Source organism: Mobula birostris, chromosome 14 (genome assembly GCF_030028105.1).
Source record: "Mobula birostris isolate sMobBir1 chromosome 14, sMobBir1.hap1, whole genome shotgun sequence".
NCBI lineage: Eukaryota > Metazoa > Chordata > Chondrichthyes > Myliobatiformes > Myliobatidae > Mobula > Mobula birostris.
In genome coordinates this window covers 66,126,834-66,241,392 of record NC_092383.1, presented here as the reverse complement: position 1 = coordinate 66,241,392, position 114,559 = coordinate 66,126,834, and the positions used below count along the sequence as shown (strand labels likewise).

Below are 114,559 nucleotides of genomic sequence, written 5' to 3'. Positions count from 1 at the left end.
ATCCTCAGCAGGTCAGGTCACAACTGTAGGAAGAGAAAAAGAGTTAGCACTTCAGGTTAGCGCCCCTCTATCAGAAGTCTGACCAAAGAGAATTAAGTTACCATCCCCATCAGACTGTACTGACCAGCCCAGCCGCCCTAAAACCAAGCGACTTGCTTTTCTATCCCTGTAATCCCCTCACTGATATTCCAAAAGTCTGAACTGACCACAAACAACACCAGCCTCATCTTCAGAGCTTGCTTCAGATACATCAAGCTGTCTGCTCCCCTAACCCTACAACAGTCCAATGTCCCCACCACCACCATAGCACAGGCCCAATTGCTTTCCTTCTGTTACATAACCGGCAACAATGAATATCAATCCAGTCAGGTTATATAAAAACAACCAAACAATTATTAAACATGGATAAACAATAAAAAACAAACAAAAACCTTAACCAGAAGTTAACCGCTATGCGACCGTTCAACAAATCATCACTCGGTACTGGTTCTTAAAGCGATAAATGCAAAAACAGTTCTTAAAGTGGTAAAGTCAAATACAGTTCTTAAAATGGTAAATTCAAAAGTCCAACAAATTTATACATTCATTTGGGAGAGACTTTTCTGGAGAAGGATTTCTTCATAGACGCGACTTCCCTGCTGGTTCTGTCCAAAGGATTCATGAGGAAGGAAATAAACGGCTTAAAACAACTGACCTTAATTTCTAGAGAGCAAATTCTGCATGAACTACCTTCCTCTTTCGGCAAGAGTTATCTTCGATGCAGGTCGCTACTTCTTCAACAAAGACTCAATAAGGTCGAAACTTTATTAAACTGCCGAACGATACCAACTTCTCTTAATCCTTCAGGTCCTGTACTTCGATGAAGTCTTCACTCTCCAATACTACTGAAAAGGTACATCAACAAATCTAGCAGAAATTGCCAGTTCAGCACTATTGTACCTTGCAACAGAACGTAACACTCCATTTTAAAAATGAAACTGCGTCATAAAACAAATACGCAATGGAACGGAGACACTGACGAACATTCTAGCTGGAAAACTAACTGCGTCACCAGAGGTCTTCCCTTTTATACCCGTGGTGAACATGTCATCACGTGACCTCACATTGGCTGGAAAATTACATCAGGTGACCTCCAAAAGACCATTACATCATTCTCACAAGAAAGCCACAAGATCTCCTTGAGGTATGTAACACTTCAAACACCTGTTTAGTCAAATAGAGTTACTTTTGCAGCCCAAGCACTTCATTAAGAAAGTCTGTGGGAACAGTTATTTATGAAAAAAATGGAATTCTAATGTTTTAACATGTAACTACGTAACATAATTTGGCGATAAGAGGTGTTGTCAAGATCCTTTTGGAAGTCTGGTAAACAGTGAAGAACATGTCCACAATATCTCAAGAAGGACAAAGTCCACACTGCTATTCAGGGAGCAGATCTTCATCCAGGAGAGAACCCTAGTGATGAATTCCCACATAGCAGTCAGAAGGAATTACCACAGTCAGCTTTCTTATTGACATGGTTATAGCAAATCTGGGGTATCCCCTTCTTCCCTGATGCAGGGAATAAGGTTGCAAAGTTGTAACTGAAGCACTCACTGCCAGGATTTTGGAATTCATTGGAAAAAAATTTTAGTTAGGACATGACATTTTCAAATTCTTATTGTTCAGGACAGGATAGGCTGTTGTGGGACGTCAAGGATGTTCACGTCCAGGACAAGGGTGATTGAGGAAGCCTTCGGATTGTTCCTTCCAGCAAGATTTGACTCCCTCTATCCCATTATTTGCTGTCAGTGGGATGAAGCCTGCAATGATCTTGACAGCACAGTGGTCATGGCTGTCGGTTAGTTGCTGTTCATTCTGTACCTTCTCAATCCATCATCTGTTCTTCAGATCACGGGTTTTCTGCAGGACCTCTGCCTTCAGGTACCTGCAGGACTGATTCAGCTATGGTAGACCTCAGAGCAGCTCAGGCAATGTGGATAATTTGCACCTCATGCAGGAGAAGATCTAACTTCAATGGTGGGAGTATCAGCAGCCTTGCATATGGCTGCTAACCTTTCTAAAGTCTTGACTCTATCAGTTGGGTGAGAATGGGGAATAGCTGGCTCAATGCACCTCCATTAGAATTGAGCAAGAAACTACTGGAGGAACTCAGTGGGTGAAGCTGAATTTGTGAAGGCAAGGGGATAATCTCTGCAGGGACTACTTAACCTATTGAATCCTCCAACTGTTTGTAGCTTGCTCGAGATTCCATTATCTGCTTTCTCTGATATCTACATTAGCATGTGTTGACACGTGGCCAAGTGGTTAAGATGTTCGTCTAGTGATTTGAAGGTCGCTAGTTCGAGCCTTGGCTGAGGCAGCGTGTGTGTCCTTGAGCAAGGCACTTAACCACACATTGCTCTGTGACGATGCCGGTGCCTGTATGGGTCCTAACGCCCTTCCCTTGGACAATATCGGTGGTGTGGAGAGGGGAGAATTGCAGTATGGGCAACTGCTGGTCTCCCATACAACCTTGCTCAGGCCTGCACCCTGGAAACCTTCCAAGGCACAAATCCGTGGTCCCATAAGACTAACGGATGTCTATATATAAAAAAAACATTAGCACAGTGATTAGTGCCACGCTTCACTGTGCCAGCTGTATGATCGAGGTTTGGTTCCTGCCACTATCTTTAAAGAATTTGTATGTTCTCCCCATGTCTTCTGGGTGCTCCGTTTTCCTCCCACATTCCAAATTTGTATGGTTACGGTTGGAAATGTAGGTATACTCTGTTGGTGACACTTGCACAAACCTCACTGATTTGAGTTGACACCAACGATGCATTTCACTGTATGCTTCCATGCACATGTAACACATAAAGCTATTTTTTAAATTTATCTTTATTTTTAGGCTTTATCTTCGGAGATCTCTAATCTCAGTTAAAAAAAGAGCTTCAAACCAGGCTGCATCATTGCCCCTATACTTTTCTCAGTTTTCCTCACCAAAAAGTTACAGCTCACTTCCACAAACTACCTGGAGGAGTGAAACTTATCATTAGCATGTTAAGCTGACACTCATTACACCCAAGCTTCTATAGTTGAGATGCAGCATGGAATAGAACTTTGTATTTACATATGCTCAGCGGCCAAACTGCAGGCCAATGTCAATTTGTTCAAATGAGAATATAGGCTTCTCTGAGAAAATGGGCTTTCCGCATGATATCAGCAAAACAGAAGCCTTCAGCCAACTTGCTCCTGTTGTACCACCTGGTCTCTGACAATGAAGGTTCATGTGAAGCCCTGGATAACGTTGACCACTTTCAATTTCTTGCAAGCCACCTCTTGGCAAAGGTAGGCATCAGTGATGAAATTCACCACCGCGTTCAATGTGCTAGCACAGCCTTATAGTCCATTTTTCAACCGTGATCCCTATCCACTGCTCTACTCCTGAGACATAGACAACCTACAACAAACAACGCACTGGAAGTACCCATTGTTTGGGAGTTTTCTGGAGATATGTGAATATAGCTTATATTTATTCAAGCAAGAACCAGTCTTCTGTAACACACACAAAATGCTGGAGGAACTCAGCAGGTCAGGCAGCATCTATGGAAATGAATAAACAGTCGACTTTTTGGGCCAAGACCCTTCTTCAGGACTGGAAGTGAAGGGGAAGACACCAGAATATAAGGAGGGGGGAGGGGAAGGGGGCTAACTAGAAGGTGATAGGCGGGTAGGAAAGATAAAGGGCGGAAAGGAAGGAATCTGATAGGAGAGGAGAGTGGACCATAAAAAAGGGGAGGAGGAGGGGACCCTGGGAGAGTTGATAGAGAACTGAGACATGCTAAGAGTCCACAGTGAGAATAGAAAAGGCAAGGGGGAGGGAAAAACTTTTTTTTTACCAGAAGGAGAAATTGATAATCGTGCCATCAGTTTGGAGTTTACCCAGAAGGAATATAGGGTGTTACTCCTCCACACTGAGGGTGGCCTCATCATGGCACAAGAGAAGGCCATGGACTGACATGTCAGAATGGGAATGGGAATCAGAATTTAAATATTTGGCCACTGGGAAGTTCCGCTTTTGGCAGATGGAGGGGAGGTGCTCGACACAGTGGTCCATCAATTTACAATGGGTCTCACCAGTGCAGAGAAAGCCACATCGGGAGACAATAGACAACCCTAGCAGATTACTGGACACAACAGTCTTCAGTTCTTAATGCAAATTGTAAATTGCTAGTAGTATATTGAAATTAAAAGCACAGCTTTGCAAATAAACACCTCTGTCTATGAAGCAGAGACTACGAGATATAGTTTGTAAAATGGTGACCATGAGACTTCACATAGGCATCAGCCAAACGTTAAGACAATGGGGTTGTGTTAATTGACCTGCATCAATCCAGGGTTTGATTGCACCATCGTAAACAAGTACAAGAAAGCTGAAATTAGTATTTGAATATTTAAAGGTTTCTCCCACAGTAGATGTGCAATTCAAAGGAAGCATTGTCAACCCAAAGTATTGAAGTAAGCAATGTCATTGTAATCATATTGAATCACCTACTGTTACCTTTGATCTTAAGGGTATTAGAATGTGGTGCCCTTTGAGTTTGTGGGACTCTACCATGTACTAGGAATGTCTATGTGTCATGATAAATAGACTTTCATATCCAAGCTCCAGTGTCTCTCTGAAGACTTCAATCACAGGCACAACACCAATTAATATTCTCTCTTCAAAATCCTCCATATTCACTGATGGCATAAATTAACCTAAACTGGTGTTCTCACCCTTACCAATATCTTTAGTGCTAAAGGCTCAGTTTGAAGGCTATTGTTCACATGCTGGGCTCTAGATTTCCTAAATAGACCTTTTATTTAAGGAACGAGATTACGAGGCAGATTGAGGAAATTCAGTTAAACACCCTCCTGGAATCCCTGGGCCTCGGCTGCTCGAAATAGAGAAGGGGCATTCAGAAAGGTAGTGAGAACCTCATATCTATGCAGCAGTAAATCCCTTGCACACGCAGCGGGTGAACTTGACCACTTCACAAGCTATCTATTCTTCAGGCACCTTCTGCTCCTTCTGTGAAAGAGTCTGCAGTTTGTGTATTGGCCTCATTAGCTAGCTGACTAGCATCTAGCTTCTCCTCTCAAATATTTCATTCTGGTGCTCACCTCCTTCTAAATTCGTTTAAGTTGTCCCGTACAGAACTAAATTAATACACCCAGTCTAGTCAGTTCTATTTCTTTGGAAACACAGGCCTTTCATCTGGAATAGGTTCCTCTTGTATGAAGCATGATCACAAATCTTCTAAAAGCAGACTCCATACTTTTCTGCAGCCATTTCCTATGGTGCGGAAAAGGGCGTAACATAAATATTGTCTCTGAAGTTGCTAACCATGAGCCTTTTACTTTCATTGGAGTATATGTTTCTTTTCTATTAACCCCTGGTCAACCTAAACAAAGCCGAATAATTCATTATAATAGACCATGTCAAGAAATTTGTTTTCATCAGTCCCTTAGTGTATTTTTTCAATCTGTGACTTGCAGGGAAGCACATTCAGCTTAAACTACAGAAGATATGAAAGGCTATCAGTTTTCTTAGGCTGTCAGGGATTACTGTGAAACTTCAGCTAGTTTGAATGTTTGCTCAGAGCCAGGAAAATTAAGCTTCTTTTCCACGGCACCACTAAATCTGCACTGTGAGAGCATTTTGAGGTAGGGTGTAGGGAGTGAAGTGACAAGGAATATAACAAGAATGGAAATATGGAAATGTAAGAATGGAGTATAGTTGTCGGAAGGAGAAGAAAGAAATCAGCCAGGACTCAGACTGAAGAAGCTGGAATGAGTAGGCAAATGGTAAAAGGATAGGAAGTGAAGATGCAGAGACTGACTTTGTAAAGTCTATACATATTTGTAGATGCGTTCGTCTGCCAAATCATCCTATTTTTACCTTCACTGGCATGTAGCATAGGCAGCAATCCAAGGATTACTACACTGGAGGTCCTGCTTTTCAGCTTTCTACCTAATTCCCTATATTCTCTCTTCAGGGCCTCCTCCCTTTTCCTACCTATGTTGTTGGTAGCATTAAATTTACCACATCTTCAGCTGTTCACACTTCCCCTTTAGAATGCTGAGCGCCTGATCCAAGACATTCCTGACCCTAGCATCTAGGAGGCAACATGCCATCCAAGCCGTCTCTTTCACCTTCACAGAATCTGCTGTCTTGTCCTCTATTTATGAAATCTCCTATCACTAATGCACTCCTCCTCTATTACTAATGCACTCCACTTCTCCCCCTCCCTCTTTGCTTTGAACCACAGAGACAGATCAGGTCACTGCTGCTTCTCCCTGATAGTTCGTTCCCCCACACCGCCCACTCCCCACTCCCAACAGTATCCAAGGCGGTATACTTATTATTGAGGAGAACGGCCACAGGGTTACTCTGTGCTCTCTGCCTATTCTCTTTCCCTCTCCTGAGAGTCACACCCAGCCACCTGCCTCCTGCAACTCAGGAGTGACTACCTCCCTGTAGCTCCTATCTATCACCTCCTCATTTTCCCTTACGAGCTAAAAGTCATCCGGCTACAGCTCCAGATCTTTAATATGGTCTGTAAGGAGCTGCAGCCTGGTGCACTTTATGCATATGTAGTTTTCAGGGAGCCTGGAGGTCTCCCAAAATTCCCACGTCTCACACAAGGAAGATACCACTAACTCTGGACCCGTTCTCAGTGTGCTAGCTATGTACTATCAGAAAAAAAACTTACTAGAAATTTACTTAGAGCCTCCACCTGTGCTTGCCTCAGCATGCTGAGCAAAAGCCTGACCAGTCTAACACTGTCCACTCACACAATAGCCTCTCCACTTACGCCTCGCTTCTTTTATTGGCCCCTGCGAAGTACCTCTGCCCCTTCTCCTTGCGGCCCTACCCATTCCTGTAGCCCTATCCAGCACCCAAGAAACCTATCTCTTCTCCTTCTAGCCCCTCTCCATCACAAAGACCCTTCACTCCCCAACTCCTTGACTGTAGTTCCTGTCTCTTCTCTCTGCTTTCTATTCAGATTTCAATTTATTTGTCAAAACACAGAGTGAAATGTCTTAACAGCCAGTGCACCCATGGATGTGTTGGGGGCAGCCCACAATTTTCACTACACATTCCATCGCCAAAATAGCATGCCAACAATATTCCACAAAACAGCACCAGCAGCAACAAGAGCAATATCGACAAAACAAGACAACAACAGCAAAACAAGCCCCTTTCCAGTCCCTCACCTCCTACCTACTCATACACTCAGACATGCCCTTTCTGGGCCTCCAATCCTTGTCCCCAGATTCTCAGTCTCGCAGGCATTGAGTTTCAACTTTGATTTCACATCAGGCTGCTGATCACGGGTTTGACCTCAACTTTCCAATTCGCACAAACTTCAATCTCTAGTTGGCCCTCGTGGTTTCTTCAGACCCTTGTGACTCCTGCGGGCCTCTACGTTTGGTCTTTGACCTTTCACCTCCAGACTCGCTGTGCTCTGGGGTCAACCTAAGGCATTGCCCTCCAGACCTCACTGGGTTTGACCTTCGTGATTCTACTGCCAAATTTGCATGGAGCGCTGACCCTGGGGGGGGGAGGGGCGGTCAGCGGCCTCATGGTTACCACTCATATTCAGGACTGACCCCCTCCGTATGGACTTCCATCCCAGGACTGGGCTCCGTCCTGGAGATTGCTGGTCTCTTCATTGCTTGTCACATGACTTCTGGGATTGTTGACCTTTGACTACAGAGTGCTTCGACCTGGACTCGAATGCCTGCCCACACTCTTCATTTACTACCTTTAACCTCTAACTTCTCCTCATCCCTGTCCCTAAATCCTAACCAAACCCCTAACACCACTCTCTATCTCCAAAACCACCTCTATAAACTTAAAACTGGGAGTGAAGAGGCAGGGACAGGTACAGAAGGATCCCGCTAGTCCCAACTCCTTCTCTTCATGTGGTTCTGACATAGAACACCTAACGATTAAATATGGACCATTTTATTTCCCTCAGGAGTTCGCATCAGTAATCCTGACCACAGTGTATATACCACATGCAGACAACTATAAGCAGGATCTCGAGAAACTGCACAATGTTATCATCTGCAGGCAAGAAACAGCCTATCCTGACGTATTTCAAATTATAGTCGATGACTCCAACCGGGCCTGTTTGGCGAAAACTCTGCTCAGTTATCACCAGCATGTAACCTGTTGCACCAGAGGTCCCAGCACACTGGACCACTGCTATATTACGATCAGGAATACCTATCATTCCTTCCCGAGACCTCATTTTGGCAAGTTGGATCATTTGGCTGTACTCCTACTACCTGGCTACAGACAGAGCCTAAAAAGCAAGGCTCCAGAGATCAAGACAACTAATAGGTGGCCATGGGAGGCAGGGGAACGGTGACAGGATTGCTTGAGTCAGTGGACTGGGCCGTGTTCAAGAATTCATCTGAGGATCTGAACGACTACACCAGGGTTGTTATAGACTTTATTAAAATAGCTGTGGATGATTGTGCCCCACAAAATCTTTCAGAGATTACCGCAATCAGAACCCCTGGATGAACCATAAAATCCAAAATTTGCTGAGGGCCAAATCAGAGGCATCCAAGACTGGAGATCAAAAGTGCTACAAGAGGTGCAGATATGATCTCCAGAAAGCCATCTCACAGGTGAAGTGAAGATTCCAGGCCAGACTGGAATCAGTGAGGGATGACAGCAGTGGCAGGGTTGGAATGCCATAACCTCCTACAAAGTTTGTATGGCAACATGGGGGATGGTAGAGCTTTGCTTCCGGATGAGCTCAATGCCTTCTATGCTCGCTTTGACCACCAGACCAGGGAGGAACCATCCCACACCCCCATGTCCCCTGGTGATCCTTTGGTCTCAGTATCTGAAGGTGACGTTCAAGAGAGTGAATTCAAGGAAAGCATCCGGTCAGACAGAGTACCTGGCCAAGTACTGAAGACCTATGCTGACCAACTGGCTGGTGTGGTCACGGATATCTTCAACCTCTCCCTCTGGCAGTGTGTGGTACCCACCTGCTTCAAGCAGGCTTTAGTCGTACCAGTGCCCAAAGAGAGTGTGGTAACCTGCCTCAATGACTATCGCCCAGTGGCATTTACATCCACAGTGAAGAAATGTTTCGAGAGGCTGGTGTTGAAGCATATCAGCTCCTGTCTGAGTTGTGACTTGGACCTGCTCCAACTTGCCTACCATAGTAACATGTGTACAGCAGATACCATCTCATTGTCTCTTCATATGACCCTGGAACATCTAGACAGCAAAGATGCATACATCAGGATGCTCCTTATCAGTTACAGCTTAGTATTTAACACCATCATGTCCTCAAGACTAATCAATAAATTCAAAGACCTAGGCCTCAATACCCCTCCATGTGCAATTGGATCTTGGATTTCCTCACTTGCAGACTTCCAATCGTTTCAGATTGGCAAGAACATCTCCTCCATAATCTCCATCAGTACAGGTGCTTAGTCCCCTGCTCTACTCGCTTTATACCTACGACCGTGCGGCTAAATACAGCTCCAACACCATAAACAAGTTTGCTGATGTCATCACAGTTGTGGGCCATATCAAAGGAGGTGATGAGTCAGTGTACAGGGGGAGATTGAAAATTTGGCTGAGTGGTGAGATAACAACAACCTCTCACTCAGTCAGAAAGACCGAGGAACTGATTGTAGACTTCAGGAGTGGTCAACCACAGGTTTATGAGCCAGTACTCACTGGGTGATCAGAAAGGGGGAAGGTCACTAACTTCAAATTTCTGAGTGTCACTATCTCAGAGGATCTGTCCTGGATCCATCATATAAATCAAATTGCAAAGAAAGCATAACAGTGCCTCTACTTCCTTAAGAGTCTGCATGTTGTCGAAAACCTTGGGAAACTTCTATAGACGTGGTGGAAAGTGTACTGACTGGCTGCATTACGTCCTGGTATGGAAACACCAATGCCTTTGAGTGGAAAATCCTTCAAAAAGGTAAATGGATTTGGCCCAATATATCACGAGTAAAACCCTCCCATCCACTGAGCACATCGGCATGAAAAGTTGCCGTAGAAAAGCAGCCTCCATCATCAAAGATCCTCACCGCTCAGGCCATGATCTTTTTCTCGCTGTTGCCATTAGGTAGAAGGTAGAGCCTCAGGACTCACAGCACCAGGTTCAAGAACAGTTTCTACCCTCAGCCATCAGGCTCTTGAACAAAAGGGGATCACTATACTCATTCTGTTACTGGTGTTCCCACAACCGATGGCCTCACTTTAAGGACTCTTTATCTTGTTATTTCCCACTGATTATTTATTGCTATTTATTTATATCTGCATTTGCACAGTTTGTTGTCTATTGATCCTGTTTACAGTTACTGTACTATAGATTTGCTAAGTATGCCCACAGGACAAAGACTCTGAGGATTGTATGTGATGACATGTATGTACACTGATAATAAATTTTACTTTGAACTTTGAGCTTCACTCAAGCCCATGTTCTCCCTCCATTTCTTGAACTTCCACAGTCCCCTTCACTCTTTGTCCACATGGTTCTGGCCCTTCCTTCATATGCCTCCACACTCTGAGCTTTCACACATTCCCTTTGCTGTGATCTCCTTCAATCCCTTTGGGCCAGCCCAGTCATGGAGTCTGAGAGAAGTACAGCATCGGGGCAGGCCTTTTAGCACACCATGTCAGCCATCAGGTATTCATTTTGATACGGGGTGTATGGGGTGTCAGGGAGGGGGTAGTACCTCTGGTGGGGGAACATGTCGCGTCCTTTTCAAGGCGGTTTGTCCAGCTTTGGTCCCCACCTGGCACTCAGCTCTCACCTGTGGCTCCCCGTAGCTGTCTGCATGCGACAGCGGCCACACCCCGGGCAACGGCTTCGACAAGCTGGCTAAACCAGGTGAGGGTAGCCGACGGTCTCAAACCCTCGGTGAGATAGGGAGACGTCTATCCCAGCATGTGAAGACAGACTCCGGCAGATTGAGCAGATGAGACCAATGGAAGGTCCAACGGTCAAGAAGGCGGTCTCTGCAAGCGTCATGGAACATCTAGGGCAGGACAAGACACAGGAGATGTCCTGGTCATCCACTGTGCCTAGTCCCATCTCCAGCTGTCTTGACTCTGTCTTGCCACTGGATCCAGATGGGAATTGGGAAGAGAGAGTGAGGCTGACGCTGCGCAACTCTCCCTCACTTAAATCCAAATCACGCGCTGGTTTCGACACCATCATAATGGTGTCGAGGTCCTCATCGATGTTGACGATGGACGAACACATTTTGATACTAATTCTACCCAAACACATTTTATTGTCCCATCAGCTACCCCATACCACAACCACTCAAAATAAGTCTAAGGTTGCGAAAGGGTTTGATTTCTGAGAACTGATCCTAACCTAAGAGCTGTTTGCAAGAAATAAACAACAGTGATGGAGAGGATCATTGAAACAGCTGTGAAGGGAGAGTGACTGTCACCTGGCCTCACTGGCTCACTGAGTGACTGAGTAACTCTGCTCAGCACTCACAGCCCTCAGTTATTGCAGCTCAGAGAGAAGGCAGGGGTTGGAGATTGGGGAGGGTGAGTGGAGAGAGAAGGCATTTAGATTTGTCCCAATCTGTTCCCACCCATCCGAAGATGCCAACTGGTTTATATGCATGGGGGTTGCCTCCAGAAACTCCAGCCATTGCTGGTCCGCCATCATCCCTGCAAGTGACCCCTTTCAATCAACTTTGAACAGCTCCTCTCTCATGCCTCCGTAATCCTCTTTACTCCCTTGCAATATTGATACATTTGACTTTAGCATCTTCCTCTCAAAATGTCGGGTGAATTCTATCATATTATTTTCAGAAGGCCTTTGACAAGGTGCCGCACACAAGGCGGCCTAACAAGGTAAGAGCCCATTGTATTACAGGAAAGATACTAGCATAGATGGAAGATTGGCTGATTGGCAGGAGGCAAAAAGTGGGAATAAACTGGGTCTTTTCTGGGTGGCTATGAGTGGTGTTCCACAGAGGTTGGTGTTTGGGACTACTTCTTACCACGTTATATGTCAATGATTTGGATGAAGGAATTGATGGCTTTTTGGCCAAGTTTGCAGATGGTACAAAGATAAATGGAGGGTCAGGTATTGTTGAGGAAGAAGGATGTCTGCAGAAGGACTTTGACAGATTGGGATAATGGGAAATGAAGTGGAGAACGGAATACAGTGTATAGTTTAGGGAAGTGTATGGCCATAAACGTTGGTAGAAAGAATAAAAGTGTGGACTATTTTCTAAATACTGTAGTGAGAAACTTCAAAAATCAGTGGTGCAAAGAGACTTGGGAGTTCTGGTGCAGGATTCCCTGGAGGTTAACTTGCAGGTTGAGTCAGTGGTAAAGAAGGCAAATGCAATATTAGCATTCATTTTAAGAGGACTAGATACAAAAACAAGGATATAATGCTGAGGCTTTATAAGGCATTGGGCAGACCACACTTGGAGCATTGCGAGCAATTTGGACCCCTTATCTAAGAAAAGGTGTGCAGGCATTGGAGAGGGTCCAGATGAGGTTCATGAAGATGATCCCATGAATGAAAGGATTAACATATGAGGAGCATTTGATGGCTCTGGGATTGTACTCGCTGGAGTTTAGAAGAATGAGGGGGGGTTCTCATTGAAACCTATCAAATATAGAAAGACCTAGATAGAGTGGACGTGGAGAGGATGATTCCTATAGTGGGGGGGGGGGTCTAGGACTAGGCGGGACAGCCTCAGAATAGAGGGACGCCCATTCAGAAAAGAAATGAGGAAAAAAATCTTTAGCCAGAGGGTGGTGAATCCGTGGAATTCATTGCCACAGATGGCTATGCAGGCCAAGTTACTTTAGGCTGAGGTTGATCGGTTCTTGATTAATCAGGACGTCAAAGGTTAAGGGGAGATTATTATGATTATGATTATGAGGACATGCAGTCCCCTTTTATTGTCATTTAGTTATGCATGCATTAAGAAATGATAAAAATGTTTTTCCAGAATGATATCACGAAAACACATGACAAACCGACTTAAAAACTAACAAAAACCACATAATTATAACATATAGTTACAACAGTGCAAAGCAATACCGTAATTTGATAAGAACAGACCATGGCACAGTAAAAATCTCAGAGTCTCTCGAAAGTCCCATCATCTCACACAGACGGTAAACCTCCAGCGCCGCCAACTTGCCGGTGCAGCATCCCGGAAGCATCCGACCACAGTCCGACTCCGAGTCCGTCCGAAAAACTCCGAGCCTCCGACCACCTATTCGACACCGAGCACCGAGCACCATCTCTGCCGAGTGTTTCGACCCCAGCCCCGGCAACAGGTGATACACAAAGCCGGAGATTTGGGGCCTTCGTCTCCGGAGATTCTCAATCGCACAGTTGCAGCAGCAGCGAAGCAGGCATTTCAGAAGTTTCTCCAGATGTTCCTCTGCGCTTCACAGCTGTCCCCATCAAATCTGGATTGTGCACAGCCCCTAGTTACACATATCGATATTCACTTAGAACGGCCGCGTGCGCTGCGTCGCGCTGCCATCTTCTCCTCCCTGATTCAGGAAATGGCAGGAGAATGGAGGGATAATAAATCAGTCATGATGGAATGGCAGAGCAGGCTCTAGGTCTAGGCCAAATGGACTAATTCTGCTCCTCTGTCTTAAAGTCTTACGCAGAGGGGAAAGATCTGCTGTGAAGGTGGGTCCATGGGGAAACAGGACAAGGTTTAGGGTAGGATTTACACTGAGCCCCTGGCTCTACAGGGAGGGGGAAAGCTGGGGTCTATTGGTGATAAGGTACCTCAAGAAGGGGTGGAGCCGCTGGAGAAGTGTGGGACCATGTGAAGGTGGGTATCGGGAGAAAGTGTTGGATCTATGGGTGACATGCAGGGTTACATGGAGATGGAGCTGGGTGTAGGAAGGGCAGGGCTATTCAGAAACAGGTGGGGCTGTTTTAATGGCAGTTGGTAGTCCAACTGAAAGGTGCATTTCTGCCACCAACTGGATTGGAGTGTGGTGTAGTGAGTTGGGAAATGAAACTCCTACTAGTTCTTTATCAAATGAAAACTAAATTACCCCCAAAAGCCCTATAGATTGTAAATAATGAAAGACAATATTGTGAATTAAAGTCACCTCCTTTACTTAGTAAAGATTTAATGGAAACTATCAACCCTCAAAGATAGTAATGCAGATTGCATTTGCTTTCTTTCAGCCTTGTATGCTTCACATTGTAAAAGAATGTGTTCAACTGTTTCAGAATGATTACAAAACATACACACCCCAGAGTGATGGGTGGAGCTACATGGAGTCTGAGTGGGGCTATGGGCAGAAGGCTGGGGCCTCTGGGTGAGAGGGTGGGATATGTAGGAAAGGGGCGGGACTGTGGGGAGAAGGGCGGGGCTTTGGGGAGAAGGGCGGGGCTATGTGCAGGAGGGCGGGGCTTTGGGGAGAAGGGCGGGGCTATGCGCGGGAGGGCGGGTCGGATGAGGAACTTGTGACAGAGTGTCAGTCTCCTAGGTTGCAGCGATGGCGGCGGAGCTTCAGCTGGGGTCGGCGCGAACAACAGACACGTCCACCGCCTCCAGTTTTCAGAGCTTCCGTGTGCGGCATCTGCACTTAGAGCTGCGAGTCGACTTCGGTCAGCGGCGGCTGGAGGGCCGCGCCGTGCTGGAGCTGAGCTGCTTGCGGCCCGAGGGCGGGCAGCTTCGGCTGGACACCCACGCCAGCCTCAGCGTGCACGCTGTCCGGGCTAAGTGCGGCGGCGCCGGCTCCCCCTCTGTCCCCCTGCACCATGAGACGCAGCCGTTCACCAGCTACGGCTCCATCCTGGTGCTCACTCTGCCCGGCCCTTGTCACCCGGGGGACCAGCTGGAAGTCACTATCGACTACACGGCCACCGATGGGCCAGGGGTGAGTACTGGTAGTTTCGGGATCCTCTTTCCAAGTCAGTGCCCATTTGGAAAATTCCCTATGTGGCCCTAATAGACTTGAAAGAGAACAGAGATACGTTGGCCAACTGTCTGATCTTCCGGACGATTGGGTGTTATTACATTCTTGATATGTTGCATTGAAATATTTTTCAATGAATCCCTTCATTTTCCAGGAAGCGTGGAAAAACAACAACTAGGTTTCATAGGAGCTCGGCAATTGGCACCCAATGACAAACCATTAATGAGTGGATTAGGGGAATCTTATATTCTCAGGCAAGGCAATAAACGAGCTAAAGTAGACTCTGGCCACTAGAGCCAGTCTGTCAACCTGGGGATTTCCCGGATTTTATGTCTTTGAGTACCTATAGAGAACTGGCAAACTATCAAAGGGCAGGAGTATAGTTGCTGAGGTGGAAATTTGCCCTTGTTTGCTCGACTGAATCTGTGTTGTGTTTTTGCCAGTGCTCCTAAAAGTTTTAGCAAAACGAGGATCTGTTAGTCTTTGTATGGTGACCACAAAACTAAAATCCATCTGATTCGCAAATACCATATTTGCCTGGTCTGTTCTGTATGTGAATCCAGACCTGAATCGGTATACTGTAATCGATGCTTAATCGTCCTCTGAAACGGCCTCAGGAGAATTTCGGATGTACAATAAATGCTTGAGATATTTACATCCTTTTTTTAAACAAAAACCGATTAATAAAATATCATCTTACTCATGAGGTTAAACCAAGGAGTCGAATTCCCTTGGGTGGTTGTGAAAGATCTTTAGGAGGTATTTGAAGAGTGGCGGAGCTATACTTGGTACTACTCCCTCCAACTACGTTCTTTTTTTATATCAAATTATTTGGCAATATTACTGTTCAAGGGTGTCCTAGTGCATGAAGTTCTGGTAGTACAGTAGTGAAGCATTTTGGATATTCTTGAGATCATAAAAGGCACAATATAAGTAAAAGAAATTTTTGTAGGAAATTGTGGTTTTAGGATTATGTCAGTGTTGGTTTCTTTATCAGGTGCTTTGCATGTGATGCTGAAGTATTATTTTCGAAGATGTGTGGTTAAAAACTCCTCCTTACAGGCTTCCTGTCATCATTGGATAGGACAGGCAACCACAATTTGGCCTTGTGGTGTTAAGGTCATTGAACTGGTATAAAATAATCTTAAAACCTGGAATCTGGAAGTTTTTATTTTATACCTTAATCTTTTATAACCCACCAGAGCGTACATCTTGGTTCCACATCAAGCTTGATCCTGTGTGTATCACTCAGCACTGTAGTGTGCTCATAGGTATCAAGCATAAAATACCACTGTATCCTTGTTTCCCAGTTAACCCGTCTCCCCACCAAACCTCCTGTCTGCAATTCCTTTTCCATTTTGTAAAGTTATTTCATTTTTAATGTATAAATTATAGTTGTCTATTGCTACAGATTCCTTGACAATCCAGTGCAAACTATTTTTCCTCTGTACTTCTGGCTACTCTTTACATAGGTGCTAAGAGCAGATACTGTGCTTTGATGAAGACGGTATTCAGCAAAGCTCATCGTTTTGTTCTCTTTAATAGGTTGTTTGGCTGAACCCTGAACAGACAGCAGGAAAAATAAAACCTTATCTCTTCACCCAAGGTCAAGCTGTCTTAAACAGATCTTTCTTCCCTTGCTTTGATACCCCAGCTGTTAAAAGCACTTATTCTGCCTCTATTAAGGTAAGTTCTGAATTTTTTTTGTTTTAACACATTCTTGATGTTAGATTTATAATGAGCACTTAAAACTAGGTGCTACTAAAGTCTCCTGACAGAATAATTGAAGGTTCTTTTCCTTTCCTGAAACTGTGTATGTTTATCAAAAGAAAAATATATTCTACCACACAATAGAATTTTTTTCTTCTAACTTCAATTGGTGAATATTTTTAAATGGATTATTTACAATGTCTATTTTTCTTTATTCCTAATTTCAATGTTAATGAATCTATTGGCCTGAAGCACATTAAAGGATATTTTCTGATGTTTGCCTCAAAAAGTAAAGATTTGGTGAATGGTGTATGGATTAGAATCTAAAACAAAACAAAATACTGCAGGTGCTGGAACTTTGTAATAAAGCAGAAAATGCTGAAAATGGCCTGTAGCTGCAGTCCTTAGACTAAATCTGAAATGGTAACTCTCTCTTCCCCCCCACAGATACTAACTGGCCTGCTTTTGTGTTGCATTTCATGAATTACCTAAGTACTCACCTGGTCGAATTTTCAAAGAAGCAAAAGTAGTTGGTCTTGGATAAGAATCAGAATCAGGTTTAATATTACTGTCATATTTCATGAAATTTGCTGTTGTCCAGCAAGTACATTTCAATATATAATAATAAAAACTATCAATTACAACAAGTTTATACAAAAAAGAAAATTAAGTAGTGCAAAAAGACAAGGGGAAAAATAGTGAGGTAGTGTTCATGGGTTCATTGTCCATTCAGAAATCTGATGGTGGAGGGGAAGAAGCTGTTTCTGAAATGTTGAGTGTGTGTCTTCAGGCACCTGTACCATCTCCCAGCAATGAGAAGGAGTTTCTCAATAATGGATGCTGTTGTCTTGAGGCATTGCCTTTTGATGGTATCCTGGATCCTGGGGAGGCTAGTGCCCACGATGGCACTGGCTGAGTTTACAACTTTCTGCAGCCTTTTCCGATCCTGTGCAGTGGTCATTCTATGTCAGACAGTGATGCAACCACTTAGAATGCTCTCCACGGTACATCTGACAATCCTCCAAACTCCTAATGAAATATAGCCACTGTCGTGAATTCTTTGTAATTACATCACTATGTTGGGCCTATTATAGACATCACAAAAACAAATAAAAGTTTTCCCCAATCAGAAACCATGGATGAATAGAGAAGTTTGCCTCCTGCTCAAAGCCAGAAATGCAGCCTTCAGGTCTAGAGACCGGGAGGCTTACAGATCAGCCAGGGCCAACCTGAGGAGGGGAATCTCTCAGGTTAAACACATATACAACAGAGAATCGAGGAGCATTTCAACTCCTCGGACCCCTGGCGCAAGTGGCATGGTATACAGGTCATTACAGACTTCAAACCACCTAGTACTGTGCACCCTTCCAGCTCTGCTTCCCTCCCTGATGAGCTCAATTACTTCTACTCTTGCTTTGATCGAGAGAACAAGGAGGTCACCCTCAAAGCAGATCTCCCACCTGGTGAACTGCCTCTTTCACTTTCCACCTCCGATGTTTGCACCACCCTGAGCAGAGTGAATGTACGGAAGGCAGCTGGTCCGGATGGAATACCTAGCCGTGTGCTCAGAGTCTGTGCAGGGCAGTTGGCCGGGGTCTTCACGGACATTTTTAATCTGGCCCAGGCAGTTGTCCCCACAAGCTTCAAGATCGCCACCATCGTGCCAGTGCCAAAGCATTCCACTGCCACGGGCCTGAATGACTTCTGTCCAGTTGCACTCACCCCCATCATTGCAAAGTGCTTTGAGAGACTGGTTCTATCACATCTGAAATCCTGTCTGCCCACTATCCTGGACCCCCATCAATTTGCCTATCGCACCAACAGGTCAGCAGAAGATGCCATCTCCACGACACTTCACTCTGCCCTGACCCACCTGGACAGCCCCAACTCTTACGTCAGAATGCTGTTCATTGACTTTAGTTCGGCATTCAATACTGTGAGCCCCTCCAAGCTGATCGGCAAATTTCGCCAGCTTGGTATCAGCTCATCCCTCTGCAATTGGACCTTGGACTTTCTGACTAACAGACCCCAATCAGTTGAGTTAAACAACCTCTCCTCCTCCACTCTCACCCTGAACACCGGCGTGCCTCAAGGCTGTGTGCTGAGCCCTCTTCTGTACTCTCTTTTCACCTGTGACTGCATTCCTGTACATGGTTCTAACTCCATAATCAAATTCGCAGTCGATACCATGTGGTTGGCCTGATTAGAGGGGATGACGAGATGGCCTACAGGTCCAGCACTTGGCTGCGTAGTGTGCTGACAACAACCTGGCCCTTAATACCTAGAAGACCAAGGAGATCTTTGTGGACTTCAGGCATGCTAGGAGCCACACTCACGTCCCCAACTATATCAACAGAGCTGTAGTGGAGTGTGTATCAAGCTTCAAATTCCTTGGTGTCCACTTTTCCGAGGATCTCACCTAGTCCCTGAACTCCTCCATCCTGATCAAAAAGACACAACAGCGCCTTTATTTCCTGCGGAGCATCAAGAAAGTTCACCTCTGTCCCAGAATACTGACGGACTTTTACCGCTGTACCATTGAGAGCATACTCACCAACTGCATCTCAGTGTGGTATGGCAATTGTCCCGTATCAGACCACAAAGCACTCCAGCATGTGGTGAAAACTGTCCAGCGGATTATCAGCACCCAATTGCCTACCATTGAGAACATCTACCATAAACGCTGCCGGGACAGGGCGAAAAGCATTATCAAGGACCATGGACTTTTTACTCTCCTCCCATCCGGTAGGCGCTACAGGAGCCTCTGCTCCCGCACCAGCAGGCACAGGAAGAGCTTCTTCCCTAAGGCTGTGACCCTGCTGAACCTCACATCACAGCGCTAAGCAGTATTGCACCCATATTGTACTGTCTCAGTACTGTTATATTTGTGTGCTGTAACACTTACTACTTATTCACAGTTATTTTGTAAATAACACTATTCTTTACATTTCTGGTCAGATGCTAACTGCATTTCATTGGCTTTGTATCTGTACTCGGCACAATTACAATAAAGTTGAATCTAATCTAATCCTCAGAAAATTTGATAGCCAGGAACTTGAAAATGCTCCCCGTTTCCACTTATCCCTTGATGAGGACTGGTGTGTGTGTTCCCTCAACGTCCCCTGCTTAAATGAATTCCTTGGACTTACGTTGACTGCAAGATTGTTGTTGCAACACTACTAAACCAGCTGTTTTCTTCCTTGTTCTACCAATAATAGTTGTGTCATAGGCAAATTTTATAGTTGCCGTTTGAGCTGTGCCAAGCCACATAATCTGCTCCTTTATCTTGTCATCTTATATAATCGTGGGTATGGAGAGTAGAGCAGTGGGCTAAGCATTTAACCTTGAGGTGCACCAGTGTTGATTGTCAGCAAGGAGGAGACATTATTTCTGATTAGCACAGACTGTGGTCTCGTGGTAAGGAAGGCAAGGATCCAATTGTAGAAGGAGGTAGAGAGGCCCAGATTTTTGTAGCTTGTTGATTGGAACTGGGAGTAAGATTGTGTTGAGCTCTGAGCTGTAGTCAATACGCAGCCTGACATATATAAATATCCAGGCGATCCGAGGCCGAATGGAGAACCAGTGAGATTGCATCCACTGCAGACCTATTGTGGTGATAGGCAAATTGTAGTGGGTCCAGGTCCTTGGTTAGGCAGGAGTTGATTCTGGCCATGATCAACCTCTCAAAGCACTTCATCACAGTAGATGTGAGTGCTGCTGGGTGATAGTCATTGAGGCAGCTCAGCCTAGTCTTATTTGGCACTGATATGATTTTCACCCCTTTGAAGTAGGTGAGAACCTCTGACTGCAGCAGTGAGCGATTGAAGAAGTCCTTGAAAACCCCCGCCATTCAGTTGGCACAGGTTTTCTATCAGGTACACCATCAGTACCTGTTGCCTTGAAAGGGTTCACCCTCTGGAAAGATATTCAGATGTCAGTCTTCAAGGCGGAGATCACAGGGTGACCAGATGCTGCAGGGATTCACGCAGGTGTAATTTTATTCTCCCTTTCAAAGTGTGCATAGAAAGCATTGAGCTCATCTGCGAGTGAAATTGTAGAAAGTAATGACCTACAAACGCTGCCAGAGCTGATGTGCATCGATTTCGTCTCTAATCTCAATCAGAATTGTTTTCTTTTGCCCTTAAAATACCAAGACTACTTGATTAGAAAGGACATGGATGTGAGGGGTATGTAGGACTATGGTCCAGGTGCAGGTTGATGGGATAGGCAGGAGAGTTTGGCACAGGCTAGATGGGCTAAAGGGACTTTCTGTGTTGTACTGTTCCATGACTCTGACTCAATGTGATTCAGTACATTAGGAGATTCTGGGTTCCATTACCACATGAATTTTGTTTCAGGTTCCTGAAGGTTTTACCGCTGTTATGAGTGCAACTAACTGGGAACACGATGAAAAGGAAAATGTATTCCACTTCAAAATGGAACACCCAATTCCTGCATATCTTGTTGCTTTGGCAGTTGGTGACATTATGTCTGCAGAGGTTGGACCAAGGTTAGTCTTTTCCCTGAAACTACTTCATGAGTTAGAATTTTTAAAAACAACCATGGCTGTTCTGTTTTTGCCAGTTCACAGATTAATTCTATTCGATAGAGTGGAAGTCATGGTCTCAGCAGTCTTCTGTGTAGTCTTCCATTTGGAAGCTTTTCTCTGCCAAGGGGAGAGTTTATTATCTGTGGCGTTCATAATTCTGTATATCTATCAAGTTCTTGCTCGGCCTCCCCTGCTCCAAAGAAAACAAGCCCAGCCTGTCCAGTTTCTCCTCTTTACTGAAACCCCTTCATCCCAGGCAGCATCCTGCAGAATCTCCTCTGCACCCTCTCCAGTGCATTCATGCCCATCCTGCAGCATGGCAAACAGAACTTCTGAGTACTCCAACTGTGTCTTAACTTCATTGCTTTTATATTTACTGCCCTGCCTAAGGAAGGCAAGTATCACACATGCCCTCTTCAACTCGTTTCCAATCTGTGTTCTCTCCTTCACTGATCTGTGACTTGCACACAAAGTTTCCTCTATTCTTCATTACTCTCTAGAGCCACATTATTCATTGTGCAGGTGCTGACCTTGTTGGTCCTCTCAAAGCAGCGTCACACACTTACCAGGATTAAACTCCATTTGCAGTTGCTCTGCCCTTCCTACAAATTGTTTAATGTCATTCTGTAAATTGACTCTCCTCCCTATTAATGTTGGTTTTATCCTTTATATCTCCTACTTTCAGACCCAGATCTTTAATGTATCAACCAAACAGTAAGAGTCTCAAACTTACTTGAGGGTTCTAACCTTTTTGGACCAGTTTGCCAGGGTGAGATCTTGTCAAAGGTCATGTAGACCACGCTGTCTTCATGATTACATTTGTTACATTTGGTCAAGATCTCTTCCCCCACTGCAACAACAAACCTAGCTGACTGTCTTTGATTAGTCCCTGCCTTTCCAAGGGTAGACTAATCCTGTCCTTTGAACTTTTTCAATAGCTGTTCTTCCATTGACAGTAGGGCATAATTACCAGACTTGTGCTTGCTCCCCTTCTTAAATAAAGGTGCTGTCTTTAAGTCATCTGGCAGTTCACCTGTGGCATCAAAGATTTAAGATTCTGGATTGAATATTGTATGCATTCAAAGGCAGGGACATAAACATACTCTGTATTGGTGAAGTACTGACCTCTTTAAACATTGTGTAAAATTTATCATGTAGCCTCAAAGTATTTGTACTGTACTCACTTAAGGTACAAAGGACATGGGTCTATCTTAATTAGGCAATCTAAAAGAGCTTTATGGCACTAATGGCCTCCTATCTGGTTAATATTTGAATCACTTCCACTGTAGCCGTCAGTTTTTGACCTACTTTTCTAATAGAGGAATTGTAATTAAAGCAAAGTACGGCTTTAACTTGTAGTGTGCAGAATGTGGGAAGTAATAGTGGCATTGGTTGCCTTATCATTCTACCTCTATAAGGTGGCTAAATAGGTTTTTAAGAATGTTTGTCATGAAGTAGGGTTTTTCCCCCCCATTCTCTTACTGCTCGGGTATAATGTGAATTCTGTATCTGGTATAGAAGCCGTGTCTGGACTGAACCGTGTCTGCTTGAAGCTGCTAAGGAAGAATTTAATGGTGTAATTGAAGAGTTCTTGACAGTTGGTGAGAAGTTGTTTGGACCATATGTATGGGGAAGGTAAATCTGCTTTATGATGTATTATCAAAAATCTTTGGTTCATTCACAAGTCTCTGCTGATGAACTTTGCTTCAGATTTTCAAGTTTTTTTTTTGTAATTGTTTAATATGCACAGATAACACTGAAATTGCCTGCACTAACAATTTAACAAAAATAGCAAATTGGTATGTGAATAATTTGTTTTTAACTGATGGATCAACAGAAAGAAAGTTGCTTCCTTTCAAGATTTAAGTTTTTTAATACCCAAAATATGGCACACCTACCCTCCTGCCACAAGATGAATATGCAGCTTTCAAATCCATGCCCACTATGCTTTCTCTTTAAGAGTGTACCTGACTGACTGCTATTTCCAGTACCTTGTAAAAGTATTCAGCCTCCAACACTTTGTTCGCACAAACTTATCAAAATCCCTGGTTGTAATACTGGTTTAACTGAGAATTTTTATTCGTGAATCACATGCCCCTTTTTTCACAGTCTGAAAAGCAAGGAAATTGCAGAGCATGAGAAACTAAAAATTCAAAACCTGAAATGTCAGCAGTTCAAAAGTATTCATCCTCCTTTTCTCAGTACTTAGTAGAATCACCCCTCGCAGCTGTTACAGCCAGTAGTCTTTAGGGATGTGTTGTAGCGGTGTGCTACACACAACGCTAGAATAACCACACGGAGTCGGTGAGATAGAGTTGCGATGAAAGAGATTTATTCAAACTTCGCGGCCTGCTTTAAAACCTTCCCGTTCCCGCCCTCCCTGGGGCGGGATTGCTGTGGGGAATGCATATTCCCAGACCCTTTCCGCGCGCGGGATTTTTCCCCTGCTGGTGAAGATGGCCTGGCGCCCTTTTTGGGGCCGGCCCACTGCCTGCGCGCGCTGTTGTGAGCCGGTTCGTGTGTGCCAGAAAGTGGGTCGCCACATAACCCCCCCCCCCCACCAAAACCGGCGATACCTCCCCCAATGTCCACAGTCTGGATCGGCCTCTGTTTGGGAGGTCTGCCCCTGCGCCGTGGTGCCTGAGCCTGGACCGGCTGCGCAAAGTCCACATGGGCCGCTTTGAGTCGGTCCACCGTGAAAACCTCCTCTCTCCCCCCAATGTCCAGCACGAACGTGGACCCGTTGTTCCTGATCACCTTAAACGGCCCCTCGTAGGGTCGCTGTAGCGGTGCCTGGTGTCCGCCCCGTCGTACAAAAAGAAACTTACAGTTATGCAGGTCGGGCTCTGTCCGTGCTGTGAAGTGGGGATGGGGGTCAGGTTACCGAGCCTGTCCCGTAGTCTGTCCAGGACTGCTGTGGGTTCTTCCTCTTGCCCCTTTGGGGCTGGTATGAACTCTCCTGGGACTACCAGGGGTGCGCCGTACACCAACTCGGCCGACGAGGTGTGCAGATCCTCTTTGGGCGCCGTGCGGATTCCGAGCAGGACCCAGGGAAGCTCGTCCACCCAGTTAGGTCCCTCCAGGCGGGCCATGAGAGCCGATTTCAGGTGACGGTGGAAGCGCTCCACTAGTCCGTTCGACTGTGGGTGGTAGGCAGTTGTGTGGTGTAGCTGTGATCCTAAAAGGTTGGCCATAGCCGACCACAGGCTGGAGGTGAACTGGGCGCCCCTGTCGGAGGTAAGACGCTGATCTCCGCTCCGGTGTCGACCAAAAAGCAGCGTCCCGACTGCTTGTCCCAGACGTACAGGAGGCTGTCCTGATGGCCAGCCGCCGTAGCCATCAGCGGCGGCTGGCCCTGGCGTTTCCCGGGAATTTGCAGGGTGGTCTGCAGCGGCGGGCCTCTGTGCCCCACCGCTGGTGGTAGAAACACCATTGTTCGTTGGGCTCGCGGCTTGGTGATCTGTGCGACGGGCGCCCCTCTCTCTTTCCTGGCATTCCACAGCACATCTGCTCGGGCCACCACCTCCCGGGGGTTGCTGAAATCTGCGTCGGACAGCAGCAGGCATATGTCCTCGGGCAGTTGCTCTAGGAACGCCTGCTCAAACATGAGGCAGGGTTTGTGTCCTTCAGCCAGGGCCAACATCTCGTTCATTAATGCTGACGGCGGCCTGTCTCCCAAACCATCCAGGTGCATTAAGCGGCGTGCTCGTTCGCGCCGTGAGAGTCCGAAAGTCCTTATGAGCAGGGCTTTGAATGCTGTGTATTTGCCGTCCTCCGGGGGCGACTGTATAAACTCAACTTGTGCAGCAGTCTCTTGGTCGAGGGAGCTCAGCACGTAGTAGTAGCGAGTGGACTCCGAGGTTATCTGCCGAATGTGGAATTGAGCTTCTGCTTGTTAGAACCATAAATGGGGTCTCAGCGTCCAGAAGCTTGGCAGTTTTAACGAAACTGCGTGAACAGGTGCGGCATCGGTCATCTCTGGTCGAAATATCGTTTGGGCCGTTGGGGTCACCAATTGTAGCGGTGTGCTACACACAGCGCTAGAATAACCACACGGAGTCGGTGAGTTAGAGTTGCGATGAAAGAGATTTATTCAAACTTCGCGGCCTGCTTTAAAGCCTTCCCGTTCCCGCCCTCTCTGGGGCGGGATTGCTGTGGGGAATGCATATTCCCAGACCCTTTCCGTGCGCGGGATTTTCCCCCTGCTGGTGAAGATGGCCTGGCGCCCTTTTTGGGGCCGGCCCTCTGCCTGCGCACACTGTTGTGCGCCGGTTCGTGTGTGCCAGAAAATGGGTCGCCACAGTGTCTCTATTTGCTTTGCGCAATGTGAGGGAACAGGGTTTCCCCTTTCCTCCTTGCAAAATTGCTCAAGCTCTGCCAGGTTAGTTGGGGAGTGGCAGTAGACAGCAGTATCGAGGCCTTCAGTTGGGTTAAGGTCAGGACTGACTGGGCCACTCAAGGGCATCAATTTTCTTCATTTGAAGCACTCCATTGTTGCTCTGGCAGTGTGCTTTGGGTCCTCGTCCTGCTGAAAGACAAACTTCCTCCTCAGTTTAAGTTTTCTTGCAGAGGCTGGCAGGTTTTTATCCAGGGAACACACTCAAAATAGTGGAGGAGTTCAACAGGCCAGGCAGCATCTATAGAAAAGAGTACAGTTTTTATCCAGGATCTCTATGTATTTGGGCAGTGTTCATCTTTTCATCAATTCCTGATTTCCAGTCCCTGTTGCTGAGAAACATCCCCATAACATGATGCTACCTCTCCATACTTTACAGGAGGAATGGTGTTACCTGGCTGATGTGCCGTATTTGATTTACCCCAAATTTAGGCCATTTAGTTCACTTTAGTCTTATCTGACCACAAGACCTTCTTCCACATCTTTAGAGTATCTTCAAAGTGATGCTTTGCAAAATCTTTACGGGCAAGGAAATGCTATTTTTTTAGCCAGGGCTTCTCCCTTGCCACTCTTCCACAAATACTATTTTTGTGTAAGGCCTTAGATTGTGAAGCCATGAACTTATCTCCAGTTGCAGCCATTGATTTCTGCAGCTCACTCAGTGACTGTTAGTGTCACAGTTACCTCTTACAGGTGCCATTCTTCTCTGATGACTAAGTTTAGAGGGATGGCCTGACCTAGGCTGTGGTGTCTCTGGTTTCATTTGTTTTCCATTTTATCCACAATGGACTGCACTGAGCTCTGGGGCATATTCAGTGCCTTTGAGATGGTCATGTACCCTTCCCCAGATTTGTACTTCTCTATTATCATCTCCTCACCTTGTCTTGAATTCTCTTTTGCCTTCATTTTGGTTTGATCTAATGAAAGTCAACCATACTGTTGGACCTTACAGAAAGAGGGGGTATTTATTCTTAGGAATTCATACAAACCAGGTGATCCTCCAATTTTCTACATCAACAAATTGAGTGAGTTGTAATTTTTTGTAAATTATTGACAGCGTTTGGAATTTTTCTTTTGATTTGACATGATGCACAATATTTTGTAGATTAGCTCAAAAATCCTACTTCAATATATTTTAAATTTAGAAAATGAGACAGTAAAATGTGAAAATACTTGTGGGGGCTGAATACTTTTGCAAGGCACTGTATAATAGAAAATCATTTCTCAGGAATGTTAGCTGTTTTACCATTACTCATACAGTTTTCTTTTTTTCTGTGCTTCCTCATTGACCTCTAATTTGTCCTCGGTCTATTACAAAATATTTCATGTTTGTACCCTTTCACTCATTCGTCCCCCCCATCCCTCCCCACTGATCTCCCTCCTGGCACTTGTCCGTGTAAGCGGAACAAGTGCTACACATGCCCTTACACTTCCTCCCTTACCACCATTCAGGGCCCCAAACAGTCCTTCCAGGTGAGGCAACACTTCACCTGTGAGTCGACTGGGGTGATATACTGCGTCCGGTGCTCCCGATGTGGCCTTTTATATATTGGCGAGACCCGACGCAGACTGGGAGATCGGAACATCTACGCTCTGTCCGCCAGAGAAAGCAGGATCTCCCAGTGGCCACACAATTTAATTCCACATCCCATTCCCATTCTGACATGTCTATCCACGGCCTCCTCTACTGTAAAGATGAAGCCACACTCAGGTTGGAGGAACAACACCTTATATTCCGTCTGGGTAGCCTCCAACCTGATGGCATGAACATCGACTTCTCTAACCCGCTAAGGCCCCACCTCCCCCTCGTACCCCATCTGTTACTTATTTTTATACACACATTCTTTCTCTCACTCTCCTTTTTCTCCCTCTGTGCCTCTGAATATACCCCTTGCCCATCCTCTGGGTCCCCCCCCCCCCCCCCGTCTTTCTTCCCGGACCTCCTGTCCCATGATCCTCTCATATTCCTTTTGCCTATCACCTGTCCAGCTCTTGGCTCCATCCCTCCCCCTCCTGTCTTCTCCTATCATTTTGGATCTCCCCCTCCCCCTCCAACTTTCAAATCCCTTACTCACTCTTCCTTCAGTTAGTCTTGACGAAGGGTCTCGGCCTAAAACGTCGACTGTACCTCTTCCTAGAGATGCTGCCTGGCCTGCTGCGTTCACCAGCAACTTTTGTGTGTGTTGATTGTTGTAATTTGTTCATTTTTCCCTTTCTTAAGTTGATCTGCAATAGTCATAGTAGACCAAACTGAATAATCCCCTTGCTGACTACAAATGACTTCAAATATATAATTTACAGTGTGGTTAAATTTATCCTTGAGTTTTTACAGTATTAAATACCTAGGACTTTTATACAGTACTGTATTTCTCAACATGGATCGGAGAGCGGGTTTGTAAATCTGGCGGGAGCAATGAATGTTGGGTGATGTGGGTGCAGACAAACCTGGCCCTAAGACACCAGGCAAGGTTATTTGATTCCAGACAAATGTTTTATTATTGCAGAATGTTTCTCTAGTGCTCCACACTCTCGCCCCTCTCCCTTCCCCTTTTCCTAACTATGATACCCCTCTCCCTGCCTCCTTCCCACTCTGTCTACGATAGAGACCCATATCAGAATCAGGTTTCTCATCATTCACGCATATCATGAATATTTTTTTTTGGCAGCATAAAGTTACTATGGCACTGTGCAAAAGTCTTGGGCACCCTTGCTATATCTATAGCTAACAATTTTGCACAGTAATGTATATAGTTATTGAAATTCGTGAGAGATTGGATGTTTCCCAGTCTGAACTACAGTCGGCCCTCCTTATCCGCGAGTTGCTCATGCACGAATTCAACCAACCGCGAATCGGGAAAACCCAGAAGTTCTCTCTCCAGCACTCGTTCGAGCATTGTTTGCCTTGCATCTCGTTCACTTGCTACTTTGTTTCTGTGAATAAATGGCTCCTATAAAGCAATTACGTGGTCAAAGCAATTCCTCAAAGGCTAAGAGGGAGCGTAAAGTGCTATCCCTCGCCGAGAAATTAGAAATATTAGATCTTCTGAAAAGTGGCGTGTTGCATTCCGAAGTGAGCCGTAAAGTCGGTAAGAACGAATCGAGCATTTGCACAATAAAGCTGAAATTCGTGGAAGTGTTAGTGCTAGGGATGGCTGGCTGGCTGTGTAAAGCACTGCAGCCTCAAGAACTTAAAGATCACGGGAGAATCGGAATTGGCTGACGCTGAGGCGGCATCAGTGTTCCCAGAAGAGCTACGATGATTGCGCCTGTACTGAACATGTACAGACTTTTTTTCTTGTCATTATTCCCTAAACAATACAGTGTAACAACTATTTACATAGCATTTACGTTGTATTAGGTATTGTAAGTCAACAGAACATAAACACTGAGGGCGGTGGGTCCTGTGCTGCCCTGGGTCCTAAAGTCCACCCGCACTGAGACAGGTTAAATAAGGGACTTGAGCATCTGCGTTTTTGGTGTCAGCGGGGGGTCTCAGAACCAATCCTTCGCGGATGAGGAGGGCCGACTGTATTTCCCATTTCTGTCCTAACCTCTACCATCTATAAAAATTCTAACTCCTTAGTTAGCAATATCATTATTAGGAGTGCTGGTATCAAGGTTCAGTGCAAAATTCTATTAGAGACAATGGCTATTCTAAAGTTTGAAGATTCGATTTTGGTTTTAAATTTGCTTCATTTCTTTTTTCTATAAAGCATTAGTTAATTAATTTAAAATTGGTATTCTGAAATTTTGAGTTTGCTGTAGTATATGTTGATGAGAACAGTGTGTAAGCTAGAATATCATGTACTATTTCTCTGAAGTTGAAATCTATTTAGTTTCCCTACTATTTGCAGTTGTTAAACAATATAATCTGCTAATTGATAAATGTGTTCCAGCAATACGCATTCTAGCAAATGAGGATTCAGTCATTTTCAGACAGTGTGGCAAAGGAAGAATAGGTACCATGTGAGATAGTAGTTTGATAAGACCCAGAATTTGTATACATATCTTTTCCTTGTTTTTTTTGTTAAGCATCTGAAAAATGGTTTCCTGGAGACAATGCAGCTGTGAACTTAATCCATTTCTGAATTCAAGCCTGTAATCTGGGCTATCACTTGAGTATAACTTTGGAAAGCTGTAATGACATTGAGCTTCCTGACAAGGTTTTAATCACACAAGGTATGATAGGCCATCCACCCAGGCCTGCAGGCCTGGGTGGATGAAATCAGCTGAACTGGGTGAGGTGCAGGCCTTCCTTGTGGACACTGACTCCTCAGACTCTGAGTCTGATCTCTCCTGGGCATGCTGGACTTCTTAGATCCAGAAACCTTGCTTTGATTCATTGAAGAAGGGTCCAGACCCTTCGAGTTGTGAGAGCGTGCCTACAGTGAAAATGTGTAAATGTTTAAAAAAATGCACTAGCATGAATTTTGAAATTTCATGATATGCTAATCAACCATATTACCTGTTAAGTTAATCTAGTGATTGGAGTACTTTTTGGCAAATGTGGACAGTGTGTAAGATGCTTAACAACACAGGCTTTTCATTATCAAAATAGCAGCTTTGTTTCTTAATGCTGAAGTTAATTCATTATTATTCAGTAATGACTGGTGAAACAGATAGAAAAAGTAGTACCAGTGCAGACCATCAGTTACACAAGCTGCCTTTGCAAGATTCCCTGAGGAGGGTTAGTAAGTTTACAGATGACATGAAGATTGGTTGTTGAGGGCCTCCATTGAATCCAAAGGAACGGCAAAGGCAGATACAGTTTGGCACCTCAGGGTTTACTCCTGAAGCCTTCTCCTTAAGTGAGTAGAGACATCAAGCAGTGAAAATTTGAGATCAGAGTTTTCCTTCTCCTGGATGAGCAGCCAACCACAGCTGACGAGCCCCTTCTGTCCAGCGCAACTGGTTTTAAGGCACCAGTAACCCATCTTTGCCCCTTCTCCTGTCAGTAGAAACTGTTCTACCCGGCTTAGTAGCTAAGCCGCACGTAAAGGACAAGAGCTGGACTTGGTTGTTGGAGGCTTTTTGATGTACACCATTGGGAGCATTTAATAGGTCGTGAGAGGCTATTCCCACCACTTCCCATAGCTATGACAACCTGAGGGAACAAAGGTTGTTAGTGGTGAGGATATATTTAGATAGTTTCTGCAGGCGAAGGAACAATTACAATAAAAGGTCAGATCTGCAATTAAAATGCAGCTTCCTTCTCAGCACATGCTGTCCAACTGGTTCTGTGTTTTTGGCAGTTTCTGTTTCTGAAAACAAAACTTTTTCAAAATTGACATAACCACCTCAGTTCACTGCTGGCATTAGGTTGGAGTTTATTAATAAACTCTAACATTTTATCTCTTGGTACACTCTGTTAGAGCGAATGGCCTGATAGATGTTTACTAAAAATAGAGGCATAGACAGAGTAAACAGTCAGAATCTTTTTTCAACAGGTTAAAAATGTAGAATCGCACATTTAGGGTAAGAAGCTTAAAGTTTACAGGAGATTTGCGGGGCAAGGTTTTTGCACGGGGGTGGTAAATGCTTGGAATGGGCTGCCAGGGGTAATGGTGGAAGCAGATATGAAACTGGTGGGGACTGGAGCAAAATGGATCATGTGCAAGCAGAAGAGATCTGGTTTAAATTGGCATCGTGTTCATCGCATTGTAGGCTGAAGAGCCTATTCCTGTGCTGTACTGTATGTTCTGCTAAATGGTTAATTGGAGAAACTCATGGGACTCGGCATCTACTCAGTCTGGGTTGCAATTCTGTTGATAGCTTTGCCCTTCAACTCTTCTGATCAATGAGGTTAATTGTATGCCTGAGTATAGGTCTACCAAAATTTACTTGATCTAAGATTTTCTTCTGCATCCAAGTTTCTGCAAGCTGATAGTTTGTGATTTAGCTTTTTTAGAGTGAAAAATAAAGTGTTTTGATGTCAGTGTGAGAGTGTACATAAAAGTAATTGAGAGTGGAATACTTGTTTCATTTGCATTTTAAAATAACTTGACACTAAATGTCTTGTAATATCCAAAGGTATGATCTTCTCTTCATGCCGCCGTCTTTCCCTTTTGGTGGGATGGAGAATCCTTGCATTACGTTTGTTACTCCATGTCTGTTGGCTGGAGATCGGTCATTGGCTGATGTCATCATCCATGAGATTTCTCACAGCTGGTTTGGCAATCTGGTAACGAATGCCAACTGGGGAGACTTCTGGCTAAATGAAGGATTCACAATGTATGCTCAGAGGAGAATTTCAACTGAAATTTACGGTATGGCTTTGTGAATGTATGTTACAGTGATCCAAAAAAAAAATCCAGATAGTCGTCTTTCTGAATAAGATCTTAGCCATTTAGTATGCTTTGTTGGATTCCCATTCCAGCATACTCCTCAAAGCCTTGTACAGACTTCAAAATTTCATATCTTAGATTTTTTAAAAGCATGCAATATGATTAAACTTGCAATGGATATTTAAATTATTTAATTTATAATGTGCGTGATTTCTAACAAATTTGAGAGATTAGCGTCTTGAGGTTTTGCCCTGTTATTTCAGGTTGGATGGTTTTGTTTTTCTGTTAACAGTTCATTGTGTTTACTGTATTGGGAGTGTATGCAGGATTTGTTCCTGCCTGACAAGGCTAATGCGTGAACATGTATTTTTAAGCTTAGTTATTTTTTAAAATCTAAGTGGATAGAAATGGGAAAGCATTGTTCCAGAGGATTAAGGTGAAAAAAAACTAAAATATAACTGATGCTGAATGTCTGAAATAAAAACTAGAAATATTCATAGTTACTGCATGGGAAGAAACAAAAACAATGAAAGGTCATTCATTTGTAATTTAAATGCTGCTGCTTTCTCAGCACATACCAGCCAACCTGTTGAGTGTTTTCAGCAGTTTCTGTTTTAAATTTAGCCTAACATCTGTTGTGGACACTTTTACAAGTTTGGAATGTGAAACTGAAAGGAAGGAACTCACTCACAATTTGTACTTCAAAATCAAAAGCAAATAAAATTATAAACTTCAAACCAGAACAGAAATGCTGGAAGAACTAAGGCAGTCAAGCAGCATCCATGGAAAGAGAAGCCAATTAACCTTTCATGGTGAAGACCCTTCATCACAATAATTAGTAACCTCTACCTCAGAAAAGATTTGAAGTCTGCTGTTCTAGGTTTGCTTTTCATAGCAGGTGAAGAGGGCAGAAAGTATGAATAAATTGTTTTTTGGTGTTGATTATTGTAACATATCAAGATGCAGTGAAAAACTTTTGTTTTGTATTCTGTCAGCACAAATCATGACATGCATAATTACATCTTGAGATTCAAGATTGTTTAATGTCATTTCCAACATACAAGTGCAAAGGAGAACCAAATTGGTACTCCAGATCTGATAGAGCACAAAAAGCACAATTAATATATATATATATATATATATATAAAGATAGCTTATATATGTTGATTGTAGGTTGATAAATTGATGCTAGGCACATGAGCGTCTGTATATAAGGTGACTCTGACAGGAAATGGTAGTGGTGGTGGGGGTGTGAAGGGGTGGGTTATTGGGTGGAGGTGTTGTCAGCCTTGCTGCTTAGTACGTTCCCCTTTGCATTTGTATACTGGCAATGACATTAAACAGTCCCGAACTTGGGGAAAGTAACTGAGTCTGGTGGTTCTGGCATGGATGCTAAGTAACCTAGATGGGACTGGGATAAACAGTCCATGAACAGGTTGGGTGGAATCCTTCATAATGTTACTGGCCCTTTTCTCAAAACTGCCCAGTGATGCATTGGGCAGTTTTGACTACCTGTTGTGGAACCTTCCTGTCTGTTGCAGTGCCGTTTCCTTACCATGCAGTGATGCGGCATGTTGGGATGTTCTCGGCTGTGCATCTGTAAAAAGGATAAATGTGTATCGACAGTTCTCTTCACCCTCCTCAGAATGAGGTGTTGTTGAGCTTTCCTGATTGTGTCTTGGGGCCGTAAGAGTTTGTGCAGGATTTATACTCCCAGGAGTTTGAAACCGCTCAATTTCAACTTCTGTGCCACTGATGTGAAGAGGGGTGAGAATGGTGCGAGTTCTCCTTAAGTTAATAATCATCTCCTTTGTCTTGTTGAGTTAGTTGTGTAAAAAAACAGGATACAGAATATTGTGTTGGAGTTACAGAGAAGGTGTAGTGCAGAGAGACAAAGTACAAAGAATGTCACAAGGTAGAGTGGGAGATCAAAAGCTCATCTTTTAGTGTGCAAGAGGTCCCTTCAAACATTTAATATAGGGACAAAAGCTGACCTGAGTCTATGGATTTATGTTCTTGAGCTTTCAGATCTTCTGCCTGATAGGAAAGGGGAGAAGAGAGAATTACCAGGGTGAGGGGGCTGCTGGTAATCTTTGCTGCTTTGCCAGTGGAGCAGGAAGTGCAGTCGGTGTAAATGGAGGGAAGTTGGTTTGCATGATGGACTGGTACTTTTTGGTTCTTAGAAAGGGAAAGTTTAAAAGAAACATGAATATTACTCTCTTCAAAAGATGGGGAAAGGATAAACCATATGTTTTCAGTGTGGCATTCCAGACAAGTTCAATAGGCAACTAATTGAAACTGTTGGTGTCTATACTCTTGCTGCTGAATCAACCTTTTGTGCTGCACTGGTAAATTCTTGTAATTTAAAAAATTCACAATTATTAATTGTCCCAATAAACCATGTGCAGCTTTATGGCACTGATACCATCTTATCACCAAGATCTCTCTCCTGTATATTTACTCAAAGTTTATATCTCAGGTCCAGAGTACACTTGTCTTGAAGCTGCCACAGGGAGAGCCCTCCTTCGTCAACACATGGATAACTCTGGAGAGGACCATCCCCTCAATAAACTGAAGGTTAAACTTGATCAAGGTGAGAGTTCATAATCTGGATCTGTGCGAATTGATTTGGAATCCCCAATCAAATCCCCAGTGCTTCCAAAAAATCATTTTTCAGATGCAAGCAGAAAAAGCAAGTTGCTGAATTTGATATTGAATCCCCAAAACTGAAAGTGCTTGGATAGAAGATGAGGCCCCGTTGGAGTGGGACAGGAGGCAAAAATGGTCGAATTGGAAGTGTGACAGCAAATTACTGGAAATTCCTGGTATTTGCTGTTGACTTACTGGAGATGTTCCAACAAGCACTCAGTCTTTTTGATCAGAGCTGTTTAGTGCCATTTCAAGATTTTGTAGGTTTAACTCAGCAACTACTGAATGGATTAGTATGTTCTATTGTCAGTTGCTGATGGATGCTTTACTTATTTCCTTACAAAAGAAGTTATTTCAGCCCATCGAGTCTATGCTGACTTGCAGAACAATCCCTCTCCTAACAATTTTCACTTGTTACCAATTTCCCTCAACTACCACCAGATTTTACTCACCCACTTGCACACCAGGGGAAACTTACAATTCCCAGTTAACCTGTCAACCTGCATGTTTTTAGGATGTGGAAGGGCTTTAGAATCACAGAGAACGTGCAAAGAAAAAAGGAACTACTTTGTGACCTTGGACCATCCTGAGGCATTTCATAGTCAATAATGTGTGGCTGTGTTGGTGCGTGGCCAAGTGGTTAAAGTGTTCGTCTAGTGATTTGAAGGTCGTTAGTTCGAGCCTTGGCAAGTTCGAGCATGTGTGTCCTTGAGCAAGGCACTTAACCACACATTGCTCTGCGATGACACCGGTGCCAAGCGGTATGGGTTCTAATGCCCTTCCCTTGGACAACATCGGTGGCGTGGAGAGGGGAGACTTGCAGCATGGGCAACTGCTGGTCTTCCATACAACCTTGCCCAGGCCTGCACCCTGGAAACTTTCCAAGGCGCAAATCCATGGTCTCATGAGACAAACGGATGCCTATAAATGTGTGATATAGTAATTTGTGTAATGGTAAACTTCGTGTTTGCTCTCTCGTGCCCCATGATTTCTGTATTTCCTAAGTGAGCCCACCCTTAGAAATTGTACCTTCCTTTGACAAAGAATTAATTTATTGTTGTGCCTTTTTCAGGGATTGATCCAGATGAGACATATAATGAAACTCCCTACGAAAAAGGCTACTGCTTTGTATCATATTTAGCTCACCTTGTGGGTGATCAGAGCACATTTGATGCTTTCCTTCGGGTAAGAACTTGTCAAGTTCATTGTAAATATAATTTTATTTATAAGGGGGAGAAAAACTGCTAAATGCATGTTAGGGTTCAAAGTACGTTTATTATCAAAGTATGCCTGCAGTATACAACCCTGAAATTCATCTTCCTCACAGTCATGAAATAAAGAACCATGGAACCAACCCATTCAAGGAAAGATATCAAACATCAAACCCCTCCCCCATGCAAAAAAATCATGCAAATTGCATCAAACACAAACAAAAACAAGAATAATATTTAGTTCAATTTTAAAGAAAGACAGTGCACATAACATGTAAAAGTGCCTTTTAATTTCATGATGCACATAATTATTTTTAAGCTTTTTTACTTTGCATCTATCTTTAACCTCTTAAAATTTGGACATTGCAATTAAAATGGGAAAGATTATGGTGAAACAGTGACCTTGGCATTTTTGGCCATTTATACAGATATTTTGATAATACCATTGCTAAAGAACTTGTCTCTATGAACTCCAGCTTGTTATAGAGCAGAAATTGATTTGATGGTAACTTGGAGGCAACGTTACATTAACATTCCAGATTTGAGAACTTCCACTGATACCTAAGACTTCTGAAACCTGTAGAACAAACTCTTAGCATAATGTACTTCAATCTGTAAGATGTTATATATTTGCTTAACTTTAAAATAAGAAAAGGGCAATAGGACAGATTTTGATTGACTTGTTATGCTGTTCCAAGTAAAAATTGATCAGCCTATTGCCAAGTATTGTTCTGGTCTTGCTGTGTAGAGGCATGGGCTACTTCATTGTTGGGGAATTGTGAATGGTCATCAGTTAATAGCTCCTTTTGTGATGGGAGGAAAGTCCCTGATGAGGCAGTTTAATATCAATGCAGTCCCTTACCCGAAATGGGTCACTGATACACTGCCCAGTGTACAGGTTTATCACTTGTTCTGATTTAACATAAATCATGTGTCTAAATTGTGTTTACATGCAGGCCTATGTGAACAAATTCAAATTCCAAAGTATTGTGGCGGAAGACGCTTTATGTTTTTATTTAGAGTATTTCCCAGAACTCAAGAAACAAGATATCGAGAAAAGACCAGGTAATGCTGTTTTATTATTATATCAACCTTTTCACTGAAGAAAAAGTGGTGACGCACAATCTTCCAATAAGATTAAAATTAAAATTGCTTCAATTATTTTAATTAACTGGAACCTATCCACAATTTTATCATGACTGAGTCCTTTACGCTTTGTTATTTTCTACCTGATTCTTTTTCAATTTATGCATGTTCTTCACCCTGTCAGTTTGGTAAGAAGCTGAACATTTAGAGAAACAAGTAAAGGATCTAAATTTTCTTATCCAGGATTTGAATTTGATTGTTGGCTGAATACTCCTGGATGGCCACCTTACTTGCCAGACCTTTCATGTGGTGATGCTCTCATGAAACCAGCGGAAAGCTTGGCTTCACTATGGTTGGTTACGGAGCTGAACATGGATGCCATCAAAGCTGTTGACATATGCTCATGGAAAACCTACCAGATTGTGCACTTCCTTGATAAACTACTGGAAAAGTCACCTTTGCCTCCAGGTATTTAATAAGGGATGACATTTACTAACAAATACTAAAATTCCTGTCATATTGTGTAGTGTACCATAAATTGTGAAAATGTATTTTTAATTTTAAATCAGATACTAATGATTTAACCAGAGTCCAACTGAAGTCATATTCAAAATTAAATCTGTGCACTTTAATTTGTTTCATGCTTAATTCCAGATGTCTTCAATTGCTGTTTCAATAAATCATAGTTGATTTATAGAATTCTGTCCACTCACCTTAAACTTTGGCTTTAAAAGTTTTAATTAAACAAACACATGTTTAACTGTTGGAAAACAGTTATCTTTTGCCCTCACTTCATTATATATGAATGCTCAGAAGAGACTTTGTAACTGTTATAACAAGTAGTGATGATTAAATGCTTTAAGAAACTGGAATAAAATTTGAAATTTCATTTTCTTTAGGAAATGTTGCTAAGATGGGTGAAGTGTACCCAAATATCTCCAGTTCCAAGAATGCTGAACTACGTTTTCGCTGGGTACAGATAATTGTGAAAAATAACCACACAGATGCATTTGATGAACTTCACAAATTTCTACAGAGTCAGGTATATAATTAATTATACATAAGCTGATGGTCATCCCTTCTGCAACATTCATGTAAGGTCATTAAATGTAATTTGATTGATTTGCTTTATGTGCATATGCCTTGATCAAAATTATCTTTTTAAAAAGCACTGTCAACCCTTTTATTAAGGAAATGGATAATTCTTGCATAGAGGACAGTAGTACAAAATTTGAGATGAAAATGAAACATCACAGTTACTGAAAAAAATAGTTGAAGTCAAATTCAAGATATTAATAGGCTTAGGAAGACCGTATAATGGGTGTTGAAGGATAAAAGTAAGGTGGCATCTTGCATTCAAAAAATGGGGATGAAGGCTTTTTTTTAAACAAAAGACGAGGATGTGGTACTAAAGATATTTAATATAGAAAATGAAAGCCAAATCCTGTTTTTTTTGGTAGTTAAGTATAATAAACATGCTATTGTTATTCCTGCCTACCTCACAATAAGTCCAATATGGAGGGACATTTGTAATCTGCATGTAAAACTCAAATTCCAAACCTTACTGAATAATTAAACTCAAATAGTAATTCACCCTATTATGCTGCAAATTGTACTGCGAGAGCTACAGGGAGGTAGTCACACCTAGGCTGCCAGAAGCGGGTCGTTGGGTGACAGTCAGAGGGGGGAAAGCGAAGGTGAGTAGACAGGTAGTGCAGAGCACCCCTGTAGCCATTCCCCTGAAAAATAAGTTTACCGTCCTAGATACTGTTGGCGGGGATGACTGGCCAGGTGTGAGCCACGGTGGCAGGGCCTCTGGCACAGAGTCTGACCCTGTTGTGCAGAAGGGTGGGACAGAGAAGAGGAGAGCTGTTGTCATTGGAGACTCTATAGTCAGGGGAACAGACAGGAGATTTTGTGGACGTGAGAAGGACACCCGCATGGTTTGTTGCCTCTCGGGTGCCAGGGTCCGGGATGTCTCTGACTTGGGTGCATGACATCCTGGTACGAGAGGGGAAACAACCAGAAGTCGTGATACATGTTGGGACCAACGACATAGGCAGGAAGAGGGATGAGGTCCTGAAGTGAGAGTTTCGGGAACTAGGCAGAAGGCTGAAGAACAGGACCTCAAGGGTGGCGTTCTCAGGATCGCTGCCAGTGCTACATGACAGTGATGGTAAGAATTGGAGGAAATGGCAGTTGAATGCGTGGCTGAGGAGTTGGTGCAGGGAGCAGGGTTTTAGATTTTTGGATCATTGGGATCTCTTCTGGGGAAGGTGGGACCTGTACAGATTGGATGGGTTGCACCTGAACTCGACGGGGAGCAATATCCTTGCAGGTAGGTTTGCTAGCATACTTTAGGTGGGTTTAAACTAATTTGCAAGGGGGATGGGATCCAGAGCGATAGAGCAGTGAGGTGCATTGAGTAAAGCCAGATCTAACATATAGAGAGGCTTTGAGGAAAGACAAGTAAGGGTGTAAAGGTAGGAAGGCAGAAGGGCTAAAATGCATGTACTTCAATGCAAGAAGCATCAGGAACAAAGGTGATGAACTGAGAGCTTGGATACATACATGGAATTATGATGTAGTGGCCATTACAGAGACTTGGCTGGCACCAGGGCAGGAATGGATTCTCAATATTCCTGGATTTCAGTGCTTTAAAAGGGATAGAGAGGGGGGTAAAAGGGGAGGAGGGGTGGCATTACTGGTCAGGGATACTATTACAGCTACAGAAAGGGTGGGTAATGTAGCAGGATCCTCTTTTGAGTCAGTATAGGTGGAAGTCAGGAACAGGAAGGGAGCAGTTACTCTATTGTGAGTATTCTATAGGCCCCCTGGTAGCAGCAGAGATACTGAGGAACAGATTGGGAGGCAGATTTTGGAAGGGTGCAAGAATAACAGGGTTGTTATCATGGGTGACTTTAACTTCCCAAATCTTGATTGGCACCTGATTAGTTCCAAGGGTTTGGACATGGCAGAGTTTGTTAAGTGTGTCCAGGACATATTCCTGTCACAGTATGTTGACAGGCCAACTTGGGGGAATGCCATACTAGATCTAGTATTAGGTAACAAACTGGGTCAGGTCACAGATCTCTCATGGAGTGAGCATCTGGGGGACAGTGACCACCGCTCCCTGGCCTTCAGTATTATCATGGAAAAGGATAGAATCAGAGAGGACAGGAAAATTTTTAATTAGGGAAGGGAAAACTATGAGGCTATAAGGCTAGAACTTGCGGGTGTGAATTGAGATAATGTTTTTGCAGGGATATGTACTATGGACATGTGGTCGATGTTTAGAGATCTCTTGCAGGATGTTAGGGATGAATTTGTCCCAGTGAGGAAGATAAAGAATGGTAGGGTGAAGGAACCATGGGTGACAAGTGAGGTGAAAAATCTAGTCAGGTGAAAGAAGGCAGCATACATGAGGTTTAGGAAGCAAGGATCAGATGGGTCTATTGAGGAATATAGGGTAGCAAGAAAGGAGCTTAAGAAGGGGCTGGGGGACGTCACATGATGACGTAGGATCAAGACGTGGAAATCCAACTCTCCCGTAAAAAAAAAAAAAAAAATCAAAAGTATCATTTAAATAAAGAAAAGTTAATAAATATTTTTTGAAGGCTACTTATAAATACTCAAGATTATTTTAAGATATGCCTTGTAAACAGAAGAAGACTACCATTTTGACAGCACTCCGAGATGGGAAGAAAAAAGGGCCTACTACTACGATGGAACCTCGTGCTCAGGTTGGATCTCCTTTCGAGGAGACACACCTTGTCTCCGGCGTTGAAGAACAGGAGGCAGCGACAACAGCAGCAGTCTCTAGGAAGAAGAAGCAGGAATTGCACATGCGTAAAGAAGCGGGCATGCGCAAATTGGTACAAACTGAACTACAAGATCCGATTGCCACTGAAAGTGAGAGTGATCTGGAGTTAGAATCCGATACCCCGGTGAATATAGATGAAGAAAAGGAGGAAGAAGAACAAGAAGAGATTAAAAGTAAAAAAACATCGTGGAGACATAAGAGAGGCCTTAGTGCAAATAATGGCTGAATTAAAAGTAATAAAAACAGACGCTAAAAACATGAAGACTATGTTTGATAATGTTATGAAAAAACAGGAAAAAACGGATAAGAAAGTTTAAAAAGTTGGAAGAAATAATGGAGGATGCCAAAGATAGAGTGGACAAGATAGAAGATAATATCCTTGCCTGGACAACAGAAAGAAAATGGCTGTTGGAAAAAGTGGATGTGCTGGAAAATTTTAGTAGGCGATATAATATTAAGATTGTTGGTCTTAAAGAAGGTATAGAGGGGGAGGATCCAATAAAATTTTTTCAAAGATGGATCCCGGAAATTTTGCAAATGGAAGAGGGAAATCGGTCAATTGAAAGGGCACATAGAGCTTTAAGACCAAAACCACACCACGACCAAAATCTGCGATCAATTTTAATAAAATGTTTAAGATATCAAGATAAAGGAAGGATTCTGCCAGCGGCTGCCCAAGATGCCAAAAAAAGAAGTGGCCACTGATGATAGAAGGAAACAGTTCTTTTCTACCCTGACATAAGTTATGAACTTTTGAAGAAAAGGAAGGAATTCAACCCAGTGAAAAAAGTCCTATGGGGAAATGGTTATCAATTTATACTGCGCCATCCTGCAATGTTGAAGATTTTTTTGGCTGATGGAAAAAGAAAATTTTTTTACCTGATTATCAGAACGCGGAGGAGTTTGTACAAGAATCTTTGAATATTCGCTAGACACAGGAAGAAATCCAGTGGGGCGAGATGGATTAAAGATGAAGACTGGGATAGGGAATAGACTTGGTGGATCTTTAAGGGTGGAAGAATATACAAATATATTAATTATATGATAGCGGGGAAGAAATGTAAAAGTTTGAGGAATATTAGTTGGGAGTAGTGATATTAAAGTTTTATATATTATGTTTTGTTACGGGGAGCAGGAAGAACTACTGATCGATTGCTACGGGATTCATGTGTGTAATCATGGCGGCAGCCATGGCCTGCAAAATGGAGGGGGTAATGTTGTGGGGTTTTCTTTTACTCTCAACATTAGTAGGGGGGTACTTTGTTATTTTTTTTATAATTTATCTTTCTTTTACTTCTTTCTCTTTGCCTGGATGATTGAGGGTGGTGGGGAGAAGACACATAGCAACATGGTGAATTTTAAAGAGATTCCCGAAGGAACTATGAGAGTGGAAATGTTTAGTAATGTTATAGATTGGAGTAATTTTGTTAAGAATAATGACTAACTTATTGAATTTTTTGAGTTTTAATGTTAATGGGCTTAATGGACCAGTGAAAAGAAAAAGAATTTTAACACATATTAAGAAGGTGAAGGTAGATATAGCCTTCTTGCAGGAAACACACTTAACAGAGATAGAACATCAGAAATTAAAGAGAGATTGGGTGGGACGTGTAATTACAGCTTCATTTAATTCAAAAACGAGGGGAGTTGCAATTTTGGTCAATAAAACATTACCAATTAGAATACAAAATGTAATAACTGATTCTGCAGGGACATAATTGATTATACATTGCCAACTTTTTTTGGAATTATGGACTCATGAATATTTATGCACCAAATGAAAATGATGCTAAATTTATACAAGAAGACTTTTTGAATTTGGCTGATGCACATGATAAAATATTAATAGGTGGAGACTTTTAACTTTTGTCTAAACCCAGTTTTAGATAGATCAACCAAGGCTGTTACAAAATTGAAAGTAGTAAAATTAACTGTCATTGGTGAAAGATTTAAATTTGATTGATGTATGGAGAAGAATTAACCCAAGAGAAAGAGATTATTTGCTCTATTCAAACAGATATAAAACTTACTCAAGGATAGATTTTTTTACTATCAACGAATATTCAGGATAGAGTAAAAAATATGGAATATAAAAGGAGAATATTGTCAGATCATTCTCCTCTAATAATGACAATGATGATGACGGATAAGGAGGAATCGACTTACAGCTGGAGATTTAATTCAGTATTAAAATGTCAAGACTTCTGTGATTTTATGAAAAAAACATTCAATTTTTTTTGGATACGAACTCTTATTCAGTTGATGATAAATTTGTATTATGGGACACAATGAAAGCATATTTGTGGGGTCAGATAATAAGTTATACTTCTAAAATTAAGAAGGAATATATGGTAGAACTAGACCAACTGGAAAAAGAGATTACAAAATTAGAAAAAGAATCTCAAAGACATATGATAGAAGAAAAACGAAGACAACTCGTCAATAATAAGCTACAATATAATAGCTTCAGACATACCGAACAGAAAAAGCAATTATGAGAACTAAGCAGAGGTATTATGAGTTAGGTGAGAGACCACACAAGATTCTTGCCTGGCAGTTGAAAACAGAACAGGCTTCCAAAAAGATAAATGTAATTACAACAAGTGCAAATAAAATAAACCTTTACAAATTAATGAAACCTTTTAAAAGTTTTTACTCTGAATTATATCAATTGGAATCACAAAATGATGTTCATGAGATAGAAAGATTTTTATCACAAACAACTCTCCCAAAATTGAATTTGGAAGAACAGAAGGGATTAGATATGCCTTTTACATTAAAATAGGTTGAAGAAGCTTTAGGATCACTTCAGAGTAATAAATCTCCAGGAGAGGATGGTTTTCCGCCTGAATTTTACAAAAAGTTTAAAGATTTATTAATTTCTCCTTTTACGGAGTTAATATGTCAAGCAGAAAGAACACATAAACTTCCAGAATTTTTTTTGACAGCGATTTTAATAGTATTGCCAAAGAAGGATAGAGATCCTTTAAATCCAGCATCATATAGGCCTATTTCTTTGTTGAATACGGATTATAAAATAATAGCAAAAATTTTATCTAGTAGATTATCTAAATATTTACCAAAATTAATACATGGATCAAACAGGATTTACTAAAAATAGACAATTGGCAGATAATGTAACTCGGTTACTTAGTATAATTCATTTGGCACAAAAGAGGGAGGAAATGAGTGTGGCAATAGCTTTGGATGCAGAAAAAGCATTTGATAGATTGGAATGAGATGTTTTATTTAAAGTATTGGAAAAATATGGGTTAGGAGTACTTTTTTATAAACTGGATTAAAACCTTAAATACTAATCCCAATGCTAAAATAGTGACAAATGGCCAAATTTCAACACCATTCCAGTTAAAAAGGTCAACTAGACAAGGTTGTCCATTATCACCTGCTTTATTTGTATTGGCGATAGAACCATTAGCTGAATTAATTAGAATTGATTCAGATATTAAGCGTTTTAGAGTTAATCGGGAGGAATATAAGATTGATTTATTTGCTGATGATGTTTTGATCTATTTAACAAACCCATTGCATTCATTGTGTAAATTATCTTCTAGATTGGAAGAGTATGGGAAAGTATCAGGGTATAAAATAAACTGGGATAAAAGTGAAATTTTACCCCTTACTAAAGGAGACTATAGTCAATGTCGATTAGCAACTCAATTTAGATGGCCGATAAATGGTATAAAGTATTTAGGTATAAGAGTTGATAATGATATGAATAATTTATATAAATTATTTATCACTATTGAAAAAAATTCAAGAAGATCTTGATAAATGGATGATGTTACCAATAACATTAGTGGGTAGATTTAATGCTGTAAAAATGAATATATTTCCTAGATTACTGTATCTATTTCAAACACTACCAATACAATTGTCGCAGAAGTTTTTTCAAGAGTTAAATAAGAACTTCCAAATTTTAAGAATTACTATAAAGCAAATCAACTTAGATTTATTGCATTTTTTTTTTGATGAAGAAAAACCGGCATGGATTAGAATAGTATTAGGTAAAATAGGAGAAAATACATCGGAAGATTTTATATATAAATGGGAATCTAAATGGATACGGGAAAAGAAAGAATCTCCTATATTAAAACATATGATTTATGGAATAAGATAAATGTTGATGAAATAAGGAAATCTTTATTAGCAAGGAGACCTCTGATTCAACATAGACTTATTCCCTTTACAATGGATAATCAACTTTTATATAATTGGTATCAAAAAGGGATTTGATGTGTAGGAGACTGTTATGAAGGTGGTATATTGATGTCATTTGAACAATTAAAGAATAAATACAAAATATCAAATAACACTTTTTGTTATTTTCAATTAACGATTTACTTAAGCGATAAACTGGGTCAAACAATGTTATTGCTGAAACCTAACGAAATTGAAATTTTAATTCAAAAGAAAAATTTTAAAAATTTACTACTTTTATGTATAATCTGATTCAAAAACAGACATTTAAACAAGGAATCCATAAGTCAAGACAAAAATGGGAAACGGATTTCAATATTGATGAAACAAGTTGGTCAAGACTATGTCTTGACGGTATGACAAATACAATAAATGTTCGACTCAGATTAGTACAATATAATTTTTTACACCAATTATATATAACACCACAAAAAATAAATAGATTAAACCCAAACTTATCTGATCAATATTTTTGGTGTAATCAAGACATTGGTACTCTTATATTCTACTTGGTCTTGTTTCAAAATTCAACCTTTTTGGATAAATTTAAGAGTTTTGTTGGAACAAATTATTGGAACACAACTTCCACATAACGTAATATTATTTTTATTAGGTGACATTGAAGGGATAAAACGGAAACTTAAATTGAATAAATATCAGAAAGAATTTATAAAAATTGCATTGGCAGTAGCCAAAAAGACTATTGCAGTTATTTAGAAATCGAATTCGTATTTAAGTACGGATAGTTGGAATAATGAAATCTTTAGCTGTATTCCACTTGAAAAAAATACTTCTAATTTAAGGAATAAATATGATACATTTTTGAGTATCTGGTGCCCTTATTTACAAAAGGTAGGATTGTATATATAGGTGCTCCAATGATATAGACGTTGGTCCTCTGGGGAAAGAAACAAATACATATATTAAATTTATTTTGAATCCCATGGAGCATGTGGAGACCTTCCAATATCCAGGCAGTCTTTCTTTCCTTTTTTTTTCCTGTTTTTTTTTCTTTTTTTTAGGTAGGGGTATGTTATGGGCGGAAGGGTCAAGGGGAGGGGGGATGGTAGATATATTATTCTATGTAATTAAATTTGAAAATTGAATTTTAAAAAATTTTAAAAATGGGGCTGAGCAGAGCAAGAAGGGGGCCTTGGCAAGTAGGGTAAAGGAAAACCCCAAGGCATTCTTCAATTATGTGAAGAAAAAAAGGATGACAGGAGTGAAGGTAGGACCAATTAGAGATAAAGATGGGAAGATGTGCCTAGAGGCTGTGGAAGTGAGCGAGATCCTCAATGGATACTTCTCTTCGGTATTCACCAATAAGAGGAAACTTGATGATGGTGAGGACAATAAGAGTGAGGTTGATGTTCTGGAGCATGTTGATATTAAGGGAGAGGAAGTGTTGGAGTTGTTAAAATACATTAGGACTGATAAATCCCCGGGGCCTGACGGAATATTCCCCAGGCTGCTCCACAAGGTGAGGGAAGAGATTGCTGAGCCTCTGGCTAGGATCTTTATGTCCTCGTTGTCTACAGGAATGGTACCGGAGGATTGGAGGGAGGCAAATGTTGTCCCTTTGTTCAAAAAAGGTAGTAGGGATAGTCCGGGTAATTATAAACCAGTGAGCCTTGCATCTGCGGTGGGAAAGCTGTTGGAAAAGATTTTTAGAGATAGGATCTATGGGCATTTAGCGAATCATAGTCTGATCAGGGACAGTCGGCATAGCTTTGTGAAGGGCAGATTGTGTCTAACGAGCTTGATAGAGTTCTTTGAGGAGGTGACCAGGCATATAGATAAGGGTAGTGCAGTGGATGTGCTCTATATGGATTTTAGTAAGGCATTTGACAAGGTTCCACACGGTAGGCTTATTCAGAAAGTCAGAAGGCATGGGATCCAGGGAAGTTTGGCCAGGTGGATTCAGAATTGGCTTGCCTGCAGAAGGCAGAGGGTCGTGGTGGAGGGAGTACATTCAGACTGGAGGGTTGTGACTAGTGGTGTCCCACAAGCATCAGTTCTGGGACCTCTACTTTTCGTGATTTTAATTAACGACCTGGATGAGGGGGTAGTTGGCAAGTTTGCAGACGACACAAAGGTTGGTGGTGTTGTGGATAATGTAGATGATTGTCGAAGATTCAGAGAGACATTGATGGGTTGCAGAAGTGGGCTGAGAAGTGGCAGGTGGAGTTCAACCCGGAGAATTGTGAGGTGGTACACTTTGGAAGGCCAAACTCCAAGGCAGAGTTCAAAGTAAATGGCAGGATACTTGGTAGTGTGGAGGAGCAGAAGGATCTGGGGGCACATGTCCACAGATCCCTGAAAGTTGCCTCAGAGGTGGATAGGGTAGTTAAGAAAGCTTATGGGGTGTTAGCTTTCATAAGTCGAGGGATAAAGTTTAAGAGTCACGATGTAATGATGCAGCTCTATAAAACTCTGGTTAGGCCACACGTGGAGTACTGTGTCCAGTTCTGGTTGCCTCACTATAGGAAGGATGTGGAAGCATTGGAAAGGGTACAGAGGAGATTTACCAGGATGCTGCCTGGTTTAGGGAGTATGGATTATGATCAGAGATTAAGGGAGCTAGGGCTTTACTCTTTGGAGAGGAGGAGGTGAGAGGAGACATGATAGAGGTATACAAGATATTAAGAGGAATAGGTAAGAGTCCTATTCAGTGCCTCTTCCTCAGGGCACCACTGCTCAATACAAGGGGACAGGGCTTTAAGGTAAGGGGTGGGAAGTTCAAGGGGGATATTAGAGGAAGGATTTTTACTCAGAGTGGTGCATGGAATATCCTGCCTGAGTCGGTGGTGGAGGCAGATACACTAGTGAAATTTAAGGGACTACTAGACAGGTATATAGAGGAATTTAAGGTGGGGAGGGGGGTTATATGGGAGTCAGGGTTTAAGGGTCGGCACAACAATGTGGGCCAAAGGGCCTGTACTGTGCTGTACTATTCTATGTTCTATGTTAAATGTTTTGACCCTTTTCCTCTTGTCACAGGGTAAACAGAAGTACACAGTTCCCGTTTATCGAGCCATGTGGTCTGGATCTGAAAGGACACGCAAGTTAGCACAGGAGATTTTTGCAGCTACAGGAAATCAACTTCACAAAAATGTACAGAATTATGTGAAAAAAATCATTTCTAATTAAGATTCACTAATGATGAAATTTAAATCAATAGCTTACAGGAAATCTTTGAATATTATACTTCATAATATTTGTATCTCTATAAACTTGATTGTTTTCAGATTTAAATTGGGTAAATCAATTCATGCTTCCAAAATTGCCATGATATTCTTTGTTGTACTAATGTGTTCTTTCCTGTGTGTTTGCCAAGAACAGATCTGGGTTAGATCTGTCAAATTCAATTGTATGCATATCTTATAGCACACATGAGCTGCAAAAATATTTGGAAGTGTTTCACATAACCATAGTTCAAGTAGATTTATTATTAAAGTGTATATATGTCACCATACACAACCCTGAGATTCATTGTCTTGCAGTATACTCAATAAATCTGTAGAATAATCACTATAACGGAATCAATGAAAGACTGCACCAACTTGGGCATTCAACCAGTGTGCAAAAGACAACAAACTATGCAAATACACATAAAGAAATAATACATAAATAACCAATAAATAGCGAGAACAGATAAGGAGTCCTTAAAAGTGAATCAGTAGGTTGTGGGAACACCTCAATGTTGGGGATGAGCAAGTTGTTCCATCTGGTTCAAGAACCTGATGGCTGAGTGGTGTAGGTCCTGAGGCTCCTATACCTTCCAGTTAGCAGCAGTGAGAAGAGAGTATAACCTGGCTGGGGTCCCCAGTGATGGTGCTGTTTTCCTGCAACAGCATTTTGTGTAGGTGTGCTTAGGGATGTGGAGGGCTTTACATATGATGGACTGGGCCCGATCCACTACTTTCAGTAGGATTTTCTATTCAAAGGCTGTGATGCAGCCAGACCATATACTCTCCACCAAACATCTGTAGAAGTCTAAGAAGAGGAGCTACTGTATTTTCTTCATAATTGCACGTGTGTTGGGCCAGAACAGATCATCCAAAGTAACAGCACTGAGGAATTTAAAGTTGCGGACCCTCTCCATCTCTAATGCTCCGATGAGGACTGGCTGATGGATCTCTGCTTTCCATCTCCTGAAATCAATAATCAGCTCCTTGGTCTTGCTAAACCAGATTTTCAATCTCCCTCCTGTATGCTGATTTGTCACCATCTTTGATTCAGCCTATGACAGTGGCGTCATCAGCAAACGTGAATTATGGCATTGGAACTGTGCTTAACCACAGAGTCATATGTAAAGTGAGTAGAGCAGAAGACAAAGCACACAGTCTTGTGGTGCACCAGTGCTGATGGAGATTGTGGAGATGATGCCAATCTGAACTGACTGGGGTCTGCAAGTGAGGAAATTGAGAATCCAATTGGATTGTGCTCTTGTGGATCCTTTGCTCAGGTACTTTTAATGTTTCATGCCTCTTTCAATAGTCATCATCATCTTGGTGTATTCCTACTACTGACTTTCTCTTCTAAATCATTTCTATGGAAATATTTGTATTTGGTAGCAAAATCAATATTTTTGAAAGGAAAATTAGGCCAGTGCATAATCAAAGGACACTCAATATGTATGCAAACTGGAATCTGTACAATGAATAAAGTTGTTACCACAAACAAGGCAAGCTTTGATATATTTACTTAACTAGCTTTAAATGCATATCCAGTATGCTTGTAGAATTTTAATACTGTGCTCACTATTGGCAAAGGTAAAATTTGCTTAACTAATTTATCAGGAATACTTGTATGCAGGCAAAAGTGCCTAACTTAGCCATGGGCTAATGTAGGAATGTGTAAAATTGTATTACTTATCTTTTATTCCTTCCCCCCTCCCCCCACACCATTCACCCCAGAAGTTCACATCTTATTTGTAACCCCATAATGAATTTTACTTATCTTTTCTATTTAAGATTACAATACCATCTTTCCTACTGGTCTAATAGGAAGCCATGGGCCCTGTTCTACCAAAATGATTCTACTGTCACTGAAAATAACACTTCAGCTATTCTTACGATCTTAACCTTCAACTTTAAAGAAAAAGTTGATTTGGTTTTTCTACTGCTTATGTATCGTATCCCATCTGTTAGATCAGAAGATGATTTGCTACAGTGATGCAATTGCTACAAAGACATTACCCCACCAGTGTGATCAGGTAGTAAAGTTGCTCAAGTTTGTATAATGATTTGGCAGTGATATTTTCTCTCACTCAGCCTTCTAAATGAAACTGACCAGAACAAAGTGCTGGATTATCGCAACAATGCTATCAATACAATTTGTATTTTTACTATTCACCCCCCTCCCCCAAAAAAACACCCAAAACCTTTAAATTGGGACAGCAATTAGTTTTCATTTTGATGTAAGAGTGGACAGTTTTTCTGTACAATCACTATCAAATTTTGGTGTGAAAAAATGTTATGACCTTGTCTTTACCAGCAATTCTCACAGCTATTCTGAAGCTGCATTCCTCCAGCAGTGGAGCTTTAATTTATGGTAGTTCAGCAGGTTCAGTGGGCTGGCTCCTCTAAGGAACAATCACACCATTCATTTTAGAGAGTAATGGCAGCAAGTTAATATCACTAACTCATATTTTGAATGAGAACAATGAGAGAAAAGCAGTGGCAAATTAGAGATCCGAAATGTGAGCCAACATAGCTCATTTAGATTTGTCGATTGAGTACACAAGGCATTGACTCACGGCAATCAGATTCATTTGAACAGTGGCCAATCAGTGATCGGGATTGATTGGCAAGAACAAATTATAATAAGGCAGGGGCAATCAGAGCAGCCGATGTTGAAGTGGACAGTGGAAGAGTGGGATTTTGAAGCTTTTGCACTTCGAGGCTTCACTCAGAGAAAGCAAAGCTGTAGGTAGATTTTTTCCCTCTATTTATTTGTTTTTTCCTTTTTTAAATATTTGTTCAGTTAGAACAGTAGGGATGCTAGGCAGGAATGCTCCTCTTGTGGGATGTGGAAAGGCTGGTAGACTTCCAGTATACCTGACGCCTGCAGCTTCTAACACTCCCTGTTAAGATGTTGGAGCTGGAACTGGATGAACTCCGGATCATTGAGGAGACTGAAGGGGTGATAGCTAGGACGTATAAAAAGGACACAGGAAACTGGCTGATAAGAAAGGGAAAGAGATTAAACAGCCAGTTCAGAGTATCCCTGTGGCCATCGCCCTCAGCAACAGCTATACCACTTTGGATACTATTGCGGGGGATGACCTAGCAGAGGGAAGTCACAGTGGTCAGGTCTCTAGCGTTGAGTCTGGCTCTGTGACTGAGATAGACATAGAGTCTATAGAAGTGAAGCAAAGTAGCATTGAACTGGCAACGTGTTCCCTTGAACCCTATGGGAGGTAAGTGCAGAAGTTGCAAGGGCCCTAGCAGAGATATTTAAATCATCGTTACTAAAAGGACAGATACCAGAGGATTAGAGATTATATAATGTTGCTCTACTATTTAGAAAGGCTCTAAAAATAAATCAGGAAATTATAGGCCAGTGAGGTTATTGGAAGGTATTCCAAGGGACAGGAAAAATGAATATTTATCAACAGGGACTGATTAGGGATAGTCACCACGGTTTCATGCATGGTAGATCATGTCTAACCAATCTTAAGAGTTTTTCAATGAAGTTACCAGGGAAGTTGATGAAGGCAGGGTATATGATAAGGTTCCGCATGGGAGGTTGGTCAAGAAGGTTCTGTCGCTCGTCACTCAAGGTGAGGTAGTAAATTGGATTGACATTGACTTTCATGGGAGAAGCCAGAGAGTGGTAGTAGATGGTAGCCTCTATGAATGGAGGCCAGTGACTGGTGGTGTGCTGCAGGGGTCACTGGTGGGTCACGTTGTTTGTCATATATATCAATGATCTGGATGATGTAATTAACTCGATCAACAAACTTGCAGATGACACCAAGATTGGGGGTGTAGTTGTCAGTGAGGAAGACAGCTTACAGCAGGATCTGGACCAGCTGGAAAAATGGCAGATGGAATTTAATGCAAATACGTGCAAGGTTTGCACTTCAGTACGACCAACCAGAGTAGGTCTTGCGTAGTGAACAGTTGACTCCTGAAGAGTGCTGTAGAACAAGGGGATCTGGGAATATAGGTCCACAATTTATTTAAAGAAGCAGCACAAGTAGATAGGATTGATTGTAAAGAAAGCTTTTGGCACATTGGCCTTAAATTTCAACACTGAGTACAGGAGATGGGATGTTATGTTGAAGTTATACAAGATGTTGGTGAAGCCTACTTTGGAGTGTTATGCACAGTTTTGGTCATCAACCTACAAGATAAATGTAAATAAGGCTGAAAGAGTACAGAGAAAATTTAAAAGGATGTTGCTGGGACTGGAGGACCTGAGTAATAAGGAAAGATTAAATAGGTTAAGACATTATTCCTTTGGAATGTAGAAGATTGAGATTTGACAGAACTGTACAATATTATGAGGGGTATAGAAAGGATAAATTCAAGCAGGCTTTTTCCATTGAGGTTGTGTGGGACTACAACTAGTGGTCATGGGTGAAGTATGAGGGGAAACTTCTTCACTCAAAGTCTTGAGAGTGTGGAACGAGCTGCCACCATAAATGGCGCTCAATTTCAATGTTTAAGAGAATTTTGGACAGGTACAGGCAGTCCCCGAGTTACAAACATTCAACTTATGAACAACTCGCACTTCACGAACAGAGGATGGAGAACGCCATCCGCCATTTTAAGTCGTTACTGTCAACATTGCTGCGGGTATAACTTTGTATTTGGCTTAAATTTTTCTTAGCAAGATTCACCCTGACCACCCCCCACCCTTTTCCAGTCAGCACCGCCCCCACTTGTCCCATTTAACCTGTCTCAGTGTGGGTGGACTTTACGATCCAGGGGAGCTCAGGTCAGGACCCACCACCCACGGCTGCTGCTGAATCCGCAATGTTTCTGTTCCGTTGACGGAAAACGATCACGATTGAAAATAAAGTGAAAATAATAAAGCGATCGGAAAGAGGTGAAACATCATCGGTCATTGGAAAAGCGTTAAGCTACAGTTGGTCAACGATCAGAACAATTTTAAAGGGTAAAGGATAAAGTGAGAATAATAGAGCATGTGAAAGGCCCTGCCCCGATTAAAGCTACAATTATTACTAAGCAATGCACTGATTTAATTATTGAAATACATACCAATGGTATGCTGGCATTTATAGCAAGAGGGTTCCAGTACAGCAGCAGGTAGGTACTACTGCAGTTGTACAAGGCCTTGGTGAGACCACACCTGGAGTATTGTGTGCAGTTTTGGTCCCCTAATCTGGGGAAAGACATCCTTGCCATAGAGGGAGTACAAAGAAGGTTCACCAGATTGATTCCTGGGATGGCAGGACTTTCATATGAAGAAAGACTGGATGAACTAGGCTTGTACTCGTTCGAATTTAGAAGATTGAGTGGGGATCTGATTGAAATGTATAAAATCCTAAAGGGATTGGACAGGCTAGATGCAGGAAGATTGTTCCCGATGTTGGGGAAGTCCAGAATGAGGGGTCACGGTTTGAGGATAAAGGCGAAGCCTTTTAGGACTGAAATTAGGAAAAACTTCACACAGAGAGTGGTGAATCTGTGGAATTCTCTGCCACAGGAAACAGTTGAGGCCAGTTCATTGGCTATATTTAAGAGGGAGTTAGATATGGCCCTTGTGGCTAGGGGGATCAGGGGGTATGGAGGGAAGGCTGGTGCAGGGTTCTGAGTTGGATGGTCAGCCATGATCATAATAAATGGCGGTGCAGGCTCGAAGGGCCAAATGGCCTACTCCTGCACCTATTTTCTATGTTTTCTATACATTTCTTAAGTGTTTTATATGCAAAGAAAGATAAAATATATACTATATACTAAGACAAACGCTTGACTAACTGTTGCTAAATAATATCGGATGTACCTGTTCCAACTTATGTACAAATCCGACTTAAAGATGGACTCAGGAACAGAACTCGTTCATAACCCGGGGACTGCCTGTACATGGATGGTAGGTGTACGAAGGACTATGATTCCAGTGCAGGTTGATGGGAGTACATAGTTTAAATGTATTGGCACAGCTAGATGGACTGAAGGGCTTGTTCCTGTCCTGTACCTTCTAAGACTCAATGACAAGCTAAACACCATGATTTTGTTAGATGTGATTTCTCTTTTTTGGATGCACAACTTCCTATTTTCAGGTGTAAAACCTTGTTTTGCAAAAATGTGTAGATTAGTAGTACATTTAGGCTGTTAAGCACGCTTGAAAGAGTAATCATAGAGAAAAGACCAGACCCTGAAAGACTCACCCATTGTACCAACATTTCCATATTTCTATGGACCATTTCAATCAAATCATTTGGCAGCAGTGGAAACAAGAATCAATACAATGACGTACTTCATTTATTGATGCAATTAGTCTTGTTTGCCAGAACAATATTTAGCAGCAAAAAAAAAACTAACATCTCATTTTGTTAATATTCTTCACAGTACCACCTTGAGCAGTATTTAACTCTTCGTGGAAGCATGTGTGATGCAATTACAGTTCCATACACAGTACTGAAAGTGTGAAACTTGAGTACAATATTAGAATGGAAAAAAGTCATTCTAATATTTTCCTTGTAAACATTGTTGGTTGAATACATGCCTTTCAATAACAGTAAAATATAAAATATTTTACCCCAACTGGTTATTCACCTGAATTTTAAATTACATTAATTAAGACTTGGGCTATGATCAAAACACACTTAGCACATTGTGTTACACAAACAAAATGCTGAAGAAACTCTGTGGGTCAGGCAGCATCTGTATGGAGGAAGAAACAGTCAATGTTTCAGGCCAAGACCCTTCCTTGGACTGGAAAAGAAGGGGGAAAAGCCATAATAAGGTGGTGGTGGGGGGTGGGAAATGAAGTGAGAAGCTGGAAGATAACAAGTGAAAAAGTAAAGGGCTGAAGAAATCTGATAGAGTGGACCATAGGAGAAAGAGAACGAGAGGGGTTACAAGAGGGAAGTGATAGGCAGCTGAGGAGTAGAGAAGGGTTAAGAAGGGAAGAATGGAAGAGAAAGGGGGTGGGGAGAGATATCACATTGTGTTTAAGTTCAACACAGGAAGTTGTAAATAAACAAAGTTTTATCATAACTGCCTTGAGTTCTTTAATGATGAATTAGCAATCTGTCTTGCGAGTTAAATGAAGTGCCCGAATGTGTACAACATATACTTAAAAAAATTAGATGTTTCATTATATTTTGCTGGGTTTGAAGTGACAACGTATATAATGCCAATAGATCGTTTACAAATATATTCACCAGAGAACATATAAAACTCAGGCACAAAAATAATCTCAATTACATAACATTTCTTATGTCTGGCATATAACATATATACATATATTACAAGGCCACAGAAAATCATTCGGTAGGGTTAGATTTTCTACAAAAGCCTTCTTAACCATACTAACCTTGCAATATAAATAGTCTTAAACTTGGTTTCATGTGACCATGTGTGGAAGTTCTTCAGAGGATGTCTGCTTTGTCAGCACCCACAAAATTACAATGAATTCAAATGGATGTCACTGATACTGCCTGTATTCACCGAACGATGGAGTTTGTAGCTGAGTAGGGTCATCTACAAACTGTGGACCTACAAGGGGTCAAAATAATAAATCTTATACAATGTCCACTTTCCCCTTCATAGTAATTGCAAAATTACTCATGTTAGATTTTTCAGGTTATCATTTGAATATGATCTAGCACAATCTTTGTTCAAAGTAGGCCAGTTTCTTGCAGTTTTATAGATTACAGAAGTAATGTATTACTACCTTAACTTTTCCACAGAGCAAAGTTTCCTCATGGTTCTTGTAATTTTGATTTTACTACAGCTAGAGTTAATTTTTACATTAATCATAAATATGACCACATGAGAACTGGGTAATTTACTTCCTTCTCTACAGAAGTTAATTTTAATTCACTAAGGAACTGTTTAAAACTAAGATTTGGTTCAAATCAGGCCTGAAAGATTTCAGAAGCTCATTTTTATTTCTGCTGTGGCTAAACAGATCTAAACCAAGAAAGTTTAAAATCGAGAGCCAGTAACTGTCTTTTACCAAGCTTAAAGCAGTACGGCTGTCAAGTTTGCTTTGATGAACAAATTTGCAGAAGTGTTCAGAACCTTTATGGATATCAAGCAGAAGACTTTAATGAATCTGCTCAGAAAGTGAAACACTTTTACTGTTTTTTTAAACTTTCAAAAATACCGATGTACAAGAATGTACAAATCAGCACCACAAAAAATAGTTTGAGTTCACCATCTGTGAGCAAATTGTAGGACTTTACAAATATACCAGTGACATTGGCAAACAAGTTTTAGTAAATTAAAATATACTGAAAGGAGCCAATTTGTATCTGACAAATTCCCACTCAAAGAAACTTGCAAAGGCAATTTAATTGTTCTGGGTGCATGACCAGGTTTATGGGTGAGGTTAGTTGCCAATACAAGTTTTAGATGTACTGTAGATAAAGTGGATTTCCTCATCTACAAGACTGCTTTAAAGCTGTTTCCTTTTTCAAACCAGAAAGTGTACATTAAAATTTGTAGGAACCATTAACTCATACAAATGATTAAAGTAAATATTAACTACACAAGTAATTTATGGTTTACCAGATGGTAATTCATAATGATATTTCCAAAGTTTTTCACCGTGTCACAGGACTCCATTCTCTTCCCTCAACGTGCTTTAAAATCTGTAATTTCTAACTTGAGTTTTAATAAAAGCTGATCTGAAAAACTTATTGTCTAATGTAGTTCCAACTTTATTTACTTTTCAGATTATGCTTATTAAAAAGCATCACTTAATGGGCATTAGAACTTACCTGTTGGAAATTGTGTTGAAGCAAATCGTGTCAACATTATTCCAGCCCCTTCGATCAAGGCGAGTAGTATTCCTCCCATAGCAGCAGATCCCACCATTGCCATTGGGCCATCTAAATGAAAGCAGCCACAGTTGGAATTAAAATGAATGTACCAAGATGTACTTTTTAAATGGATTTCTATCTCAGAAAAGAAATACAATTAACATCCATCTTGGCATTTGAGACTATTGCAAATGGACAAGCCTAGAAACTTGGAAAATACAGGAAGAGTGCTAAGTAGGATCAAAACCGATGAATGAGCTTGCAATTTTTCAAAATTATTTAGGATATTATTTTCATAGTTATAATCAAGAGAAGTCTAGATTGGCTGCAATGTCAGAAACATAATTAGGTTTATTATCACTGATATCTTGAAATTTGTTGTTTTTGGCTGCAGTACATTGCAAAACATTTTTAAAAATTACTAAGTTACAATAAATAAATAGTGTGAAAAAGGACTATCAAGGCAGTATTCACTAGCAGTTCAGAAATGTGCAAACATTAAAACTAAATCCAGAAGTCTACAGAAGTTGCCTAGGTATATTGATGAAATAGTGGAGTGGGCAAAACAGCAGCAAATGAAATTTAATTAGAAGAAATATGAATAAAAAAGATTTTTTAATGGGAGCAAGCTGAATGACAAGAGTCCAATTTTCAAATAAACCATTACAACAAAAGGGGATTTACTTTATGCTTAGAGATACTGAAAATAAAAAACTATAAAACTGTATCTGTGTGAATTATTGTTACAAATGGAGGGAAAAATAGAAGCAAGGTACAATATAGCATAGGTTTACTGTGACATTACTTTCTTGGAAAAACAAATTACAATTAAACCAAAAACCCTCAAAACCCAAGCTGTTATCACTTCAAAGGATATTATAGGGTTATTCAATAGTGTTTAAAACAGAAATATGCTATTTTCACAGAATGATATTGAATAAGCAAGCATTGATGCAAAATTAAACACATTATAATCTTAGAATGGAGAGTTGGAAAAACCTTTAGCTTAGAATGCACTATCAAAATAATTGTTTAGAGGACCTTGCGAGCTTTCAAGAACAGTTTTAGATAAATGGACATACCTAAGTTAAAAGAGAAAGGGAACAAGACAGGCACCTTTGATTTACATCCACACTAATAGGAAATACTAGGTTTAAATTTCTTATACTTCTGCAGATATTTGGCCAGAAGCTATGCCTAATGCAATAATGTGAAATAAATTCCTACTACACAGTTAGCTATTTTTATGCTTACACTTAAAAGATGAGTACTGAAACCAAACAGAACCATTATTGTAAGATCTGCATATGACAACTGTGGACATTTAAAATTAACCTAAGTCAACCTATTCTAAAATAAATTGGGCTAAAGGTCGACATGTCAAAGCTATTTTAACGATAGTACTTTCTTTTATGAAGTTTTAAGTGATTTTAGTGTTGGAAAAAGGTGCAGAACATAGCTGAAATAGAGGATTTGTGTATTCTAAAGTTAAAAATGTATTCCTGATTTTCAACTTTCACAATACTTTGATGTTATAAAACTATTAGAAATTGATCTTAGAAGATAGAAATGAAATAAGTGGCTATTACATTACCATTATAACCTTCAAGGCAAGGTTTTAGTACAGTTATTATAAGAGTGGAGTAAGTTTACCCAAAGTGCTCCACTTCCCCCCCCCCCCCCCCCATATGCCAAAAGATGTGTTGGCTTTTAGGTTATTCTACTGGGTGATGGTGGTGGGAGAATCAGGGCACGTAATAGGTTACAGAAACATAAATGAGATAATTTCTCAAAAACACAAAATCATAATATCTGCAGTTTTTCTCTAACTTCCAAAGTACTGTTTGCAATTAAGAAAAAGGTCACAGTTCTTATGGTCTGAAAAGGAAGTACAGTTTGCAATCTAAACAAGCAAAAATGAGATCCATATCTCTTGAAAACTTTGCATTGAATTATTTGAGATCTAATATTGCATGGTTTTTTTTTAGTGTTGTGTTTTCAAAAATGTAATTTGCACATAATCCACTCAAACCTTTCAGCAGTACAGAATATGGACAGACTCATCTTTCTGAATTTCTTTAGTCAATGGAAAACTGAAGGGAGTGTCTGCAAGCTACATTCACATTAGAAAAGAAAATATGTAGGCCATACTGCCATGCATTTAACAGGTTTTCCTGTGCTCTCAATTCAGTTATCAGTAGACATGAACCAAGTTCCTTTATTCATCCAGATCATTAACATTTGTGAAGTTGATGATCCCACACTGATCCCTGCATAATACCATTAGTCACTGACATACAACCAGAAAAAGCCCCTTTATTCTTACTCGTTGCCTTCTGCCGATCGGCCAATCTTCTATCTATACTAGTAGCATTCTCATTATCTTGCTTAACAGCCTCGTGTGCAGCACCTTGTCAAAGGCCTTCCGAAAAACCAAGTAAACAATATCCTCTTACTCTGCTCCGGCTATTCTGTCTGTTATTTCCTCAAAGAATTCCAACAGATTTGTCAGGCAAGATCTTTCCTTCAGGAAATTACACTGACTCTGGCTTTTATAATGTGCTTTCAAGTACCCAAAACCTCACCCCTAATAATGGTGATTTACCACCAAATTAAGTTAGGCTCACTGGTCTATATTTTCCTGTCTTTTGCTTCTCTCCGTTCTTAGAGAGGAATGACATTTGTAATTTTCCAACCCACTGAAACCGTTCCTGACTCTAGTGTTCACTGAAAGATCACCACTAATGCCTTCACTATCACCACTATATCTCGTTCACAACACTGGGGTTTACTCCATCTGGTCCAGGGGACTTATCTACCTTCAGACTTTTCAACTTCCCAAGCACCATCTCCTCAGTAATAGTGACACAAAACCATTCATAAGCCATTTCTTTCTCATTACTTCTACAGTGGCATTTTCCAGCAATCAGATGTCTACTGTTGCCTCAATTTTACTTGGTATTTTGAAAAAACTTTCAGTAATTTTTGTACTATTGACCTTCATATTTAATATTTTCTCCCTTTCTTGTTTTTTTTTCCCCAAAGTTGCCTTGCTTTAAGAGCTTCCAATCCTCTAGCTTCCTGCTGATACTAGCAATATTCTCTGACCTCTGGTTTGCTTTTATGCTCCCTTGGCCTTCCCTTGTCAGCCACCGTTACTTCATTCTTCCTGTAGAATGCTGCTGCTTCTTTGGAATAAAAATGATCCTGCACTTTCCAAGTTACTCCAGGAAACTACTGCCATTATCGCTTTATTATCCCTGCTAGTATTCCCTTCCAATCAACTTTGGCCTGCTCCTCTCTCAAAGCCCCTGCAATTCCTTTGACTCCATGGTAATACTAACATATGATTTTAGTTTCTCCTTCTAACTGTAAGGTTGAATTCTAGCATATTATGATCAATGTCTGCTAAGATTTCCTTTACCTTAAGCTCACTAATCAAATCTGGATAATACCAAATCCAGAATTTCCGTTTCCCTGGTGAGCTCAACCAAAAGCTGCTCTAAAAAGCCATCTAGTAGGTATTCTACAAATTCCATCATTTACGATGCAGTGCTGAGCTGATTTTCCTGGTCTAACTGCATATTGAAATTCCCAATGACCACTGTAACATTGATTGCCTTCTTACATGCCTTTTCTACCTCCTGTTGCAATTTGAACCCACCCCTGGCTACTATTCAAAGTCCCTCCAGGGACTTTTTACTCTTGCAGTTTTGTAAAAAAAAATATATCCACAGGGACTCTATCTTCTGATTCTATGTCACTTCTTGCTAAGGATTTAATTTCATTTAATTCCAGCAAAGCCGCCCAACCCTTCTACCCACTTGCCTGTTTTTTAATGGGATGTTTAGCCCTGTATGCTTAGCTCTCAGCTGTAATCTTCTTTCAGCCAAAATTTTATGACACCCACAATGTTGTACCTGCCAGTTTCTAATTGCACATCTAACTGGTTTTGTATACTGCATGCATTTAAATATAACATCCTCAGACCTGTATTCACCACCTCTCTTCTCACATTTGTCCCCATGTTACTCAAATTCTTATCCCTTTCTAAACGTTGTATTTTCTTTTTATTCTGGAAACTTGCAAAACTTCTCCTGGGGGAGGGGAGCACCAGAGAAAGATATAGTGAGAGGGACAGAGGGAGAAAAAAGAGGAAGAAAGGGGAAAAAAATAAAAATAATAAATGAATAAGGTATGGGGTAAGAAGGAGAGGAGGGGCATTAACAGAGGTTAGAGAAGTCAATGTTCCTGCCATCAGGTTGGCCTGAAAAGGACAGGCTAGTTGGAGGCTAGCCTCCAACCTGATGGCATGAACAGTGACTTGACTAACTTCCGTTAATGCCCCTCCTCCCCTTCTTACCCCATCCCTTACTTATTATTTTTCCGCTTTCTTTCTCTTTTTTCTCCCTCTGTCCCTCTCACTATATCTTCCCGATGCTCCCCTCCCCCTTTCTTTCCCCCATGCCTCCTGTCCCATGATCCTCTCCCTTCTCCAGCCTTGTATCCCTTTTGTCAATTAACTTTCCAGCTCTTAGCTCCATCCCTCCTCCTCCTGTCTTCTCCTATCAATTTGGATCTCCCCCTCCCCCTCTCAAATCTCTGACTATCTTCTTTCAGTTAGTCCTGATGAAGGGTCTCGGCCCAAAACGTCGACTGTACCTCTTCCTAGAGATGCTGCCTGGCCTGCTGCGTTCACCAGCATTTTGTGTGTGTTGCTCCAAGTTAACAGCCCTGGTTTCCCATCATTTTTGAATAAATATCAGAATGCTATGCACAATTTCCAAAGTGACTGCATCCCAAATACAGATCTCACTTTTTGAAACCAAAAGTTTCACTTACTTCTTGCAGCTAATATGGCTCCTGTTAAAGCTCCACTGGTTATGGAATTCCATGGATCTTCTTTACCTCTGACCTTCACTAAACCACAGTCTATCATTGAAAACAAACCACCCCATATAGCAAAGCTTCCTGAAATATTAAAAAAAATGAATTGAAGGGTAATTACTTATATAATTAAAATTGGAATGTATTTACACTCACTGAATTATTAATTTTACATATTCGACCAATTATATCATTGCGATTTCAATAAAATGCTAATAAATCATGATTAAAAAATTTATAAATTGAGTATTGAGTAAATTTATTAAACATCTGAAACATAATTAAATATGCTTAAATATAATTAAAACAGAGCCTTTCATTCCAACTTTTCACACTGATGTAATCCCCCCATTGCTTGGCAGGGAATAATATATCTAAATATCTAACATATTTCAAAGTAACATACACAATGAAAGTGGTGCTATTCAAGTTAGATTAGAAGGAGCAACATTTTGCATGATACTGTTAGCATGGAATATATATACTACAGCTCTGTATGATGGAAACATTTGTGTGAAGGACTTGCTCTAAGAAGTCCTAATTAAAACATGGAAAAATCACATGCAGAAACATTTTATCAAACTGCAAGTTCAAGAAAAATCTAGACAGGGCTATGAAAACCAAATTTCTATTAAGTTCACAAAAACAAACTTTGACATTAACATTAAAATTAATCAGCATGATTCTAACATCTCTATATGCTGAGGACTTCACTAAGAATTTCACTAACAGACAAGTGTATTAATCAAGCAGAAACTGTAAATTCCCACAAGCATTTCACAATCAACTTTGTTGTAAAAGCTGATTGTTATCATTTAAATGGAAATGTTTTTCCAATATGCAAATTCTTGCAAGCTTCATTAAATACAAAATAGGAGAATAAATGGACAATTAGTTTCAGTTTGCCAGAACAATATATGAGCTCATCATTTCATTTTAGTTTTGGTTTTGTCATTTTGGACAGGTAAATAGGATTCAAGTTTATTTCCCATTCAAAAAATAGTACCTCCAAGAGGACCACGGCTCATGGTTTGGAGGTTTGCTTGCCTCAATGACCCAGAGAGCTATGTTGGCTGGAGTCAGAGTCTTGTGCTTTGGCTTTTGGTAGGGTCACTCATGTCAAACAGATCAAAGGGTAGAGGCCAGACTAAGAGTGGTCCACTTGACCTCCAGGTTTGGGTGTTCAGCCCGGGGCTAACAACCTTGACCAGTAAAACAAAATTGTTGTGGAAACAGCTATGAAGAATCTTTCTACATCTAAGTGTGACGGTATTCTGGAGTCTCCACCCGGGATTTTCATGACAGACAATAGTGAAAGCTGAGAGGAAGCTACTGACATGATGAAGGAAGCCCTGAACACCACCAGAAATGCAGGACCTTCACTGCTGCCCTAAATGCCGCAGCATAATGAACAGTCATTCAAAAGATAGCACTCTGACACTATAGCATTCTCCCCGAAATCCCAAAGTGAAGCAGGAGCATATTCTGACTTGTGTAATAATGTTCCAAGTCAACAAAGTATTGCATTGTTGGTATAATTTAGTAAATAATTTGCAGGCTCAAAATCTTATTTCCAAGACAGATCAAAAGAACAATGATATTTACAGAACAGATACCTCAGCATTCAGTTATAAAGTGTGGATAATTTCCCAAATGCTGATCATGAACAGCCTTATGAGAACTGACATTTTAAAAACTGTTTAGCTTGAAAGATCAAACAAGCAAATACAACCAAAGTACCTCCTATCTGTGGAGCTCTACTCTTAACAGCAGTCAAACTTCCACGTAATCGGTGACTCATTCCCTGTTTAAAGAAAAAACAAAAAAAAATATCAAAAGTATACAAGAGGCAAAGAAATGTAACAAAATTAATATTACATAAGTAACTTCAGTAACCTATTTCAAAAGTACACCATAATAACAATATTGCTACAAAAGGTCAATGTCATATTAGTTATATTAAAATTCAAAGTAAAATTTATCAGTGTACATAAATGTCACTGCATACAACCGTGAGATTCATTTCTGTGGGCATACTTAGCAAATCCATACAACAGTAACTGTAAGCAGGATCAATGGACAAACTGTGCAGATGCAAATGTAAATAAATAGAAATAAATAACAAGCATGAAATAACAAGATAAAGAGTCCTTAAAGTGAGGCGATCGGTTGTGGGAACACCAGAAGGAGAATGAGTGTAGTGCCTGATGATTGAGCAGTAGTAACTGTCCTTGAACCTGGTGGCCAGAGTCCTTTAGTTCTTGTACCTTCTACATAAAGGCAGCAGTGAGAAAAGAGCATGGCCTGGGTGGTGAGGATGTTTGATGATGGATGCTGCTTTCCTAAGCGATGTTTCATGTAGATGTGCTCAATAGTTGGAAGGATTTTATGCATGATGTACTGGGCTGAATCCACTACCTTTTGTAGGACTTTCTGCTCTTAGGCATTAGTGTTCTCATACCAGGCCGTAATGCAGCCAGTCTATATCAGCACACATCTATAGAAGTTTGCCAAAGTTTTTGATGACATTCCACCCAAATCTCTGCAGACTCCTAAGGAAGTAGAGGTGCTGTTGTGCTTTCTTTGCAATATATAATGGGTCTTGAACAGGTGCTCTGAGATAGTGACACCCAGGAATTTAAAGTTACTGACCCTCTCCACCTCTGCTCCTCTAATAAGTACTGGCTCAGGGACCTCTGGTTTCCCTCTACTGAAGTCTTCAATAAGTTCTTTGGCCTTGAGTGAGAGGCTATCGTTATTATTATTATTACTACACCGCTCAGCTAAATTTTCAATCTCCCTCCTGTATGCTGATTCATCGCCACAACAGTGGTGTCATCAGCAAACTTGTATATAGTGCTGCAGCTGTTCTTGGCCACAGTCATAGATGTAAAGCAAGTAGAGCAGGGGGTTGAGCACATATCCCTGTGGTGCTCCTGTGCTAATAGAGATTGTGGACCAGATGTTTTTGCCAATCCGAACTGATTGGGGTCTACAAGTGAGGAAATCCAGGATCCAACTGCACAAGGGGTACTGAGATCCAGGTCTTGGAGTTTACTAATTAGTTTTGAGGAGATGATGGTATTAAATGCTGAGCTGTAATCTATAAAATATATCCAGATGTATGCATCTTTGCTGTCCAGATGATCCAGGATTGTGTGAAGAGCCAATGAGATGGGATCTGCTGTAGACCTGTTACTAAGGTAGGCAAATTGGAGCAGATCCAAGCTGCCACTCAGACAGGAGCTGATATGCTTCAACACCAGCCTCTCAAAACATTTCATCACTGTGGATGTAAATGCCACTGGGCGATAGTCATTGAGGCAGGTTACCACACTCTCTTTGGGCACTGGTACGACTGAAGCCTGCTTGAAGCAGGTGGGTACCACACACTGCCAGAGCAAGAGTTGAAGATATCTATTAATACTCCAGCCAGCTGGTCAGCACAGATCTTCAGCACCTGGCCAGGTACTCCATCCGGACTGGCTGCTTTCCTTGGATTCACTCTCTTAAAGGCAGCCCACACATCGTCTTCAGATACTGAGACCAAAGGATCATCGGGAGACATGGGGGTGTGCAATGATTCTTCACTGTTCTGGGGTCAAGGCGAGCACAGAGGCATTGAGCTCATCCGGAAGCAAAGCTCACTGTTCTCTATGTCACAACATTTAACTTTGTAGGAGGTTATGGCATTCAGAACATGCCGCAGTTGTTGAACATCCCTCGTAGATTCCAGTCTAGTCTGGAACCTCCACTTTGCCTTTGAGATGACTTTCTGGAGGTCATTATTGCAGCTCTTGCAGCATTCTTGATCTCCAGACTTGAATGCCTCTGATCTAACTCACAACAAATTCTGGATTTCATTGTTCATCCAGGGCTTCAAGACACACTCATCCAGGACTGTTTTAATAGTCTGTTACAACCTTGGTGTAGTCATTCAGGTTCTCAGATGAGTACTTGAACACGGCCCAGTCCACTGACTCAACTCAACCCTATAGCCATTCCTCTGCCTCCTGCAACCACCAAGTTGTCTTGATTTCAGGAGCCTTGCTCTTTAGGCTCTGTCTGTATGCAGGTAGTAGGAGTACAGCCAAATTAACCGACTTGCCAAAATGGTTTCTCAGAAAGGAACAAAAGGCATTCCTTATCATAGTGTAGCAGTGGTTTGGTGTGTTGGGACCTCTGTTGCATCAGATTATGCGCTGATAATTGGACAGGGTTTTCTTCAAACAGGCCTGGTTAAATGCATCGGGATGGCCTGCTTCTTGCTTGCAGACAACATCATGCAGTTTCACAATTGCCTGCTTATAATCTGCCACTGGTGATATGTGAACTGCAGCCAGGATCACGTATGAGAACTCCCGAGGCAAATAGAATGGTCTACATTTAATCATTAGAAAATTAGTAAGATCCTCGGGCTGTATCACTACATCTGGTGTGTTCGCTATTAACCAAGTTTCAGTGCAACAAACAATTGAGATCTGCCTCTGATATAGCAGCCTTGCCCTGAGATCATCAATCATATTTTCCAGCAACCACATATTTGCCAACAAGACGGGGTAGAGGAGGCCTCATCCCTCTGCTTTTCAGCCTGGTTTGAATTCCGCCTCGCTTGCCGCATTTTCAGTCATGGCGCTGACACACTTAACTGCTCTGCTGGAGCTCATGACTTCTGCTCCACATTAAACCATCAAATGTGAGAACTGAAGATCATTGATGGAATTTTGTAGTCTGCTGCTTAGAAGAAATATGCATATGCATTTAATCAAAGGCTGGGTCACCTGCATCTTTGTGCATGTTTGAAACGTGGGGAAAGTTCATACAAAATTCAAAAATATTTACATACTTCAGTTATCATTCAAGGAATTAAGAGTAGACATATGGATGAGTGTGCCTTGAAGCTTTGGATGAACAATGAAATCCAAAATTTGTTGTGAGCTAGATCAGAGGCATTCAAGTCTGGAGATCAAGAATGTTGCAAGAGCTGCAATAATGACCTCCAAAAAGTCGTCTCAAAGGCAAAGTGGAGATTCCAGACTAGACTGGAATCTACAAGGGATGTTCAACAGCTGCGGCATGTTCTGAATGCCATAACCTCCTACAAAGTTAAATGTTGTGACGTAGGGGACAGTGAGCTTTGCTTCCAGATGAGGCTCACTGCAAATTCAAAGAAGTCTGTTATCCATAGAAGATCTCATAGTATCTTATCTCCTTCACAATTACCATCAGCACACGTGCACTACACCCTGCGCGTTAAGCACCCTGCTTTACTCACTTTATATCTGATAGTGGGGCTAAGTACAGCTCCAATCAATGCCTATTTAAGTTTACTGACAACACTACTGCCACTGGCTAAATCGAGCATGGTGACTAATCTGCATATAGGAGGGAGACAGAAAATCTGGATGAATGGTACCACAGCAACAACTTCTCACTGTCAGCAAAATCAAACTAATTATCAATTACAGGAAGAAGCCAGATCCATAAGCCAGTTCTCACTGGAGATTGGAGGTAGACAGCATCAGCAGCTTTAAATTCCTTGGCATTATCACATTAGAGGATCTGACCTGAGACCAGCATGAGACCCATTACAAAGAAAACACAACAGCACATCTATTTTCTTATAAGTTTGCATAGATTCACCATGTCACCAAAACTTTGACTTTTTCCTTTGACATTGATCTAAACAATCCAGCAAAAATTATAGTATCAAATTGCCCAGGCAGCGAGTGATGTTAAATAATTCTCTTGTTAGCAATTACAGCAGTGATAGAAAAGTACAGCACAGAAACAGGCCCTTATGCCCATCTAGTCTATGCCTAAACCTTTTAAACTGCTTATTCCCACAGACCTGCAGAGACCATAGCCTCAATACCCCTACCATCCATGCACCTATCCAAATTTCCCTTAAAACATTGAAATCAAGCTCACATGTACCACTTGTGTTGGCAGCTTGCTCCACTCTCATAACCCTCTGAGTGAAGTTGTTTCCCTTCATGTTCCCCTTAACTTTTCACCTTTCACCCTTAACCCATGACCTCTGGTTGCAGTCCTACCCAACCTCAGTGGAAAAAGCCTGGTTGCATTTACCCTATCTATACTCCCCCCTCAATTTTGAATACCTCTATCAAATCTCTCAATCGTCCACTTTCTAAGGAATAAAGTCCTAACCTAGTCAATCTTTCCTTATAACTCAGGCAACATCCTTGTAAATTTTCTCTGTACCCTTTCAACCTTATTTACATTTTTCCTGTAGGTAGGTGACCAAAATAGCACACAATACTCCAAATTAGGCCTCACCAACGCCTTATACAACTTCAATATAACATACCATCTCTTGCACTCAGTACTTTGATATATGAAGGCCAAAGTGCTAAAACCTTTCTTTATGACCCTATTGACATTTAACATCACTTTCAAGGAAACATGTACCTGTATTCCCAGATCCCTTTATTCTACAACACTCCTCAGTGCCCTACCATTCGCTGTGTAAGACCTACCCTGGTTGGTCCTACTGAAGCACTACACCTCGCACTTGTCTGCATTAAATTCCATCTGCCATTTTTTCAGCTGATAGAGATTCCTCTACAAGCTATGATAGCCTTCATCACTGTCCACAACCCCAACCTTGGTGTCACCCACAAATTTGCTGATCCAGTTAACCACTTTATCATCCAAATCATGGACATAGATAACAAACAATGGAGCAGCACTGATCCCTGCCATACATTAGTCATAGGCCTCCAGTCAGAGGTAACCCCCTACCACAAAGGCAATGTCTAGTCCAATTTACTACCTCATCTTGAATGCTGAGCGACTGAACCTTCTTGATCAACCAGCCATGTGGGACCTCGTCAAATGCCATGTAGGCAACATCCAGTGCCTTGCCTTCATCCACTTTCCTAGTAACTTCCTCACAAGACTCTAAAAATGATTAGGTATGACCTACCACATACAAAGCCATGCTGACTATCCTTAAATCAATCCATGACTATCCAAATACTTATATACACAGCCTCTTAGAAAACCTTCCAATAACTTTTCCGCCACTGATATCAGACAAGATTAAGATCGGAACTTGGTGAAAACTGGGGGAAAAGGGTAAAATTTGTTATATTTTGAAATATTTGCCCAGATTTATTACAGATCAGATGTACATTAGTTTTTAAACAATTAAAAGCTGCCAACAGCAGTAAACATATGCTGTGCTATTAAAATTTCACTTATACTTCATATAATAACTGCATAACATTTTCAGTTTATTTTACTGCAAGAACACTTAGCAAACTCCTCACCAACTGTTGATAGTCATAGTCATACTTTATTGATCCCGGGAGAAATTGGTTTTCATTATAGTTGCACCATAAATAATAGTAATAAAACCATAAATAGTTAAATAGTAATATGTAAATTATGCCAGTAAATTATGAAATAAGTCCAGGACCAGCCTATTGGCTCAGGATGTCTAACCCTCCAAGGGAGGAGTTGTAAAGTTTGGTGGCCACAGGCAGGAATGACTTCCTATGACGCTCTGTGTCGCATCTCGGTGGAATGAGCCTCTGGCTGAATGCACTCCTGTGCCCAACCGTACATTATGTAGTGGATGGGAGACATTGTCCAAGGTGGCATGCAACTTAAACAGCATCTTCTTTTCAGACACCACTGTCAGAGAGTCCAGTTCCATCCCACAACATCACTGGCCTTACAAATGAGTTTGTTGATTCTGTTGGTGTCTGCTACCTCAGCCTGCTGTTAAGTAAGACTAGTAGAAATGAGTACTTGATGGCATATGAAAAAGGGCCTATTTCTGGGCTTTATGACTGACTCTACCAACTTCACAAGATTACGCTGAGAACAACTCTAAATTGCATCCAGTAAAGGAACGGGAAAATCAAAAGCAGATACTTCTGAATTTTATACATTTTATCATATATTCAAATATTTCAGAAGTTGCTGTCAGTTTCATGGTACAAATTCTGACATCCTTCATTACAACTGTAAAGCAAGATTTTAGACTCCTCCTTGTATAGAGCAAATCAAAATTTTATCTACTTTATTTCTACATTAGTGAGATGTTAGAAAAGCAATACATCACTTCACATGCAAAAACAAGGTTAGGAGAATGTACAAAGAAACTGAACATTATCTCAGACTAAGGAACATAAAAAAGATGAAAATTTTATCAGGTTTGTGAAATGACATACCACTGGTGAATTCCTAAAGCCTTTAATAGACTGAAATATTCCACCACCTATGGCACCCATGGTAAAGGCACCACCACAGTCATCCACGATCCTCCAAGGGCTAATGAGAAAGAAATGACATTACGTACTTGCTATGTCAGCGGTATCTGCTCAAGCAAAACCGAATGTGCACAAATACTAAAGTGGAAAATCTCCACAAACATCTAATGAATTACACAGAAGACCAATCCCACTCCCTGTGACAGCATGGGTTTTCTCCAGGTGGTTCAGTTTTCTCCCACAGTACAATGACACACCGGTTGATAGGTTAATTGGTCATTGTAAATTATCCTGTGATTTGACTAGGATTAAATCGGGAGTTGCTGGACGGCATGGTTTGAAGGGCCTGTTCTGTGCTGTATCTCAATAAATAAACATTCTTGATAATTCCAATCCCTTCCATATTTAATTTTAATATACACCACTGTAACAGGGTCTTCCAGCCCACATTAGCCCATGGTGTCCAATTGCACCCATGTGACCAACTTACTGACCCACATATCGTTGGCGTGTGGGAGGAAACTGGAAAACCAGAGGAAACACACCTAGCCACAGGAAGAATGTACAAACTCCTTAGAAACAGTATCAGGATACTGAGGGCAGGTTGCCCTGTCCAAGTTTTCTCTCGTCCAGAAGAATATAAGTATTAGACGTAAGCTACCCAACCTTTTGTGCATACTCCAATCACTAAGTTAATGGCCGATCTTTTCCTCCTGCTATTTCTGGCAATGGCATATGCCTCTCCTATAATTGATCTTTAATAACTGCTGGCAACCATTGTTAGCCAACTACTCCTGCACTGCTTTATGCTTTAAAATGACCTTTCTCCCCCTTTTGCAAATAATATTTTCTTAAACGTTAGTCAATGCCTGTCTGCTGCCATGCTTTCAAAAGTCATTTCCAAATTGACCACAGCCAATTCACCCCTCGTACCTTCACAATTTTTATTTTATCTGAAAGATTTTAAATTACTTTAATTTAAATCCCTTTCAATGTAAAATTATATCACATTTTGGTCACTCTTCCTTCAAGGACCATTTACATCAAGGTTATTTCCTTTCTCACTGCCCAATACTCGATCAAAGATTGCAAAAACAAAGTGTTGGAGGAATACAGAAACAGAAATCTACAGCACATTACAGGCCCTTCGGCCCACAATGTTAATATAACCAATAACAATGTTGTGCCGACCATGTAACCTACATTGAGCGTCAGTCAGCAACTGTAGGGAGAAATTATTAACTGCTGTTTCACAGCATCCGGGTTCTACAAAAATTTTTCCTGAACTGAGTTCTCCACAAATAACCTCTTCTCAGGCTTCAAGCCGGGTACAGTTATTGATTACAACCGATGCCTCGATAACAAACTCTGCTGTCTTCGTCAGGGATACTCATCAGGGGTTACCTCCACCGTTCCCTCCCACTCCCTCCACAGCTTTGGGGAACCGTCACCAGGTGAGGGCACCTGACCTTCTACCAGCAACACCACACCCAGAGTAAAGGGTCCATCTGTGACCTTGAACTGGCCACCCCACACCCACAGGTAAGGGTCCACCTGTGACCTTCAACTAGTCACTCCACACCAAGAGACTGTCGAACCCTTGACCTTCTACCACCGTCCCCACAACTCGTGGCTGCTCTCCGGCAAGGCCCGGCCGGTCTCTCAGTCGCTGCTCCCACCCTTCCAGCCATCCTCTTTCCCCTGCGAAGATCATAGATACGCGCACCACGACCAGCGCCTTAGAGAGACGAGGGCCGGGGCTCGGACGTGTCTCCTCCGCACCCACGGACCGCCGACCCCTCGCCATTTACAGTTACCCGGCTCCCAGCTCACCAAGGCTCGCGAGCATACTCCTCCATCTTCCTCCGTGACGCGTCTCCGGGTGACGTGACGTGACGTGACGTGACACGACGCGGCGCTCCTCTGCGAGGACGCATGCGTCAACCGGGGCGGAGGGGCGGAGGGGCGGAGGGGCGGAGGGGCGGAGGGGCGGCAGGGCGCATGTGCTCAAATTGCAGCAAAGTTCCCCGTGGGCTGGGCTGGCAGGGTTTCTCTCCCGGTTCCAGGCCATCTGAAGCCCCTCGAAGGCAGAGAACTGTTTGCGAACTGTAAACACAGTTGTGGCTCATTCAATGGCAATCCAGTGTTTGGGTTGGAGGCTTCTATGTATAAATTTCTAGAAGCAGGTTAACGTTGCTGACAGAGTGCTGCCTCTTTATTAGCCCGCAATGCATTTACTGTGTAACTATAACACTGCTTTAGTTTAATTTTTAGTGACACTGCGCGGAGTAGATCCTTTGAGCTATGCCGCCCTAGCAACCCGCAACCCAAAAAGAACAATTTAACAGTTTCAAAGTTCACAGTAATGTATTATCCAAGTACATATAGTGTTGTGCATTTAATATTTCAGTAACCTTTGAGTAATATTGTAAACATACTGTTTGATTAAGCATTTTGTTTACATAATTCATTACGAGTTTTAAGTAAAAGTATATGAATGGCATGTATCATTACACCATCACGTCACATGTGAGCTTTTCACTAAAGTAAAACAAAGTATACCCGTTTTCCCGGGTAACACACATCAAAGTTGCTGGTGAACACAGCAGGCCAGGCAGCATCTCTAGGAAGAGGAACGGTCGACGTTTCAAGACTAACGAAGGGTCTCGGCCCGAAACGTCGACTGTACCTCTTCCTAGAGATGCTTGAAATTTCAGCATCTTCAGATTTCCTCATGTGTACATTTTCCCGGGCTCCCACTAATCTCTGGGTTAGTGTCTGGAGTTACATGACGTAACAGCGGCGATGCAGTAGTTTTAAAATGAACCTGAGAGGACTACTTACCTGTTGAAGCGCAGAACGTTTCACATTGCAACCAAAAACTTCTATTTTAACTTCATCAGTCCACAGGACTTGCTTCCAAAAAGCATTAGGCTTGTTTAGACGTTCCTTTGAACCTTTTGAATAGAACTTTTTGACCGCAATGAACAAAGATATGTTTGGAGAAAAAAAGGTGCAGAATTTCATGAAAAGAACCCCTCTCCAACTCTTAAACATGGGGGTGGATGGATCATGCTTTGGGTTTGTGTTCTAGCCAGTGGCACGGGGAACATTTACTGGTAGAGGGAAGAATGAATTCAATTAAATACCAGCAAATTCTGGAAGTAAACATCACACCATCTGTAAAAAAGCCAAAGATGAAAAGAGGATGGTTTCTACAACAGGATAATGATCCTAAACACACATCAGAATCCACAATGGACTACCTCTTGTGGTGCAAGCTGAAGGTTTTGTCATGTCCCTCACAGTCCCCTGACCTAAACATCATTGAGAATCTGTGGATGGACCTCAAAAGAGCAGTGCATGCAAGACGGCCCAAGAATCTCACAGAACTAGAAGCCTTTTGCAAGGAAGAATGGGTGAAAATCCCCCAAACAAGAATTGAAAGACTCTTAGCTGACTACAAAAAGCATTTACAAGCTGTGATACTTGCCAAAGGGGGTGTCATGCAGGGTGCCCAAACTTTTGCTTTGGGCACTTTTCATTTTTTGTTAGTTTGAAACTGTAAAAGATGGAAATAAAGTTTTCTTGTCCTCCGGTTGGCAGAACTAGTTCTCACACTCAATGACTTCTCTTTTGGCTCTTACCACTTTCTTGAGACTAAGGGTGTAGCTATGGGAACTTGCATGGGCCCTAGCTATGCCTGCCTCTTCGTTGGTTATCTGGAACAGTCTGTGCTCCAAACCTATTCTGGTACTGCTCCCCAACTTTTCCTTCGGTACATTGATGAGTACATTGGTGCTGCTTCCTGCACCCATGCTGAGCTTGTCAATTTCATCGACTTTACTCCTAGCTTCCACCCAGCCCTCAAATCCACTTGGTCTATCTCAGACACTTCAATCCCCTTTCTCGATCTCTCGGTCTCCATCTCTGGAGACAGACTGTCCACTGACATCTTCTACAAGCCCACTGACTCTCATAACTACCTCAACTATACCTCTTTCCACCTTGCCACATGCAAAAGTGCCATTCCATATTCCCAGTTCCTCCGTCTCCGCCGCATCTGCTCCGAGGATGAGGTTTTTTGTTCCAGGACATTTCAAATGTCCTCTTTCTTTAAGGATCGTGGTTTCCCTTCTACGGTGATCAATGATGCCCTCACCTGCATCTCCTCCATTTCCCACACTTCGGCTCTCACCCAATCCTCCTGCCACCACAACAGGGACAGAGTTCCCCTTGTCCTCACCTACCACCTCACCAGCCTCCGGATCCAACACGTTATCCTCCGCAGCTTCTGCCACCTTCAACAGGACCCCACCACTAAGCACATCTTTCCCTCTCCACCCCTCTCCGCTTTCCACAGGGATCGGTCCCTCCCCACAGATCTCCCACCCGGTGCTTATCCCTGTAATTGCAAGTGCTACACCTGTCCCTACACCTCCTCTCTTGCCACCATTCAGGGCCCCAAACAGTCCTTCCAAGTGAGGCAACACTTCACTTGTGAGTCTGTTGGGTTCATCTATTGCATCCGGTGCTCCCGGTGCGGCGGCCTCTACATCGGTGAAACCCGACGCAGATTGGGGGACCGCTTCGTCGAGCACTTCCGCTCCGTCCGCCATAACAGACAGGATCTCCCGGTAGCCACCCACTTCAACTCTGCTTCCCACTCCCATTCAGATATGTCCATACAAGGCCTCCTCTACTGCCATGATGAGGCTAAACTCAGGTTGGAGCAGCAACACCTCATATACCGTCTAGGTAGTCTCCAGCCCCTTGGTATGAACATAGAATTCTCCAACTTCCAGTAATTCCCTCCCCCTCCCTTCCTCTACCCCTATGTCACTCTGCTCCCGCCCCCAGCTGCCTATCACCTGCCTCATGGTTCCGCCTCCTCCTACTACCCATTGTGTTTTCCCCTATTCCTCCTTCACCTTTCCTGCCTTTCACCTCCGTGCTTCCCCTCCCCCACCCCTTTATCTTTCCCCTTACTGGTTTTTCTCCTGGAACCTACCAGCCTTCTCCTTCCCACCCTCCCCCCACCTTCTTTATAGGGTCTCTGCCCCTTCCCTCTTCAGTCCTGACAAAGGGTTCTGACCCGAAACGTTGACTGATCGTTTCCATGGATGCTGCCCGACTTGCTAAGTTCCTCCAGCATGTTGTAAGTGTTGCTTTTACCCCAGCTTCTGCAGATTATTTTGTGTTAAAGAAATGTGTCATCTTTAACTTTATGCCTTTTGGAAAACAGTACATCTTTTACTCACTTAGCATCTTTTACTTGCTTAGCTATTCACAGTAACAGAAATTTTGACCAGGGGTGCCCAAACTTTTGCATGCCACTGTACATATATATGTAACTAGAGAGCAATATGTTACATATTTGAATTGAGATGCATTCTATATTGAGTTGTTTATAGCTAAACAGGGAGGAGTGTTTTACATTTAATATTTCAGCAGTATTTGAATAATATTGTATATATATATTTGATAAAGCATTCTTTGTTTACTTGCATAATTCGTTATGAGTTATATGTAAAAGTATGCCATTACGTCATATCTGAGCGACTTATTAAAGTGAAATGAATTACACACACTTTTCCGGGCTCCCTTTTTTTCTTTCGATTAGTTTCCAGAGTTACAAAACATAATACATTGGTCACCATATTAAACCCTGAAATTCATTTCCTTGCAGGTAATGTGCCCATTTCCGGTTTAAGATGACACCACTGAAGATGGACGACGGCTTACTGGTGGTTCATAAATCAAGAAAAACAACTAAATACTATTAATAACACTTTTTCTGTGGACAATTGTGGTAAATGATCACCGCAAACAATGAAGAGGCGAGTGAAGGTGAGGCTGACCGGAAGGTCAAGGCATGTGAGTGTGATGCAAAGTCGGAGCAAGGTCGAGGCGTGGTTAAGATGGAGTCGAGGCGTGCAAAGTGGAGAAAAGTCAGAGCGAAGGAGTCTTGGACCCTGTCCATCTAAACCGAGAACAACGTTGGATCGATCTAAGCACCAGGCCGATTTGGACAGGTCAGGCAAGGGCCGAAACATGGTGGTGTGGACAAGGCCCAGAGCATGTCAATGTGACATGGCCTGGGTCTTAAAGCAAGGGACAATCTGGTATTTGGATGATTTAAACTCCAGGCCAGATGGATTGAAAAGGCAGGGTGTCAGAACTGGAGATGAGGGTCAGGCGGATTTTGCTCGCTGCTCCACGACGCGTACTCCTCTCTCCAAGGCACTGTGGCTGTGGGCCTACTGTAGCTGCTCTTGGCTTCGTGTCCGCGAACTTGACAGTACTTTGCTCTGCTCTGTGATGGGCTGAGGCTGGGGGCGGTCTCCGGCTGTTCCAGGCTTTGTGTCTATGGACTCACTTTTGTTCCGAATGCAGTTGCTTGCTTTTGTTGTTTGCACTATTTGTGTTTTTTTTCTCTCTGTGCATTGGGTGTTTGTTGGTCTTTTTTTAAAAATGGGTTCTTGCTTTGTGGCTGCCTGTAAGCAGATGAATCTCAAGATTGTATAATTTATACATACTTTGATAATAAATGTACTTTGAACTTTGATAGACTGCACCCAACAAGACAGACAGCCACCCACCAATGCACAAGAGACAACAAACTGTGCAATTACAGGAAGAACTGTGTGCTTTGACAGTGAAAAGTGCCATGTAAGTGATGCTCAATATTCTGACCAATATTTATCTTCCAGTGTTACAAAAATATATCTTTTCTGTTCATTAACACATTTGCTGCATTGCCTGCCTGACAGCAAATGTTACTCTTTAAAAATACTTAATTGACTGGAAATATTTTAAGACATCATGATGGTGTAAAATGCAAGTGAAAAGCAAACCACTGGAGAAACTGCTGCAGGGTCTCAACAGTTCCTTTCCCCCGACAAGTTGTTGCTCAATGCCCAGAGCACTGTCAGTGTTCAACAATCACTTTGACCCCTACCATCAGGCATGGGGTACTGTAGCGTTAAGACAAGAACTGTTAGGATAGTAAATAGCCTCTTCCCTCCAGGCCACAGCTTCCTACTCAGGCCTCATCACAAATGAAGTGCCCGTGGCATGATACTGTACTTTTTAACTTGCCTTGTGTAGGAATCTTTTTATTTGTTCATTTAATTGTGGTAATATTACTTCATGTGTTATGAATGTGAGTTCTACGTACTGTGTTTTGCATTTGGTCTGGAGGAAGGTTGTCTCATTTGATGGTATACGTGGCAATAAACTCAAACTTGAACATGAAGTTGACTTCCTCAAGCAGTTTATTTTTGCTCCAGATTCCAACTACTGCAGTTTTTTTTTGAACCAGTAACATGCGCGTAAATTTGCACACAGCTCTTTTACGTTGCTTGTTCCAACCAATAATCACTCACACAACGTTCAATACCGGCACAAACACCTCGAAAAATGAAAAGCCCATAACCCTTGAGCAAAAATGAGGCGATGTTCAGGCATGGGCGAGAGTCACATGGCACAGACCCATACTGATCAGAAACTTACCTATACTATTCCCATTTATCAGCATCAGGTCTATATCCTTTCATACACTTGCAATTCAAGTGCTTATTTTAAGTGTTGTTGGATTACCTGTCTCCATTATTCACTCAGGTAACACATTCTAGATTCCTATCATACTATGGATTAAAATCTCTTCTGAATGGGAAGACAATCAGAGCTTGCAACAGGATCTCCACCAGCTGGAGAAGTGGCAGATGGAATTTAATGCAGACGAGTGCGAGGTGTTGCACTTCGGTAGGACCAGCCAGGGTAGGTCTTACATAGTGAAGAGTAAAGAGTGCTGTAGAACAAAGGCATCTGGGAATACAGGTCCATAATTCATTGGAAGTGACATCACAGGTAGATAGGATCATAAAGAAAGCTTTCGGCACATTAGCCTTTATAAATGAAAGTACTGAGTACAGGAGATGGGATGTTACGTTGAAGTTGTATAAAATGACGGTGAGGTGTAATTTGGAGTATAGTGTGCAGTTTTGGTCACCTACCTACAGGAAAGATATAAATAAGGTTGAGAGAGTACAGAGAAAATTTACAAGGATGTTGCCAGAACTGGAGGACATGGGTTATAAGGAAATATTGAATAGGTTAGGATTTTGTTTCTGGGAATGTAGAAGATTGAGGGGATATTTGATAGAGGTATAGAAAATTATGAGAGTTATTGATAGGGTAAGTGCAAGCAGGCTTTTTCCACGGAGGTTGGGTGGAACTACAGCCAGAGGTCATGGGTTAAGTGTGAAAGGTGATAAGTCTGAGGGGAACATGAGAGGAAACTTCTTCACTTAGAGGCTGGTGCGAGTGTGGAATGAGTTGCCAGCGCAAGTGGTGCATGCAAGCTTGATTCCAACGTTTAGGAGACGTTTGGACAGGTACAGAATGGCAGGGGTATGGAGGGCTCTGGTCCTGGTGTTGGTCGATTGTATTAGGCAGTTTAGCTGGTTTCAGCATGGGCTAGATTGGTCGATGGGTTTGTTTCTGTGCTGTGCTTTTCTATGACTCTATCTCTTCTATGCTTTTTCAGCCCTTACCCTAAATATATGTCCCCTAGTTTTAGACACCCCTGCTACATGGAAAAGTGTACGACTACCTGCCAAATCCACGTTGCCCACAATTCTGTTTTCCTCTGTCAGGTCCCTACTCAGTTTTCTCCACTCCATGGAAAACAAGCCTAGCCTGTCCAGTGCCCTCAAAACTAAAATGCTCCACCCTGGGCAACTAAAAAAAAATGCAGATGCTGTAACTCCAAAGCAAAAAAAAAAACTTGAAATAAAACTGCTGGGAGCACAAAGCGGGTGAAGCAACATCAACAGGAAGAGAAGTCAGTGGCTCAAGACAAGAATCCTTCACCAGAAGCGGAAAGGGGAGACGACAAACGATTTTTAAGTTACAGAGAGGGGAGGGGAAGAGAACGCAGGGATAGAATGATGAAGCAACACAACACTCTAAAATAATAGCAGCTAAAAAAAACAGAGGCAAACTGAGAATGATAGCAAACTGAAACAAAGTTACAGTCACAACTGTGGAAACGAAAGAATTAACCTGAAGTTGCTGGAACTCAATATTATGTCCCAAGGGTTGTAATATGCATAGTAATAAAATGAAGTGCTAATCTTTGATCCTGCACTGACATCATTGGAACAAATTAGGAGGAGAAATGCAGCAATAGGAATTTAGAATTTATTTAAATCTTATATCCATCGCCCAACATGAGGGAGTAGAAATTTTTGCATTATGATTCCATTGCAATGTACAGACATTGAATTTAAAAGCCTAATGGCTTGTAAAAAGAAGCTGTCCCATAGCCTGTTGGTCCTGGATTTAATGCTGTGGAACCATTTGCCAGATGGAAGCAGCTGAACCAGTTTATGGTTGGGGTGAATGGTGTCCCCAATGATCTTCCAGGCCTTCTTTCTGCACCTGCTGCTGTAAATGTCCTCAATGGAGGAAAGTTCACATTAACAGATGTGCTGGGCTGTCCGTACCACTCTCTGCAGTGCCCAGCGATCAAGGTTGGTTCAGTTCCTGTACCACGTGGTGATACAGCCAGTGAGGATGTCCTCAATGGGGTCCCTGTAGGATTTGACACTGGAATCTCAGACACACTTGCAAAGTTGTTAATCAATCTGCATTTGATTTTTCATGTGATCTGTCATGCCTTGTGTCTGACAGCTGCCAATAAAGTGACAGAACTTTAAAAGTCCAGAATCAGTGCAATCAGGATGGGAGAAAGTAAAACTAGAAATAAGAGTTGTGTTTAATGATTCACATGAATTAAGAGAATATGGCAAGTTCAGTGTAATACTTCAAACTTCCTCAAGAGGGCATCATTTCATAAGATTGGTTCCTTATGAATCTCATTGAATGTAATGTTTCAAACAAAATTCACAGTTTTTACACACCAAAATATTGAAACAACACACAAAATGCTGGAAGAACTCAATGGGTTAGGCAGCATCTATAGAGGGGAATGTTTCGGGTCAAGACACTTCATCACGACCGAAAGAAAGAACGGAGACAGCCGGTTTAAAAGGTGGGAGTCTCTCTTCTGTCTCTAAAATGTTTTTTTCCTTAGCTAAGTAAATATGCAGTAGGCACACATTCCATCTTTCGCAGCGTATCTTATCCCATGTACCTTTCAAGCTATCTTGGTTTTAAGACCGTAAGATATAGCAGCAGAAGTAGGCCATTCGGCCCATCGAGTCTTCTCCCCCATTCAATCATAGGCTGATCCAATTCTTCCGGTCACCCCCATTCCCCTGCCTTCTCCTTATACCCTTTGATGCCCTGGATTTATAACATACTTAGCAGGGTGACCTAGGATAAGAAAATTTAAAAGGGTTGTCATGTGCTAAATACTTGCATTGCTATATGGTCTTTACCATAATTTCATATAAACATACAAAAATAAGAGCAAAATGGTCATTACTGGAACAATCTCCGGAAACGACTACCACAATGGCAAGTAAGACTAAAGCATAGGGACAGCAGAGAAAGCCATCATTGGTGATTCCTATCTAACCAAACTGCAGAGGTTCACAAAGTCAGTGCACCACCTTCTGAAGATCAACAACAGATGGCGTAAATGGATGGATGTCTCCTATTGCCAAGTCTATTTTTAATCCAATCTTCTTTGAATTATTAAGCTAGACTTGTGCAATAACATAACTAAGGCATACTTATGCACTAGCCAGCAACATGTTTGTACAGCACTCAGGTCCTTGAAGCTGTACATAAAGAAACTAAGTAATGTCAACCAGACAGCCTGGTAGCATTCCTCTTTAATTCTTAACATAAAATTGTTACAACTTACTTTTGCCACAGTATTAATGTTCTGCTTCCCATTGCCTCCCCTACAAAGCATAGAGGAAATTTTACTGTATAGTAAAATAGTAACTGAAGTACTAAAGGCCTGGAAGACGTAATGTGGAGAAAAGTACAAGGACCACCTGAAGTCCTGATGAAGGGTCGTGGCACAAAACATTAACCGTTTACTCCCCTCCATAGATACTGGTAGACCTGTTGAGTTCTAGTAATAAATATCAGCCTGGGCAGTGATATTCACCTGTAACCGTCAGGTTCTGTCGGCTGTGTAAGTCTAGGGAAGATAATCTCTGGCCGTGCCGAACAGGTGAGATTGAGATGAGGGTTCATCCCAAAACCGCCCTGTTTGTGTGGACGCTGCGTGATTTGTTACCCTGTTGCAAATCAGTACCATGAAATAGCAGACAGAACACCACATACAATTAAATGATCTGGCTTTATTATTCTTAATTTGACTACAGGGCTAGCGAAGAAAAAGCAAGAAAGGAAAGGGCCCATTTTAATGGAACAGTCCTAATATGCACAAGTTGGAGCTCACAGCTTCCCCTTCGCCGATCCTCCATCGAATTCTTCAGGCTTCGTCGACTCCCGGCCCCACTCCAAGTCTATCCTACGATCTCTCTTCACCTGTGTCTTCTCTCTGCATCTCCCGCCGAACAAAAGTCCCAGATCACCTCGGTGTCAGGCACACAGCACGAAAATATCCTCCCTTCATTGGACAGCTCACATTCGAAAGCACCCATTATCTCTAACCATAACCCAAACACTGCTTCTACGGAACGACCATTACATTAGCAGTGAAACCTTTCCCAAGGTGTTACACACACAACGTGAGGTTTTTTTTTAATGAAATGGCTGCTTGTACAGTATATTTGGGATTGATGTTGTCTTCATAATTATTTTGCTCGCTTGACTATTTTTCTTGTGCACTTTTCTCTGTTTTGTTGTCTCAGACATCTTCAGAACCCCTCCTCAATGTACATGCAAGCAGCACTGTAAAACTGGAGTAAGTAATAATACGGGTTGCGTTATTGGACGATCTTCCCTGGGTTATTCATCAAACAGAAGAGACTTTGTGCAACTGTTAAATAAATTATATACAGATCACAATTAATCTTTGGATTAGATATCAGATGTAGACCTTGTGCTGTGTTTTTTTTTGGAGAATAAAATGTTCAGTATAATTGGCTGTACACTCGAAGCAAATATTTGCTCAGTATGCAAACGTTCCAGACTGATTGGAGACCATTCCTGATGCATTAACCAGGATCTGGCATCTATGGTGAGGGCTATTTTTGTGATTGGAAGCCTGTGACCAGTGGTGTTCCACAGGGTACAGTGCAGAGACTCTTGCTGTTCGTGATATATGTGAATAATTTGGATCTGGATGAAGGTTACGTGATCAGTAATTTCAAAGGCAACATTAGACTTGGTGGAGATTTTGGCAATGTGGAGGGTAGTTTGAGGCTTCAGAGTGATGCTGATGAGTTGGTAAACTGGGCTGAGAAATGATAGATGGAGTGTAATTCTGATAAGTGTGAAGTGATGTATTATTAGAGTTTTAATGTGGCTAGGATACAGACCAGGAATAGTAAGCTCCTGGGGGTATTGAGGAACAGGATGCCTTGGCGTGCAAGTTCAGAGATCTTTAAATGCATCAGGATAGGAAGACAATATAGCTAAGACACATGGGTTGCTAGCTTTCGTTAGTTGGGACGCTGAATACAAGAGCTAAGGTACTGCATTCTGATCTTGTCATCACAATATAAGAAAGATGTGATAGTGCTAGAGACGTAACCAGGTATGAAGTGTTTCAGGTACGGGAGGCTAGTTCTGTCTGTTTTCTCTGGAGTGGAATACGTCAAATAGGGACATGATTGAGATGCATAAAATTATGAGGGGGTATAGATTTGATAGACCGCAGGGAAATTTTCCCCTCATCAGAAGTGAAAATAAAAACTAAGGACATAGATGCATGGTAAGGGGAAAAGATTTAGACCATAAGACCATAAGATAAAGGAGCAGAAGTCAGCCATTCGGCCCATCGAGTCTGCTCTGCCATTTTATCATGAGCTGATCCATTCTTCCATTTAGTCCCACTCCCCCGCCTTCTCACCATAACCTTTGATGCCCTGGCTACTCAGATACCTATCAATCTCTGCCTTAAATACACTCAATGATTTGGCCTCCACTGCTGCCCGTGGCAACAAATTCCATAGATTCACCACCCCCTGGCTACAAAAAATTCTTCACATTTCTGTTCTGAATGGGCGCCCTTCAATCCTTAAGTCATGCCCTCTCGTACTAGACGCCCCCATCATGGGAAACAACTTTGCCACATCCACTCTGTCCATGCCTTTCAACATTCGAAATGTTTCTATGAGGTCTCCCCTCATTCTTCTAAACTCCAAGGAATACAGTCCAAGAGCGGACAAATGTTCCTCATATGTTAACCCTCTCATTCCCGGAATCATTCTAGTGAACCTCCTCTGTACCCTCTCCAACGTCAGCACACCCTTTCTTAAATAAGGAGAACCAAAACTGCCCACAGTACTCCAAGTGAGGTCTCACCAGCACCTTATAGAGCCTCAGCATCACATCCCTGCTCCTATACTCTATTCTTCTAGAAATGAATGCCAACATTGCATTCGCCTTCTTCACCTCCGGCTCAACCTGAAGGTTAACCTTAAGGGTATCCTGTACGAGGACTCCCAAGTCCCGTTGCATCTCAGAACTTTGAATTCTTTCCCCATTTAAATAATAGTCTGCCCATTTATTTCTTCTGCCAAAGTGCATAACCATACACTTTCCAACGTTGTATTTCATTTGCCTTTCTTTGCCCATTCTTCCAATCTATCCAAGTCTCTCTGCAGACTCTCTGTTTCCTCAGCACTACCAGCCCCTCCACCTATCTTCGTATCATCAGCAAACTTAGCCACAAAGCCATCTATTCCATAATCCAAATCGTTGATGTACAACGTAAAAAGTGGCCCCAACACGGACCCCTGTGGAACACCACTGGTAACCGGCAGCCAACCAGAATAGGATCCCTTTATTCCCACTCTCTGTTTCCTGCCAATCAGCCAATGCTCTATCCACGTATGTAACTTTCCCGTAATTCCATGGGCTCTTATCTTGTTAAGTAGCCTCATGTGTAGCACTTTGTCAAAGGCCTCCTGAAAATCCAATTATACAACATCTACTACATCTCCCTTGTCTAGCCTACTTGTAATTTCCTCAAAAAATTGTAATAGGTTTGTCAGGCAGGATTTTCCTTTAAGGAATCCATGCTGAGTTCTGCCTATCTTGTCATATGCCTCCAGGTACTCTGTAATCTCATTTAGAGAGGATCTGAGAGGACCAGAGAGCAGTGAGTATCTAGAACACACTGCCTGAAAGAGTGGTGGACATCACTTAAGAAGTGTCTAGAAAAATCAGTTAAATCATATGGGCATAGAAGGTTTATGGCCAGGTGCCGGAAAATGGTATTAATCTGCATGGGTGCCAATTGGTTGGAATGAATGTAATGGGCTGAATGGCTTGCTTCCATGCTGTATGGTTCTAATATTTGAACATTAGATACAAATCCCACTCTGACTTCTTATATTGAATTTCTAAGTATGAGATTGATGTCAGTAAATAAATAGTCATGAAGCACAGTTGTAAAAACCTGATTTACTAGAAAACTGGCTACATAGTTCTGCTTTCACTGACATGTGATCCAAATCCTACATCAACATAGTTTTCCTTAATTGTGTTTTGAAATGACCCAGCAAGTATTTATTTGTATTTTTATTTATGGTAGTTCAAGGAAAATCTCACTATCAGTCTCTCAAAGACTACTTGGAATGTATAATTGACGATAATGTCTTTTTTTTCCTGCATAAGTTTACTTACATAAAGTGGGACAGGTTTTTCTCTCAGAAGCTGTTGCCTTACCTCTTGGGTAGTTCTGGCCTTTCCTGTTTTATATCACATTGTAGAGTTTGAAGTTGCCATAGATCTGGAACACTTTCAGGTAGAAGGCAGGTGGTAGGGATGTTTTATCAGCATCATGATAGAATCTAGGGGCTCTGCAAAATCTAATACTATTCATGGATTCTGAATCTGTATTCTTTCTTTAAGAAAGGTCTCGGTCCGAAATGTCGACTGTACTTCTTCCTATAGATGCTGCCTGGCCTGCTGCGTTTCACCAGCATTTTGTGTGTGTTGCTCTTTCTTTAAGATGTGTAAAGCATTCCTGCTTAAATTACACTTGTAAGCAAGTCAGATTTCATTCTGTCTCGAGCAGGTGAGACAATTAAACTAAACTAAAATAGATCAGAATTCTGCCAACATTGCTGTCTTTGTGAAATGACTATGCAACCTACCTTCCACTGGACCTCTGTTTTAGAATGGAAGCAGTAATAAAAACAAACCATAATTACTCACCAGGTGAGGAATTATCTGTGGAATAAGATACTCATTTTAAGCAGAAAGATGACTTGATAATGGGTTGTAGAAAAAGGCACTGTGTGATCAACAGGTGAAAAAATATTGCATTAAAATTCTGACTCAATGAGGACATGGCTCAGAATTTGTTTTCTTGTTTGTCTTTTGCCTGTCGTCTCTGCAAATACCTGAAAAGTATATTCCAGTGAGTGTCTAATATTCTATTTGTATTTTCTCCAGGCAGAACAACTGAGGTTAACGAGCCTTTACTACCTTCCTCAGTTCCCGCCATCATCACGTTCCTTTTATCACATCATTCATATTTTTGCATATATCATAAAACGAGGCTTTTCGGCCCAGCAAATCTATCTCAGAATATTTAGAGTAATCCCTTCAGTCCGACTCCTCGTTTTGTTTCGCTGTGACTTATTCTCCTTCACTTTGTCCATTATTTCCACCTAGCTTCACTAAGGGCTGTATACCATAGTGATCACCAACCAGCATGTTTTGGTGGTATGGGAGCATCCATGAAAAATTTGCATAGTCAACAGGAAAATGAGCATACTCCATGCAAAAGGCACCTGAGGTCAAGTTTGAACACATGTCCCCTGATGTTTGATTTCTAACTTTTCCTAGTTCTACTGAAAGTTCATCAATGTCAAGTCTGTGTCTCTATCCAGGGATCCTGGCTAGTTTGGAAGATCATTTGGTGACAGCTTGGTCACCAAAGCTGGCTCCAGCCTGACTGACAATAATGTCCAGCTATAAATCCAACAGAAATATTTTGAGTGCTGACAAAGCTATGCACCATCCTGGTTAATATGGCCAATAAAACTGCTGAACATCTAAAAGTATTTAAAATTATATAAAAAAAACAAAGCTCCATTGAATGATATTAACATTATAATAAAAATGAAAACAGAAAAAGGCCTCCTGTCCCATGATCCTCTCATATCCCCTTTGCCAATCACCTGTCCAGCTCTCGGCTCCATCCTTCCCCCTCCTGTCTTCTCCTATCATTTTGGATCTCCCCCTCCCCCTCTCAAATCTCTTACTAGCTCTTCCTTCAGTTAGTCCTGATGAAGGGTCTCGGCCTGAAACATCAACTGTACCTCTTCCCACAGATGCTGCCTGGTCTGCTGCGTTCACCAGCAACTTTGATGTGTGTTGCTTAAATACTTAATAAGCAATTAACTAATTAGATTTAGAAACAAATAATTACTTTAAACCTACAGCTGCTTCTCTCCATTGAAACTGAATGGTTTAACCTGCTATGAATTCTTTGGACAGAGTTCCAATTATTATCGTTGGAAAACTGTAGGATGTTGGTGGACTCCACGATGATCCTTCCAGCAGTCAAAGTAAAAATAAAATTATAATCAGTGCGTGTATATGTCACCATTTACTACTGTGAGATTCATTTTATTGCAGGCATTTATAGGAAAATCAAGAAATACAACAGAATTTATGAAAGACTACACAGAAGTAACAACTGACAAACAACTATTGTGCAAAAAGGACTAATTGTGCAAATAAAATAATAAATAATACTGAGGGCACACGTTGTAGACTACTTAAAAGTGAGTCCAGAGGTTGTGGAATCAGTTTGGAGTTGAGGTGAGTGAAGTTATCCACACTGGTTCAGGAGACCAATGGTTACTGGGTAACAATGGTTCCTGAACCTGGTAATGTGGAACCTGAGGCTCCTGTATCTCTGTCCTGACGGTGATCATGAGAATAGAGCATGGTCAGGATGGTGGGGTCCTTGATGATGGATACCACTTTTCTGTGGCAACGTTACTTGTAAGTATTCCCAATGGTGGGAAGGGTTTTTCCTCTGAAGGACTGGGCTGTTTCCACCACTTTCTCCAGACTTTTCCATTCCTGGGCATTGGTGTTTGCTGCACTTGGCAAATAGCTGCAAAGGATATAAATTTCCATGGATTCCTGAACTTCCTGGCAGTTGCCTGAAAAAAATGTCAGTCGTAATTTCCAGAACTGCCAGCATTTCCCAGGAATTCTGAAGCAAAATACCAATATATATTTTTAACTGATGGAAGTAACACCCATATATGGTCAGCTGAGATCATGTTGTAGCACAAGAGATTAAACTCAATTGCTTACACATAGTCACAGTTCAGTATCCCACTCAGGCAATTGTTGTGGTACCTTCTAAAGAGCAAAGATGGAACAGATAAAAAGCAAATTAATCCTTGTTAATGGGGTTTTAGTTTTTGAATTCTGCGCCAAATAGTTATTTTTAATATTGCTAATCATACCAAATTCATTAACCAACTTGCTGGCAGTGTAACAATCATTTAATTAAAATTAATGTTCTGGAAATGCTGGTCAGCGTTTGAAATTATTTAAATTCATGGCCTTTCATAGATGGATCAAAACAATAACTGAGAGCCAACTTAGTACTTTCTTGGAATATTAATTGTTGTTTTAACATTTTAACATTACAAAAATGATATAAATTATCGCCAAGTTTCATTATTTATCATCAGCAAACTATTTTGTGTGTTTTAGTAAAATGATTTTCCATGAAATAGACATAGTGAGGCAAAATCTGTCAAAGACCTTTGGTCTATTTTTGAGTAAATAATAGAGGCTGAGAGACAAGCTGACCACTTAGATCTGTCTGACCTAAGTGTTGACCTTATTCCCAAAGTGGTGGTCAGTGTTGACATTGTTGGACTCCACTACAACCTTCATGTAAAATTAGTGGACTCAGTATCCCATGTGCTCTTCCATTGGGACTAGAAATACAACCACATAATCAATAGTTACTTGCAGACATTGCTCGAGAAACATTGCAATATATGACTTTTGTGAACGCTCAGTACCCATGACTATCCTATCCCGCACTCCAATCCCTTTGAGTTCTGTAATTGAGCACAAGTTTCCAGTGGAGAAACTAAATTTCCCATCTCCCAGACGAACAAATTGTCAGCTAGAGTTCACTAGATCTTGGTAGCAAATCAAATTGTGCAGGAATAGGTTATGCGTTTATGTAATGTTTTAAATTCCTTTTCTGAATGCCACAAATTGTTTAGAAACCAGTGAAGCATTTCTGGAGCCACTGTTGTGATGTAGGAAATGTACCAAACCACTTGTGAACTTGCTCCCATCAACAACACTGTGAGAAGAGTTCCTGGATATCAATATCCCAGAGGATTTGTCCTGGTCCCATTGCATTGATGTAATCATAAAGACAGCACACCAGCGGCTATACTTCATTAAGAGTAGGAGGGGATGTGGTATGTCACCAAAGACTCTAGCAATTTTCTACAGTTGTATGGTGGAGAGCATTCTGACTGGATGCCTCACTGCCTGGTCCAGAGGTTCCAACGCACAGGATCAAAAGAAGCTACAGAGGGTTCTAGGCTCAGCCGGCTCCATCATAAGCACAAACCACCATACTATCAAGGACATCCTCAAAAGGTGGTACCTCAAGAACACAGCATCCGTCATTAAGCACACTATCCATCTAGTACATGGCCTCTTCTCTTTATTACCATTGGGAAGGAGGCACTGGAAGTTGAAAATTCACACTAAATGCTTGAATGTCACACGGAGCATTCACACTACCTTGCTATTCCTCTTTTGCAATATTTATTTTCTTTTCATCTTTACATCTTGTGTTGTCTTGCTGCCACGAAACAACAAATTTCACGGCATACGTCAGTGATAGTAAACATGATTCTCATTCCGGCCAGAACCTTTGGTGATAAACTCCCTGCTTCTCTTTGAAATGATCTCATAAGATCTTTAAAACATCAGGAAAATACAGATTGAGTCTCTGTTTAATATCTCATCCAAGAAACGGACCCTATCCATGTCAATCTACATTCTTGTGCCCACCTCTCCAATCTAACGCAAAATTGGCAAAATATTGTGATGTTGGCCCCGTGAGCCCTTCAGTGCATTAGGATTCTTAAGAGAACAGAAGAAGTAAACATGTCAGTGAAAAGTCTTTGTTCCAAGAAGCGTTTGACAGGGATCAACTGAAACTAAGTTTTATCAGTGCCAGTGTCATGCACACTGCTGTTCTTTACCTTCTGAGTTACGTTCATATCTGCACCATCAACAAAGTGAATTCATAACCCAGACTGTCCCAGTCTCCTGGCAAGTGGGGGACGTGAGTTTATAACAGCTTACAAATGTGAAAAAATATTACAAGCTTTTTTATATATCTGCATTAATAATTTACTGGCAATCATTATTCCTAAAAACGTCATTATTACTGCCCCTGTGACTCCTCCCACAGAATCCTGCATTAAGGTGATTTCGCCTTGCCCCTCCCCCTCAGTCCGGGGGCAGACACTCACCATGGAGGTCGTATTGTAGAGCGAATAAAAGCCTTTCAGTATTTTACCCAACCTCAGTCTTTTGGAGTTATTGAAGTTGACTTAAAAATTGTGAAATGAAAGATTTTTCATTTCTTCAAAAGGGAACACACCCACATTTTACTTTCAACTGCCTCTTACTAATCTTCTTGTATAATTGACTGCCAATACCTCAAATGCATCAATAATAGGAAGTGTTTACAATCAGGTATGTGCAATATAAACCAGATAGATGTTGCTATAATTTACCACACAATTCTTGTTATATTTGGAAAGTGTATCACTCTTTCTATATTAATCTGAACTAACATCAGATCTCTGTGTATTAAGACACTAACCAGATGCAAATACTTTTGTGGTGATGTTCTTATTTCTTTAAGTAGCATTTTCCTGCCAATTTACTTTGAAGGGTAAACAGCCAGAGCCATAGACACTTGTATGGAGCTAAAAGATATACTTGATGTAAATTCATACTAAAAACTTGAGTATGTGGAATGTAAGCTAGAGAGATATTTCTATAGTCCACCCATACCACTTTCGTATTTCAATAGTGACATCAAGAAAGAATGAAATTCTTTACATATGAATCTGAAATAACATCAATTTTCTGTATATTAGGGTACCAACCACATGCAAATACTTTTAAGCAACACACATCAAAGTTGCTGGTGAACGCAGCAGGCCAGGCAGCATCTCTAGGAAGAGGTGCAGTCAACGTTTCAGGCCAGAACCCTTCATCAGGACCGTAGAGGGAAGGGGCAGAGGCCCTATAAAGAAGGCGGGGGGAAGGTGGGAAGGATAAGGCTGGTAGGTTCCAGGTGAAAAACCAGTAATTTGAAAGACAAAGAGGTGGGGGAGAGGAAGCAGGGAGGTGATAGGCGAGAAAGGTGAACAAGGAATAGGGGAAAACACAATGGGTAGTAGAAGGAGGCAGAACCATGAGGGAGATGATAGGCAGCTGGGGGAGGGGGCAGAGTGAAATAGTCATAGTCACGGTCATACTTTATTGATCCAGGGGGAAATTGTTTTTTGTTACAGTTGCACCATTATTAAATAGTATTAAAACCATAAATAATTAAATAGTAATATATAAATTATGCCAGGAAATGTCCAGGACCAGCCTACAACAGGAATTCTGCAGATGCTGGAAATTCAAGCAACACACATCAAAGTTGCTGGTGAACGCAGCAGGCCAGGCAGCATCTCTAGGAAGAGGTGCAGTCGACGTTTCAGGCCGAGACCCTTCGTCAGGACTAACTGAAGGAAGAGTGAGTAAGGGATTTGAAAGTTGGAGGGGGAGGGGGAGATCCAAAATGATAGAAGAAGACAAGAGGGGGAGGGATGAAGCCAAGAGCTGGACAGGTGATAGGCAAAAAGGGATACGAGAGGATCATGGGACAGGAGGTCCGAGAAGAAAGACAAGGGGGGGGGCACCCAGAGGATGGGCAAGAGGTATATTCAGAGGGACAGAGGGAGAAAAAGGAGAGTGAGAGAAAGAATGTGTGCATAAAAATAAGTAACAGATGGGGTACGAGGGGGAGGTGGGGCCTAGCGGAAGTTGGAGAAGTCGATGTTCATGCCATCAGGTTGGAGGCTACCCAGACGGAATATAAGGTGTTGTTCCTCCAACCTGAGTGTGGCTTCATCTTTACAGTAGAGGATGCCGTGGATAGACATGTCAGAATTTTCCCCCTGGATCAATAAAGTATGACCGTGACTATGACTATTTCACTCTGCCCCCTCCCCCAGCTGCCTATCACCTCCCTCATGGTTCTGCCTCCTTCTACTACCCATTGTGTTTTCCCCTATTCCTTGTTCACCTTTTTCGCCTATCACCTCCCTGCTTCCTCTCCCCCACCTCTTTGTCTTTCAAATAACTGGTTTTTCACCTGGAACCTACCAGCCTTCTCCTTCCCACCTTCCCCCCACCTTCTTTATAGGGCCTCTGCCCCTTCCCTCTACGGTCCTGATGAAGGGTTCTGGCCTGAAACGTTGACTGCACCTCTTCCTAGAGATGCTGCCTGGCCTGCTGCATTCACCAGCAACTTTGATGTTTGTTGCTTGAATTTCCAGCATCTGCAGAATTCCTGTTGTTTGCAAATAATTTTGCTGTGATGTTTTTAATTCTTTCAAGTAAGGTTTCCCTGCCAATTTACTTTAAGTAGTAAACAGTCAATATCATAACACTATTACAAATCTTGTCAGGGACACCTGATGCAAATTGTTGCTAATTAAAATTGACAGGTGCAAATCAGCACATCAAAGCTGACGATCAATTGGACAGCAAAGGTTCCTATTGAAGGTTACAATGGGTTTGGAACTGAGGTGAGAGTGGTGTTTGGAATTCAGATGGAGACAAAGAATGAATGATTTTGGGGAAGACTAACAGTTGACTAGTGAAGGAGATTGAAGGTCGAATGGAAGAAAGGGATGCAGTGACAGAAAGAGATCCTGTTGGCTGGTTGAAATGGGCACCAAGGAGGGAGTGATGCATTGTTTAAAGTGAGCGGCAGAGAGTGAGCGAATGACACTGGTTTTTGACTACAGCTGGCTTCCAACACAACAGGGTATTCACTTAGAGCCTTATCCCTGCATTGTTTAACCTTTTCACTTGGATATCCTGATTATGAATTGCAGCAAATTCCCTAACCAGTCACTCGGCCTTCCCTATTTCAGGGACGGCCATTTTGCCCATATCAATCAATACTAGAATATCATCATCTCTACAAATTCCTCCATTTTTCTTAATCGTGAAAAGGATTTGGAGTCCAGGTACTAGCTTTAGAGAGCAAATCTTAGATGTGCACCATGATCCTGGAAGTAATTGCAGGCTGCACTTTGGACCATGGTCTGGGAGTTCTATAGACTGGAGAGGAGGAAAGAGCATTTTGGTCATTGCTGCTGTTCTTGGGCCGACAAGGAATTACAGGACATTCTCTTGGTTCAGTGCTACTTTAAAGTGGGCTAGGTTCTTGGAGCATTTAATGACATTGGATTCAGTTTTACGTTTGGAGGATGATATTAGGAAAGTACAGTCCAGTTGGTGGCGGTAATGCACCTTTAAATTTGACTGCCAACTGCCATTAAAAGGCAGAAGATAAAGAAAATTTCCTGTCCACCCACAAGCTACTTGTTATTTTTATGATTGTTATATAGAGGGCCACTAAAAGTGCTTGACTTTGTTGAGCTTGGGATTAGCTGTAAGTCTGATATTAGCTTTTAAAATATTAATAAATATAAATAATAGATCTGTAAAATAAAATAAGAAATGCTCATTATGAATTTAGGTACCAGACTCAATGCAAAATTAATCAGTGCAATTAGAATAAAGAATAAACAGCAGCATCATTTTTATGAAAAGGCAGCAGCACCCAAATAAAATTTTAAAAAGACCTATTATAATTTTGGTATATATTATTCTGAAGGACTTGGCAAAACTGAGATAATCAGAAAGATCATTTTGTTGTATTGATGTTATATAACACAAGTTTTATCCATTTGCTGGTATTGACTTCCATGTAAAAAGAGAAAAGCCTGGAAGAACTCAGTAGGTTGGGCAGCATCTGCGGAAAGGGAAACAAATAAATGAAGACTCTTTCTCAGAATGCCATCATCGTATTCTTTTATACCATCCTACATCTTTCCTTAGCTTGCCTTCCAGTCATTCTTGCTATCACTTTCGACTCATTTTCACTCCTTCACTCTCTTCCCTCACACTTGCTCAGATCTGAAGTCCTGTTCACTACTCTTCATTCCTTTGCCTTATCCTTGTTATTTAATTGTGTCCCTCCACCACTGTTCCTGGTTTTAAACTTAGCCACAGACAAAACAAAAAAGTAATCTTCTGGTCAGAGTTACATGTGACTTGAGTAAGCAGACAATAAAATAGTAGACCTTAATAATTTGGTATACTTGTAACAAAATCAATCTCTTGGGAAATTCCACTTAATCAAATAATTGAATTCTTATTTCTTCCGTGCAAAAATACTCAGTGCAAACGGAATAAGAAATAAGAACATCTTTTTCTAAATTAAATTGGCAAAGGCTACCAAATAAAATATAAAAAGCAAATAAGGGCTAATTAATTGGTTTCTACTGATCAAATCTGCAAAGTTACCAGTAAGGAATAACTGAGCTCTAAAATTCTCAGTTATCAATTCAATCTGTGACTGAATGCCAGGTGACGGAATCAATTCAGTCACTTGGCATTCAAGAAGAGGCAGTAAATTGGATTAGATATTGGTTTTGTGGGAGAAGCCGGAGGGTTGCCTCTCTGACTGGAGGCCTGTGACTAGTGGAGTGCCGCAGGGATCAGTTGTTTGTCATCTATATCAACCTGAATGATAATGTGGTGAACTGGATCAGCAAATTTGTGGAAGACACCAAGATTTGGCGTGTATAGATAGTGAGTTAGACTATCAAAGATTGCAGCAGGATCTGGACCAGCTGGAAAAATGGGCTGAAAAATGGCAGATGGAATTTAATGTACTTTGAGAGGACCAACCAGGGTAGATCTTACATGGTGAGTGGTAGGGCACTGAGGAGTGTGGTAGAACAGAAGAATCTGGGAATATAGATCCATAATTTCATGAAAGTGGTGTTACAGGTAGATAGGGTTGTAAAGAAAGCTTTTGGAACATTGGCCTTCATAAATCAATATATGGAGTACAGGAGTTGGGAAGTTATGTTGAAGTTATACAAGACCTTGGTCAGGCCTAATTTGGAGTATTGTGTGCAGTTTTGGTCACTACCTAGATTAGATTAGATTAGATTATGAGGACACGCAGTCCTCTTTTATTGTCATTTAGTAATTCATGCATTAAGAAATGATACAATGTTCCTCCAGAATGATATCACAGAAACACAAGACAAACCAAGACTGAAAAACTGACAAAAACCACATAATTATAACATATAGTTACAACAGTGCAAAGCAATACTGTAATTTGATAAAGAACAGACCATGGGCACGGTAAAAAAAAAGTTTCAAAGTCTCTCAAAAATCCCATCATCTCACGCAGACGGGAGATGGAAGAAAAACTCTCCCTGCCATGAGCTTCCAGCGCCGCAAACTAACTGATGCAGCACCCTGGAAGCACCCGACCACAGCCAGCTCTTGAGTCTGTCCGAAAACTTCAAGCCTCCGACCAGCCCTCCGACACCGAGCACCATCTCTGTCGAGCGCTTCGACCCCGGCCCCGGCAACAGGCAATAGGCAAAATCTAGGATTTGGGGCCTTCCCTTCCGGAGGTTCTCAATCGCACAGTAGCAGCGGCAGCGAAGCGGGCATTCCTAGAGTTTCTACAAACGTCCCTCCGTGCTCTCACGTCTGTCTCCATCAAATCAGGATTGTGCACGGTACCTACTTAACAAATACAATATCATTTCGGAGCAGCCGCGCGCACTGCGTCGCCATCTTCTCCTCCCCTCTATAGGAAAGATGTAAATATATTGAAAGACTGCAGCGAAAATTTACATGGAGGTTGCCAGGAATTGAGGACCCGAGTTATAAGGAAAAGTTGTACAGGTAGGACTTTGTTCCCTAGAATGTAGAAGACTGAGGGCAGATTTGACAGAGGCATAAAAAACATGAGAGGTATAGATAGGGTAAACACGAACGGCCTTTTTCTACTGAGGTTGGGTGAGACTAGAGCTAGAGGTCATGGGTTAAGGGAGAAAGGTGAAGTGCTTAAAGGGAGTATGAGGAGAAGCATCTTCACTCAGAGAGTGTGGAACGAGCTGCCAGTGGGGTCGATTTCAACATTTAACAGAAATTTCCACAGGTACAGTGAAGAGAGGGGTATGGAGGGCTATGGTCTGCATGCAGGTTTATTGGCCTACGTAGATCAATGTTTTGACATGGACTAGTTGGGTTGAAGGGCCTGTAATGTTCTATGACACTACGACTCTTTCAGTCTTTCTGACATCATTACATGGTAGAGCAGAGACGGCTGAAGGCAGCACAGAAAAGAGAAGAGCTTCTTTCTAGTTTTAGTTTTCTTCTTTATTGCCAAGATCTGAAATGACATTATACAAAGACATAAATATCAATATCAATCAGGACACACCAGTTGCATTTCCTCATCTGGCCAAATGTTCCCTGCTGTGTTTTTTTAAAAAATTCTTTTAGAGGAGGCAGGGAAACAGAGAGAGAGAGAGAGATCAATGAGAGATCAAAAGAAAGTGCGCAAGGACAGCATGGACTTACCAAATTCTCGTTTATTTCCTGTTGGGAGAAATTTACATTCCAATTGCTTTAGTGATTAGTTTATAGTTACACAGAAATAAAACTTCCAACTTCCTACAGAGACTTTTCCCAATTGATGTATCTTATGTTTATTTTCTTCTAGTGAAATATTTAGCTTCATATTTCCCCCAGCTACCCTGTCTTTAAAATGTTCTTCTCAAATTTATGAATTCAATTGTATAATAAACTTACCCCAGATAAGATTTATTCTAAAAAATATCCATTCCTGTTTTCTTCTCTTCAATAACTACCAACATTGCTCATTATTAACACTAACAAGTTTTCTTCCAATTGCATATACTGTAAATTTGCAGGTCTTCAGCATGATTTATCATCAGTAAGTTCCTCCATATTTTCTTACAACTCATACAAGAGGATATCCACAGAGAGATAATTTATTGATCCTAAAGAAAATTATAGTGTCACAGTAGCATTACAAGTGCGCATATATACAAATATACAAACGTTAGAGGAGAAGTTAAAAAAAATAAGTTACCTCGAACAGTCTATCAGGAGGGATCATCACTTCCCTGGCTATAGGTTGACTCATTATAGAGCCTAATGGCCGAGGGTAAGAATGACCTCATATACCGCTCTTTGGAGCAGCACAGTTGTCTTAGTCTATTACTAAAACAGCTGGCATGCAGAGGGTGAGAAACATTGCCCAGCACGGAAACAGCAAATGCATAGTACAGCTAGTTGCTATTGATCTGGAAATTGCAATGAAAAAATAGTGAGGCAATTAAAATGGAGGGAATCTGACAGTAACACCTGGAAAAGGCACATGCACAGTTGAAGAAGGAAATCTAGAAATTAATATCTGTGCCGTTCACTTCTCCACGGAATATTCTGTTACACCATTCTTGTGCAATCAGTAAAAATTAGTTTTTTTCTTATTAAATGATGTACAGTTGAGTTTTTAAAACCATATTAATTACTTCATAGAAACCTCTCTGGCTCTGAAAAACTAAATTTGTATACGTTGCACTCTAAATTCCTCAGTTAATTATTTCAAAAAATTATATACCTATTAAAATAATAGAACATAATTTATTTCAGTTTTTAAGGTCTATTCAATTGCTTCAGTTTATCTCATGTCTCTGTCCTAATTTTCATTTTGTTCCATAATTATGGCCATTATTGGAAATGGAACTTCAGTTATTTAAATTGTTAGACATTTTCTTAGAAAGTTAAAATTTAACATTATTTAGCCCAAAACTTAACAGATAATATGATTACAATTATAGATTAGAAATTCCTACCACTTGAAGTTTATTAAATGTTGAGATGAGAATTTGCAGTTACCGTTGCAATATAATACTACTGCACAGCCTTGTGAATTTAACAAGACAGGGGTACAGAGCAGATGGTTCGGATCCTTTACTCACAAGGACATCTTATTATTTCAGCTAAATTATCAGAAAATAAGTATTAGAGTTTTTTTCTTCCTTCTCTGCTAAGCGTGAGAACTGAACAATGTGACAGGTTGTTAGGTTAGATTTAAGACATCATTGTACCTGGATCTGCTATAGCTGATGCCTGATGTTTTCCACGGTGACTGAGAGGTTTTTGTAGACATGTAGCTTTCTTCAAAGTCTGTTGCAATTTTCAGACTAAACGATACTATGCACCGACAGATTTTAAAGCTTTCTCAACCCAACTTCCATGTAGAATAAATGTTTAGAAAGTGGAGCAAGTCTCTTCCCCTGCAAACTGTTCTAAAAATAGTAATGATATCACTGGTCTTAAATTTAATCAATAATCACTCAATCTTTTATTTTGATTAGTTTTATTTGTCCCATGTACATCAAAATATCAAAACGTACAGTGAAATTCATCATTTGCATTAATGACCAACACAATTCAAGGGTGGGCTAAGGCAGCCAGCAAGCACCACCACTCTTCTGACACAAACATAGCATGCCCACAACTTACGAACCCTAACCCATACATCTTTGGAATGTGGAAGGAAACCCGAGCACCTGGAGAAAACCCACGAAGTTGTAGGAAGAACGTACAAACTCATTACAGACAGCGGAGGGAAATAGACCCAGTTCGCTGACGCTGTGAAGTGTTATGCTAACCGTTGTGTTACCATAGCGCCTGAACTGGGTGGGTTCATATTAATTAGTTTTCTCCAGTATCTATAATTCTAATGATGACTATTTTTGGAAGTGGAACTCTATTGCTTTCCTTAGCAAATTGTATATTTAGAATTGTTACCACAAACTTTGACAGGTCTATTCAGAATTACTAATTCTGGCAATGATTAGTTTCTTAAATGTTGTGAAAAGCATATCCAGTTATTACCGTAATAGAATATCATGTTATTTAATAGTGCCTACAATGGTGAAATAAAGTAATTACAGTAAGCTTGTGAATTTAAAAACAGCAGGACAGGTGTACAGAGCTGATGGGATAGTCCTTTACTCACAAGGATATCTCATTCTTATCTCAGGTAAAGTCATTCTAATAACAATCACTTGTTTTCTAGGCTTCAGGTGTTAAATGGAGACACAAGAAGCTGCAGAGGCTGTAATCTATGGCATCAAACAACATGCTGGAGGAACTCAGGGGACTGAGAGGCACTGTAGGGGAGAAGGTGTTGTCAATGTTGCAATTTGAAACACTGCATCAGGCCTGAAAGTGATCAGGGGAGGTAGCCAGTATAAAGAAGGGAGAGAGGGTGGAGTGAGACAGGGGCCGATGTGAAATTGATGAAGGGTAAAGGATGACAGACAGAATGACCCAGGTGGGGGAGGGGGAGAGGGAGAGGGTAGGGAGGGGAAAGGGAATGTAGAGGTAGAGGAGGAGTGGAATTAGCAGATTGAGACAGATAGATGACTGATAGAAGCAGACAAACTAAAGGAGGCGGATGAAACCAGAATAGCAGAGAGAAGGGTGAAGGTGGAGACAGCTGGGAGGGTGATAAGCAGTGTTAAATGTAGATAAATGCTCTCTGCAAGGTACTTAAGTCTAAAGATAGGTCTCACTAATTTAATTAGCTCAAACAAAAGTCAACATAAAGAGAATATTCAAAGTGTAGCATTTAAAAAAGTTTTCTGGTGAGAATGAAGCACATAATTAAATATTTTACAGTTTCAAAATGATGACTGAATTTTGTGACAGTAACTTTCTCAGTATGCCTTGGCCATGGGGATTGGCATGCTTCACAAGTGATTATTTCAAAAGATTGTCCATCCATGCCAGCAGTAGCCAGGGTTTGAGTTGAGTCATGACCCCCATTTACATGGATTCTAGAGTAGCTAAACTGGAGCAGTGGAGGCTTTGTAAAATGCTCCCTTGTAAACACGTGATAGTTCAACAGCTGAAGCAGTGATCCCTGCATCCCATTGGAAGTATACTTATAGAGCACATAGAATCATCGGTATTTGTTCCAAGAGCTGAGCTTGCACTGAAATATATACTTCCCAAGGTAGAACGTCCACGTTGGAGTTGTCTACATTGTCCCTGTTGTAGTAATTATTCTATAGATTTGTTGACTATGCCCTCAAAAAATGAATCTCAAGGTTGTATATGGTGACATACGTGTATTTGAATAATAAATTTACTTTGAACTTTGATGAGTATACAATCTTCCAAATATGTCATTTTTAATTTTTCCTATGACAAGTCAGATCATTAAATGTGGTGTAACAATTTCCCTTCATTATGTTTACTTCTGACTGTACTACATAAAGCCATTATTCACTGCTTTGACCTAACTTCTCTTTTTGTTGCCTTCTGCTACCTTGGTATTGCAAATTGCATGAGGCACAAACAGCTCAACGAAAGTGGGCGTAGCTTATTGAAGGGCTCTCACAGACAACTCCAGAATTTTCTATAAGCATCATTGTAGCCAGGAAGCAGTTAGTCACATAACACAATGGGATGATAGTCTTAAAATTGTCCTGTGATTAGGCTAGGAGTAAATCAAGGGATTGCTGGGCAGTGGAGCTCGAAGGGCTGATTCCGTGTTGTATCTCAATAAATAAATAAATGCAATATTTCATATATTATACTTCTTTCCCCCATTGTAACATGTGTAGTGTGGTAGTGTAGTGGGTAGTGCCGGTTGCTCTCACTTTCAGCTTCCACCGCTGGCTAGCAGTCTCACAGAAAGGAGAGCTGAATGCGCAAGTCTCTCCCAGCCAATACACAGCCTCTCCAACAGCAGGCCTCGTGTAGTGCCTCCTCACTGGCGACACACGGAAACTGAACTCCTTTCAGACTCTGGAGGACAGGGAGGAGGTCTGTCCCCTGCACACATAGCACACAGGCTCACTGGCGTGTGGACACGTCCTGGTGCTCATGAACCAGATCCCCAGCTCTGGGTAAGTAGCCCCACTGCCTTGTGGGCAACCTCAGGAGAGACGAGGGCTACGGGAGTAAGCTCAGACAGAAAATACGGCATGCAGCTCCTAAGGTGGATGGACGTCACTGAACATCCTTCCAGCAGCTCCTGCAGCCACACAGATGCCAAATGTATTGCTTTACCTTCCTTTGGACTACACTGGTGAGGCCGAGGGGCGGATCTCAACGTCCGGACATTTCACGATCTCCATACCTCCTGGTCAGGCTTGTACCCTGGAGAGATCACTTCAGTGCCAAATAAAAACCTATTCTCCTTCGAGACAAATGGATACCATCATCACCTCCCTTTTCCCTTTTACATATGAAAAAAGAATTTTATTTTAACATATTTGTTACTTTTATAAATGTAATTAAATCTCAAGATTTGCACTCATTGTAATTTCTCACAGCAGTATTGGTGGAACTTAATTAGAACTCACAGATTCAATAAACATTGTTGGAGTATTGTCTGTCTCTACAGTCAATGATGTTGGCTTATCTTGACTCTTATCAATAGTACTATGTGATGGTTCTTCATTCATAATTGTGCAATTCACACCAGGAAAGCCTTCAACCTCCTACTCTCCTTTACTGTTTCCCAAGGGCATGATGGACCAGAAAGGTGTACATGTACTTTTCAGAACTTTTCATCAGTCCTGACAGAATTATTCCAGTTGCTGTTCCATTTTTTCTTCACTGACCTGTCAAAAAGTGTCCATCCACAACCTCTCCAATGCAGACTGAACCACTTTTCCCTGTGGCTTTTGTTGTGATCTCCTCAGTCTGAACTACCCTTCCTCCAATTTGAGCTGAACAAGATTGACTATGCTCTGAATCTCCCACGCGATAGCTGTACTTCCAGAGAGTCTCCTGCTGCAGCTTATGGGGTTGATCAAGAACACAGGACAACTGCTACACGTTGATGCTCTGAGGTGGTGTTCAACAGATCTGCTTCAGCTTGCTTCTTTAGTGATTCCCTTAATGCATGAAATGACTTTTTCACTTTGAAGGTCCTTTCCTGAGTGCACAAGCTCATCAGGAGACACAAGGCAATTAATAGCTTATTCAAGGACTTCTGATGAAGGGACTCAGCCTGAGACATCGGACTGTTTACTCTTTTCCATAGATGCTGCCTGACCTGCTGAGTTCCACCAGCATTTTGTGTGTGTTATTCTACATAGACTGCCTCTGTGGATAACATGGCTGCATGCTCAAAATGAGCAACTAGCAACATGAGGTAACTATTGAATGACCTACAACAGCCAGTTACAGAAGTGATTTTGTGCCTGTTGTGTTCCATCACTTCATATTCAGACAGTTTCTGTGCCTCATCACCTCTGGTTGTGGCAGTATTTCTCTCTTGTGACGTCTGTTTTGCTTGATATTGGCCGAAGGGCATCATAACTCCAAATTCCAGTTTCTCATGCAGATTTGTGCTTGGACTCACCTCTTGGGAGACTGAGAGTCAACGAGTGACACAACGTGGAAATATGCCCCTTGGTCAAACTAATCCATGCTGACTCTGTTGCCCAGCAAGCCCGTTCCATCTGGCCATATTTGGCCCATAGCCCTCCGCACCTCCTGTGCACGTACTTACCTAGATGGCTTTTATATGTTGCCAATGTGTCCACCTCAACCACTATTTATGGCAGCTCATTCCAAATACACACCACCCATTGCGTGAAGAAGCCACTTACACCATTCCTTTCAAATCCTTCATCTCTGATGTTAAATCCTTCATCTCTGAGGTTTTTTAGCAAACCTTTTGAGAAGAAGACTATGTACCTCTACTCTGTCCATGCCTCTCGTGATCTTATATACCTCCATCAGGTTATCTTTCAATCTCCTATACTCAAGGGAATAAATTCTTAGTCTCAGCTGCTTCTCCTCTTAACTCAGGCTCCTTGTTCCGGGCGACATCATGGTAAATCTTTCCTGCACTCTTTTTAGTTCAAAAACATCTTTCCCGTTGTAAGCTGACCAAAGCTATACACAATACTCCAAGTGGGGCCTCTCCAATGCTTTATACAATGGTATAACTTCCCAATTCCTATACTGTTTGCCCTGATTGATGAAGGCCAGTGGTCCAGGTGCCTTCTTCACCACCTTGTTTATTTGTGACTCCACTTTCAGAGAACTATGCACTTCCATATCATTCTCCAGGACCCTGCCATATACTGTGTAAGTCCTACCCTGGTCAGAGTTCTCAAAATCCAATACCTCACATTTATTGGATTGAAAGCCATTTGCTGTCCGTTAGGCCACATATCCAGCTGATCAAGATCCTCTTGTAATTTTTTTTATAATCTTCTATGTTATCGACAACACCACCTATCTGACTACCATCTGTAAGCTTACTAACCAGGTCTTGTACATTCACACCAAAATAGTTTATGTACCTTGTAAATATCAAAGGTCTTACTACCGACCTGTGGCACACCACAAGACACAGGCCTCCAATCTGAGAAAGAACTTTCAACCATCACCCTTTATTTCCAACCACTGAGTCAGTTACAGATCCAATTCACTCCCTCCTCTTGGATCCCATGCTAGATAACCCTCCAGACTAACCTGCTATATGGGATCTAGTTAAAGACTTTGCTAAAGTTAACATCTATTGTCCTAAAGTCATCTACTCTCTTGATTACTTCTGTAGTAACTTCTACTTTGAAAAAGACACACTCGACAACTTCATGCCAAAGAAACAACTTTATCTCGAACATCAAAACTGTTATATACAGAGGCTTTCACAACCCGTACGGCATGGCAGGAGCACTATATACACAGCACACCGGAAGCAAAAAGAACGGAAAGTAGAACCACCTCCCCCCCCATTATCCTAATTAGTATTAACTTACTTTTAATAATGCTCACATTACAACACTTCTCCCCCTTTAAAATCCAACATCCCCAAACTAGGAAATAAAAACAGTGGTGTTATTAACTTGCGTACCCTTGAAAACTTATACTAGTATCTCAGCAATAGTTTACCAACACAAAACATCTGGAAAACGTGACAGATTCAACATTCAATCTAACAACAAAAAAGAACTGTCCCATCAAAGATTCAGTCTATCAGGAGGTCTACGAGTGCGCTGTGATCTGCGCACTGCCCCCGGTGACCCAGCAGGCACCGCTGGTGAGGGTGTTTTGGGTGGATCTGGTTTTGGGGGCATGAGAGAGGTCCATGTGTCTGCGTGAGAATGACCATCCTCCCCAGGGGACCCCGACCCCTCTGCCAGCATCTCGCCCTCTGGCATAGTCACTGATGGACATGCTTTCCCCGTAGTCTGAATCACAAATGGAAACTCAATGGAACTGTCTGCCTCTGAGCCGGTATCACGACACAGGTGCACATGGTCCTGATCTCTGCGGAAAACACACTCATCAGTCAGATTAACAACATAAGAGACAGGACCACTCTGCTTAAGAATAACCCCAGGCAGCCATTGCTGATTGTCATCCAGTTTTAACTGCCTCTCTCACGCATGTTGATCATGCCCCTCCTTCTGCTTGTCTTGCTTTCTCTGCACTTTTGCCTTCATGTCCAATCTTGCCTTGGGCCTACGCCCCATCAGCATCTCTGCTGGAGTGAGGGCAGTCGTAGTCTGTGGCGTGAAGTGGTATTTAAACAGGAAACGTGAAAGCCGAATGCTAAGAGTGTCCTCTGTAATCTGCTTCAGGCCTGCCTTCACTGTCTGAACAGCCCGCTCAGCCAAACCATTGGAGGCTGGGTGGAAAGGGGCCATCCAAATGTGATGAATGCCATTCTGCTCCATGAACTCACTGAACAGCTCACTGGTGAACGTCGGACCATTATCAGTGACCAGAGTGTCAGGCAACCCGTGGACTGCAAACACTTGCCTGAGTTTGTCTATGGTTGAGGGGGCTGTGATGTTGCTCATGATGTGAGCTTCAATCCATTTAGAATGTGCATCTACCATGACAAGAAACATCTGCTCCATAAAAGGGCCAGCAAAGTCCAAATGTAGCCTAGACCAGGGGTGGTCTGGCCACTCCCATGGGTGCAAAGGAGCTGGTGGTGGCATATTCTGATTAGTCTGACATTGCGTGCATGATTTTACCTTGTTCTCCAGATCCTGATCCATTCCTGGCCACCAAACGTAGGATCTCGCAAGGCTTTTCATTCGAGACACTCCTGGGTGAGCCTCATGAATTTCCTCCACGATCTGTGAATGGCCAGGGGGAGACACAACGACCCTCCCCCCCCCCCCCCCAGAAAATGCAACCATCCTGCTGACTGAGTTCTGTCTTGCGTTTGGCATAAGGCCTCAGTTCCTTTCCTTCCACAACTCTGGGACAGCCTTGTAAAAGAAAAGTCTTGACTTGGGTTAGGACTGGGTCCCTCTCTGTCCACTGCCTGATCTGGGTCACCTTTACAGGTGTCTCTGACAGCCTCTTCAATGGAAACAATGGAGGCACATATGTAGTAACAGGTGTCTCAGGTAAAGGTAGTCGACTCAGTGCATCAGCATTTGCATTATTCCCACCCACTCTGTACACTATAATGTACCGGTAGGCTGACAATGTAAGAGCCCAACGCTGTATCCTGGCTGAGGCTAGCGGTGGGATGCATCTAGTCTCACTGAACTGGCTCATCAGTGGTTTATGGTCCATGTAAATTGTAATTACATGTTCATAAAGGTACTGATGGAAGTGTTTGACAGCAAAAACAATGGCCAGACCTTCTTTGTCTAGCTGTGAATATCCCTTCTCAGCAGCTGTCAGGGTACGTGAAGCAAAACCAATAGGCTTCTCTGAACGATCCTCCATTACATGTGAGAAAACTGCCCCGACTCCATAGGGCAAGGCATCGCATGCAAGGGTGATCGCCTTGTCTGGGTCATAGTGAACAAGCAGCTTCGCTGAGTGGAGGAGTTCTTTCACTTCCTTGAAGGCTTTCTCCTGCTCTTCACCCTACTGCCACTTAGTGTCATTGTGAAGCAGCTTATAGAGTGGGGTCAAAGCCCTTGAGAGGTCAGTAAGAAACTTGCCATAATAATTCACCATGCCCAAAAATAATCTGAGTCCTGTGATGGTCTTAGGGCTTGGGGCTTCCTTAATAGATCCCACTTTGTCCTCCATAGGGCAAAGCCCCTCAGCTGTGATCTTGTGTCCCAGGTAAGTCACAGTCGATGCCAGGAACACACATTTTCCACGTTTCAACCGCAGCCCTGTATCTGAGAACCTCTTCAGCACCCGTCCTAAATTAGCCAGATGCTCCACCTCCATAGCCCCCGTGATCAAAATATCATCAAGTTACACTGCTACGTGCGGAATCCCCTGAAGCAAAGTGTCCATTGTCCTTTGGAAAATGGCAGGGCTGGATGCCACTCCAAACACCCGGCGATTGTACTTGAATAATCCCCTGTGCGTATTAATTGTGACGTACTCCTTTGAATCCTCGACGAGCAGCAGCTGTTGGTAGGCGTGGCTCATGTCCAGCTTTGTGAACAGCTTACCCCCTGACAGGGTCACAAACAGGTCATCCACTTGTGGCAATGGGTACTCCTCCAGCTTAGAGACCTGATTCACCGTAAGCATATAATCCCCACGTATCCTCACCATTTTGTCTGCTTTCAAAACTGGAACAATGGGAGCCGCCCACTTTGAAAACTGGACAGGCTCAATAATGCCCAGCCTCTGTAAACGTTCCAGCTCCTCCTCGACTTTGCCTTTCATGGCATAGGGCACTGACCTGGGCTTAAAAAAAACATGGTCTAGCCTCAGGGTCAACATGCAGTTTCATAGTCACGCCCTTCAGTGCTCCTAGCTCGTCCCTGAAAACATCACTGTACCGCTGCAGAATGTCCTCCATCATGTGTGCATACTTAATTTAACGCCAGTTTAGCTGGATTTTGCAAAGCCAATTGCGACCCAAAAGACTGGGCCCCCTGCCTTTAGCTATCACTAGCCTGGCTTCAGCCTTCTGACCCCCAGCTGAAATGTCCACATATAACACCCCTAACTGAGGTATGGGCTGCCCCGTATATGTGCTAAATTTGAGCTTTGAGGTCTAATGGGTGGCAGGTTGGACCCCCATGTCCTCCTGTAGGTCTCCTCACCGATACAGTAGCCCCTGAATCAATCTCAAACTTAACGTCCTTTCCCCTCACAGTGACTGTGGCATAATATGGTTCAAGTGGTTCCTCATCTGTTTCCACTGCAAACATGTTGTAGGCACATGCTGCCTCTTCATCTGCTTCTTCTAGATGGTGTGTGGCTGCCTGAGCCTGTTGAGCTTTCCCCTGCCCAGGCTTAATCTTACCCTTTGAACTTCTGCACTTTTTAGCTAAATGTCCCTTTTTGCTACAAGCATGGCAGACAGTGTCTTTGAATTTGCAATCATTTGCATAGTGCGTCCCTCCACACTGGAAACATTCCGCCCGCTTTGCCTGTTTACCAGTCTCCCTCCTGACTTGGTGCACTGCCACCAAATGCGACCCCCCATGTCCTTTCTGGATATCCTTGACATTATTAGCAGCCATCTCCATGTCTTGGGCAATCTCGAAGGCTTTCCTGAAAGTCAGCGGTGGGGTTTCCCCTAGCAGGCGGCGTTGTATGCCATCGTTATTAATGCCACATACTAATCTATCACAGAGCATGTCATACAACACCGCTCTGAAATCACAATGTTCCGACAGCTGCTGAAGCTCGGCCACAAAATTGGCCACAGACTGACCTGGCTTCCTGAAACAGCTGTGAAGTTTACACTGTTGGACTATCGCAGAAGGTTTCGGATTGTGGTGGTTCCCCACGAACTTGACCAGTTTGTTATATGGAATGTCTCCCGGTTTCTGCGGTGTGGCTAAATTCCTTATTAGCTTGTAATTCTTTGCCCCACACACACTCAGGAGAATAGAACGCTTCTTAGCCTCCTCAGTAATTCCATTAGCACAGAAAAAGTATCCAAACCTTTCCTCATACTCTGGCCAGTCCTCGTTTCCTTCCAAAAATTCACCGATAGTTCCAAACTTAGCCACCTGAAACGTGAAGCTCCCGTTCGCAAAACGTGCCAATACGTTCACAAAACCAGTTCGCCTAGTCGCCAAAAATATGTAGTAACTTCTACTTTGAAAAAGGCACACTCGACAACTTCATGCTAAAGAAACAACTTTATCTTGAACTTCAAAACTGTTATGTATATACAGAGGCTTTCACGACCCGTACGGCATGGCAGGCACACTATATGCAAAAGCACACCGGAAGTTAAAAAAAATGGAAGTAGAACCCCCCACCATTATCCTAATTAGTATTAACTTACTTTTAATAATACTCACATTACAGCAACTTCCTCAAAGAATGCCAAGAAATTTGCTAAAATAACTTCCCATGCAGAAAGCTATGTTGACTGTCCCGAATCAGACCCTGTTTCTCAAAATGTCGGTAGATCCTACCCCTCAAGGTCCCCTCCAGCAAGTTACCCACAGGACTGTAGTTTCCCAGATTGTTTTTGCTACCATTTTTAAACAATGGTACCTTATTAGCCACTCTCCAGTCCTCTTGAACTTCACCCGTGGCCAGGATGAAACAAAAATCTTTCAAGGGCGTCCACAAGTTCTTCTCTAGCTTCCCACTAGGTCCAAGATTGCAGCAGGTCAGGACCTGAGAAAATACCCACTTCAATGTGTTTTGAAACCTCTCATACTTTCTCCCTACCTAGTTAAGATGTTGGTTTACTAATTTTTACTGATTTCTTCTCATAAAGTATTTTCCTTTTAACTAATCCCTATTCACAGAAAGATCCTAATTTAAATTCACATCTCTTTCAGTTCCAGTGACAATATTTTTGAGCAATGTCAGTGGGTGGAGAGGAATGGTCAATGTTTTGGTTTGAGACTTGATTCAGGGCCTCAGCATGAAACATTGAAATCCACCCCCCCCCCCCAAAACCATCACCCTGCCAGAGATGCAGTTCACCCTGCTGAGATCTCGAGAAGGCTTTTTATTTTGCTTCAATCATCCACAGTCTCTTGAGTCACCACAATATTCTTGACACTTTTTATCCAAGAATATTTAGAAACTTACATTATTTGAGACTTAATAGTTCTCAAAAAAAATTAGTTTCTTGGAAAGGTCAAGGGATTAATCAGGCTAGACTTCTAATGTCAGTTACAAACAAGGGAAAATCTGCGGATGCTGGAAATCCGAGCAACACACACAAAATGCTGGAGGAACTCAGCAGGCCAGGCAGTATCTATGGAAAAAAGTACAGTCGATGTTTCGGGCCGAAACCCTTCGGCAGGACTGGAGGAAAAAACGCTGAGGAGTAGGTGGGATCTCTCAGTGGCCACCCATTTTAATTCCACTTTCTATTGCCATTCCAATATGTCCATCCATGGCCTCCCCCACTGTTGTGATGAGGCTACACTTAGGTTGGAGGAACAACACCTTGTATTCCATCTGGGTAGCCTCCAACCTGATAGCATGAACATCGATTTCCCAAACTTCCAGTAATGTCCCCCAGCCACCCACCCATCTTCACCATTTCCCATCCCCTTTTCCCTCTCTCACCTCATCTCCATGCCCTCCCATCGCCTCCCTGTTCTGCTCCTCCCTCTTAAATTTTTCCACGGCCTTCTGTTTTTTCACCAATCAGCTTCCCAATTCTTTACTTCATCTCTCCTCCTTCAGGTTTCACCAATCACCTGGTGGTTCTCTCTTCCCCCCCCCCACATTTTAAATCTACTCCTCAGCATTTTTTCCTCCAGTCCTGCAGAAGCTTTTCGGCCCAGAACGTCAACTGTTCTTTTTCCCATAGATGCTGCCTGGCCTGCTGAGTTCCTCCAGCATTTTGCGTGTGTTGTTCTAATGTCAGTTGTATGGCCAAAGGTAACTCAAATGATTATCCAGGTTCTGACAGAATTAACACAACTTTCACTCAGTAATAAAGGAAGTTTTCGTTGCTCAAAGTTCAAAAGTTCAAAGTAAATTTATTATCAGAGTATGTGTATGTCACGCTGAGTTTCATGTTTTTGCAGGCATTCACTGTGGAACAAATAAGTACAATAGAATCAATGAAAAACTGCACACAAGACTGACAGACAGCCAACGTGCAAAATAAGGCAATCTGTGCATATAGAATAATAAATAAATAAATAATACTGAGAACAGGAGCTGCAGAGTGCCTGAAAGCAAGTCCATAGGTTGTGAAATCAGTTCAGCGTTGAGGAGAGTGAAGTTATCCACACTGGTTCAAGAACTTGATGGTTGAAGGGTAATAACTGTAGCTGAACCTTGTGTTGTGGGACCTAAGGCTCCTGTACCACCTTCTCAATGGTAGCAGTGAGAAGAGAGCATGGCCTGGATTGTGCATACCTACTAGACATATAATGTAATAATGTTAGCACTCCGTGGATCCCCATTGCCCACAATGAGGACTAAGGTGGAGTGGTGGGATTGGCATTGATTGGTATCACTGTTATCATGAATTAACTATGCGACAGGGTGTGTTTCAGTACTGTATAACTCCAAGAGTCCATACAAGACATCTTCAGCTAATGCTTTGGGCCTTTTAGACAATGAAGTTTTACAATGGTGGATATTTCCTCAAAACGTCTCAACCCACTGTGCATCATTCATTTAATTTATTTTTTTCCAGTACAGATGAATTTCTAAATCTAATTTTTTTCCTGAGTATTTTGTAGCATGGGCACCAATCACAGAAAATACAGTGGCTGATGCTTACCAGAATGAAAGGAAAAAAATCAAGACAAGCAGCATCAAAATAAATTCAGCCAGAGTATTCAAATGAAACGCAAGCAGAAAGCAAAAGATCTCATCAGATGAAGGAAACAGAAACACAAGGAATTCTGCAGATGCTGGAAATTCAAGCAACACACATCAAATTTGCTGGTGAACGCAGCAGGCCAGGCAGCATCTCTAGGAAGAGGTACAGTCGACATTTTGGGCCGAGACCCTTCGTCAGGACGAAGGAAACAGAACAGTGATAACATAAACACATTCTTATCTTCTGTGTGATTACATACTTCATCTCTTGTGCTCAAATCCATATTTATACAGTATAGGTAAGCTTGAAGCCTAAAAAATCTGGGGCTACAGGAACACTTAATTAGGATTGGAAATTCTTAAGAGTACCAGAAAAAAAATTCTGCCTTTCACAGTCCTCTGTATAAGTACATTACTACATTTTCACATTTGACGTTTTGAAAGGTTCAATGTTTGGCTGCAATCAATTTTGTTTTAAGGTGCAGGCAACGTTCGTGGTTCATTAACACACATTGATAAGAGGCAATGATAGTCTATTTTGCCCTTTCAGCAGTTGTTGTTTACATAGACTGATATCTGAGCTAGCAGCATTGAAGCACATTCCCACAGGAAGCATTCTTGAAAGTATTATACAGGATTAGATTATGTTTAATTCAGAAGCAGCAGTAGTATCTTGAAATACAGTGTCTAGTAATTGTGAGCATCTGATATTCCAGTTATGAGATTTAATACTACCATGCTCATTTTAGATGATCAACCTTTCTCACTCTAAAACAGGAACTGATTGATTTTTGCTGGACATGTGAAGCCCCAAAGAAAATGCTAAACACTCTGAGCACACCTAATGGGCACCTGCGAACAAATGAAAAGTTAATGGGGCAGATTGTGCTTGATTCAACCAGCTGTCCTCCCTCTTCTCTACTATTTTTGACAGCTACCTGCTGCCCTTGAGCTTGAGTTGTCAGCTCTGTGACTAGCCCAGGAACAGAGAGGGCTGCAAGTGATGGCAATGCGTATTGAAGCCCCAGCTCCAGCATAGCCTCACACCATCCTGTGCCTTCATAAACCTTCTGAAGTGTCTTCAGCTGCCTCTGATAATTAAAAAAATATATGTATTTTAACAAACATTTAGCTAGTGCTCATTAATTAAAAGGATAGATAAATAAGTAAGAAAGTTAACAAAATATAGTTGGTAAGTTATAGAACGACCAGTTGGCTGTAAGTTTGATTTGATCACTGTTTCATTTTGACGGCCAAAGATCAACTTCATGAGAACTCAAGAAACAAAAACAGGAGTGGACCTGCTTCATCGTTCAACCGGATCATAATCAACCTTTTACTTCAACAGCCCACTTTCTTTCGAAAAAGTAATTGAACCCAACATTTTAACATTATTAATCTTATGTTTATCTTTTATGAGTCTTACAATTATTTTTCCTGTATTAAGGAACAGGATTCAACAAGATATTTTTAGTTTTTAGCTGTAATGGTGTGAGGGTCAGATTCACCAGGAACTTTCCCTTGGTTGATTATGTTCACGTATTATATAGTGACATCAGCACAGTATACTCCCAATTGAACTCTAATAAGATCACAAGTGATATCCTACTCTTCTGGTCCACTAACTTCCATCCTGCTTCCTCACCAGCTTGATACCCCTAATATTTTCCATTTGATTATTCACAGACTATTGAACCCTATTTATGAAATCTTTATTTGACTTCTCAGTTCCCAATTATCCACTAAGGTGTCTTAATTGACCTCACATTTGGACATCCAAATGACTGCCTGCCAATTTGTCCAACTTCCTTTAGTCAGTTATTCCTGACTAAGCAATTATCTTTTAAGACTTACCTGGCAGTCAATGCTTTTCGCTGAATTCCTCCATCTTCACTTGTGAGTTCCAGACTGGTGTTGAAGAGGCCCAAAAAGGTATGGCCTTTGCTGCACAGGATAAAGGTAGGCTGGCTGAGGTGGCTCTTTCCAGATTTTCCATTAGATTCTGCCAGTTTTTCAGAGGAGAAGCAAGTAACCTGAAGATAAGAACCACCTACCTATCTACCACACAACCACTTCCCATACACAATTGAATTTTGATGTCACCTTATCTTTCTCTCCTGCCTATAACCCCCTTTAGCCTTTTCACTCCTCCCTAAATCTGTTATGTACTGCCAGTTTAATTACCATACCAAGTTTCTCCATAACACATTTACCTTCGGTCTCTGGCCTAACTTTATTGGAAAATTATAATCTCCCTCTTCATTCACTCGGATGTTTCTTCTCTCATTACGTCCACAGATTTCCCTCCACGTAAACTTTACCACCCACATTTAGCCGTTTCTTTTCAGTTGCTTTCTTAAGCCTCCCTACTCTTAGACAGAGACAAAACACTTTCAACCATTTTGTTTTAACTTCTGTTACTCACCATCCCCTATCTCCTCTCAATTCCACTTTTCTACATCTTCCTTGGAAAATCTTCTTCACCTTGTCACTTTTAACTGCATCTTCTACTGCCTTTGTAACATTGCCAGAGCTACCCAATCCATCTTTTGTAAGACAATCATCTCTACATTGCTGCCTCATTAAACTTCAGCCATGTAATCCTCTGTATCAATTTAGGTGTCCCCACCCCCATACGAATTTTTGTTACATAATAATGACAAAGTGAAATGTATCAATCAATGACATTGTATAAAATGTGGTAAATGGGTTTGAACAAGATCAGATTTACTCATTGTATCACAGTGATAATCGATTCTTTGGCTGCATACACCAGTTTTTTTTTCCACAAGCAAGAGAAAATCTGCAAATGCTGGAAATCCGAGCAACACACACAAAATGCTGAAGGAACTCAGCAGGCCTGACAGCATCTATGGAAAAAAGTACAGTCGACGTTTCGGGCCGAGACCTTTTGGCAAGACTGAGTTTTTTTTTTGCACATTTTGAAAGCTGCATTGTTTATTTGTATTAAAAAATTAACTAAGGTAAATTTATTCTTCTTGGGGAAAAAAATCAGCTGTTACTAATAGTCTAGCTTTAATTCTACTGTTGCCTTTGTGCTGGGAGATGCAAATCTGTGGCAATATTTTGACCATGAATTCAAAGTGATCAAAAGGAAAATAAACATGCACAATTCTTTCGTCTCTGTTCCCCTGAGCCTGTTCCTTCTCCTGGTTTATGCTAGTCACATCATTTGCTATTTTCTTTCTGTTTTTATTTTACCAGTGGTAACAAGACAGTGAGTTGGCCTCCATCCCATAATTTGACATGGCAAAGGAATGAACATTTGAGTCGTAGAAAATATGCCCAAATATAGGCATTTCAGTGATACTATCTTTTCCTTCTAATCTCAGAGCAGTTTTCAGGAACTAAGTTATCAAACTGAACGCCGTGGTGAAAGTGCGAGGCAGTGCAAAGTTATTTCATTTCTGAAATGAACTCATGTATGTTCTAACAGTGAATTAGGTAATGGCTTAAACATGTCTTTTTAAGCCTTCTGCTATTTTCCACTTTTTACCTCTTTTGCAGATCACAAATCATTTAGTGATCTCAAGTAGGACAGTGAAATGACTTGACTATCCATGAACTTTATATTGGCTTGGGAGAAGGGAAAGTCATTCATAAATGAAGACTACAGAATGTTTACTCAACAGTCTGATTATCATCCTTGGAATTTACTCAACTGTGATTAAAAAGTTAGAATAATGCAAGGTTGCAACCACCTGACTTAGTTAATATCAACCCTCTAATGTTTTCTTGGTATCCTCTAAACCATTGAATGAATGCATAAATGTTTCTTCAGTTACATTGTACTAATAGTTCTGTTACATTAAATTTCAAAGTGTAAAGATGGTGTCAAGCAATGCCTCTGAAACGTCTTTCTTCCAGAACCATAGCTTCCCTTCCACTATTTTAACAAAGCCTTCAACTGCATTCATCCATTTTGTCTCCAGTTCCAGCTCTGACCAATTGGACAGAGGCCAGTACAAGCCTGAGGAACAGCACACTGGTTATCTGTCCCCTAAGGGTCAAATAATGAATTTCGGGTAACTTTTCTCTGTCACTCTCTTTAAGTTTGACTCAGCTTTGTTTGCTTTTCTCTCTCTCTAAGTAGAGGACATTCCTAGCCTAACCTGACAAGCATGCTTTCTTCATTTACATTTCACAACTCCTACAACCGTTTGACTATGTCTTCTTGCCCACGATCTCACTCTCTAACCTCTCCCATTTATTCATTGACTAGATAGCTTTGTTTACAGCTCATCCCCATAAATCACCGGAGTTTTACTCTGTCCGAGATGGTTCCCTTACCCCACCATCCCTGCATATTAATGGAGTCTTTTTTTCTCCTTCAGAAATGTGATGAAATGTCTTCAGCCTGATGTAAACTCTGTTCCTCCTCCCACAAAGGTGGCCAGACCTGCTTAGTATTTCCAGCATTTTCTGCATTATTAAAGATTAAGCAAGGTGTGATTCATGGTTTAGTTTCTTTATTTGTAACATTCTTTTATTTAATATTGAAAGCTTTTATCACATAACATTATTTGTTGTGAATTTTGCTGATGTTGTTTATCTTTCATAAG

The 114,559-nt window shown here is 41.7% G+C and overlaps 3 protein-coding genes across 3 annotated transcripts; 1 reads left to right on the top strand and 2 right to left on the bottom strand.

Moving 5' to 3' along the window:
• Positions 1 to 14,510: 14,510 nt before the first annotated feature.
• On the top strand, positions 14,511 to 48,380 carry rnpep (arginyl aminopeptidase (aminopeptidase B)). The gene is made up of 11 exons (XM_072278634.1): positions 14,511 to 14,929; positions 16,514 to 16,654; positions 21,037 to 21,188; positions 22,746 to 22,862; positions 31,654 to 31,889; positions 34,387 to 34,500; positions 35,629 to 35,741; positions 36,724 to 36,832; positions 37,097 to 37,321; positions 37,753 to 37,895; positions 47,895 to 48,380. Exons 1-11 carry the CDS (start codon positions 14,546 to 14,548, stop codon positions 48,042 to 48,044), a joined length of 1,884 nt encoding a protein of 627 aa, XP_072134735.1. The 5' UTR covers positions 14,511 to 14,545; the 3' UTR covers positions 48,045 to 48,380.
• Positions 23,768 to 27,845, bottom strand: LOC140209949 (uncharacterized). Its single transcript, XM_072278635.1, has 2 exons — positions 27,699 to 27,845; positions 23,768 to 25,864 (listed from the first exon to the last, which is right to left on the bottom strand). The coding sequence occupies exon 2, from the start codon at positions 24,791 to 24,793 to the stop codon at positions 23,981 to 23,983; it is 813 nt and encodes a 270-aa protein (XP_072134736.1). The 5' UTR covers positions 24,794 to 25,864; positions 27,699 to 27,845; the 3' UTR covers positions 23,768 to 23,980.
• Positions 48,381 to 54,329: 5,949 nt separating the features above from the next.
• On the bottom strand, positions 54,330 to 71,902 carry timm17a (translocase of inner mitochondrial membrane 17 homolog A (yeast)). Its single transcript, XM_072277762.1, has 6 exons — positions 71,826 to 71,902; positions 69,954 to 70,053; positions 63,490 to 63,553; positions 61,705 to 61,833; positions 56,821 to 56,931; positions 54,330 to 55,591 (listed from the first exon to the last, which is right to left on the bottom strand). Exons 1-6 carry the CDS (start codon positions 71,849 to 71,851, stop codon positions 55,521 to 55,523), a joined length of 501 nt encoding a protein of 166 aa, XP_072133863.1. The 5' UTR covers positions 71,852 to 71,902; the 3' UTR covers positions 54,330 to 55,520.
• Between the last annotated feature and the right edge of the window lie 42,657 nt (positions 71,903 to 114,559).

Coding starts and splice junctions, on each gene's coding strand:
- LOC140209949 (XM_072278635.1), bottom strand. CDS start 24,793: ATGCCTGCTGCTGTCCGACGCAGATTTCAGCAACCCCCGGGAGGTGGT.
- timm17a (XM_072277762.1), bottom strand. CDS start 71,851: ATGGAGGAGTATGCTCGCGAGCCTTG. Junction 63,554..69,953: donor GCTTTAGGAATTCACCAGTG/GTATGTCATTTC, acceptor TTCTTTAAACAG/GGAATGAGTCACCGATTACG. Junction 55,592..56,820: donor TTCAACACAATTTCCAACAG/GTAAGTTCTAAT, acceptor GACCCCTTGTAG/GTCCACAGTTTGTAGATGAC.
- rnpep (XM_072278634.1), top strand. CDS start 14,546: ATGGCGGCGGAGCTTCAGCTGGGGTCGGCGCGAACAACAGACACGTCC. Junction 22,863..31,653: donor GGACCATATGTATGGGGAAG/GTAAATCTGCTT, acceptor TAATATCCAAAG/GTATGATCTTCTCTTCATGC. Junction 36,833..37,096: donor AGATATCGAGAAAAGACCAG/GTAATGCTGTTT, acceptor TTTCTTATCCAG/GATTTGAATTTGATTGTTGG.